Here is a 144179-nt window from a genome sequence, read left to right on the forward strand (position 1 = left end):
TTGAATGGCTTGTGTTTCCTAAACAAATTCATCGTTTAGTTCAGTTGGCAAGTGTGTTTGTGTGAAACGTGTCCATAGGGTATGGGGTTCGAATCCTCCTCGCTCTAGACCTTTTACTTTTATTTTTTTTACACATTTCATCACTTGTTTTGCTTGAAATTGAACTGGGCTCAGAATTTTATCACCAAGCGCGAGCTGGCCCATTGGTGTTAGTTTTGAGTAGTGTATTGAAGGGCGTGGGTTCAAGCCCTAGTAGCAATAAAACCTCTTTTTTTACAACTAGTTTATTTTAGTTTTACTCCAACTTTGAAAAATCATAAAAAATAGAAAAATCAATCTTTTTGACTTGTTCTTTTTTGTGTAGTTTATTTAACTTGTGAATTTTCACATCATGTTTAAAAAACTCAAAAATGTTTAATATTTTATAATTTAAAAATTAAATCAAAAAAATATGTCTTTATATATATTAAAAATCAACCAAAAATCATTTTATTTTGAATATTTATTCAAATTGACTTTGTATCTTTTTGTGAATATTTGTTTAGGGTTAGGATATTATGTCTTTGACTATACCATGTACCCTTAGACCAATTCTCTTTTAGAATTTGGTATTTAATCATTAAAATTAATTAGGTGTAGGTGTTAGTTTTAAAATCCTATTTTTAAACCCTAATTTCAAAACCCTAGGTTTAAAATCCTAATCCAAAAAGAAACATGTTGATCTTTGCTTATCCATGAACTTGTACATATACTTGTTGATTTCAATCCTTGTGCTTTGTACTTATTTGTTTATCTTAACCATTATCCTTTGTACACACTTGTTGATTTTCATCATTGAGTTTTGTACTTGTCATCCATTGTATCATCATTTGCATATACTTTGTTTATCTACCTCACATGCATGAGTTTCATATTCATTATTCATTCATATATGAATCCATCCAAAGGTATAAACATACTTTCTCATTATCATTGATGATTATTATACTTACTTGTTTGTCTTTTGTGACACATATCATCAAACACACACACTTGAGGTATCCATTGATTGATTGCTTAAGTTGTTTGTTAAAAATCTAAAGGAATGAGAATGGTATTGACTAAAATTGTCAAGGTACTCAAACTCTTTTCCAAGTCTCTTTTATTTTGTATTAAAGTATTGTTAAAGATTTTCACTTGTTAAAAAATGGTTTTGTATTGTTAAAGCTTAACCAAACCCTTGTGTTTTTAAAACCTTGGTACTAAGAGGTACTAAGAGGAGAATTATTCCCGGTGAAACTACTCTTATTCCATTGACCTTGGATATATATATATATATATATATATATATATATATATAGGGGACGACTCAAGTGAGAACACTTGGTTATTATGAGAAATGAGAACAATGAATCACGACCATTAAATTTTGATTTTGTTGATTTTAATGGACTGGATTGATTTCTCTTTCTATAATCCTTAATATTTATTTTAAATCAATATGGAAAGAGAAACCAATCCAGTCCATTAAAATCAACAAAATCAAAATTTATTGGTCATGATTCATTGTTCTCATTTCTCATAATAACCAAGTGTTCTCACTTGAGTCGTCCCCATATATATATATATATATATATATATATATATATATATATATATATGGGGCGACTCAAGTGAGAACACTTGGTTATAATGAGAAATGAGAACAATCAGTTATAGCCCTTAGATTTTATTAAATGAAATTTGTGGTATAGATTATATCTTACTTAAAATAAACATACGACTAAATGATACACACAATCATTTTTCTCAAATCTCAATTAAATAAATAATCTCTTATGAATAAAATTTAATATTTATTTCTCTAAGACATTTTTATTTAGTATTTGTAACACCCCATACATAACTGACTAGTATATTATGCATGAAACATTAAAATTGATATTGAGTACATACAGAAGCTATAGTTATAGAAAGATCCATATAAAATACAACATGAAATTCTACTAAGAAGCATAATACATGAGTCTTCAATGGATCTTGCACAGCGGAAAAAGAGATCTGACGAGGTCTTCGAGCCAACACCACTTCCAAGCCTTCAGTCCGAACCTGTTACTAACCAAACGCTACTAACTGCACCTGAAAAAATATAAGTTGATTGGGGTGAGATTACTAAATCTCAGTGAGTCCTCCTATCCTATGGGTCCACTCGGTTCTACAGGGTACATGCATCAAAAACCGAATCCACCATTGATCCGGGGTTCAACCTCACATCCGGTACAAGTACGGAGCAAACAAGGCGACTTATCCACCATTGGACTTGTCTCAAGAAAATACACATTGTATAGCAAACAAGTATGCAAACCCGCATCCGCATACGGGGAATCCAGAAGTGTAAACAACCCCGGCTAGGATTATGGAATAAATGCATCCTCGATGAGTAACCTCCTGCCTATTTGTCAAGGGACTTGTACAAGCACACTGCAGGATGGTTAAACGAGTCCACAAGCCTAAATGGCCGTACCATGACCTGGCCTAATTGGCGTCATTATCCCGTTAACCTCCTTCACGCTAGTGAGTTACGCCGAGTACAAACCGCCACCTTGACGCCTGAGCCCATCGGGCGAAAGCCTAGTATTAGTCTACATGACTTTACTAGAGGTGAGTTATCTCATTATGCATTAGCCTACTTGGCCGCATAACCCCACCATACCGAGCACGCAAGTGTGTTAACGCCAAGTGAGTAGAACCCCGTACGGAAACTCACGAGCACACTGCAACGGTAGCTCAGATGCACACCATATCGAACAATACACATGAACGGGTTATTCCATTGGACTACACGGTCCGGGAAAATACCTTGACTTCATAGTAAGAGGTATATCCCAATCTAGCCTGCCGGCCACTTCGATTCAAGCATACAAAAATATGACATAAAGTCAAGGTCACAACAATGCAATCAATCCAATCGTTTAACCAAAACGATGGGGTCCATAGATTATCATGTATAAAACATAATGGCATAACGCTTTCAAATATGGGTATCACAATCATAATGAGCAATAAATAAACTATGCCATGCTTAACATAAAATTATTAATCAATTGGTAAAGACATAAGTTCCATACTAATTCATTGATTCACTAAGTGGGGATAAAATATAATTAAACCAAACATTCTGGTTTGGGGACCAATTTTATTAGAAAGTAGACGTCGCCAGCTTTCCGACGATATAAAGTTTGCGCAATTCCGATACCCGAGCCGAAAGTTACGAATTTATAAAGTTTGGCTGATTTTTCCCTTTTAACCCAGTGTAACGGGTTACGCCAAATCCGTAACCGGTTACGGGCACGAAAAATAGCCCAGAATTGCATTTTCAGCAGCGTAACCGGTTACGCAAAACCCCGTAACCGATTACACTGTAACAGAAATGAATTTTCTGCATTTTAAGAGTTCTAAAACAGTCCCAAACCTTTCTAATTGATCCCCTGTATCATATATATAATTTCCAACGAAATTCTAACATGCAATAATGATCAAGGATATATCCAACCAAATATTAACAAAGACAACTAACAATTATCACAATTAGCATGTTAATGTCATGGATTTAAGATTACTTCTCACAATCCCTAAATCCCCAATCACAAACCCTTACATGCAACACCCCCAAGTCACTATCTAAGGACTCACCTTGGATTAATAGAGGTTTAGATGGTGTTAATGCAGCCTTTGAACTCCACTCTTGCCCAAAGGTTCACCTTCTTCATCATCAAATTCGCAGCTGCATTCACACACAAACTCAGCATGGATCACTCCACTTCAAACCTGCTTATTTCCCTCAAAACAGAACCCATGAATGCGAATTAGTATATCGAATCGAAGGGAATTTCGTTAGCTATCCAAAACTTCAAGAATTACCTCAATCGGAGCTGTGAGCAGAGAGTTATGGCACTTTTAGTGGAGGCTGTCCATGGGTTGCGAAAATGGAGAAGATGGACATGACTTCTACTTTCTCCCACTTGCTTCTAAGTTCTTCTTTCTTAAAAATTCTGACTTATAACAACTAACCCTCCAAACATGCCCTTATGATCATGCAATAGAGATCAATATCCATTATGTCCTCTAACTTGTTCATATTTACAACAATGCCATGTAGTCATAATCTAACTATGCCATTAGATTCTAACCATTCCACATGAAACTTTCTCTTAATAATCTTTCTTAGATTAATATAATCCAATATTAATATGCCTTCTAATCATCACTTAACCAATTAAATGATAATTATCGGGTTTAGAGAGTCAGGGTATTACATTCTCCCCCCCTTAAATAGAATTCGTCCTCGAATTCCTTCCGTTCACCACGAATACCAACCCATCATAGCTATCCAATTAAGGGAAAGAATATTACTCGCATTTCTCCTTAGGTAATCTCACTACTCTGTTTGAGGGTCATTCCATATGAAGAAACGTGTTCTGCCAAAACACCTGTGTCCGACTACACATGATTAGAAACCTTAACCCTCAAGCAACACGTCTCATCTGATACTTCGTCTTGACATTCCTGACCGAAAACCTTAGTACTCACCTAACGTATCTCCTCTGGAACTTCATCTCAATAACCCTAAGAAAGATCTTCTAATACTCTTAATTTCCGCTGACCTACACTGGACTTCCATGCCTTCGAAAGCCGTAATACTCTATCCCTGTCGGCGTCCTTAGTTTCAACCTTCGCTGAACTTATCCTTGCTCAACACACATTACTAATTCTTCCTCAACTCCTCGAATCGCTTCCTGTTCATGAATCCTCGTTACCACGTTGCTCTCCACAATGAAACGTCGGATTACCTCCTACATTAGTCCATTCAATGATGTTAAGATGACTGCCATTTCCCTTGGTCTTAACTTCCAACTCCATGATGCTTACGACGAATCACTCCACGTTCCCCTTTGCGTATGCAACTAAGGCTTCTTACTTCGATTTCCGTTTCGGTATTATCCGTAACAACCGTCACTACCATCCACAAGGTGAAACACTCTGCAACTACAACCTGGTTATTCCACCACCTCACACAAAATTCCACTGATGAAAGGTGAAATTCAGCAGTTAACCTGCAAACACTGCCCACGCCTTCCTGCACGATCGTACTGCATAAGGCATAGCCACAAGGAACTTACGCTAATCCGGCCCATTGACGACACTTCTCGAGATTACGGTGATCCTTGGGAGACTAGAAAGAACGAAACGCTGCTTCGACAATTTCCCTTAGGAAGATACTTTCATCCCAACATAACTCCTACAAATAGTCCGTCCGTTCCTACCTCGGACTTATCTGATTCTTCCTTGATCCGTTGCTCTACTCTGATCCCAACAAGTCACACACCTTGAAATCCTCTGAGTCATATTATATCCATAATTCACTTAGTTTCCTTTAATACACAATAATTCCTTATCCACAGTTGTCCAATTACAACACGTTCCAGGTCTCCATATACATCCATCATCAACTACTACTCGTCAAAGTTGCATACTCTCCAGAATCAAGCTTCTACTTACCCTGCCATTCCATATAGTTCATCTACCACAACTTAGGTACACGTTTCATCCTCAGGACATTGAAACCCAAACACTCACTGACTTAGAGGTTCGTCCTTGTCACTGATTTCCACAGTGTACATCTGCTATGTTTTTCATTCTAACAAATCTTTGTTGCTCAACCGGTATATCGAATCCTTCACGACATACTGCAGTTCATGATAATTCTAGCAGTTTTACACAACTTTTACTCAACCATACACCCTCATTCTCTTAGCGTAGTATCACCTCTGACAACTCGTGCAACTTACCGATATAACAATACTCCCATAGCCACACTCCATTCACACAGTCATCTAATGTTTGTTCTGCCTCTGAACCAAACTGATTTCCTCGGCGGCTGCATCCTTCATTGCAGTGCTTCCAACGGTCTGAGTGTAGCCACAATGCAAGAAATTGCACTTTGCACTTTGAACATCTCTCTTATAAACTCCTTAGCAGTTCTCAAACCAAAAAGTCCGTGCTTTACCAAGATTAACACTTCTCCACTCATATTATCTAGCAATACCTTACCGGACACATCACACATCGAGCCGATCCAAGATACAACTTGCATATTCCATCATCGGTCGCCAATGGTACATGATAGCCACTCACCATGCTGACCAGGATATCATGACCGCACATAAGTTTCACTCTAGGCACTCATGCAAAATTGCCAACTTAACGCTTCATGAAACAAGAATATCCCAAGGTACAATCTGATACTGACTCACGCGATCACGATCACTCAGGGTCTCCATAAGTATAGTATTGGATGTTGATCTATCACACCATCGCCTGTCCAGTTATTCCTCTACTATCGAGCGCGACGTATGGATCTTTATCCCATATACCTTATGAGAGTCTGGATCTGCATCTCACAAGTGCCAAATCAGAATTCTACCTTGAACTTCAGATCACCTTTGTCCCACACATGTCAGAAAAAGATGACTCACACATCCTTGTGCACGATAGCGATACTGTGGCATTATACGCGTCTGGTAGTACCAACATGGTGGTCCAACTCCGAGGCCATGTATCTAGGTAACCTACCTCAGTGGCGTATAATGATCTCCACGCGTATCCTAAAGTCACAACCGACAAGTGTCTGAACAGGCCTCCAACAGATTCATCGTTCCTCAAGTCTTTCGAATCACACTACTCAGGATGCTAAAACCTGAGAGTGCTACACTTCAAGGTTCACTTACTTGGAAAGCCAAAACTCCTAGCACGAAGATTTGAAGTTCAACTTCGGATTACCATGCAGTGCGTGTACCCACTCGTCCCACGCATGCATGAGATTCCAAGGATAATTCAGTCCAGATAGGAATACTATGGTTCCTAACAACCAACTCAACTGCGATTATCCTACTGTCGTTCCAGATAGATCTTAGTTCTTACTCGCCTGAACGTCCAATGCCAAGCGTAGTTCTATAGCTTCACTCGGGGTCAGACAAACAACAACTAACAAGAACTTAGGTCACTGCATTTCACGCTTCTACATCATTTCATATTCCATCTAGCGTAGTTCTAGAACTTAAATACAAAATGATAAGAACGGAAATGCATGCCCTCTTCCACCGACAAGGTATTCAAGCTTCGCCAATCTTAAGTTACCACACTCATACGTTCCACCAACATCTACTAGGTAACTACTCTCAATTAGGGTACTTCAAGTTGGATCAGGATCTATTACTTCATCCATCCAATTACTGTCCGTACTAGCACAAACAGAAAGGTCTGATTCCTCTGTTCGCATTTCCAAGGGTTATTCTGTCCTATCAGCTCATCAGTCACACTTAACACCGACAGCATCATCAGTACTGAATCCTACTAATTCTCAGCTCAACACCTTCGGAGAATCCCACTTACAAGGCTCCTACTCATTCCTATTTGGATTTCCCTTGCTATTACCAAGACTTAGAGAAAGTTTACTTCGTCCAAATCAAAATCCTGGGGGTTCTAGCTGTCTCCATCCACACCTTGACAGTTTGGGTATTACTACTTTGTGTCGAACGCTCTCCTTAAGCTTGACGACTCCAATATCATCCACTTAAAACGTCCAACAATTCATTACTCATCCCACTCCAACAACTTAGGTTCACAACCTTACAGGCTTACGAGTCCTCGTGGCGGCTCTGCCGTAATCCTACTATCTCACACTCAATCGATGAGTTGATCAAGTTCAACAACTGAATGAGATATCAGTAAAATCAGGCTAGCAACGCACACTTGAGAGGAGGAAAAGGAATTGCTAGTGATGTCTCATGGCTCGGCCGAGAATCGACCTGCTCTGATACCAACTGTAACACCCCATACATAACTGACTAGTATATTATGCATGAAACATTAAAATTGATATTGAGTACATACAGAAGCTATAGTTATAGAAAGATCCATATAAAATACAACATGAAATTCTACTAAGAAGCATAATACATGAGTCTTCAATGGATCTTGCACAGCGGAAAAAGAGATCTGACGAGGTCTTCGAGCCAACACCACTTCCAAGCCTTCAGTCCGAACCTGTTACTAACCAAACGCTACTAACTGCACCTGAAAAAATATAAGTTGATTGGGGTGAGATTACTAAATCTCAGTGAGTCCTCCTATCCTATGGGTCCACTCGGTTCTACAGGGTACATGCATCAAAAACCGAATCCACCATTGATCCGGGGTTCAACCTCACATCCGGTACAAGTACGGAGCAAACAAGGCGACTTATCCACCATTGGACTTGTCTCAAGAAAATACACATTGTATAGCAAACAAGTATGCAAACCCGCATCCGCATACGGGGAATCCAGAAGTGTAAACAACCCCGGCTAGGATTATGGAATAAATGCATCCTCGATGAGTAACCTCCTGCCTATTTGTCAAGGGACTTGTACAAGCACACTGCAGGATGGTTAAACGAGTCCACAAGCCTAAATGGCCGTACCATGACCTGGCCTAATTGGCGTCATTATCCCGTTAACCTCCTTCACGCTAGTGAGTTACGCCGAGTACAAACCGCCACCTTGACGCCTGAGCCCATCGGGCGAAAGCCTAGTATTAGTCTACATGACTTTACTAGAGGTGAGTTATCTCATTATGCATTAGCCTACTTGGCCGCATAACCCCACCATACCGAGCACGCAAGTGTGTTAACGCCAAGTGAGTAGAACCCCGTACGGAAACTCACGAGCACACTGCAACGGTAGCTCAGATGCACACCATATCGAACAATACACATGAACGGGTTATTCCATTGGACTACACGGTCCGGGAAAATACCTTGACTTCATAGTAAGAGGTATATCCCAATCTAGCCTGCCGGCCACTTCGATTCAAGCATACAAAAATATGACATAAAGTCAAGGTCACAACAATGCAATCAATCCAATCGTTTAACCAAAACGATGGGGTCCATAGATTATCATGTATAAAACATAATGGCATAACGCTTTCAAATATGGGTATCACAATCATAATGAGCAATAAATAAACTATGCCATGCTTAACATAAAATTATTAATCAATTGGTAAAGACATAAGTTCCATACTAATTCATTGATTCACTAAGTGGGGATAAAATATAATTAAACCAAACATTCTGGTTTGGGGACCAATTTTATTAGAAAGTAGACGTCGCCAGCTTTCCGACGATATAAAGTTTGCGCAATTCCGATACCCGAGCCGAAAGTTACGAATTTATAAAGTTTGGCTGATTTTTCCCTTTTAACCCAGTGTAACGGGTTACGCCAAATCCGTAACCGGTTACGGGCACGAAAAATAGCCCAGAATTGCATTTTCAGCAGCGTAACCGGTTACGCAAAACCCCGTAACCGATTACACTGTAACAGAAATGAATTTTCTGCATTTTAAGAGTTCTAAAACAGTCCCAAACCTTTCTAATTGATCCCCTGTATCATATATATAATTTCCAACGAAATTCTAACATGCAATAATGATCAAGGATATATCCAACCAAATATTAACAAAGACAACTAACAATTATCACAATTAGCATGTTAATGTCATGGATTTAAGATTACTTCTCACAATCCCTAAATCCCCAATCACAAACCCTTACATGCAACACCCCCAAGTCACTATCTAAGGACTCACCTTGGATTAATAGAGGTTTAGATGGTGTTAATGCAGCCTTTGAACTCCACTCTTGCCCAAAGGTTCACCTTCTTCATCATCAAATTCGCAGCTGCATTCACACACAAACTCAGCATGGATCACTCCACTTCAAACCTGCTTATTTCCCTCAAAACAGAACCCATGAATGCGAATTAGTATATTGAATCGAAGGGAATTTCGTTAGCTATCCAAAACTTCAAGAATTACCTCAATCGGAGCTGTGAGCAGAGAGTTATGGCACTTTTAGTGGAGGCTGTCCATGGGTTGCGAAAATGGAGAAGATGGACATGACTTCTACTTTCTCCCACTTGCTTCTAAGTTCTTCTTTCTTAAAAATTCTGACTTATAACAACTAACCCTCCAAACATGCCCTTATGATCATGCAATAGAGATCAATATCCATTATGTCCTCTAACTTGTTCATATTTACAACAATGCCATGTAGTCATAATCTAACTATGCCATTAGATTCTAACCATTCCACATGAAACTTTCTCTTAATAATCTTTCTTAGATTAATATAATCCAATATTAATATGCCTTCTAATCATCACTTAACCAATTAAATGATAATTATCGGGTTTAGAGAGTCAGGGTATTACAGTATTTGTTAAATATTAATTATTAAATTTTTTAATAAAGTAAAATTACATAATTTCAAAATAAAATTCTCAATAATGAGTTTATAAAAATTTATTTACTATAATTTGAAATTTTAATATTTTTTAAAAATCTAAATAGAAAAAAAGATTAAAATATCTCATTCAATTTTAATAGGTATCAATTTAAATTATTTATTTTAAATTTAAATTGCAATGTCGGTTTAATTTCAATTCATATAATCATCAAAAAATTTAATTCACGTATATTTTTTTTCTAACCAAATATTTGTAATGCTATGAAATAATTTTACAAAAACGTTAAAATAAAAAATCTTTAATATATGCTAGTTTTGATAGTGTTATTTATTTTTAATAGTAATGCATTTTAAATTTTGTAAATATGAATATTATAGAGATAGTTATATCAGATTTTGTAATAAAATTATTTTAACAATATCACTATTTTTATGATATATATTTGTTTGTTATAAAATTTTTAAAAAACTACGAATTTTTTAGCATCATATATTTTTGGCACAGAAAAAAATTTAATTTATTTAAAAGAAATAATTATTAAAATTAAATTTAAAATTTTTAATCTTTTTTCTATGAATTTTTTAAAAATTATTATTTTTTGAAATTACAATGAAAATATTTTCATAAAAATCATTATTAAAAAATATTTTATCATAAAAATTATGAAATTTTAATTCTAAATAATTTTTTATAATTTAAAACTAAAATTATTTAAGAAATAAATATTTAATTTTATTCATAAGAGATTCTCTAATTAATTGAGATTTGAGAAAAATGATTGTGTGTAACTTTTAATTGCATGTTTATTTTAAGTAAGATATAATCTATACCACAAATTTCATTGAATAGAATCTAAGGACTATAATGATTGTTCTTATTTCTCATTATAACCAAGTGTTCTCACTTGAGTCTCCCCATATATATATATATATATATATATATATATATATATATATATATATATATATATATATATATATATATATATATATATATATATATATATATATATATATATATATATATATATATATATATATATGGCATATCATATGAGAATGACATATTTATATGAGAATATGAGAATGAATCCGAACCATTGGATTTTAAAATAAATGGTGGAGATTATGAGTGAATCTTTTTTTTCTCTCTCCTACTTCATTTATTTCAAGATACAGGAGAGAGAAAAAAAGATTCACTCATCATCTCCACCATTTATTTTAAAATCCAATGGTTCGAATTCATTCTCACATTCTCATATAAATATGTCATTCTCATATAATATTTCTACTAAATTTCTTCCTCAAAATTAATAATAATAATAATAATTAATTAATAATGTTATTAATTAATAAGTTAATCATTTAATTAAATTAATATTTAATTCATTAAATTGATATAAATAATTAGTAAAATTAAATTAAAACTCCTAATCAATCAAAAAATAATATATCCACTTCTTTATGTATTCTTTATGTAATGGTGAATTTTTTATTTTATGATTTTTATTTAGCATAAATCTATATAAAAAAATTATTCTAAATTTATAATTTTATAATTTCGCACTCAATTTTTAATTCTTAGTTATAATTTGAATTTCTTCTATTTCAATTTCACAACTCTACTTATTTTTTATTTCAATTCTTAATTTAACATTATTTTATTTTATTTTATATAGTTTTTATTTTAAGTAATTCTATAAAACATCAAACACAACTCACTTATATTTTAAATTAGAGACACAAATGTTATAAAATTACTGATATCAGTATTTTTTTAATTTAGTATAATTAGCAATAATATTTAAAAAAATATATCCGTACATCGCACAAGGTTACATCTAGATGATGTTAAAGGTAGTGCATTAATAATATAAATTAATTTATATTGTCATCCAATTAGAATTCATCAATCAAGCATGTCACATAATTTTTTTTAAAATAACAGGGTGACTTGACACTTAAGTCGTGATTGATTGAAAGTGTAAAATTATTTTACATTAAAGTGCATATTATTTTTCTCTTATTTATTAGGATTTATTACATATCCATATGCAATTTTAAATTCTATTATATATATAATATATATATAATTGCATTAAACAGTACTATAACGCTAAAAAAATCAATCTCACAAATTAAATAAAAGATTGTCTAAAAAAAGCTACAATGAAAAAATAGACGAATATATTGATGTTAAATTTTGATTTGATTATTTTTCTTTGAGTTTTATCATTTATTTAAATTTGTTTACTTTTAAATTTTTAGTCAAACAGTTTAAATTTTAAATAATAAAATGTTAGAGCTTTTGTTTTACCTTTTGATTTGATTGGTTGTGATTTGTTTCAGAGTGTAATAAAGATGAATTTTACCTTATTTAAAAGGAAAAATTTATAAAAAATAAATAAAAAATAAAAAAGGATCCTAACGCAAAAGCCGAAACCACCGACGCTGCTACACCAAACAAGGCATCAATGTTACGTGAGAAACTAAAAAGGAAATTCAATCAATTAAATAATAAAAAAAGGAAATAATTGGGAAAAAAAGGGGTTTCGTGCGTCACTGTGACAAACTTATTCAAGGCCATGTTTGGTTGGCGCGTATATATATAGAAGATGACAAGCGATGACCAATCCGATCGCTACAGCTCATTGACCGGACAGTTGCATTGTGTCAGGCTGTTGTTCTGTTTCAACACACCTTTCTGACTCTTCTTCTTGACTTCTTCCACTTTGGGGGGCTTGGTTTCTCATTCGCCCACCCTTCACATCTTCAGGTTTTCTTTCTTTTTCGCCTTTACATTCTGCATGGGTTTTGTCTTGGTTCATTCATCTACGTTGCAATCACCGTTTTGTTTTGTTTTTCTTTCTTTCTGAATTTCGTTGCGTTCGCAAGGTGTTTGTTTAATTGTGTCAGCGAAATTGTGTGCTAGTTATCAGATCTATTCTGTATATTTTTTTCTCTTTGCTTTCAATTTAAGCTTTTTGTTGTATGTATGTATGTATGTATATATGGTGAAAATTGTTTGAAAAATGATTTAATACTGAAAAATTTATGATGAAATATAGAGATATAAGAGGCAGGTTTTTGACGTTGGGAGGGACCAATGGATCTAGGATTAGGAGATTCTTTCAGTATGTTTTTATTTGTAAAAGCTAGGTTCAGCTATAACCTAATGGGATTGACCACAGTGGATTGTGGAATGTAACATCAGGAAAACTTTACCTCCACTATTAGGGATTTTAATATCAAAAGGGGAACGATTAAGGTAATAACCGCTACCACCCTCCCTCCCAACCTGATGTGGCAAAGGGTGGCTGTTTGGAATTAGAGTGTGTTTGGTTATGCGTTTGATAAAATTGATCGTAAGTGAATTGATTTTTTAAAATTGATTCGTGATTAAAGTGAGTCGAAGGTAAAGTGATTTAAATTTGGATAAATTTTTGCATAAGTGAGCTGAACAGTAAATTTAAGTGTAAACAATCACTTTTAGAATCAAAAGCTACAGCTTCAATTCTAAGTACTCAAACTGTGAAACCAAACATACACATACACTTAGTGAATTATTACAGTTTTTTCCTTTATTAGCCTAACCTAGTAATTTGGTGATATAATGTTGAATTAAGCAATGCACTTTACTTTGAAAGCTTCTTAAGTGGAGGTTATTTTCTTATTTTATTATGAAAGCCGTATAAGAAATCTTCTCATATTGATAGAAGGAAAAAGTCTAATACTTGAATGACAAGCAGAAGTTGAGTGCCAGGTTGGATTAGCTTACTTTTGGCGAAATATCATATTTCTTTTCTAGATAAACTAGCTTTCTGTGGGTGTTTTTGAAAAGAAAAGCTACTATTTTCCAAAGCTAAGAAGTAATGCTTACCATATACGCTGATCCTTGTTTGAATATAATACAAATAGTAGGTCCATGATTATAAATAACTATTTTCCGTTTTTGTTGTTTTCCTTAAAAGCTAGTCCCATTTCATAGCTGGATTTTGTCTTTGTTTTCATATGCATCTAAACCTTTTGAATCACTTTTACTTCTGTTCCTAGATCCATGATTCTTGTAATGACACGAGTATGGTCATCGGGCTTGATTCTTGTAATGAGTTTTTAGACCCTTGTATCTTATGCTTATCCATAGATTTTTCTTGCTTGTTGATTTCAGTTACCATCTGTAGCTACATCTGTGTCACGCTCCTCGGTACAGTTGTCAGCTCAGATGCAAAATCTTTGCCAACTGTTTTATTTATGCAAACGTTACTGAAGAGTTCCTTTCAAGTTATTTATTTCCTGTTATGCATATTTATAGGACAGCATGGAAGTTGTTTTCTCATATATTATTGTGTTATCTTTTAGCCTTTCTAGGTCTGCTTCAAAGTTTATAATTTTACTGGAAAACCAAAGGACGCATCACAATGAAGGCATTGATTCTGGTTGGAGGTTTTGGAACAAGGTTGAGGCCATTGACACTCAGTGTTCCCAAGCCTCTTGTTGATTTTGCTAACAAGCCTATGATTCTGCACCAGGTAAGGCTTTCGATACCTCTTTTCTTGAAGCCTTACAATTGCTATGCTACCTGAGTAAATTAGAGATGGGCTTTGTTTTTAATAGCCTCTATGTGATATTTTCTCCCTCATATCATGGATCAGAGTTTTGCATGAATGCTGCATAGCCAAAATAATTTTTGCAGAAATTTTAAGAGAAATGAGTTGGCATGCTTATTGACTCTTGGATAAGAGATCCACAACTTTTTTTCATATTCAACAAGGCAACAACCAATAAAATTTAAAATAAGATATGTTAGAATTTTACCTTCACCTATCCATCTCCTACCGATGTTTGTATGTGAAAAAAGTGCATTTGTAAGAACTTTCAATTACCTAAATAAAATACTACTATTTTACTTTTGAAAAATATGTGTTCTAATTTTTTAGAGGTGTCCATTATAATAGTAAAGCAGTCTATGGAATGTCGATGCAAAGGAAAAAATTGTTTTTTAAGGACACTTCTCTGAGTTATCCAACATGTGTTGCACAGGTGTTGTACAAGTGTCGGACACCAACGCTTGTCCAACATCTGGACAAGCTTAATCGAAGGAGTTTATGATTTTTGTGTTGCCATGTGACACTATTCTCTAGATACTGGAAAAAGAAGTTTCCTTTTGTTGCTTGGGTCAGAAACAATACATTTAGTTTTCCAGTTTAGTATGTCGAAGTATATATTTTCTCAACGAGTTGATTTAGATTACTTTTGATATCTGCTTCCTCCATCATTGTATTTTAGGTTAATATAGTGTGTGTGTGTGTTTGTTCATGTTTCTTTATTGTATCTTCATCCCCTTTCCTAAAAAAGCTGGTGAAATTGTTATTGTTTGATTGAGAAGGGATTTCAAATTCCATTTAATATTTAATTCTTCTCCTTTCATTTTATTTTGTTCCTTTCATTATCCCATCACTGCCTTTGAGTATATGCAGGTGCAAGACCTAAATATTTATTTATTTATGTTTATGTATATTTGTCTTAGTACGGCTTAATAAACCATCATGTTTTGTGTTTTTCCTTTTAATTTGTTTTGCAGATAGAGGCTCTTAAGGACATTGGAGTTACGGAAGTGGTGTTGGCTATCAATTACCAACCAGAGGTATGGATTGTGCCACTCTTTACCTAATCGCGTGCAGTCATTCTCACGGACATTTATGAAACAAAGTTTCTATATTTTGAATTTGTTAACCCTTCCTCTTGCAGGTGATGTTGAATTTCTTGAAGGATTTTGAGGAAAAGCTCGACATCAAAATCACTTGCTCTCAAGAAACTGAACCATTGGGGACCGCAGGTCCCTTGGCTCTAGCCAGAGATAAGCTGATAGATGGTTCTGGTGAGCCTTTTTTTGTTCTCAACAGTGATGTTATCAGTGAGTATCCGCTTAAAGAAATGATAAAATTCCACCATTCCCATGGAGGGGAGGCTTCCATTATGGTGACAAAGGTAACGGAGTTGAAAAAAGAAAATTTCTATTGCAAATTATAGCATTCAATATATTTATTTCATACATATATACTTGTGCAGGTTGATGAGCCATCAAAATATGGTGTGGTTGTGATGGAAGAGACCACTGGCCAGGTTGAGAAATTTGTGGAGAAACCAAAGTTATTTGTTGGTAACAAAATCAATGCTGGAATATACCTATTGAACCCCTCAGTTTTGGATCATATTGAACTGAGACCCACTTCTATCGAGAAAGAGGTTTTTCCAAAGATTGCAGCAAACAAAAAGCTATATGCAATGGTTCTACCAGGATTCTGGATGGACATTGGACAGCCAAGGGACTATATCACAGGCCTGAGACTCTACCTGGACTCACTGAGGAAAAATACTTCTTCCAAGTTGGCCAGTGGCCCTCTCATTTTGGGGAATGTAATTGTGCACGAGACAGCCACAATTGGTGAGGGATGTCTCATTGGACCTGATGTAGCAATTGGCCCTGGCTGTATTATTGAGTCAGGTGTCAGGCTTTCAAGCTGCACTGTAATGCGAGGAGTTCGGATTAAGAAGCATGCTTGCATATCCAACAGCATCATTGGATGGCATTCCACTGTCGGGCAATGGGCTCGTGTGGAGAATATGACTATCCTTGGAGAAGATGTCCATGTGTGTGATGAGGTTTACAGCAATGGTGGTGTGGTTTTACCCCACAAGGAAATCAAAACAAGCATTCTGAATCCAGAGATAGTCATGTGAGGCTTCTGCCATCCAAATTCTTAGCATTTCATGCACTTAGGAGGTAGTAGGTTCTCGAGTTTGAAATGAAATATGTGTTCGTTTCATACTATTTGCTTTTATTATTAATCACAATGCTCTTTCTTGCATATTGTACAAGTCAGTTTCATATAGAATGAGTGATGCCATAATTCATACTTGAAAGGTCTGTCCATGTAAAAGGGCATAAGTTTGGCATTTTGTTCGAAAGTTGTTTTACTTTTGGTGTTATGTACAGAAGTTTTTCTAATTATTTGAGGGTTGCAAAATTGGGATTCTTTGACAGGTAAATTTCCTTATCATGGGACCAATAGAGTTTTCACATTTTCTGTAGGACTGCCGTGTGATGTGATGGTAGTAGAGCCATAGAGGATTTTGATGATTCAAAAGTCTATAATGTAAGATATCATTATTATATAATATTAGAAATTGAAAAATGTGGGTGTGAGAAGTTTATCTTACCATGTAACCACAACTCCATGGGAAGATATTGGATGAGCTAAGCTATGCAATTATAAGACAATGTTTGAAAATAGTAGGAGAATATTTACATTTACATACAATAACATATATAAAATTATTACTGCTTTATTACTAAAAACTGCTAACAAATGTTTTAATTGTTTTTTACCTTTTCCTCAACTAGTTCAATTTTAAAGCTGTTTTTGCAAGTATTTTACACGGAAGAGCAGTAAGGGACAAGATCTATGTTTTATCCTAAAAATGTATGCTCAATGTATGGTTTTTAAGTGGATTATCCTAGTTGCATTGGCAAAAATGGGCTAAAGTGGAAAGAATATTTTGACAGATAACTTCCGTCCCCCTTTTTCCTTTCCTATTTTGCTTTCATTTCTCTTACGAAACAAAATCCAAATTATCTACAACTTTTCTAGAACATGATGCTTTAATCCGCTATCAGTCTTTTTGGGTTTAGATGAGGCCCCTAAATTGAAAAGAAATTAAAATAAAACGCTTACCAATATGAAATAGTTTACATATTTAGTATGACTAATAAGTGGAACAAACCTCTAACTAGGTACTTCCAAAACTTAAATATTACCACTTTATTTTACAAGTAAATACTACCACATTAATCATCTAAAGTTTTTTTTATCACCAGTGAAAAATAATGTTACAAAATTTTTTCACTAAAGAATTTTTTTTTATTAAATTATTAGTATTACTCTATAGTCCTTTAATCCCCTCTTTAAACGAATTTGATGACCGCTACATATCTTTAAGGAAGCTATCTATTTTCATAACTGTAAAAACTGCAATAACTTGGAAAAAAATGTTGCACAATGACCATCAATTTCCAAATGTTGGAAAGGAAGCCATTTTATTGTACAAACAAAATAAATAGTTAAATACAAAGCAGTTCATGCAAATTATCATCACTTCTCTAAATTGAATATTGTACAACTTGAACCTCACTCTCAATACAGAAGAAAAAGACTAAAGAAAATAAAGTACAACCAAGTGATATTCACTAGCAAAATGTACAAATCAAGTAGTTATGTCTCTGTGGGTGTAGCTAACTGCTTTATCACCATCTACTACTTGTCCACTTCCTTTGAGAATCCTGCAATGGCAAATGAATATTTAATGCAACAGTTATGATCCTTTTTTATAAGCCTATTGGAAGGTTTATTTGCCGTTTCTAAAGTATTAGAAAGCGCGTCGGCTCTTACCATCTGGTTGTTAACAATCCATCAACTCCTACTGGACCTCGTGCATGAATCCGGCTTGTACTTATTCCAACCTATTAAAGTCCAAAATATTTTTTTTTGAATTAAATCAACAAGCTTAGCACAAAGCTTACCGACACTAAAAACAAAATGTTTTCTAATAACATACCTCCGCGCCTAATCCAAATCGTGCTCCATCACTGAATCTTGTACTAGCATTGTGAAAAACAGCAGCACTGCCAATAGAATAACAAAGATTATTCACATTAATGCATGCCACTTTACAATTAGATGTAATCTCAAAAAAGGGTTAATTGCTTAAAAAGAAAAAGGTTTTCCGCAAACAATACCTGTCAACTTGACGAAGAAATACATCAGCTACTTTATGATCTTCTGTGATAATGGAATCAGTATGTGCACTGCCACAAAGGAGAAACCGCAATAATTTTAGAAAAGATGAATGAAAAGAAAATATGCTTCAACAAAGTTATAATCAAGAAATACTAGAGTAACGTGCCTTCCATAAAGATTTATATGACTGATAGCTGCATAAACATCGTCCACGATTTCAATAGTGCAAGCCAAAGAACAATACTCGTGATGTAATGAATGAGCAAGTGGAATATTTAATAGAGAGCTTGCTTTGGGTCCTCCATATATCGTAACGCCTGCATAAATTTTAGATCATCTAACCGTTCCAGAAAAATTACAAGCTAAATTTTATAATCAGTGTAAGAACTCATTTGACTTCAACAAACTGTTTTTCAATCATACAAAAAACAACTGCAGATAATTATCTAAGTATCGAACAGTAGGCTAAAATTCATACCTTCTGTCCGCAAGTCGATGATAATATTATTTATCCAGCCTTTCTCTACCAAATCCTTATGAACAAGAAGTGTTTCCTAAGAGTTGAAATTTAAACAACATGAATTATGCACGGCGGTGAAAAGTTACAAAGCTTGCAGTATCATCCAGTAAATTAAATTACCATGGCATTGCATCCTGCTGGATAATCAGTTTTTGCATCGAGTACAATCTGCTTAGCCATCTCCAAATTTGCAGATTTATCAACATAGACGTGGCAAATTCCATCTGATTTCGGAAACAAAATAACATCATACGCAATAGTCACTATTTTATCGTTTGAAAAAGGAATTACCATACCATATGAAGCAGAAAGGTCTTACCAGCATGACCTAGAACAGGGATTTTCGTGGAACTTTTGATATCAGAAACAAGTTTGTTGCTGCCTCTTGGAATCACCAGATCAATTACATCATCCAACTGAAAATCAAATAGAACACAGGTTCCGTTCCAGCTTAGCTAAACGTGCCAATATATTCAAACTGAGCAGGCTTATAAACCGGAAATTAATTTGTACTATATTCACCTTAAGTAGCTCAGGTATTTCCGCTCTTGACGTCACGAGTCCGATAAGTTTTGAACCAACAGTATCTGGTATAGCTTCAGTAATTACCTGAAATTTCAGATAAGGAAAATTACTAAAAAAATGTTTATCGATGAAACTGCCAAATAAAATACAATGTAAAAGAAAATAGTTCACAAAATATCATTTAATTTGAAACTAAACTTTGTGTAAAATTGCATTTGATCGCTTAGCCTCCTTTCCTCCTTTCAAGAGAAGCCCATTCCCGCTTCGTATTGCTAAGGAAGCTATCTGTTCAGATTATATGAAGACACTAGCTTAGAATGCAGATAAACGGCGCCAAATCCATAAACAGAAAAATATGAACATGTTTGATTTACCTGTACTAGTGCATCGGGGCGAGACTCAAAAACAATTAAAAGAACTCCCAAAGGAGATGATGTTTTCTCCAAAATTAGCCCCTCTGCAAGCTAAATAAAAAAGAAACTATCAGAAATATCTTAGATCAACAACAACCAACTTTAACGAGTGAAATCAAGAGTGTCTATGACAAACTTATTCAAAACATCATCTTATGACTTGGCAACAAAAGCACGAGTATATATATAGCTAAAACAAACTATTCATTACCTCGGTTCGTTTTAAAATTCGACCAATTGGATCTTCCATGTTTGCAATAATTCGTATGTTGTTGGCAAGGCCTGCAATCTGTCGATTAACATAGTTTATCATGAGAAATTTAGTAGTTTGTGTAAAATTCAACAATTATGTATAATTAGTTAGTTAGCTAAAATTTAAATAATTTTTTCTTTACGTGAACTATCTTGCCTTCTCGTTCTTTAAAGCCAGCCTAGCTACTAATGATTTTTCATATCCCGCTTCTTGAGCTGCTGTAACATCAGCTTCATTTTCGATCCTGATCTCTTTTTGATGCGATTCCAAGGCATCAGCTATATTTAGCAAAATTTGTTTCCTTTCTTCCGAAGATGCGGCCTGTAATGTAAGATTGAGAAATTAGCATGTTTCGGAAGGAATGGTATATTGAAAGCTTAGCGATGTTCAGGATATAAAAGAGACCTGGAGCCGTCTGGAACAGTCCCTAGCTGCAACAGCCATTTCACGTACATCAACCTCTTTTAATGGAACCCACTTAGCCGCATCTTTATGGAAGAGGGTACCGATACGCTGTCCTTGGAGGATTTTAGTGAGATTTTCAGCTGTGTTACCACTGAAAGGAGAAAAACAAAATGTTGCAGAACCCACTTGCGAAAATGAGAATCAGATGTAGAAATAAACACTTTTTTTTATAATCCCATAACAAAACAGCCCTAAAAATGGTGCCTTTAAAAATGTTTAAAAATAAATTTTAAAGAGGGAATTCAAGTATGCGATAAAAATGGTGCTTTTGAGAAATGCAAACAGCACTGCACCTGGTAATGATAACAGGAATGCCGGCATCAGCTGCATGAACAGAAGCTGTTACTTTTGCCGTCATCCCACCTCTTCCCACCCTAGACTTATCTCCAAAAGTAATTTCATTTTGATGCTTTTCCTTAATGTATGTGTGAATGAGCTTTGACTGAGGATCACTTGGAGGGCCATTGTAAAGTCCGTCTACATCACTCAACAAAATAAGAAGATCTGCTTTTAATTCCAAGGCCAGCAAAGCCGATAAACTGTCATTGTCCCAAAATATGCCAGAAGAATCCTCATATGGAGCTTTCCTAGTACTAACTGCATCGTTCTCGTTGAATATTGGAATAACTTTCAATGATAGAAGTGATTTTACAGTTTCGGAAAGTTGCTTTCTAAACTCTTTGTCTCTAAAATCATTGTCAGTAACAAGAAGCTGCGCAGATGTCACATCCAGCTACATCACGGGGTACAAAAAAAAAAGAATTAACAAAGCAATGTAAGCTATCCTAAAATAAAAGTACTAATAACTGAAAACGAAATCGACAAAAAAAAATACATCAAATTCGAACCACGGCAATCATAAGATGCTACATCAACTAATCGATTAAATCAACAACAATAACCTGACTAAACAAATCATCATAAGTTGCCATAAGACTGCTTTGTCCAACAGCAGCACAAGCTTTGCCATCAAGTTCAACTTGTGGCTTCTGAAGATCAGCAAAGCTGTAAAATTTCCAAATTATAATTTCAATTCAACTACTTCAAAAGGGAATCTTGCTTAAATGAAGTGAAACTAATCAAAACAACAACCAAAAAAGTGTTGAACCTACATTACATCTTTTACTTACCTACTATGAATCAATTTTCTATATCGAAGCCTTTGTCGACCTAAGCCAACAGCACCAGATGAAACCAAAATAACTTCATAACCTAGAATGTTCAGCTCCTTAATCTGCCATTTATTTTCAAAAGGGTCACACATTCCCAATTCAAAATCCAATTTTTATCATCATAAACAAAAACAAAACAAAAAAACATTTTTTAACCTGCTCACAAAGTGCCCCTAATTTTCCAACTGCCAATCTTCCATCTTGTCGAGTAACAACAGCAGTTCCAACCTTAAAAACAAATCAAAAAACAACCTTAGTAATTTGCATCACCATTTTGGTTTTGAAGCATTGCATACACAATTACATAATAATGAAAATGAAGTTGAAAAGGAATGATGAAAATGAAGAAGAATGAATGAATACCTTGATGATTATGCGCTTAACATCTTTGACGAAATCTCTACAAGGGTCGGCGTTCTCCATTATTGTCTGACCAATGAAGTGTGCAGCGTCGTTGGTAGAGAAGAAAGAGAAAGAGAGTTGTGTTTAGTTTGTGATATCACATTCACGTGTCAATAAAAATTGAGTTTTTTTTTTAATTTTTGTATGAAAATTAAATTGTAAAAAGTACAAAAAGATTGTTTATAAAAAGGAGTAAAAGCAAATGAAAATTATATTTGGTGAAATAAACAATAAAGGTAATAAATGAAAGTTTGGATGGTGAATTATCTTATTTTGAGATTGTTTTCATAAAAAAAAATCTCAAGTACAACTGTCATACATGACACTAGAAATAAAATAAAAGATATAAGGGGTTGTAATATCTTACTATCATCTACTATCTCTTAAAATAATAAAAGTTGTTAAATTTGGACTTTGGAAACTCAACATGTCCATGTCCTCTGTTATATGTTTGTCTCAAAGACTTAATCAACATTTTCTTATAAAAGGGCCAAAATATTTTATAAATATTTTTCATTAATTTAGTTTTTTATGCACTAATTTATTTATATTACACTAGTTTCATTTGAAATTAAAACTACGTAGGTTATTCTCTTTACTCTTTTTTAGATTAACTTCATGTTTATTTGATACAGAATCGTCTTTAAAGACGTGTAAAATGTCTATCTTAGACTGTGAGTCGTGTAGAAACATATCATGAGTGTCTTCAAATTTTTCAAAGTTGGTGCAGTATAATAGAGACATATTGGTCTTCAGTAGCTTTATAGCTTACATTAGCGTAACAGTGAAGATCATGCTTTATATGGAAGAATAAGTGGGGGAAAAGACACCCCAGGGCCCCGAGGCATTGAAGCGAAGTGTCATTGAAGATGCCTCTGGTCAACAGTCTCATTTAACTTCTTTCCAAACTTTGATGATCCGTAAGGAGATGATCATGGGGGATAAGGAAACCAGGCTCAATCCGTAAGGACCAAGAGGCGACTTTGGAGAAGAGCCCCTTGAGAAATCTCATCTCCATTATGTCATGCTCTCAGCACGAGAAGAATTTGATCAGATGCCAGAGGATAATCACTCGTGTCTCCTATAGACACATTGCTAATTACACTTAGAAGGATCAGGTTAACTCAACTACTCTCATATGCGAAAAAGGATATTGATGCTAATACCCGTATAATAGATTGTACATTGTCGTTGTCAATGCTAGCTTCTTTGAGACATATCCTTTCTTTCTTGTTACTCCTAAATATCTCAATAATTCTAGTCAGTCAAAATCATTCTCTTCATAGGTTATAACTCTTCTAAATGCACCCCACACATGTCTTTATCATACACATGCCCTTTTGTGTCTAACAACAAAGGGCATGTCCATTATCTGCGTCCATCACTTGTTCTTCGAGACTATTTTTTAATATGTTGGAAGTTCGATATTCACATCCTACACAAAAAGTACACATTCCTCAACGTAAAGGTAAAATGTCAGCTCATAATCTTAATAGTATTTTTGTTTTTCATTTAGATTATCACTGATTATCTACATTCTAGTATAATTTTGTGGTTTATTTGGATTTTGTGTTTATTCCTAAAAGTACAAGTGAAGTTATATATGGTCGTGGATGGCGAAAAGACATGACAGATGGAATGGATACTCTTCACTTCAAAGATATTGGGATTCGGTTCCCTTACATGATCGAAAAACTATATTGAATTCTTGATGGGTCTATATAGTTAATGTTGGGCCTGATGGAAAGATTGACCACCTAAAATCTTGTCTTGTAGAGAAACGATACGTATACATATTTGGCCTTGACGATGGAGATATTTTCTCCCGAGTTACCAAGATTGCATATGTCCACCTATTTCATTACTTAGTCGTTATTCATCAATGGTTGTTCCATCAACTGGACATCGAAAATGTCTTCCAACATGATGAGTTACTGGAGGATGTGTTAACTTTGCTGATCTCTTTATGCCTTTTTTTCGTTAGTTATTATTCATCAATGGTCGCTCCACCAACTAGACATGAAAAAATGCCTTCCTACATGATGATTTACAATAAGTGTTTATGGTGCATCGGAGACTAGTGATAATGGTACTTCTTTTCACCTCGTATGTCAGCTTTGTCGATCTTTTTATGGATTGAAGTAATCTCCTCGTTCTTGGTTTGGAATATTTAACAGTGTATTTAAATAACATGGAGTGATTAGATGTGAATTTAATCACATTCTCTTCTTTATGTACTCGTCACTAACTATTTGGTTCTGCATATTGAGTTATGTTGATGATATCATCATCACTGGTAATGATATAACTGGAACCTAATGGTTAAAATAACATAGTATGTATCTACACTTCTAGACTAAAGATTTAGGGCCACTAAAATATTTTTTGGGGATTGAACTTGCTTAATCCAAGACTGATGTAACTATTATTCAACAAAGATATGCTTTTGATATATTTGAGGAATATGTCTTTTGATTGTTGGCCTAGTGACACTCATATGGATCCCAACTTCAAGATACTACCAATTTTAAGGGGAGAAACTAAAATACCTAGGTATATATCAACATCAGTGACAAGACCATACTTACTTTGTTAATATTGTTATCTAATTTCTAAATACTCCATGTGATGACTATTAAAACATTTTGATTCAAATTTGTAAGTATATAAAATGTATGAAGGGTGATATCATCATCACTGGTAATGATATAACTGGAACCTAATGGTTAAAATAACATAGTATGTATCTACACTTCTAGACTAAAGATTTAGGGCCACTAAAATATTTTTTGGGGATTGAACTTGCTTAATCCAAGACTGATGTAACTATTATTCAACAAAGATATGCTTTTGATATATTTGAGGAATATGTCTTTTGATTGTTGGCCTAGTGACACTCATATGGATCCCAACTTCAAGATACTACCAATTTTAAGGGGAGAAACTAAAATACCTAGGTATATATCAACATCAGTGACAAGACCATACTTACTTTGTTAATATTGTTATCTAATTTCTAAATACTCCATGTGATGACTATTAAAACATTTTGATTCAAATTTGTAAGTATATAAAATGTATGAAGGGTGAAAAATTACTCTATGAAAACAAGGGTAACATCAAAATTGTGAGTTATTCTAATGATGATTGGACAAGTTCAACAACAAAGAATGTTCACTTCAGGATATTGCATCTTCATTGGAGGAAAATTACTCTCTTGGCGGAGTAAGAAATAAAATATAGTTGTAAAATTTTGTGTAGAAGTAGAAATGGATCTATGTATAGGCTGAGTGTGGCTATAGCCACACCAGTTTTTTGAAATTTTCATATACTAGATATCCATTGTTGCATTTGTCTTACTTGTGTTTTTGATATTTATTATCACTCCAATAATTATTATTGTCATGAAAAAATGGAACGACATATGAGATGACAACAATCAATATTGCTTAGGCCAACACATTTAACGATATAAACAATCGATATAAACAATTTTTTCAGGTAGATAAACAAGTTTCTTCAACACATTTAGCGATATAAATAATCGATATAAACAATTTTTTCAGGTACATACACAAGGTTCTTTATAGTTGCCTAGTATTATATATGTATTTCTGTTATTGTAAATTCTTATATTAAATGTTACTCCATCCGTCCCAAAATAATTGTCACATTTTGAAAAAAATTGTCCTAAAATACTTGTCACTTTAGATTATCGATACAATTTTATATTTAATCTTTCAATTGTACCCTCTAATAAATATTCTTAATTTATTGTTTTCTCACTTAACATTAATGATAATTTGAATACACCAATAATTAATTTGGATAATTTGGTAAAGTCACTATTATCTCTTTCATTTATTATTGTTTTTTAATCTGTGTGAATTGTTCAATTGGGACAAATAATATGGGACTAAGTGAGTATTAATTTTCACTTTTAAGTAGTGCTTCTGATTATTTATATTTTTTTAATATTGTGATGTGTGCTAATGGATCTACCTAACTATAAATGCTTAAACAATATTTTATTTATTAAACAAATATTACGTGTGCTATTATTATTATTTTATTAAACAAATATTTAAATTTTAAAATATCATTTCTTTAATAAAATATTTAAAAGTGAATTGAAGAGTTAAAAAATAATTAGTAGTGTTGTTTCTACGATGATTTAAGCCGGATTTATGATGGTTTAAAATTTAAACTAGTCATATTTTTTTTAATAGCAAAGCAGAATAATATATTAATAAAAGAAGAGAATATCATAAAATAAGTGTAACATATTTGATATAGTTTATAGGTGTATAAAGTTGTCTTTAGTCTTGCCGTAGCAACAACAAGTGTAGAATGTGTTATTTCAGAAATGAAGTTTGTGAAAAGTTGATTATGTAATAAAATGAGTGATTAGTGGTTAAATATCGTCTTGTAACTCTATAATTTGGTTCATACTTTATTTTATGTTTAGCCACACCAATATGTAATGTCTAGATCCGCCCCTGAGTAGAATATCGTGTTATGGAAACAATAAGTTGGGAACTCACGTGGATAAAACAATTACTCCAACAATTCAAATTAGGAAACTTCAAGAAAATGAAATTAATATGTGACAACCAAGATGCATTACATATAGTCTCCAAATTTATTTTTCATAAAAGAACTAGGCACATAAATATTGATTCTCACTTTTTAAGAGATAAGGTTTCTTTATGGAGAAATAATAAATAATTTTGTTTGTTCAAATAATCAATTGGATAACATATTTACTAAATCCTTTAGAGGATATATGATTTAGTTTATAAGTTCAATGTATATGTTATGAAAGCTCAAGGAAAAATGTTATAATTAAGTATCTATGTGTGTGTGGTGTCAAAGGTCCAAATTATTAAGGCTCAAACCAACTCAAATTTACTCCAATATCATCTAGGATGTGAAAGTTATCTCATACGAAATGTAAGGTACACTTTCTGATCTCCACTTCTCACTACATCATTTTGAATCTTGAATTGACTTGGACATTGGAGTACTAAACTTATAGATCCACGCTTGCACCACCAGTTCCGGATTTCACATCAACTGTTTACATCCAAGCTTGGTTCTATAACATAATATTTTTATTGTCTGTGGGAATCGACTTTCAATTCCTATGTTTTCCATGATCTCATGTTCGTGCTCTCACTCACCCGTTTGAAATCTTCTTAGGTAATTGAATCAAGAACAATCAAAATCAAACATGAAGATTTGTCATGCTCAATCCAATCAAGTAGCATTTCAACTTCGATTCCTTGGACTTCCAAAATTATGATTCATGTGAAAATTCTATGAACAGACGATGCTAGATCCTAACTCAGATTCATAGAAGAATAGAAAATGAAAGTCCATAGAGACTCCTGGTGTATATCCATTACCAAAGCACCTTCTCCATGTGGCGAAGGACCTCTAAACGGTGAATGAAGATCATATCATGCCGAAACTACTAGATCACAATGAAAATCATATCACACCAAAATTTCCTGATTGCAAAAAAGTGCGGCAAACTCCCAACGCAAAATTATTAGTGACTAGTGCCATGAATAATGTTATCCACTTCCATGATGTGAAGTGTTAGCTATTATGATTTCAATCTACCTCGCCTTATTCTCATCAGTTAGATCCATAACACAGTTACTTTCAGCGACGATCCACTGCTAGAATACCGCTTATATTTGTCTATTTTACGCTCAATCAAGAAATGAATATGTTCGCGCTTGAATATGTTCGAAGAAAGAGGAAGTTCCACAAATTGCATATGCAGACCTACCAATGATCAAGACAATTTCCACCTCCACTAGAAGACCTTACGAGATACATCATATGCAATAGACTATGAGCGACAAGAATACCTCTTCTACCTAGATAGTTGATGTTCAGTCAAGAAATGAATATGTTCATGCATGAATATGTTTGAAGAACGAGGAAGTTCCACAAATTGCAGATATAAACCTACCAATGATCACAACAGTTTCCACCACCGACAAAAGACCTTACGAGATACCTCATATACAATAGACTCTAGTCTAAGTGACAAATCTTGATCCAATGTAATCAATCGACTAGATATTTGTAGATCAAAGTTGGTGCGTTATAATAGAGACGTATTGGTCTTTAGTAGCTTTATAGCTTACATTAGCGTAACAGTGAAAATCATACTTTATATGGAAGAATAAGTGGGGAAAAAGACACCCAGGGCCCCGAGGCATTGAAACGAAGTGTCATTGAAGATGCCTCTGGTTAACAGTCTCATTTAACTTCTTTCCAAACTTTGATGAGCCGTAAGGAGATGATCATGGGGGATAAGGAAACCAGGCTCAATCCGTAAGTACCAAGAGGCCACTTTGGAGAAGAGCCCCTTAAGAAATCTCCATTATGTCATGCTCTCAGCACGAGAAGAATTTGTTCAGATGCCAGAGGATAATCACTCGTGTCTCCTATAGACACATTGCTAATTACACTTAGAAGGATCGGGGTGGGCATATACTCCAAATTAAAGGGAAATGAGGATACGATTGCCTCGTGGTTCTGAAGGTATAATGTCGAAAAATTCATAGAGATAGTCCATTGGCATATGAGTATCCATGATCATTAATAGGCGACATCTAAGAAGATGTCGACCCTCCCATCATGCTCATTGGTTAAGGAGGCCAGGAGGTATCTGAGGTGGACCATCGCCCCATCAGGAGAATAAAGAGAAAATTGTCTTTGTCGATGATCTGATCAGCTAAAGAAAGGTGATAAAAAAAGGAGAGCACCTTATCTTTACAACTATTTCTATGAGTTAGGTACTCTGTAAAGTTCTTGCACAATTTTAATAACTAATGCTAGTTTTCAAACATTCTGACCACAAAGAATCTCGTAAATTCTATGTAGGATGACATAAGTAACTCTTTTAAGATAAACTTCATGCCGAAGGAGCACTCTTCTCAATGTAGCTAGAGCACCTCCTCTTAAGAACTAGTCACTTCAAGAGCGTAAGAGGTGGAACCCGAAGACATCCACCTTGAACCAGGTTAACCCTAGAGGCAAGGACACGAATCTTACCTTTGGTCGGGGACGAATCCTAGTGATGTGGATAATGCATAATAAATCTTCTCAATCAAAGCTAGTTGCAATAAAACTCCGATTAAGACTACAAAGTTCAAAGCAAAGCAAAGTGGGGAGGATTATCACACCCTAAAGCTGACGGAGTCTTGTAGCTTCCGTGGCAGAGGCTTACGGTCGTTCGATGAACACCAACAACGCCCTTGAGACAGACAGACCTTAATGTCAACGAGGCATCAAATTCTAAATTATTGGGATAATGAGGAAAATATGGCGCATTAACAACTCGCAACCAATCAGAAGTATTAGGCAATAATAAAGAAGAGCAAAATACATATCCAATACACAAAGATAATTAAAAACTTCAAATCACTTTGTTTAAAATATGTTTATATAAATATTGTTACCATAGCCAAAGCACAAAAGCTTGGAAAATATTATAAGGAAAGCATATAGGAAAAAGTAATCAAGCTTTAGCTCCTGGAGACGATGTACCTTGATCACTCCTAGAATTCCCTTTTGCAGCATCCTTAAAAGGGTCCACTCATTTGACACAAAAAGGAATGTTAGGGTAAAATCCATTTGCTTGACTCATTGCCTAAGCAAGGAACCTGTACACAATCTGTACAGTTCCCTAAAATGACTCCCAAAATCTATCATTCACGGTAGTTACCTCATCTTTGTGATCCTTCAAGATCTCGGCGTGAGCCTTCTCTTATTGTTGAAGATTTTTTGAGCCTCTTTTGCACGATGATCTGCCTTAACAACACCATTAGAGGTCTCATAATGTCGTTTCTTCGCTACCTCAAGAGATGATTTCAACTTAATAATTCAGGCATCTATAGTCGAAGGAGAGCCATGGAGTTTTACCTTCTCTTGCAAGGTTTCATCAAGAATAATTTTTTTTTGTTTTGTTGATAAATATTGATGTATGTTGTTGTTGTTGATAAATAATAGTTCTCATAACAAGAACAAAACACTGTTAAGTCACAAGAAAAAACTTTTTTGCTACTCAGGAATGTTTTGTTTTTGTGAATCTTGCAACATTAATTTCTTATGCAGATTGACAGAAGAACCAATTGAGTTTATTATATTGTATGTAGATCGCATGTTTCACTATTCACTGAACATACGCTCATTTAAATTGATTTAGAAAATAATAATCTGAAAATTATATTATATTTGAAAACCAACTTAGATCAATCGATATTTTTTCGAATTGCATGCATCTCGTAAATCATCTCTCGCTCTTTAAAATATAGAATTTGGTTCAATGATCTAAGTTCTTCATAGCAACAGTTCATTCTCTTCTAGTTTATTTTGAATATCATAAATTTGTTGAATAATTCTAATTCATCGTCATTACTGCCATCATAATAACCATTAGCACCATTTAAAATAATGAGGATGATGATAGTGATGATTATGAATCCAAATTAGTCAACAAATTATTTCTTTTCAAAATAAATTAGAAGAAAAGGAATCGTTTCTATGAAGAACTTATGTCATCGAACTAAATTCTACATGTTAAAGAGCGAGAGATGAATTACGAGATGCATACAATTCGAAAAATAGTGGTCCGTTTAAATTTTTTTTCAAGAATAATTTAATTTATCAGATTATTATTTTCTACATCAATTTGAATGATTGTATATGTTTAGTGAGGGGTAGGAAAAACAAACCGTCCACATATTTTATAGTAAACTCATGTATACATATCACAACGATTATCTATTATAACTATGATGATATATTAATTCTATTCTAATTAATTTGCTACTGCTGAATTTCAAACTCATGATCTTTATATATATATATATATATATATATATATATATATATATATATATATATATATATATATATATATATATATATATATATATTATGGCTGGTCCTGGGTCAGGGCAAGCAAGCCCATAGCCCAGGGCCTCAAAAATATAGGGGCCACAATTTTTTTTATTATGGGGTTTATGAAATGTGATGTAAAATATATACATATATTTTATTTTGACCAGCAACATGTGTGTTACGTATGCCACAGCGGTAATGAGAGGTGGCTTCAAAGGCCACAGCGGTAATGAGAGGTGGCTTCAAAGTTGAAGGTCTCGTGTTTGATTCTTGCTGCATGTTTTTAGAAATGAAAATATTACCAACTTAATAATTGAATTGCTAACTATTACTTTTTATTATATACTATATAATACTAAGTTTGTTAACTTTTCTGATTTTATTTCTTTAATATAAATTTTGGATGATATTTATTTTTTATAATTAAATATTTAAAAGCTTATTATATGATTAAATTATAATAAATAGTATTATATAATTATATAATTATTAGTGGTTTGATCTTGTTTATAAAAAATGTATTGTTAAATTTTATTTTATAATAATATATTTAAAAAATTATATATTAGTATAATTTTTAATTAATTCATAGATAATAAATTTAAAACATCTTGATTAATTTAGTATAACCTAACACAATACTTATAAGATATATAGAAATATTTAATTAAATTTTGACGGTTAACTAAAGTGTCACAAAACAGCTAAATACTTATAACTTCCACTCTACTAATACCGAGAAAAGAAAAAAGCGGTAAATAAACTTAACTCAAATTATTAATTTTTTTTTATAAAAAGATTATTATTATATTTATTTTATAATAATATATTAAAAAATTAACAATATTAATATTATTTATAATGTGATATCAAAAAAAAAATTATTTATAACTGAATATTTTAATTAATTGTTATTTTTTTAAGGGTCCATTTTTGTTAATTGTCCTGGGCCTCTAAAAAGTCAGGACCGGTCCTGTATATAGTGATATTAGGTAAGCTAATATTTTTTTTGTGAAGTTTGTTGTGTGTATCAGGAGAAAGAATCACTTCTTGTCCAAAGTATTTGATGGTGTTTATAAAGAAAGAGAAGAGTGTCTCTATACTCCAAAGAAGACTTTGGTGAAATTGGGTAAAGGTTGTCGCATAACAAAGATTGAAGTTGTTCAACTATTCTTGGTTAGGCCAGTCGCTCAGACAAGTCTTCGTTAGAACATATTATTGTGTCTAGAAAGTTTGTTGGATCAAGATCATTGAAGATTTTGAGTATTATCAGTTGAGTAATCTGCATCAACAAAAGGAAATATCATTTTAAATTTGTGTTGGATAAATCATTGGGCTTTTAGTGTTCACGTTGATGATAATTTGTTGTACTAAAATACTTGTATCTTGAACTTTAAAATAGTGGAAGAGGTTATTATTTCCAATGGTTAAGGCCATTGAAGAGTGAATTAGTCATAGTGAGGATGAATTATCAAACCATTATATATCCCGTGTACATTTTCCTTCTCTATTTCTTTTAATTTTTTTTTTCATAATATCATATGCGTTAGATTTTGTTCATCTTTAAAATGTCATATAGATTTAAATCTCACTTATAATATTTCATCATATAACTTTAGGTCTACGATCCATCTAGTTCATTGAACATTCAACACTTCAATTAAGATTGTGTTAACTCTATGTTTTGGATTTTATTACTTGTTAAAGCAACTTCGTGGTTGTTTCCAATATTGATTAAGTCATTCTTATTAGGAAGAAGATGAAACTTATATTTCTTGAATCAATATGTTGTATTTTGCTTCTGTTGATTTGGTCTTTTGCTTTTGGTTGATCTTGTTGAAGGTGGTCTATTGGTTGATCTTGATGTCCCCTTAAGTCATTTTATTATTGAATCCCCTTAATTAACTTTTTGTCCGAACTTGAATCTTAGACATATATGTTTAAATTGTCCATCCTAGAAAGATATTAAATACTATAATTTATCAAGCATGTCCAAGATTATAAATTGTAGCTATAAAAAACATAACTGCCTACCATTATTTTGAGAAAGATATTAATACTACAATTTATCATTGCAAATTTGATTACTCTTGGACATGCTTGCTATTATGATTGGATATGAAATATTTTGTTTGAAAAGTTATTATGATCACACTCTAACATGAACACCGACTCATGAGGACTTCAAATATAAAAATTATGTCTACTTTGTCATTTTCCTACCAAGCATATTTGGTTGTAAGACACAATTTCACAACTAATTTAGCTACCAATCTCCCTAGCTAGCTATAGTAAACTCTCAAGTCAATTTTTCAATTCCATGTAAGAAAAATAAATTGACTCACTTTCAAAATTGTTTCATGTAGAATCACCTTTAAACGAGGTTTCTATCATTTTTGTTGAGATGAACTCAAACTCTTACAGTTTTATTCTCAGCAACACCAGATTCTTTGAAAAAAATATGTCTTTGTCAATGTTAATGTCTGAAATTTATCGGTATCAACATTCGTGTCATTGTCAGCGTCGGAATTATGATATCCATGCTTCATATTTAACTCATCCAGTCTATTGATAATACATTATTTCCTTTTGTAAAATTTTATTGCCTGCATGACAACTTTTTTGTTTTCGTTTCCTATTTTCACTTTTATTTACAATCTTATTTTTTCAGTTTCCTTTACAAATCAGGCAATAGGATTTACAATCTTATTTTTTCAGTTTCCTTTACAAATCAGGCAATAGGATTTACAATCTTATTTTCTCAGTTTCCTTTACAAATCAGGCAAAAGGTATAGGATCGCAGGAAGTTGTGTTCCGAATTCCATTTAATTGATCATGAGAAACACTTAGAAATCATATAAAACAATACCAGGTACAACAATCATTGATATCTTATTGCATAAAATTTACAAAGGCAGTCATTAATGTCTGATCTTTAACACCAATTTTAACTTTCTTGATAGACAATCTCATACCCTATTCTGTCGAATTGAACAATGTGGCTGGTGAACTACAAGATCCCACACACAGCATGATTTTTTATTTGATCTGGTTCATGACAGCTTTGTTAGGAATGCAGCTGTAATCTGGTGAAGAATTTAAGTGTTTAGTTTCTAAACAAATTAGAAAGAAATAGCGTAGACCGGATCTATATGTGATACATTATTAGTTCAAGGGAATACCCTAATTTCATGTTTTTGGTTGCTGATTCACTGTATTGAGCCTGTGGCTGGCTTAGCTGGAGACTGATCGGCGCATGTAAATCATATCCATTTCTGATAGTGCATGAAAGATTGGTTGCCACATTATCTTCAGTTATACTCCTTGCTTCATAAACCTTCTTCTGCATTTTCTTTCTGGATGAAGTCCATCTTTTTATGGAGTTCGAAATTTTCTTGATGGACAAGAGTTTCCTACAATGGTATTAACAGAAATTGCTCAGAAATTTGCAAGAAAGCCTTGTCAAATACAGCAAGAAAACCAGACTCCTCCTGGTACCTTTTGGTGTAGTTCTTTAATCTGCACTCTGTCCCTAAGCCAATTAATAACCAGCGGCAATGATGAAAACACTGCACTGTGTTCACAATTGTTGACACTCATTTCCATACCAGTTAAATCTTCAGAAGCCACCCCGCTATTCTTGCCTGCGAGCCACATGACACCAAATAGGTTAAGGCCTATAACGTACCTAAGTATTTTTATGGACTCAGAAAGAAATACAAATATGAAGAAAGAAAAGGAAAAACATTTCAAATAACAAGGTTTGTAGATTTGAATTCTTAATACTTTGCATGTGATGGGAAAAAAATACCTTTGTTCCCTTGCATGAGATTTTCCCATACTTTTTGTAGAGTGAACTGCCATGACAGGTCAATGTTAGAATCAGTTGGTGTTAAAGCATGGGATCCAACTTTGTGGTACAGTGATAAACCAGTCAAATCTGCAAAAGAAATTAATGACTTCAATTAAATAACTGATGAAAAACGACCAAGGTTCATAAAACATTAACATATCTATCATGTCTTACGGTATCTTTAATTTTCTTCCATTGTGTACATGAGTCATATGAATCAATTTCAAGAGCTTATAGTTATGATTCCCATTCAGAAAAGAAATTATCCCTAATACCAAACAGTTAAGTTATTCTTTTTTTGACCACTGATTTCCCTGCTGAACATCAATAACAGCTTATTTATCTACCTGCGCAGATTTTTGTGCTTCACCTCCGCGCGTCTTCACCACTTCATTTAAAAACTTGGAAGGATCAGGTTTCTGAGAAAACAAGGTCAGGTTATGGTCTTTGATTGCAAGAGAAAACCACCTTGCACATGCTTCCATGCTTTCAGGACTGTGAGCTCCGTCTAAAAAGAAGAAAAGTTCATTTGATATTTCATTATTGATGTGTTCGTCACGAACAATCTGAGCCCTTCCTTGCAGACTTGCGGTAGCTAAACCTTTTACGAACTGCTCTGGCAAAGTGTGTTGCTTCAAGCAAGCAGATACGTCAACTCAGCAGCTTGACAATAACAATACATAAACACAAATGGAACTTCCGTAAAGGAACTACTTTTCACATATGGAACTTACAATCTGTTTCACATGAGTCTCTTCGAGATGTCCATTGATCTTCATCCATGTAGAGCATAATGCAACAGCAAGACCAGCATTTACATATTGGTGCTCACCTTCAAGCCCTAGTTTTAAACCATTTAGTAATTTGACATCTAATGGTTCTGTCACTTGAAGAGGTACCTACAGTTACATAGATATGCTCAGCCGGTTGAAGATGAAAACCAGAGAGTAAAAATGATTTTACCTCCGAAATTGATTCTAACTTTAAGTTTTTTTCTTTCTACTCTTGACTTTTTAGTCTTGAATCTAATGTTCAAATCAATCCACTTTTACATGAATGTATCCAAATATAAATCACTTTACATTCAACTCACTTTTAGCCAAAGTCAACTTTACAGAATCAATTCCTTTGAGATCAATTTTTTTTTTTCATCGCACACACTAGACCTATTCCAAATAGGGCAGACAAGAAAGATCTGAATTTGATAGTGAATCTCTTAACTATCAAAGGATCCTTGACAAATGTAAAAGTACAGAGAACGAAGACACCACTTAATTAAATGTTGGCACGAGTATGTTTGGCCCAGCATGTTGAATCTAATCGAAGAAAATCTTTTCTTTCATAGTCAACACAAATCCAAGTAATGTGGTTCTCACAATATATAATCATTTTGGCCTAATAAATAGATGCACAAACAGGATATAATAGGACATATCTTAGGTCAATATAATTAAATAAAGTACATATATTTAGATAGTTGACAGTTCAACACTCAAATGCATAGATGAAAGAAAATAGGTGGAATTTTCTTCCAAAATTTGGTTTGGTGTAATATGGTTACATAAATGAATGTAAGCTAATGGCCATAATAAGTTTACATTTTTATTGGTACTCGCATCAATCTTATCTTACTTTGACATGGAAGTAAGCACATGAAAGAATGTACTTACATTCAACTGAGAAGCCTTATCTTTAAGTACATGCATTGCTTCATCAGGTTGAGTCACTGTAAATGCAGGAATCCGATGCTACATAAAATCAAAATATAAAATAACTATAAGGAATCCAATGCTACATAAAATCAAAATACAAAATGACTAAAAGGAATGAAAAGAAAGTTATGGAAAAATAATCAATGATAGAAAACGCACTGGGTGACACAAGGAAAGATAGAAAAGCGTAAAAGATAGATATAATCACAGCTGTGCTGCACATGAAACTGAAACTCCCAATACAAATTTTGGAGCTTTTCCGTTTCGTTAAAAAAAAAAAGGAAAAGCCACACAATGGTGGATTCTAGTGAAGGGTCTGATTATGGCTCTATTGTAAGCAACATTATCAAACATTTGCAGGAAACTGAATTCACGGCCCAAATACCTAACTCCAACCATTGCACCACGACTCCTCTTCTTTTCTTTCAAAAATTAAATTTAAAAGAAAAGAAAGAAAATAACACTTGTGTGACTCCTATATTGGTTAGGAGATGGATGTGAGACACAGAACTCCGGTTTAAAGTGAAGGCTATTGCCTTTTAACAGCTTGGCTTTTAGCTGACAACATGTTGCTATATAGCTCCCGCTATGACATGGTCCAATGAAGGGCCAAACTCATTAAAAATAAATTTCTTTACTTTAAATATTACCTTGAAGATTCCAGCCTTCTCACCTGCAATTTCTCCAAGCGTATTCCCTGTTAATAGAATCCACAAGACAGAGGTAAGCCCAGATGGTTGAATAAATCTGATAAGACCCTGGATCTGAGACTTAGTCCAATAAGAGTTAGTTAGAACATTCCCTGAATTTTAGGGAATTTCTGTTATAAGGGAGAGTGGGAGGGGAAGATAAGAGCCATTCAGAAATATTATAGAGAAATTGGTTAGGAAAGTTTCTCTCTGGTATGACCATATTGCTCTGGTTAGGAGTTCTTGAACTGTGGTTTATCCCTTCATTTTCCATTTCCATTATTGTAGAGCTCTTGAGCTCATTTTTCCATTCAATAATATAATTTTTCGCTACCTTGGTTCTATGGGTTCTATCAAAATCAGTGACTTTCATCCATATTCTTGTAATAGTGGTAACACATATTGTACCAGATATAAATTTATTTTATTTTAACTTTCAAATTATTTCACAATTTTCATGAGCAATAGATTTGCAGTAAATTAGCAACTAAGTCTAAGGGAATTACACAAAAGAGAGTTGTGCGGAATGGGAGAGTACTAACCAAGAATTTCCATGTGGTCATACCCAAGAGAAGTTATACCATACACAATAGGTGCTTGCACCTGAAATATTAAACAACTGCATGAGAATGGTCTAATTTAAGTTCGTCAAAAATATCTGCTGAAATGGAAATTATGCATACCACATTTGTTGCATCGTATTTGCCACCTAACCCAACCTCCATTATGCAAACATCCACCTGCATATAATTTGAAGTAAAATAAAAAGAAAAAGTACCAGCATGAAAACAAGTTTGCATAGGAATTTAAAGCACATGGATCAAACCTGCTCTTCTGAAAATATCTTGAAGGCGAGTAAAGCAAGGAAGTGAAAAAAGGTAGGCATAGGAACACTGTCATCAGTTTTTTCCTGTACACCGCCAAGGTAATATAAGAAACCTCTTATAGAAAATCACATCAAACCACAAGTATTATTTACAATTCTGCAACTACCACTTCAAAGTGACCATTATGCCATGCAACTCATAAACTGTTATTATTACATAAGTTCACATTATGCTAGAACCAGCCTGGTGAAAAAATTAACATCATTGTGCTTAGTGTTACAGATGACACTCAGACTTACAAATATTGACACTAACTGCTAAATCTTAGTATTTTCTCTATCAACTACTTTGTAATCTTCTGAAAGACTGAAATCCATGCAAGCAATAACTCAAAAAGGAATAAAATTGAAACTTCAACACAAATAGCCCTAAATAGTCATCTAGACACTCTTTAACTGTTACTGGCAAACTAGTTTATGGATCTGTAAAGGTAAGTTGTGAGAAAGATACCGCCAATTCAAATTACGAATGTGATTTGGTTCAAACTCAAATAAAAAAGCAAAAAACAATAACCAGGTTTTACAACTATCCAAAACTTCCACGAGTAAAATAATATATAATGACGCATTTATTCACAAAATATACCTTTAGTCTATCATAACACCACCAGAAATATGCTAAAAATTTCTCTTCGCAGATTTCCACACTGCAGAAGTAACAAGGGTAATGCTAATGAATCATAGCATAATAGCTATGCTGCAAAAGATGAACTAAAAGGTGGCATTTGATGTACTTTAGTCAGTCCATGAAATTTGGTAAAACAGTAGAAGGACAAAATCGATGATATAAGAGTGAAAACAATTCATTGGTTTGAGGTAATATTTATATGGTGAGAGAGTTTCGTAGCCTCTATTACATTGTTCTATAACAGAATAACTGAATGTGCTAACTCAGCAACTGCAATAAATGTTGTCATAGCTAACTGTGCAGCTAAGAATACACATAACCTACTAAACTAATATACACAGGCAATTATTCTAACCCCCCCTTCCTCCCAAAGTCAAGGTGATGGTATTAGCTCAAATAAATCAAACACTTATGTTTGGATTGTAGATCATAGAACCAAGGCTTTCATAGAGAGAGGTTCACGGGATTTAGGAGAGAAAGATAACACCATTAGAAAGGTGCTCAAAATCAACTCCAAGAAACGACAGACTGACGCATAGCTTACGAAAGGGGAAGAAGAAACTTGTGCAATGTTTACATAATGCATCTGAATCAGTACATTAGTGGTGCTTCCCTAACCGAGCTTCTTTAGCCAGAAGAAGTGTTTCTATGTTGTTACAGAATAGGACCCATTCTATCATGAATCATAGTGATGAAAAGGATCATAGTCTTGATCTAGACCTTAAAGAATGGCATTGAAATTAGGGAATGAATAATAGCCTTAAGGTGAAGTAAGAGTTCTGAATTTGTTCAACCTCCTTACTTCATGTTTTACAACTCGGATCAAAGGTGTTTGCTGCAACTCTTGCTTGTTCTTTCTTCATAAGAGATAGCTTCAGTGGCTCTATGATATTCAGTTGTAAAGGCATAGCTGGATATGCTGGCTCAGCAACTATAATAACAGTTGTTATAACTAATTGTACAGGTAAGCACACAAATAAGCTACTATACTCGTATATACAAGCTATTTCTATGATTGCTTCCAACATGAAAGATTAATTTGCTACAAACCATTTCAATACTAATAGATTAATCAGAATTCATCATCAATCCTATTGACCCAAGACAAAGTAAATGACAGATTAAGATCATAAAAGCCAATGAATACATCTGAGACACTCACCCATCTAAACGGAATCTTTCTCGTATATCAATTAGATGAGGAGAAGTGAAAAGCCCAGTGCGAAAACCACAGTTGCGTAATATAGATTCTGTGAAGGTGCATGTAGATCCCTACTGAAGCAAGACACAGAAATAAAATAAGTATCATAACAGATGCAAGAGTAAAAATACATGAAACAGGAAATACCATGCCATCACACCCTTTAAGAAAACCAGACTCCTCCTGGTACCTTTTGGTGTAGTTCTTTAATCTCATTAGTCAAAATGAGATCCTGCAGGGAAATAGATGATACTGTAAAAAAGCTTAAAACTGATTGAGTGAGGTTTGATTATACCCGACATACCTTTTTTATTCGAACACCCTTCGGGCTAATCTCCAGTTGATTTTCCAGATTTTGTAGTTCTTTAATACCACAAGAACATTATGAACCTCAGATATCACTGCAAAATTTGTTGAGTATTCTATGTCAACTCCTCAAATATATACAACAAAATCAGACAGCAGATTAGCATGTACATATTTTCAAGTTTGATTCAGCTATGTAATTTTCAGATTAGCATGGTTTGCAAATCCTATCTAACAAACAGTAACTTACCACATGTGTTCCAATGAGCTAAGGATGGATGAAGGAAGGATCGTCTATTAACTGTTAACTGCTTTTTCAAATCCAGATTGAATACAAAATTCTTTATACAAATCAAATTCTTCATGCCACCGAGACATTTTCTTTTTCAAATAAGTGTATGCCTTTAAGCTCTGGTCTTCAAACTTCTTCTCAGGAGCATCAAACCTCAACTCAATTGGGCAAAGATCATCAAACATCTCTGCTCCAACAGATTCAGATTCAGTCTGCTTGCAGGACTTATCCGAAACATGAAAAATAAATGATTCATAAATTTTATTGGTAGAAGAACGCTTTCCCTGTACACTGTCTGTGTCAGAGAAAGTCAAGGCAATTGGACGATATGTCGAAAAAGGTTTTGGTTTTGAAGAATCAGCCCAGGGATCCTCATTCTCCTCGGCAAGGGAGACTGCGTGATCATCATGAGGCATAGAGCTGTGAGATGAAGCAGCAATCTCATTAGCCACCTGCATTACTTCTTTGTATTTGAGATCAAGCTCTGCTTCTACTGAAAATCCATCACTTCCCAAATCAGAGTACCCGTAGCGAACTTCATTAATCACAAGTAAAACAGGGAAAGGAATAACTGGACCAACAATGTCATTGTCGCTATGGGGTGATGGTTTTCTAGAAAAGAACGGAGGCAACTGAGGAAGATCTGGAACAGCTAAGAATTCCAAAGGTACCCTTGTTTGGTTGAATCCATTGATTTCACGACATTCAGAATAACTCATGAATGCTAACTGTAGTAGCTCCAAAGGCAAGTCAGTCCACAGTTTTCTTAAGGCAACCTCGTGGAAGCTAGCCGGTAGCTTGACATCGTTAAAAATAGAAGTAATTGCAGGAGATGATCTTGAATGGCCCAATCCACAAGCATTTAATTTCTTACACAATAATTCATGAACTTCTGAACTAAAAGGAGCCTCCTCTTGATCATTTGAATAGGCCTTGTCTAATTTCGTAGTAACGATTTGAGCAAGATTACCATTTGCATAAGCACGAAGGTAATCCAATTTTAGGTAATGAAGTTCTGCAGATTTGTTTTCCTTAACACTCCTGGGATTTAGCAAGTGTGACTCGGTACATAAATCTGCTTCATGGCGACCTTCCAATTTTCTAGCCAGAGACCATGAGGCGTGATATCTCTGTAATTCAAACCTTCCTGACGACGTTATCCTTACTAATGTAAAACCACCATGCTCATCTGGTTCACAAAGTAAGGAAGCAAGGTCATTGCTTAAAATGCCGAATCCCAAAACCATCTCTTTCTTTAGCTGCAAATCAACCCACTCAGGAAGTGCATCCTTCGACAAGTCTTCTCTAAACAGACAAATTCCACAATGACACTCGTGATTAGATAAATTGACTTCAGATGGAAGCTCCCAAGCACAGAATGTTGTGCTAATCTTCGAAAGCTTGGAAGTAATAGAACCTTTCCGAAATGGAACGGCAGGTCCATAGCAGAATACATTGAACTCAGAATTCCAAAATGATCCCAAGATAATGCAAAACCCCATTTCAGAAGCCAACTTAAAATTATCTACCTGTGAGTGAGATCTTAACGTAGCCAAGCTTAACACACTCATGTAACACGGTTCATCAATGTTATGCTTCCATTGCAATATTGGCATCAAAGGCTTCCTTACATCACACAGAACTAAAAGACTACTGGAAGCCACAGTAAAGTAAAAGTCATCAGGACCAGCCCTTGACAAGGCAAGAAACCGCTCGTTTACATTAGGAGCATACATCCGCAATGTCTCAATCTTCATTAAACAAGTCACACTGCATTCTTTCAATCTCAAATCAACTAAAAAAACAGCATCACAACGTGCAACTATCAAAATCCTCGGATGCCAGCTAAATTCACAACTAAGCCAAGCCTTGTTTTCTTCCGAACCGGTCCAATCACTCCATGGTACTCTCAACCTAGTCCCCTTGAAAACATTCATCGAACCTTGAGACTCCAAATCAAACAAAAACAACTGTCCACTCTCTAACAAAACCAAACTCTCTTCCGGTATATGAGGACTCCAACAAGCATGCACAACAGTTTCCTTAAACACTTTACTTGTTCCCAAATAAGACATACTAGGACTGTCCATATTCAAATTATGATTCACAGTAAACCAACAAACTGAATAAAGTGAAGAAGCCAACAAATACCCAATAACAAGAGAAGAATCAGAGGCCCCTCCAAGTTCAGAATCAGTAACCGGATTAACTGACATCCGAAAAATTCGGCTCTTTGAACCTGTAGAAGCTCGAAAAACATTACCTTTAACGTCAAGCCGAGTTTCCAACACCGAGTCCTTAACACGCAACATAAAAAACCCGATACTCTCTTCGTTTGCACCGGTTGGGAAGAGAATAACAACATTGGGGCTATCCCGGCACTTGAGGAGATGAATGCGGTTATGAAGGAATTGAGAAACATTGTGGTCAATTACTTCAATGAGAGAATCAAAGAGAGTAGCAATACTGGAAGCAGTGGAAGGGAGAATGGAAGGGTCAGAGGATACAAGGTAGCGTTCTGTTAAGAGATGATGTGGGAGCGAAAGAGAGGGGATTGTGGAAGAGAAAAGATGGGTGAGTGAGTTAGGGTTAGGGTTAAAGAAGATTGGACCAATGGAATGAGGATCAGAGAAAAGAAGAGGAGATACAGTGGATCCACCTACTGGGAATAGCGATTTCCATTCTTCTGAAAATTCTCTTGCCATTGCAACTGATGATAATGATTATTGGCGACGGAGGAGAAGAGACGGTTACGGCGGCGATGGAGGAGAGATAAGAGGCGGTTGTGGCGGCGAGAAGATGGCGGATTAAACCTTATGCTTTGTTCGGTTTAAAGAAGGAAGTGGGAGATGAAAGAAAGTGAGAGGAAAAAATAGTATATAAATATTTGCAAATTATTCCTGTTTATAAGTAAAAATTATACACTAGTATTTAGTGTCGTGTGAGGCACGGATTAATTATTTTTTAAATAAAAAATTTGATTTTAAAAATATTTATAATTTACAAATTTTACATATAGTTAGATTACTATTGTATATAGATAAAATTCATTGTTATTAATAATATACATAAAAAAGTTTACTTAACTAATTTTTTTTTAAATTATAAAATAATTTGGACATTTCTAATATATTAAAAATTTGTGTAAGTTTTAAAAAAACTTAACTCGCTAAATAACTGTATCAACAATTGATTTTTCACACTTATAAAAATATTTGCAAATTATTCCTGTTTATAAAAATAATTGTATCATCAGTTGAATTTTTCCTATTTATAAAAATATTTATAACTTATTATAGTTTATAATAATAATTGTATCAACAATAAGCATTTTTATGTTTATAAAAATATTTGTAACTTTTTTTTCATTTATATAATTGAATTAATATCTTGGAAGGAGATATTATAAACTAATATATTATTTAAAAGTAAATCATATTATGATACATTATAAAATAATATATAAAATATACTATACTAAAAATAAACTATAAACAAAAATACAATATAAAATAATATATAAAATATAGTAAATAAACTATAAATATTAAATTTGAGGTAAAAAATAATTTTAATTACTATACTAAAAATTTGAGGTAGTTATGAAAATTTTAAAAGCACAATTATCAAAATGTTCCAATAAATCATATTTATAATAAATGTAATAAATCTATACAAATCTATACAATTATAAAAATATATAATTATTGATTTTATTTGATTAATTAGATCATATAATATTTATAAAATAAATATTAAAGTTATTAGTATTATTATCAAATATTGAATATTAGAATTTCGAAGATATTTTTGAGAAATTTTTTTTAGATCTACATTTTTGAGAAGTTAAAAAATAGCATGCGTGCAAAGTAAGTTTGTTCCTTCTCTTTAGCAGCCTCTTTCATCATTTTTTTTTGGTTACAATCACTGCATAACATAAAACTCATTTGAAAAAATTACTAAAACCCCTAAAATTAAACAAAATCCATTAACGATAATTAAAAATACTACAAAAGTCACAATATATCATCATTAAAGTATTTTAAAAATAAGTAACAATGAAAAATAATTTAATAAGGATTGATATTAATAAAAACATTATTTAATATAGTAATAATTAAAAATAGCACGTAGTCTAGTATGTTGACACGTGCAAACTTGCAAAAATACTCATTTTACTTTTTTGTATTGTATAATAAACTTCTAATCATAATTGAATTTAATAAAACTCTCATAATCAAATATTTACGATAAATAAAAATCAAATTAAGTATGATATATTATACATTTTATTTAAGATATGAATAGTTTTTTTTTATTCATAATTTTTTTAGAATATTTTATTTAAGATATGAATAGTTTTTTTTATTCATAATTTTTTTTTGAATATCAATCAATTATATCATATAACGCATAAGTTATTCATAAATTTAGTCATTTTAATTTAAAATATCAACTAATTTAATTAGTAAATATAAACAATCATTATTATATTAAAATGAAATTAATTCAATTTTCAACTACTAAAATCCTCATTTGGCTAATAATTAAAATTTATTTTTCACTATACCAAATTTTTAAAATTGGAAACCCTTTAAATTAATAATGCACATCTATCCATAATTTTAATTAAATTAAATATAAACCACAACCATAATTTTCCATAAATAAGGACTATGTTGGAATTTAAAAATAATATTTTTTTTCTTAAAAAAAAAATTAGAATCTTATATTGTAAACTAAATCACCACAAAACATATTTTTCTTTTCAAAAAGCTAAAATAAAATACAATATAATTATTATTTTGCACACCTTTATTTTGTCTCCAAATGAAAATAAGTTTAAAGAGTATAACAGAAGTATAAAAGAAGTTTAAAGGATTAAGGAACCCGGTAAAGGTCAAATTAGGCAAAGATCTGTTTTTATCCTATTGTCTTCCTCAGTCTCTATTGTCTTCCTCAGTCTCAGTACAAACTTGTGGGTGGAAGATTTGAATACCAATTCGTTGTGTTGTACCTGTAAATTTTATATTGTTGGCCAACTATGAATCTAAACTTTGACTATAACAACCACATGTATATCAGTACCCTAGAAAAACACAGAAATATATTAAAGCATATAGGGCAAAGACATTAAAAAAAAATTATTTATAACCATGTGAAAGTTATATTTAACCAAATAGATATGCTCTACACAAACTGGAAAATATATTACACAAATATATTTACACTCAAGCTTATCAAACAACTTCTTTGTCATACCCACTTATTGTGAACTTCTACGGCGACTTTCAACCATTTTTTGTCGCACACACTCAAAGGGTCTCGCCATTTGAAAGTATAAAAAATCTGCCAAGCATAAAACAAATATTAGAATATTAAAATGAAATTCATAAATCTGCAAACCAATACTTCATATAAACGAAATTCATTGGAGAGACGAAATCAGAACAAAAATAATACAACAGAATAACAAAACGTAACGAATTTGTGGATATAAAAAACAAAGAAAGTGAATTTAAAATATGAAATCAAAGAACAACAACCATACAAAGTGCTGAAAAAAATAGGAGATATGTATCCTGGTTTGTGGAGTTGTAGTTGGATATATTTATAGGCTGGAATTCATAAAGGTTTTCGTAAAACATGAAGTCAAAATTGAATGCAAAGATTTGCATCTGTGCCAAAATTGAAGGGTCCATGGATAGTATACAAAATTTAAATTGTTGGGTTTGCCAACATATAAGTAGACCAATGAGAGTTAATGACATGAAATTTGAATGACTAAAGGAGAAAAATGAATAGTAGAATATTTTGAGTATGAAGAAGAAAGAGGATGTTTCAGATTCCCAAAAATAATAATGATACAAATAAATATAAGTAAATAAAATTAAAAAATAAAATGTAAAAATATAAAAAATAATATAAGTTACTATAAATAGAATGGGGAGAATTATGAGAATGCATGAGGGAGTGAGACTTGGCAAACTTGCCAAAGTACTCCTTTTGCTTTATTATATTAAATTAAATGATATATATATATATATATATATATATATATATATATATATATATATATATATATATATATATATATAATAAACATGCTTTTATTTTCACAATAAAAGCTGCTAATATACAATGAATGACGAATGAGGTGCTGAAACAACTTGTCTTTACACAAATGTTTCCCTTTTCCAAACTGTTTTGGTTTCTATATAGAATGAAACAGCCTGAACTGGGGATGCTACAAATGCCAATATGAAATAATACAGTTATCTTTTTAATTACATTAACCACCACGCAAACGTTTAACAACCCCTTTTTTCTCAACCTCTCATCTAATTTCAAAAACATCAATCCTCTCTTCTCATCGAAACATAAATATTCACAAGCTCCAATGATGAGATCATCGTCAAAGTCAGGAATATTTTGCACCTTTTTAACCACTTCCTCCAAGCACATTATTCTGTTACTTTCAGTCAATGCGCAATCATAAAACTCATCATGTGTAGTATAACATCATCGGTGCGTCTCCGCTTCAATGGCTGCTTTGAATGTGATGATGAAGGCCTTACCGCTGTTTGCTCAGATGAACCCCTATCTTTCTGAAGGCCTTACCATCTTTTGTATATATATTTCATTATCCTGCAAATAAATGTTGTATGACTTCTTTGTTGAGTTAATACCAATATTGCTTTGGATGGTCTATTAGATAGAATTAAGTTCATGTATTTTACTATTTTTGAAATGTTTTAGGTATATGTATTTTCATGTGTTACTTGAACATCCTAAATCATGTTCACGAATATTGTTATGGACATTTTGAACTGTCAAATAACTTGAATGAACATTATGCACTTGGCCAAAATGAACATTTTGAATTGTCAAATAACTTGAATGAACATTATGCACTTGGCCAAAATGAGCGTTTGTATATAGTCTTTGATGTGAGTTGATCAATATACCTTTACTAGTTTATAATTAGAATCACTCTTAACTAAAACACTTAAAAGCACACATTAGATATCAATGTTATAATAATAAACAATTATTGTTATTATTATTATTATTATTATTATTATTATTATTATTATTATTATTATTATTATTATTATTATTTTGAAATAGGAATGAATAGTACATGTCTATCATTCATAGAAATTTTTCAACTTTGCACAATAGGCATGCACAGTAAATGCTAAAAACTTGACACTATAAATACCACTTGGTGGTATATGTAAAGTACGCAACAAAGTTTCTAAGGAAAACAATATACTACCAGTCTCTTCTATCTCTCTGTATTCAGTATTCTTAACACGTTATCAGCACGATCGTTTCTATCAGAAGTGTTTACTACACTAGGTATATATTCTATACTTATCACTTTAATCTTTTTATTATTATTTTTTATTTTTATTTTGCCCCGGTTATAGAAAACTGGCAACCAGTCAAGTGATTTATAACTAGTGTGGCTATTTTTATTATAAACTTTGTATGGAGGTTTAAAACCCCATATACCATTACTAACATTTATATTTATATATTTACTAACTTTTATATTTATTGGAGGTTTAAAAATCACCATATGCTGTTACTAACTTTTATATTTAGTGGAGGTTTAAAAACCACCATATTCTGTTACTAATTTTTATATTTAGTGGAAGTTTAAAAACCACCATATGCTGTTACTAATTTTTATATTTAGCGGAGGTTTAAAAACCACCATATGCTGTTACTAACTTTTATATTTAGTGGAGGTTTAAAAACTCCATATGCAGTTACTAACTTTTATATTTAATGGAAGTCTGAGACTCCTAATGCAAACACTAACTTTTATATTTCAGTGGAGGTCATAATTCCATTTGCAGATATTAACTTTTATATTCAATGGAAGTCTGAGACTCAATATGTAAATAGTCCTTTAATATTCAGTGGAGGTCTAAAACCCCATACACATGTACTAATTTTTATCATGTGTTCATTTACCTTATATTTTATAGATTATATTTATCTCCAACACTTATAACGGTCATATATATATATATATATATATATATATATATATATATATATATATATATTAACACACTTAATTTTTTGTTTAATATTCTCTTAATCAACCTTTTTCTTTTTCTTTTTCCTTTTCCCCAACGGTAATATAACAACCATTTTTACCTCTATAAATACTTCAACTTCTTTCATAATTTTCACATCATTCTCAAAACATCTACCTACAATTTTTTTTTTTTCAAATGGCTGATTTTCTTATTTTGCTTATCACTCTCACTGTAATCATTTTTTTAATTTTCAGTCTTATTATGCATGAAGAATTAGGTAATGATTTTGTAGCTTTAATAATAATTCTCGTTTTACCATTACTTATCATAGCTTGGTTTGTTAGTAGAGGTTTTAAATAATATGTAATCATGAATTTTGTGATTGAATAAATTGATATTTCTTTTAGTTTTTAAATATTGATTATGTTCATTTGAATTATAGATATAATCATGTCCAATCTTAAGCATCAATTCAAAATTCTAAGCATAACTGGGGAGAACTTCATAGCCTGGAACAACAATTTAATAGAGTACCTTTCATGTGAGGGACTTACCAAAATCCTTGAAGGAGACAATTCTGGAAAAACAACAGATGACCCAGAAGAAATGGAAAAGAAAAAGTCAAAAGTGAACAGAATAATAAAGCACCATCTTGACGATGGATTGCAAACAGAATACTCAAATGCTAAAGATCCCAAGATTTTATGGGACAAAATTAAAGCAAGATTTGGACATCAGAAGAAAGTCATGTTACCCTCATTAATGGATCAGTGGAACAAGTTACGGTTCCAAGATTATAAAACTGTCATTGCATATAATTCTGCTATGCACCAGATTATAGCAAAGCTAGAATTTTGTGGCAAAACTATAACTGAAAAAGAAAAGTTGGAAAAAACTTTTTCAACTTTCCATGCATCTCAGGTATTATTGCAACAACAATATAGAATGAGAGAATATACTGAGTATTCTAATTTAGTTGCAGCTCTTCTGGTGGCAGAACAAAATAATGAGCTCCTTATAAAAAACCACCAGGCACGACTCACAGGAACAATGCCATTTTATCCTGAAATTAATGCCACGACCTTTAATCGTGGGCGTGGTGGCTTTAATCGTCTTAAGAGACGTGGTGGTCATGTTCGTTCTGATAGTAATAATGGTCATGCTCGTTTTGATGGTCAAAATCAAGGAGGATATCATGGTCGAAACCTTTTCCATGGTCGAAACTATTTTCGTGGTAGAGGACGTGGACGAGGTCATATGAATAATTATAGATCCCCCAGATATGACCAAAATAATTGGAATCGCATAGGAAAGGGTAAGTTTATCCAAGAAGGTCCCTCAAGGAATTATGAAGATATATGCTACAGGTGCGGAAAAAAAGGCCATTGGTCTAAGGTGTGTAGAATACCATAACATTTGTGTAAAAGACCAATGGCATATGTTGAAGAAAAGGGAAAAGAAGTGAATTTTAATGAGATTGAACCCAGAAACAATAATACCTATTTTGAGACTACTGACTTTGTTGGAGGTGAAACTGATTAAGTAACTATTTAAAATATGTATTTTGAATAATGTTTGGTGTGGTTGTTTTATATTTGAAATATGTATCAACATAAGCATTTGTATGTTGTTAAGATGTATCTTATTTTTGCATGAAATAATAATGTTAAATATGTTGTTAATTTACTATATTTAATCTTATGTCTATTTTAAGAAGGTTATACATGGAACATGTCAAAGACATTTGCATTCCGGACAGTGGAACTACACACACAATTCTCAAAAGTAAGAAATATTTTACTGAAATAAATCCCACTAAAGGTATAATAAATACAATCTCAGGTCCTGCAGATTTGATAGAAGGAACAAGTAATGTTATGCTCATATTACCAAATGGGACAAAATTTGTCATTAACAATGCTTTATACTCTCCAAAATCAAAGAGAAATTTGTTGAGTTTTAATGACATATATCGTCAAGGATACGATACTGAAACTGCAACTGAAGGTAATATGAAATACATTAATATCACTTCTAATGTTTTGGGAAAGAAGATAATTTTAGAAAAACTACCAAAATTGCCTTCTGGTTTATATTACACATATATACATGAAATTGAATGCAATTTAGTAGTAAAAGAAGATCCCAAAATTGTGATTTTATAGCATGACCGTTTAGGTCACCCTGGTTCAACAATGATGCGTAAAATAGTTGGAAGTACACATGGTCATCCATTGAAAAGTTTAAAACTTACACAAGATGATAAACCATGTGAAGCTTGCTCTCTTGGCAAACTAATAACAAAACATTCACCAGGAAAGATTCAGACAAAATCGCTTGTATTTCTTGAAATAATTCAAGGAGACATATGTGGACCTATCCATCCACCGTGAGGACCATTCTGGTATTTTATGGTATTAATTGATGCTTCTAGTAGATGGTCATATGTATGCTTGTTGTCAAGTCGTGATATGGCATTTGCAAAATTTCTTGCACAAATAATTAAACTTAGAGCTCAATTTCCTGATTATACTATAAAGAAAATTAGACTTGACAATGCTGGTGAATTTACATCTGAATCATTTAATAATTATTGCATGTCAATTGGTATTACTGTTGAACATCATGTTCTTCATGTACATACACAAAATGGTTTAGCTGAGTCATTAATCAAACGTCTTCAATATATTGCTAGACCATTAATAATGAGAACTAAACTACCAGTTACAGTTTAGGGTCATGCAATTTTACATGCTGCAGCACTCATCCGTCTAAGGCCAAGTGCTAATCATAAACATACCCCTTGTCAACTTGCAATTGGAAAGGAACCAAATATTTCTCATTTAAAGATTTTTGGGTGTGCAGTATATGTCCCAATATCACCACCACAAAGAACAAATATGGGTCCTCAAAGGAGGTTAGGTATATATGTGGGGTATGAATCACCATCTATTATTAGATATCTTGAACCTTTAACAGGTGATGTTTTTCAGGCAAGATTTGCTGGTTGTCATTTTGACGAAACAATATTTCCAACTCTAGGGGAAGAGAATAAAAAATCAGAAAATGACATAACATGGCATGTACCTCATTTATTACATTTGGACCCATATAATATGGGAAGAAAATGTAAAAAAAATAGTTCACTTACAAGATTTAGCAAATGAATTGCCAGATTCAATTACTGATTTGAAAAGAGTAACAAAGTCACATGTACCGGCTATAAATGTCCCAGCTAGGATTGAGATTTCAAATCAAAATAATGAAGCAAGTACATCTAAGGCACACTTGAAACGTGGCCGACCTATGGGATCCAAAGACAAAAATCCCCGAAAAAGAAAGGGAATAGAAAAGGTGAATATGATTGAAAGTGATCTTGAAAAGACACTAGATAATGATAAGTCCAAAATTGAAAAGCGTGCTCTCGAAGAAGCACAAGATGATGAAAATAAGATCATTGATAGTGAAACTAGAAATAAGATTGATCTTGAGATTTCAATTAATTATGTTGATACGGGAAATTTGTGGAACCGAAAAAGTAAGAATATAGATGAAATATTTTCATTTTCCATTGCATGTGAAATTATTAATGATGATCCAGAACCACGAACTATGAATGAATGTCAAAATAGACATGACTGGAAAAATTGGAAAGATGCTATAGATACTGAGTTAAATTCTCTTAATAATCGAAAAGTATTTGGCTATATTGTTGCTATACCTAAAGGTGTGAAACCTGTTGGGTATAAATGGGTTTTTGTAAGAAAACAAAATGAGAAAAATGAGATTATCAAATACAAAGCTCGTCTCGTTGCACAAGGTTTTTACCAAAGACCAGGAATTGATTATGAAGTAACATATTCTCCTGTTATGGATGTCATTACTTTTCGTTATTTAATTGGTTTATCAGTATTTAACAATCTTGATATGTATCTTATGGATGTTGTTACTGCTTATTTATATGGATCACTTGATACTGATATATACATGAAAACCTCAGAAGGATTTAAAATGCCTGAGACATCAAAACCTAGAGAAACGTATGCAATTAAGTTGTAGAGGCCATTGTATGGGTTAAAACAATTCGGGCGCATGTGGTACAATAGACTAAGTGAATATTTACTTAAAGAAGGCTATGAGAATAATCCTATTTGTCCTTGTGTTTTTATAAGAAAAACAATATCCGGATTTGTAATAATTGTTGTTCATGTTGATGATTTAAATATCATTGGGACTAATAAAGAAATCAAAGAAGCAAGAAATTATTTAAAGAAAGAATTTGAAATGAAAGATTTGGGAAAAACCAGATTCTGCCTTGGTTTACAGATTGAGTACACTAAAAATGATATATTAGTACACCAATCAAATTATACAAAAAGGGTATTGAGAAGATTCAACATGGACAAGGCAAATCCTTTGAGTAGTCCAATGATGGGTAGAACCCTTAATATTGAAAAAGATCCTTTTAGGCCTAAGGAAAGTAATGAAGAGGATCTTGGCGCAGAAGTTCCATACCTCAGTGCCATTGGGGCACTCATGTACCTTGCTAACTATACAAGACCCGATATAGCTTTTGCAGTGAATTTACTAGCAAGACTTAGTTCATGCCCTACTAAAAGACATTGGAAAGGAATAAAGCATATATTTTGATATCTTCGAGGTACATCTGATCTTGGTTTATTTTATTCTAACAATACAAAACCAGTTTTGCTTGGTTATGCAGATGCAGGATATTTGTCAGATCCACATAATGCCAAATCACAAACTGGATATATATTCACATATGGAAACACTGCAATATCATGGAGATCTCAAAAGCAAACTCTTGTAGCAACTTCTTCAAATCATGCAGAAGTAATTGTCCTTCATGAAACAAGCAAAGAGCGTAGATGGTTATGATCAACTCGACATATCCAGGGAGCGTCTGGTTTACCAATTGATAATAATCCAACAATTTTGTATGAAGACAATGCGGCATGTGTTACCCAGATGAAAGAAGGTTACATAAAAAGTGACAGAACCAAGCATATCCCTCCAAAGTTTTTCTCATTCACACAAGAACTGGAAAGAAACAAATAGGTTGATATTCAGTATATTCGTTCAAGTGATAACGTGGCAGATCTTTTTACAAAGGCATTTCCTACATCAATTTTTAAGAAGCATGTACAAGGTATTGAAATGTGTCACCTTCGAGATCTTTAAAGAAGAGCTATATGTGTTCTGTTGAGGGGGAGCATAATGTTGTACTCTTTTTCCCTTATTAAGGTTTTTATCCCAATGAGTTTTTCCTAATAAGGTTTTTAACGAGACAACTTATGTTCCCATAGGATTCGTCTCAACAAGACTTCAACGGAGCACTGCGGCAAATATTTCAAAAGGGGGAGTGTTATAATAATAAACAATTATTGTTGTTGTTATTATTATTATTATTATTTTGAAATAGGAATGAATAGTACATGTCTATCATTCATAGAAATTTTTCAACTTTGCACAATAGCCATGCACAGTAAATGCTAAAAACTTGACACTATAAATACCACTTCGTGGTATATGTAAAGTACGCAGCAAAGTTTCTAAGGAAAACAATATACTACTAATTTCTTCTATCTCTCTGTATTCAGTATTTTTAACAATCAATACATTATACATATCAATAGCTTTTTAATCATCCAAATTTTTTAATCTTTAAAACATCGTTACAAACACCATTACAGATTTTTACTAAATAAACGAGCCAATGCATTAAAGTCATTTCAAATATCTTTAATATATCATTATAGATTTTTGCTCGACAAATGAAAGTCAAGCATTAAACATCTTTAACAGAAAAAGGAAGAATGTTCATCAAAGAAATGTTCACTACAAGAATAAGATAATTTTAGAAGTGTCAACAACTCTCGTAAAACACCAAAAGCTCTAACAAATATAACATTTGTGACCTAAAAAATCCTCACATTTTACTTAAAACAAACATTTGTGATTGTGAGAGTTTAAAACCACACAAATATTTGATTTTTTTTTTAACTAAAAATGTGTTTGTAAGGGTAAAAATCGTCACACATGTATGCGAGTTTAAGCTCCAGCATATGTGTGACAATTTAGGTCATCAGACCTTACTATTTCCTCCCTTTACTCTCCTCCTCCTCCTTCAAACCCACACCTAAAGTCATAGAGAGGAGAGACCAATTGAAAGATAGTTAAATCATTATATAAATAAATATTTGATAAAATGCTAGTCAGTTAATGACTAAATTTGGCAACACGTCTGTTCTAAATATAAAAATAAAATTAAATAAATAAGATTATTGGCTAAATATTATGAACTCCTAAGTAACTGCTAGAAGATACTGATACATTCATAGAAAAATATAAGCAAACAAGAAGACATCTCCTTCCTTGGAATACTGAATATTCGTTCACATTATCAGGACATAGAAGCTTCTTACATACACATTAAATTTTAGAAAAGCAGTAAAATGCGAGGTCTGATATTTACAAAATTGTTGAGGGAGCTCAAACATTGCATCAATCTCTGTACTTCTTCACCTTCCCAAATATTGGTCTTTCACTAGCTTTTGGCCAAGGGTGTCAACAAGACCAAGCTGATACGGGGAGCACAATCTATCACATTTCTTCGATAACTCTTCTAGCATCTATCGAATGGGAAAAGGAAAAAACGAACAAACCAATTCTGCTGCAGACAGCTAGCCGGTGGAGTGAGGTAGCAATGATGGCGGCTCATGTTTTATTTTATTTTACTACTGCAAGACTTCAAATTAATTATCCGAAGAACTGAACTTTGATGAAAACGGCCAAAGCTATTTGCAAGACAAATGCGGCAATTACGGTCACCGAAAGATCACTTCCTAAAAAGGATCTTAGGTTCAAAGCAACAAAGCTAGCTGAGGCAAAACCAGTGAGGACTATTATAATCCACCGAAGAATCCCAACTGGAATAAGCAATAGAAACTGAAAATTTCATGAGATGTAAGTATTAGAATAAATCATGAAATGTGATTCATAAATAAATCAAAAACTAGCAAGCTAATATGTGCCTGTGGAAAAGGTAATGTAATTATAGCAAATTGCATACAACAATGACACAATATGTTATATACAGAGAGCAAAATCTTACAGAGGACAAGATGAAAATGGTGAGGGAATACCCCCACATGCACCAAAACCGTATAAGATTAGCATTTGAACCCATATACTGAAGGAAAAAGTAGTATGCTAATGGGACGACTATCACATAGCCATATATCGACCACGCAGCCGTATGCACAAAGTTAACGTCAAAGTTCCATGAAGTACTGTTGTCTATATGTCTTTGCATAAGGTATGTTGCAAGATTACCAAGTAAGGCAAGTACAAAAACCAATGTTGTTGAGATCCATATAAGCCCATACCTGTAATAATATCATGTAGAAAAGTAATGGATTTAATATTTTATTACTACAATTATAGTGTATACAGGAAAAGAGAGTACAATAGTAATTGTCACATTAATCAGGACTAATAATGACAGAATCAAATAAAATAAAACAAAGAAGAATAAAACCACAGAATAAATCAGATTTTTCTTAACCAAATTGTTCTGAAAAAGTGATTAATGAAGTGATTAAGAAAGTAGTGTTCTGGAAAACCCGAGTTCACATCCTGACTGAAACAGTCTTAGACTAGTCTTGACTTATATCCTACCCAAACTCTACATCACAATAATAATTTAACCCACAAAACACTCTTTAGGTACCGACAATTTTAAGGTATATACATGATCAACAATTTGGAAGATCTAAAACCCATTAATTGCTTTGTTCTAAAATGGCTGGATCAACATATTTATTGAATTGGTAGAAATAATTATTACAATATATCTGACTCCATTATATGGGGAAAAATGTAATAAGAAAGATACAAAAGTTATACATTTCTACAGTTTGGGCTAGGATGCTAAAAGAGTCTTGTAAAAAATTCATCATGTCTCCCATAAATAAGCATATCTATAGTCCCCAAAAACCCAAAGTTTGCATAAAGCAACAATGTATTCACGCATTATTCATCATCCATATGACTTCCATTTTCTCAAATTCCAATTAGGGAAGTAAACAATTAGGTGCATCCCCACAATGGAAAATGGACCAAAATGAAAGCAAGAAGAAAAAAGGGTGGAAGTGAAAGAAGAAAAATACAGGTTTCACTTTCTTCCCGTATTTGTTATGACGACACCGCAATAGTCAACTAAAGTTTTTCACCAAGCACAACATTTTCCACATGTAATCAAAATCAGCATTACCATTTTAGTTAGTAGTTACTGAAAATATAATAGCAAGAGATAAAATACAGAACTCACAAATCAGGGTTAGCATCTATCTTTCCAAAAAAGTCATCAGCGACGGGATTCAAGGAACTTATCAATCTGTTCACAACAACATCCGTGTCCACATTGAAATACTGCGTGTAAGATGAGACACTAAAGAATCCCTGCCAATTATTAGCTGGCTGTTGCCCAAAAGCTTCTGCATGGATAAATAAACCAGAGATCCATGAAAGATTATTATAGCAAAATTGCAACTATTCTCTAATCAAGCTACACAGCCAACAATCGGTATATATCGTCTAACAGTCGAAACATGCAACTTAATTCAGAATCCAGATAACAAATTATGTTAAATGCCGCAAACACATGCAATTACTAAAACGAATCAAATCGAGTACATCATTACTCACAAATTAAATCGGATTAAATTACCGGTTGGAGTTCCAAGAGTTTGATATCCCTGTTCTCTGCCTCCACTGTTGGGAGGGAATGTTTGCATACTTGCATAAGGTACTGCATGTTAAGTTCATAAGCAATTTTTTCAGGTAATTAAAATCTTAGTAATAGAGAAAAAAATAACACAATTTTCATTTTAAAAGGAAAAAAAAGGCTATAATTGCAAGTTCATGTACCTTGATTATTTGAAGCATTCTTTTCATCAGCAACAACAGCCTAAGCACCAAAAGAGGAACAATAAAATCAGAGAATCATAATCACTAACTAAAAAATCAAATCAAAATACATTTGAAAGCCTAAGAAACGCCATTTAGTTGGTTAATTGTGGATTAAATTAAAAGCTAATGAGAAAAGTGATTTTAACATTGAAAATTAAACGCGGTGAGTGCATGCATACTTACTGGAACAGAACCGAGCAAATGGCTTGTATTGGTGCTACTGTTCTGAGAATCTTCTTCCATGGAAACCAAAAAATCGTTTCGATTAACAAAAACTGGAAATAGAAATGCGTGAATCGGAAAGGGAAAGTGTAGATTGCATAAACCCTTGACTTTCCTAATGAGTTGGGATGAAACTGAAAAAACGATAAAATCATATTGGGCCCAGGATGTTTGTTATGGGCCTTGTGGGTTTGCTACGAAGCCCGTGTAAATAAGTTACGAAAGAAATAAAATTTTAAATAAGTTGTCTGAGCCCGGGTTCGAACCGGGGACCTCTAGTGTGTGAGACTAGCGTGATAACCGACTACACCACCCAGACTTGTTGATGACGACGAATTCAGTTTAAAACTTATAACCTGTAACATATGGAATTTTAGACTAGAAAACTTTCCAATGGTAATTTGAGTTTTTATCTTCTTTTTTTTCTTTTAGGAAAATAGGAGTGTTTTTATTTACGAACTTTATGAATTGACTCATTCATTTATCTTATATAATGGAATAAAATAAAATGGTTTAATATAACAAATATATTATGAGATTAATTACTATGCACTGTTAGTGTAAATTTTTTTACACAGTCAGTGAATCATAACCATCCACTAATACGAATTAATAAATAATTAAATTAAAAATAAATTATAATTTACAATCCAACGTTCATTATTCACTGACGGTGTAAAACTTCTTTACACTGTTAGTGCATTCCAATTAAACTCATATATTATTACTCTAGTAAAATAAAGTTAACGATTTATGTATATATTTTTTTTTGCATAAATATGGATGGAAAAGAAACTTGTTAATTATAAAAATACGCAGCTGTGCTTTGGTTGTATAAAATAACACGTAACTGTAATAATTCCAGATATTAAATAATTATTATAGGTTAAATTATATTGTCTAGTGAAATGTGTGTTTGAGAGAGGAGGTTTAACTCATATAGGGATTTTTAAATATTTGGAATTTTAAATTAGATGTATTATAATAATTTAAACTAAAATAATTTTTTCATTAATTTTTAAATATTTGGAATTTTTATTTAAATTAGTATTATAAATAAATTATAATTTCTCAAGTTTTAGTGGTATATGAATATATGATACGTATATTCTATGGATGATATAGTCAGTCCCTCTTTCAAAGAAATTGATCTTAAACTTTAGTCGCTTATTGATTCAACGTATATTCTATGGATGCACTTGTCCTTCAATGGATCTAGAGTACTACATCTAATGATTCCCTCAACACAATCTTTGAACGTGATTCAACGACCAAACTTGCTTTAAGCTGATTGTTAGAAGTTTTTTGTCAAGAAGAATTCAAAGGCATCTATCTAGAAGAAGAATTTTCACGAGTGTAGAAGAAGCATTTTCCTAATGCTTGATCAAATTGTCAACATTTAAAATCACTCTCTGATCAACTACTCAACATTAGTGCTCCTGTATCAAATGAATGATTGGTACTCAAACTTAATTTTGGATTGACTAATGCTAATGTCAATATTGGATCACAAATTCAACATGGAGATACATTCCCACCTCTATACAATTATCACAGACAATAACAATTGTTCACAAACAATTGTTCGTTTTAAATGAAAAAAGCCGCAATCATCACAGACAATTATATTGTTCTCACATCTCAAGATGATAACTCTGTTGGCAATTCTTCTCTTCATCAATTATATGTTGATAACCAAGGGATCATCTTCATAAGGTATAATTCTCGTCTCATATTGACCCAGGAAGGTAACTTCAAGAACATGGATAGATCCATGCTCTAAGGGTGAGTCTATCACATGCATCATTTGACGTGTGCATCTTTTACGAAAAGAGTTTGACTCATTTTCTCCACTGAAGCCTCTAACAATGGTGTTAAGTATATGAACATCCACCTTTCCCCTTCTTTCACATGACTATATTTCTTTCCTAAATTGGGGGCCTTTAGGATTGATCTCTTCTTGTTTGGCGTGACTTTCCTTCGTTATTATATAGTGCACCTAGACGTACCTTCTCAAATTGTCTTACTAGATGTTTAACTACTATATTGGAGAAGCATACAGAGCCTAAATCCTAAACCCTAAACCTAGTAGAAATATCTATTCTACATGGTGACAACTATGACTACGATACCATTTTGATCGTGAAGCATAATAGAGCCCAAGAAAAGAGTGAAATAAAATAAGAGATGATTGAAATATTTGGTATTATTGATTCATGATAAGATTTCTATTGCAATGAATAGTAGATCACTTTATATTATGATTATGAGTGACTAATAAATCTTAACTAACTTGTACCAAAAATATTTACCTTTTAGCTACCTATAACCAAATATAACAATTACGACAACTAACTCTAACACTCTCCCAGAAGTTGGAATATGAATTAATATTTCCAACTTGAGAATAACAACAAAAACCAAGGAAAATGAAAATACAATGTAACTCATTAAAGAAAATGTTGTTCCTTTTAGATTGGCTGCATTATGCTAAACAAAAATGTAGCTTCAAGTTGTTTTTATGTAAAAGAGCACATGTGGAAACAAATGTCCCAACATGTGTGTTAGAACAAGAATTGTTCTGATCAATATTCTTAGTTTTGATGATAACAATGTATATGAATTTTGTATAAGACAATGTGGTACTCCAATCCTATGCATTTTCCATTTCAGGAAATATATAAAGAGTATGCACAATTCAGCGCAAGAAGCACTGACTCAGAAGGTTCAGTATGCAACATCAGAACATGCTCTCACAAGACATCAGAAGATGGTCAAGCAGAATCAGAACATGGTCTATTGAAGCATCAGAAGAACTTGAGATCAGAAGCAGAATCACTGAAGTTCTTATGGTATCACGCTAGAAGCACTTCAAAGTCAGAAGACAAGAAGATGCTCTGCACCAAGCTGTTTGACTCTGATTAATTCAAACGTTGTATCTACAAAGATCATATCAGAAGCAAGTACAAGATGGCAGGCTACGTTGACTGACAAAAGGAACGTTAGAAGCTATTAAAGGAAAAGTCAGTTAAAGCAGGAAAAGGCTCGAGGTAGTTGACAAAAGAGTGAAACATTAAATGCAATGTTGTACGGATCACGCAACGCATTAAATGCTCCCAACGGTCATCTTCTCAAAACGCCTATAAATAGAAGTTCTGATGAGAAGCTAAATACAACACTCTTGCGCAAAAATACAGAAACGCTGTCAAATTCAAAAGCTCTCAAATTTCATCTTCAACCTCACTTCATTACTGTTGTAATATCTTAGTGAGATTTAAGCTTAGAACTTAAGAGAAATATCACAGTTGTGATTATAGCTTATTAAGAAGCATTGTAATACTCTTGTAAGAATTTGTTTACATTAATTTGTAAAAGGTTCCTATAGTGATCAAGGTGTGATCAGAATACTCTAGAAGACTTAGAAGGTATCTAAGTGGAAAACCATTGTAATCAAGGTTGATTAGTGGATTAAATCCTCAGGTGAGGTAAATCACTCTAAGGGGGTGGACTGGAGTAGTTTCGTTAACAACGAACCAGGATAAAAATCATTGTGCAATTGTTTTTATCTTAAGAGTTTTTTAAAGTCACACTTATTCAAACCCCCCCCCCCTTTCTAAGTGTTTTTCTATCCTTCAATGTATAGAGTGTAACACTCCAAATTTAGAATTTATTTAATTATTTGATTATTCGTGAGTTATTGATGAATTGGTATGACGTATATGTGTTTGGGGTAGGAGTTGGTATGACATATATACGTGTATGGGGATTATTATGGGGTATATACGTGTTATGACATTTTTCTGTGACAACTTGAGTGCTATCAACATTTCAAAAAATCATGTTCAACATAGTAGAACCAAGCACATTAACATATGTTATGATTTCATTAGGGAGTTTGTTGAAGATAAAGTTGTAGCTCTTGAACATGTGGCAATTGAAAAATAGTTGACTGATATTTTCATTAAGGCATTAGATGTAGTCAAATCAGGGGGAGACTACTGGACCACATGAGGATCGGCCGAGAGGAAGACGCTGACTTAATGGTCACCCAATTGGGGGCTGACCCAACTGAGGTTGCACAGGAGACACATGACACTAGAGGTGCTCATTCTGGGTTTATTTTTTTGTTAAAGCTTTATATAAACTATGTGCAGTGGGCATTATATGTCATAGATGATGATGTGAATGTTTAGTACCACATACACTACATATTGAGGTGTTACCTTTTGTTTATGGTTGATACATCCATGTTAGTGGACAAAAGTGAAACCTGTGTTAATGTGGTCTACCCTAAGTACTTCACCGACCTAACCGTGGTTCACGAGTACAACCGGGAGGCTGCCTAATTGGTTTACCCGTACTCAAAGCTGAGCGAGAGTTATCCTTGAAAGACAAAGAAAATGACAGGGAGTTTCATTGTGCTTATTATAATTTATCGTTACTATTTTCATAATTCATTTCTTACACTTGTTATTAATATTGTATCCAAACCATTTTCAGGGATAAATCATCTCCCATTTTCCTCGCATAAAAAGATGGGAAGCTGCGCCGCACTATGACTGACTATGTGTAGCCACATTTGTTCCGTACATGGGGAATGGTGTTGTTGAGCCATTTGGAGTCTCTCTTGAGCGTATGGTACTATATAACGTTTGCTTCTGCCCATATGAGAGTCATCGCCATACACTTTCGTTTGATGCCATCTCTTTATACTCCGAATGATTGGCATGTGGGTAATCTCTTATGTATTTCTATCTTTTAGAGCGAGCGATGCGCTAGTTTGGCTACATGCATATCATTCTGAGACCTCCCTATGAGACCGCTTCTCCTGGCGTCCGCGACACAGATCTTGGTACCAGAGGATTATTGCAGGGAGTCGACTCATGTACACTGAGCTTTTGTTGAGGGCTACATGATAAAGTTCTATGGGGTGTCACACCATATCATGACACCAGACACTCCTAAAAGACCACCTAAGCCAGCTAACCTAGGTATTTGAGGTTCAGGATGAGCAAACTGAGAGCTTGACGACGATTTGTTGGCGTGTTGCGAAGATGGGTAGAGGAGTCATAGAGGCAGGACTCTTTCAAGATGACACTCCCTAGTTGGCCCTCGTGGAGACTATGGTTGTCGAGTTACAAAATGTTATGCAGTACAGAAGATAGAGGATGTAGGCGTAGACATACCCAATAGTTAGTTTATGTTTGGATGTTTTACTTTTTGTATTTTCAAACAAATGTTATGCATTGGATTAATGTATGGTTTTTTATTTTCATTTAACTATATTTTACATTAATTTACTATAATATAAGTTGGCCGCTAAAAATTACGATGTTGAGACAATGACATTGCTCTGAAATGATTCAGTAGGGTTTCCGGAGATGCATCTCCGAAATAAATCTCCCTTCCAACTCCTTTTAAAGAACTTCAGGGAACATTTCGGAGATGCATCTCCGGATACATCCAAGTAACATACGGAGATGCATCTCCAGACCTTATTTGTTCAACATGGGGTAGACCACATGATAAACAGATATTTGAGATTTTGATGTGTCCAAAGATGCATCTTCGGATGCATGAAGGGCAATTTTGGGTTTTCAAGAATTTGGTATGCCCATATAAGGGTGGAAATAGTAATAATTCTCACACCAAAAACCCCATAATTTAGAGTAACTCAAAATTTATATTGAAGTGGTGTTTTGTAGGGTTTTGAAGGGTTTACAAAAATTTTCAAAATATATTTCATGTTGTTATAGTATTATAAAAATTAATAATATAGTAATGATTAACACTCTTTTATGATTTTATACAAAATCAATCTTTTAAAAAATGTCAAATATTTTCTTATAATTTTTAAAAAATTCGTTTTCGAAAATCTTCCTCTCTCTTCTCCTCCAAACTCCCAAACAAAACCTTAATATTAATTGACCTTACTTCCGAACAATTGGAAAAGATAAGCCCGAAATCATCGTGTACACTCTATAAACAAGCCAAAACATTTTAGACAGAGTTATAAGAAAAACTTTACTATTTTTTTATTAAATAAATATTTTAATTTATAAATAAAATATTTTTTAGGATAATAAATAATTATATAACTTTTTATGTTTTGGTTAATAAATAATTATATAATAAATTTAATTGACCATATTAACCTTTCGCATATCACTTAATTTGTTTTTTCGGTTTCAACTTCCTCTCGATCGAAATTGCAGAAATCAAACTGTGATTTTCTCTACCAAATCCAACACTAATCACTACTAAACCAACTAATGATTAGTCACTTTACATTGTAATTCTTAACCACTAACAAATCTTAAATAGCTTGTAATAAAACTATCTAATTGTAATTCATAACTCAAAGAGGAACACTCAATCAAGGATTCAGCATTATAAATATAACAGGAATAGAAACATGTTAGAAAACCAAACTCGTGAAGTTTAAGATTACATGCAAGTGCAACTTTTTATGACTCCCCCTTATTAACCGACCCTTTCTTTTTCAACTACAATGACATGAAGACTGAAAGATCCCACGAAGACAGCCACCAAGCTGATGCTTATATAAATCAATGTATCTATGACCAAAACCCAAGATGTTCTTGTGTTGATAACATTCTATTAGCAGTTTCCAAACCACTCACAATGAGGTGTGAAGACACAAATATCTCATTCGATCCCGTCAAGAATAATAATGGCACTTCATTACGTTGAAATCACTTCTTGATTAATTTCAACACATCACCAACAAGGTGTATGGAACCAGTTACAAGGACCTGATTCATCAACAACACATTTTTTGCAGTTAGATATTATACAATACACAATACACAATACACATGAAAGAAAATGCAGAACACGAGGAAGCTAATCTTGATTGTTCATATAAAAATTGGACATTCAAGATTAACTTCACTCATTTGAATATAAGGTAACAATAACAAACACTACTCCGTCTTATCAAATATTCCCAAATCTTCATCGTAAATATGTAACTATTAATTAAATTTACCTGGAAGCGAGTTGACTGGTTTTGTTGCACTCTGTCCCTAAGCCAATTAATAACCAGCGGCAATGATGAAAATACTGCACTGTGTTCACAATTGTTGACACTCATTTCCATACCAGTTAAATCTTCAGAAGCCACCCCGCTATTCTTGCCTGCGAGCCACATGACACCAAATAGGTTAAGGCCTATAACGTACCTAAGTATTTTTATGGACTCAGAAAGAAATACAAATATGAAGAAAGAAAAGGAAAAACATTTCAAATAACGAGGTTTGTAGATTTGAATTCTTAATACTTTGCATGTGATGGTAAAAAAAATACCTTTGTTCCCTTGCATGAGATTTTCCCATACTTTTTGTAGAGTGAACTGCCATGACAGGTCAATGTTAGAATCAGTTGGTGTTAAAGCATGGGATCCAACTTTGTGGTACAGTGATAAACCAGGTACAAATAGTGCCTTCTTGAAGTACACACCTACAGTTTCAATCCAGTAGTTTATTTCTTATTCAGGAAAAAAAATAAAATCGCAAGTCGAAAAAAACATTCACCCTACTTTTTATCCGATAGACCCAAACTATCACAGAATTAATCGAGGACAAAGTCAATTATTTGATAAGTATTTATTAGTCGATAGATATTTTAAATCATTGTGGGACTAAGTCATTATGAACTAACCATGTTGTAGGAAAGTCCAGAGATTACTCACCATGATCAGCACAAGTTTTCATCAAGTGAGGAAGAAGAATCTGAGGATCTCGTACAGACATGCAATTGAACAGTAAAATCTGCAAAAGAAATTAATGACTTCAATTAAATAACTGATGAAAAACAACTAAGGTGCATAAAACATTAACATATTTATCATATCTTACGATATCTTTAATTTTCTTCCATCGTGTACACGAGTCATATGAATCAATTTCAAGAGCTTATAGTTATGATTCCCATTCAGAAAAGAAATTATCCCCAATACCAAAAAGTTTAGTTATTCTTTTTTTGACCACTGATTTCCCTGCTGAACATCAATGACAGCTTATTTATCTACCTGCGCAGATTTTTGTGTTTCACCTCTGTGCGTCTTCACCACTTCATTTGAGAACTTGGAAGGATCAGGTTTCTGAGAAAACAAGGTCAGGTTATGGTCTTTGATGGCAAGAGAAAACCACCTTGCACATGCTTCCATGCTTTCAGGACTATGAGCCCCGTCTAAAAAGAAGAAAAGTTCATTCGATATTTCATTGTTGACGTGTTCGTCACGAACAATCTGAGCCCTTCCTTGCAAACTTGCGGTTGCTAAACCTTTTATGAACTGCTCTGGCAAAGTGTGTTGCTTCAAGCAAGCAGATACGTCAACTCAGCAGCATGACAATATCAATATATAAACACAAAAGGAACTTCCGTAAAGGAACTACTTTTCACACATAGAACTTACAATCTGTTTCAAATGAGTCTCTTCGAGATGTCCATTTATATTCATCCATGTAGAGCATAATGCAACAGCAAGACCAGCATTTACATATTGGTGCTGACCTTCAAGCCCTAGTTTTAAACCATTTAGTAATTTGACATCTAATGGGGCTGTCACTTGAAGAGGTACCTACAGTTAACATAGAAATGCTCAGCCGGTTGTAGATGAAAACCAGAGAGTAAACTTGATCTTACCTCCAAAATTGATTCTAACTTAGAGTTAGACTTTAAAGTTTTTTGTTTCTAACGTTGATTTTTAGCCTTGAATTTAATGTTCAATCCACTTTTACATCAATGTATCCAAATATAAATCACTCACGTTTAACTCACTATTAGCCAAAATCAATTTTCCATTATCAATTCACTTGAAATCATTTTTTTTCATCGCATTACCAAACACACACTAAACCTATTCCAAATAGGAAAGACAAGAAAAATCTGAATTTGATGTTGTGAATCTCTTAACTTTCAAAGGATCCTTGACAAATGTAAAAGTAGAGAGTGAAGACGCGACTTAATAAAATGTTAGCACGGGTATTTATGGCCCAGCATGTTGAATCTAATCGAAGAAACTCTTTTCTTTCATGTCAAAAGGCATCCAAGTAATGTGGTTCTCACGATATATCATCATTTTGGCAGAATAAATAGATGCACAAACAGGATAATAGGACAGATCTTTGGTCAAGATGATTAAATAATGTACATATATTTAGATAGTTGATGGTTCAACACTCAAATGTATAGATGAAAGAAAATAAGTGAAATTTTCTTCCAAATTCTGGTTTTGTGTAATATGGTTACCTAAATGAAAGTAAGCACAAGAAAGAATGTACTTACGTTCAATTGAGAAGCCTTATCTTTAAGTACATGCATTGCTTCATCAGGTTGAATCACTGTAAATGCAGGAATCCGATGCTACATAAAATCAAAATACAAAATAACTATAAGAAATCCGATGCTACATAAAATCAAAATATAAAATAACAATAAGGAATCCAATGCTACATAAAATCAAAATACAAAATAACTGTCAGGAATGAAAAGAAAATTATGGAAAAATAATCAAGGATAGAAAACGCACTGGGTGATACAAGGAAAGACAGGAAAGCGTAAAAGAGAGATATAATCACAGCTGTGCTGCACATGAAACTGAAACTCCCAATACAAACTTCAGAGGTTTTTCATTCTTTTCATAAAAAAAGGAAAAGCCTCACAACGGTGGGTTCTAGGGAAGGGTCTGACCTATTATGGCTCTATTGTAAGCAACATTACCAAACATTTGCTGGAGATTGAATTCACAACCCAAACACCTAAACTCCAACCATTTCACCATGACTCCTCTTTTCTTCTTTCAAAAATTAAATTAAAAAAGAAGAAAATAACACTCATGTGACTCCTATATTGGTTAGATGATGGATGTGAGACACCGAACTCCGGTTTAAAGTGGAGGCTATCTCCTCTTAACAGTTTGGCTTTTAACAGACAGCATGTTGCTATAAAGCTCCTGCTATGACAGGGTCCAATGTAGGGCCAAACAACCCATTAAAAACAAATTTCTTTACTTTAAATATTACCTTGAAGATTCCAGCCTTCTCACCGGCAATTTCTCCAAGTGTATTCCCTGTTAATAGAATCCACAAGACAGAGGTAAGCCCAAATGGTTGAACAAATCTGATAGGAACCTGGGTCTAAGCCTTAGTTCAATAAGAGTTAGTTAGGACATTCCCTGAATCTCAGGGAATTTCTGTTATAAGGGAGAGTGGGAGGGGAAGATGAGAGCCATTCAGAAATATTACAGAGAAATTAGTTAGGAGAGTTTCTCTCTGGTATGACCATATTGCTCTGGTTAGGAATTCTTGAACTGTGGTTTATCCCTTCATTTTTCATTTCCATTATTGTAAAGCTCTAGAGCTCATATTTCCCATTCAATAATATAATTTTTCGTTTCCTTTGTTCTATGGATTCTATCAAAATCAGTGACTTTCATCCATATTCTTGGATATAAAGTATAAGACAAAAATTTTTAGCACAGTTTGTACATTTAATCAGGTTACTAAAAAGTCCGATCATTCACCTATGTAACTAGTCAAGATTTACAAGTTACATATCTCCATGTACTATATACTGAAAAATGAGATCACAATCACAGGCTTTTTATTTATTATTCTTGTTATAGTGGAGACACATATTGCACCAAATATAAATTTATGGTATTTTTAACTTTCAAATTATTTCACAATTTTCATGAGCAACAGATGTGCAGTAAATTACCAACTACGGGAATTACCCAAGATAGAGTTGGGGGGAGTGGGAGAGTACTAACCAAGAATTTCCATGTGGTCATACCCAAGAGAAGTTATACCACACACAATAGGTGCTTGCACCTAAAATATTAAACAACTGCATGTAAATGGTCCAATTTAAGTTTGTAAAAAATATCAGCATTTAGGCAATGTTTTAATATGAAAGTCTATTATTAAAGGCCAAAACATTTCTGCTGAAATGCCAATTATGCATACCACATTTGTTGCATCGTATTTGCCACCTAATCCAACCTCCATTATGCAAACATCCACCTGCAAATAATTTGAAGTAAAAGAAAAAGAAAAAGTATCAGTACAAAAAATAACTTTGCAGAGGAATTTAAAGCACATGGATCAAAAACCTGCTCTTCTGAAAATATCTTGAAGGCGAGTAAAGCAAGGAAGTGAAAAAAGGTAGGCATAGGAACACTGTCATCAGTTTTTTCCTGTGCACCGCAAAGCCAATATAAGAAACCACTTAAAAAAAATCACATCAAATCACAAGTATTTTTTTTTACAATTCTGTAACTACAACTTCAAAGTGACCACTATGTTATGCATAATGCAACACATAAAGTGTTATTATTACATAAGTTCATATTATGCTAGAACCTGCCCAGTAAAAATTAACACCATTGTTCTTAGTTTTCGAGATGACACACAGACTTACAAATATTAACACTAACTGCTACACCTTAGTATTTTCTTTATCAATTACTTTGTATCTTCTGAAAGACTGAAATCCATGAACTCAAAAAGGGAGAAAAATGAAATAGCGACATAACTTCAACACAATTAGCCCTAAATTATCATATGGACACTCTTAACTGTTACTGGTAAACTAGTTTATCGATCTGTAAAAATAAGTTGTGAGAAAGATACCACCAATTCAAATTCGAAATGCGATTTGGTTCACATTCAAATAAAAAAGGAAAATACAATAACCAGGTTTTAAAGCTATCGAAAACTTCTAGCAGTAAAAAATATATAATGACGCATTTATTCACAAAATATACCTTTAGTCTATCATAACACCACCAGAAATATGCTAAAAATTTCTCTTCGCAGATTTCCACACTGCAGAAGTAACAAGGGTAATGCTAATGAATCATAGCATAATAGCTATGCTGCAAAAGATGAACTATAAGGGTGACATTTGATGTACTTTAGTAAGTCCATGAAATTTGGTAAAACAGTAGAAGGACAAATTCGATGATATAAGAGTGAAAAAAATTCATTGAGTTGAGGTATTATTTATATGGTGAGAGAGCTTCACAGCCTCTATTACATTGTTCTATAATAAAATAACAGAATGTGCTGACTCAGCAACTGCATTAAACGTTGTCGTAGCTAACTGTGCAGATAAGAATACATATAACCTACAACACTAATATACACAGGCTATTATTCTAACCCCCACCCTCTTAAAGTCTGATGGCATTAGCTCAAATAAATCAAATACTTATGCTAGAGTTTTAGATCACATAGCCAAGGCTTGCATAGAGAGAGGCTCGTGGGATTTAGAGGTCGCAACTTGCAACGATACACCATGGGATAAGATACTTTTAGAAAACAAAGTACCTCTTCACATCTCATCAAGTAAGCGTGCTTCCAATACTGAGATTGACACGCTTCATTAGCACTGCAAGATTATTATGTCAATGTACAGCTTGGCTATTAATCTGTACAACTTCAGATCTAGAACAAAGTCATCTCCATGTTTTCAACTTGCAATTGCTGATAATGAGAGTGGAAAGCTCATTGATACAGTCATGTGAGCTCAATTGAGAAAATCTCAAAATAATCAGATTAGGAGAGAAAGATAACACCATTAGGAAGGTGCTCAAAGTCAACTCCCAAAAACGAAAGACTGACGCGAAGCTTACAAAAGGGGAAGAAGAAACTTGTGCAACAATTACAGAATGCATCTGAATTAGTAGATTAGTGATGCTTCCCTAACCGAGCTTCTTGAGCCAGAAGAAGTGATTCTATGTCAGGTACAGAGTAAGATGAAACATAGTGATGAAAAGGATCATAGTCTTCATCAAGACCTTCAAGAATGGCATTGAAATTAAGGAATGAATAATAGCCTTAAGGCGAAGTAAGAATTCTGAAATTGTTCAACCTCCCTTACTTCATGTTGTACAACTCGGATCAAAGGTGTTTGACGCAGCTCAGATTGATGCTTGTTCTTTCTTCATAAAAGATAGCTTCAGTGGCTCTAGGATATTCAGTTGTAAAGGCATATCTGGATGTGCTGGCTCAGCAACTATAAGAACAGTTGCTATAACTAATTATACAGCTAAGCACACAAATAAGCTACTATACTTGTATATACAAGCTATTGCTATGAATAGCTTCCAACAGGAAATATTAGTTTGTTACAAACCATTTCAATATTAACATTTTTTTTGACAATTTCAATATTAACATGTTAATCTGAATTCATGGTCAATTCTATGACCCAAGACAAAGTAAATGACAGATTGAGATAATAAAAAGTCAATGAATAAGTAATAATGGAAATAAAGTCAATGAATACATCTGAAACACTCACCCATCTAAACGAAATCTTTCTCGTATATCAATTAGATGAGGAGAAGTGAAAAGCCCAGTGCGAAAACCACAGTTGCGTAATATAGATTCTGTGAAGGTGCATGTAGATCCCTACGGAAGCAAGATAAAGATACAAAATAAGTATCATAACGGATGCAAGCGTAAAAATAGGGAATCTGGAAAACAAAGCCACTACACCCTTTAAGAAACCACCAACTACCAACTGTGTCAGTTATTGCAATAAGTTTGAAATTCTCATTTAACAGTACAACAACAACAACAACAACAACAACCAAGCAATATCCCACTAATTAGGGTCGGCTACATGAATCAACTTTTGTCATAATGTTCTATCTAGGACCATGCTTCTATCCAAATCGTTAATCTCGAGATCTTTTTTAATAACTTCTCTTATAGCCTTTCTAGATCTTCCTCTTCTTCTAGTTGATTGATTTATCTCTATCCGATCTACTCTTCTTATCACATAATCTACATGTCTTCTCTTTACATGCCCAAACCACCTAAGTTTATTTTCCACCATCTTCTCTATTGTCTTCTCAATGATCAGCATGGAACATAAATTCATAACATAAATACATGATGTTAATTTTCAAAAGCAGTAGTTATATTTATAAAGTCTTGGCAAATGTAACTAATCCATTCACGAACTTTCAACATGGTTTCACTTTCGAAGTAATTATCGATGAAAGTTAAATTAATGAAAGTACCTTCCCTTTAGTACCAGCAACATGAATAATCTTCATATTTGAAATTGCCTCCTCCAACTCAAGCATCTAACGAATCAAACATACACCATTATTAACATCACCAAACAAGTAAACATTTTTCCAACAAACTGACCAAATATATTCAAAGCAAATTCACAAACACTTTACGTGCCTTTAAATATTGAAATAGCACGGTGAATCGCTCCTCCATATTGACATCACCAACCCGAGTGCGTTTAGTAATCAAAGACGACAAGGCTTCCAATGCTTCTTCATATGGCGTCAATGGCAAAGATTTTGAAGACCCGTTATCTCCTCCTGTAAATCAAATTCAAAAGAAATAGGCCTCAAGAAACGAATCCACATATAAATTATGTAAACTTTAGTTGCAGCATAACGCACAAAGCTTAAAGAGAAAAAACAGACGAAACAGTTAGATGTTAGAGCAATCCAGATTTGAAATTCAACGTATAGATGAAAGTAAATAAATACCTTGGGACATGATTGTTTAGGATTGAAATCTGAATAAAGAACGATAAGGTGAGTTTGGTTTTGTGAAGTGTGGAGAAGAAAGAAAAGAATAAGAGAATTGGATTGCAAGATAGAAAGAGTGAATTTACAGTGATTAGGAAATGAATCAGAGCATTAGAACGACAACAACACCAACAACGTGCGCGCAATTTCGGAGTGTAGTAGTAATAGATAATAGTAGCATTCCCACGAAAGGCACTCTCACCAATTGATTCCCTGGTTATTGGCTTGTCCAGTCACTGAGGGTAAAAATCAGATATTTATAATTTCGAATATACGTTAAAGGTACTGCACATCTAATTATGATTGATCAATCAGTCGTATCACATAATTTTTTTAAAAATAACAGTGTAATTGACAATTAACATGATCATGAATCATAATTAATTGATACTGTAAAATTATTTTATATTGTTGGTGTATATTTTTTTCTATTTTATTTTTGATAGTGTTTAAATGAATTTGAATATTTACTATCATACATGATTGTTAGTAAAAACATAAAAAAAAATTAAATGAATTTAATATTAGAGAATTTTGCCTCACACCCATTTCACTCACCTAACATCCCGAATAAGAATTTAATTATTTTTTTTTGTTTTTCTCTTCAATTTTAATTTAGTTCGGGGTCAGTTATTGCATCACTCTCTCGATTGCAATTGTGAAGATCGAACTGTGGTATTTTATATCAAGTTCGGTCTCAATTACTACTAGACCAGCTAACGATTGATAGTTTGACTTTTATTTTAACCGCCTATAACAAAATGCAAACAAAAGATGGTGATGAATTGACAGTGTAAAATTTTTTACACTGACAATGCAATATCTCCTAATAATAATGGTTTAATGTGCAATAACATATAAAAGAAGGTGAAGGGTTTGAGGTGAGATATGATTTCACAAACTAGCATAAAGAATAATAGGATGACACGCATGGTAGTTACTAAGGTCAAATTACATGAATGTAGAATTGGATCGAAGAAAATCCAAACTTCATTCATTCACACCTAAGATGTTTATAAAAAAGACCAGTTAATATAATTCATTTTCACTTTAAAAAAGGTGAGTAAACTTATGGCATTACGTTATCCATCACATAGGGTGCTAGTTCACAAGAATGAAAAGTCACAAATACCTTTAGATTTCGGAGACACATCTATGTACGCTTTCATATTACTTTTTGCAAGTATTTTTAGTGAATAATCACGAGTTTACTTTGCTTGTGAGATTAACTAAAAAAAATCTCGGGAGAAATTTGTGCAAAACACGTATACAAGAAAAAAGTGTAAACTGAATGTAAAGGTTTGTATAAAGACAAAGTAAACACAAACTTTAACAACAAGAAGATTTGGATGAAAGTAATTAACTAACAATGCAATAAATGACATTGAACAAAGTGTTTCAATTAAGGAAACATAGACTCATACATATTCGTCAAAAACTATTTTGCTCTTTGACTCGGGTACTCCAGTTTTATAGAAAGTGTGTAAATTTTGCAACCTTAATTACAATGCATGACTGTGCTATTTATACTAGTTCAAAGATAACTGGCTCTAACCGTTTTACTCCTAGAAGAAAGACACGTATCAAAAACATGCAGTTTAATCTTCTGACGTGCTTCCATGTTGTCGGACTTTGTAACTGCTGAAAAGTCCATTATCCCACGTTCATAATTGATCCAATACAACTAACTCCCTCTCAAGAATATATAATTCAACACTCGAAGAATTTATTCTTTTGACTGATCCTTAGACTTAGAAAATATGCTAAGTCTTAGACAACTGGTGACTCTGTCGTAACCAACCAATATGTCAAACCCTTTTCGAGATTTTGGACATGTTTTGAAGAGAGAGTGATCCTAATCTTATGGATCTGTTCTTGAGATTTTTCCCAACCTTTTCTCACGATGCTAGTCTGTCATACCCCAATTTTTGACCATACATTTCGGTCCATTAGATCATTTGCATGTCATTCATTCACTAAGGCATGATTTCAAATGGACAACATTTGTGCAATTTAGGGTTTCACGGTGGTTTTGAGACTTTTTCTCCAAATAAAGCAGATTCATTTGGTTCTTCTCTTGAGTAGTGGTCCACATGAATTAGGGTTTTGAATTATGGTTATTAGAGATTTCTTCATCAAGCTACAAGGACCACACCCTCTCTTCATTGCAAGTTCGTCAATTAGGGTTTCTCCCGTTTGTTTGTCTTGAGATAATTTTAAGGAGTTTAAAGGATTGAATCAAGACTTTCATCTTGTGATGATACTTGTTAGTTGGTTGAGTTTTATTTTGAAGTTTCATTTAATCAAAGTGTTTCTTGTTACTTGAGCTATGGATTTGAGATTTGTTTGTCTACTGAATTTTGCAATTCAATTAAAGTTTAGGGTTCTTTAATCATGAAATTGCACAAAAAGGATAAGATTATGATTTCTTTGACGAGATCTTGTTGTCTATTCAATTACTCGTTTGTTTGCAAGTCATTTTGGATTTGAATTGAAGATTTAAAGAGTGTGATTCAAGTTAAAATAGGAAGATTCATTTACATGAATGTTTTGGAATACAAGTTACTTGGATAAAGTTCATGACCTTCATCGAGATTTCAAATTTCATTTAAGAATCACAAAGAGTTCGACTTTATTCATCATTTGCAAGTCCAAAACTTAGATGTTCACTTTTATTAAGATGAAAACATCTTAAAAATATTTTCAAGATCAAAATCATACGAATTACCTCGAAGCGAGGCATATTTTGTGGTAAATTCAAGAAATGTAATGCGAGGTTTGAAATTCTCAAGACTTAATTCAAAGGTGCAAGTTGAGGAAAGCATTTGTATGAATTATTTTGAGTCGAAAAGGTGTTCATGTATTCAAGGGTATTCAAAACATACATCAAAATGCAAGTTCTAAGTTTCAAATTTGAGTTCATTATTTCAAGATTCAAAAGTCAAATTCCATACAAAATTACATCCATTCACAATTTAATTACATCCACTTCAAATATCCCTAATCTATCCACAACTTGATTCAAAAAGTAATCCAAATGCTTGTTACAAAAGAACTGCCCAAAAGCATCTCAGCTACCCACAAGCCTGTTGCCTAGCTAATGCTTTGTCCTCATCCAAACTTGCTGCTGTCTCGAGTGCCACAAAAAACAGTCCAAGGATGCTGTCCAACCTGCCCTAAACCTTGCACATAAATGGCAAGACAATAATCTGCAAACAGAAAGCATAGGTCAGGACACCAAAACTGATTTTTATTTCAAAATCTTTGTTCTATTCTCCCTCCAATTCCACCTCTCAGAGGCTATATAAATCAGAGCAAAAGCAACAAGAAGGGGAGGCGGGAAAAAACCCTAGAAATCGGCAGCCCCCCACTTTCACTTCAAGAAAACCCTAACCTATCACTTAAAGCTCAAGAATATACCAAGAAATACTCAGTTTTCACATTGAAATTCTGAGATATTTGAGCATAACCACCAACAAATTCCATACAGAACCTCTGCCAAAATCTCCTTAATCCCTTCAACCATTCAGACTCTCCCTTCTTCATACATCCCCTAACCTTCATCCGGCCAACTTCACAAAAACAATACATTCTCAACACCTACAAACTTCTAACAACCATTACTCAACATGATACCACAACCTCATTCACAGACCACAGAAATCACACTCAACACAACTTCACAGACTCATCATTCACCAACAGAACCAACAATATAACATTACAGAAGAAGTCACACACACGAGACTCAGAAGAAACAAAAGTGGAAGCAAGGAGATCAAACATACCTGGGTTAATCTTTCTCTTTTTTATCTTCGATTTGCGATTTCGATTCCCATTTACTTTTGATGTAATTATCTCTGAAATCTGATCATTGGGGTTTTAGGGTTAATATGGGATTTGGGTCTATCTGTTTCGATTGATGTTGTATCCTTGACTCCGTGAGAGAGTTGAAACAAAAGCGATGGAGAGAGAGAGCGACGAATGAGAGCTATCGTTATGTTGTTGTTTTCATTAATCGAGAGCGAGACTGAGAGGTGAGAGAACGAACCGAGAGAGATACCAGAGCTTCGAAGGCTCCTTCAATGGCGGTACCAAGAGAGATGTGAGAGTTTTCTTCTTTTGTTGTTGTTGTTCGCGTGAGATGGCCATCGAGCGGGGAGAACGAGTGAGATCGAGAGGCTAAGAGTGTTGTTTATGCGAGTGCGAGAGATGCATATGAGAGATTTTTTTTTATGTTGTGGTTCGTAATCGCAGCGAGAAAGATGAAGAAGCCATCGATTTTGTCACTGTTGTCGTTTGTTCACCGTAAGAATAGCATAGGTGGAAGATGAGAGTGAGTAAACGAGAGAGAAAAGAGGAGCTTCTTGAGATTTAGGGTTTCTCTTTGGCAAAACCCGATTTTGGTTAAGGGTTTCGGGTCAGACCCGACCCAATAGCTCTTGGTCTTAGGGCCAGCTTCCAGCTTTTGGGCTCAAACCATTAAAGCCCATGCGTTTTTTTAATTACATCACCACCACCAATTTTTTTTTAAATACACCCCCTCTGTTTTATTTTACTTTTTATTTAATCCTTCTTATTTTTAATCTTAGATTTTATTATAATGTTTGTTCTAATTTCCAATGTTAACTGAAAATACAAAAAAATATGTTTTTATGTTTAGATCCCATCTTTATTATTTAAAAAACCAAAAGAATAAGTTTTCGTTTAAATAAAATTTGACTCGATCCAATGTCGAGTCCATTTTAAATCTTATCACAAAAATCTCCTTTCTTAATCATACCGAAAGATCGAGTGATAAGGGGTGAACACCTCTTAAATACCCTGATCTTTTGGACTAAAACGCGTTAATTAAGTTTTAAACCTTAATTAAATCAAAGCGATTGAGTGACAAGGGGTGCACACCTCTTGAATACCTTTGATCCTTTGAATTAAATATTAAAATTCTTTCTTAATTAAATCAAAGCGATTGAGTGACAAGGGGTGCACACCTCTTGAATACCTTTGATCCTTTGAATCAAAATATTAAAATTCTTTCTTAATTAAATCGAAGCGATCGAGTGACAAGGGGTGCACACCTCTTGAATACCTTTGATCCTTTGAATCAAAATATTAAAATTCTTTCTTAATTAAATCGAAGTGATCGAGTGACAAGAAGTGCACACCTCTTGAATACCTTTGATCCTTTGAACCAAACACTAAACATCCTTCATAAAATTAACCAACAAAATCGTAGTTTTTTATCCGAACTACGATTGCTCTGACTTTCCCATTGCACTAGGGAATACGTAGGCACAAGATACAAGCGTCTTGGCGAGCACAATAATAAAAAATCTTTTCTTTTTTTCTTCATAATAATAAAAACCCTAAAAAACATTTCTTTTTTTTTTCTTTTCTCGATTAATAAGCATAAGAACTAAAGAACGCAAACATTACGCAAACACTTATTCATAAAACTAACTAAATGGGTCCCATCGAGTACGATGGAGGTAAGGGGTGCTAATACCTTCCCCTTGCTTAACCGACTCCCGAACCCTAATTTGGTTACGATGACCGTCTTATTCATTTGTTTTATTTAGGGGTTTTATTCGATATTTTCCCTTTCCACTTTGGAATAAATAAAGATCGGTGGCGACTCTGTTCTTTTTCGAGTGTGTAGACACCTCGAGTAATTTTTAGCGCTACAGGATTGGCGACTCTGCTGGGGAAGGCTAGAAATCTTAAGAGAGTCAACCCTAGTTTAGTTTGTTTTATGTTCAAGTGTTTGTCTTTGTTTGTTTATTCATATGTTCTTTATGCTTATTCTTTTGCTCTTGTGTTATTTATGTTTACTCTTATATTATGTTTCTTTACTCTTGCTTTATTGTTTGTATTTATGTTGCTGTATATATTCATCTGTGGGAATGGGAACGATGCTTGAGTGAAGCTCTTAACCCGAGCTTTTGAAAAACAAGAGAAAAAAACATAAGTTAGGAGGTGGTTGTGTAGTGCTAGTCCCCAGGGTGAACACCTTGAATGGCTAATACGAAAACCCCACTTGGAGGAGACTTAGTCATGAGATTTGTCATAAGATGGTTCGCCCATCGCATGACCGAAATCTGATTTTGTCGCTAACTCCAAGGACCTTTAGAACCCGTTTCATCTATAGAGGTTATGTATCGGTCCCCAAGGTGCACTCCTTGTATGATTGGTACAATAACCTCACCTAGAGGATGCATATTCATGAATTTGTCATAAGATGGCTCGCCTGTCGCATGGCGATATTCTGATTATGCTTGGATGCCTCTAGGAACCATTCTATCCAAAAACTGCTAGAACCAACCTTGTGAGTGGGTTTTATGGGTAGACAAAATATAGAACTATCTTATTGTAGGAGACCTACCCGATTAAGTTGTTATGTTACCATCCTATACCTTTGTTCATACATGACATTTGCATCATATCATCATATCTTTTACAAACATCAATTTTGCTTTCAGGGATCTTTATTTACTTGAAGTTATTTGCATAGCAAAAGAAAGAAAGAATGAGTTCAAACAAAAGGAAAACTCTACAATTCAGAGTCAAGTTACCAAATGTGGAAAACTTACAAGAAATTGCAAGCAAACTATCCAATCGTTTCCGAACATCTTTAGAAGAGAAATATGGGAAGGTTCTAGATCTTATGGATGTCACAGTTTATCCAGAGGCGATCACCGCATTAGCACAGTTTTATGATCCCGAACTTCGTTGTTTCTTGTTCCAAGACTTTCAGTTGACTCCGACTCTAGAAGAATTTGAGAAGATTTTTGGAATGCCTTTGAAAGGAAAAATGCCCTACACTAGCCTGGGATTTGTTCCTAAACTTGAAAACCTTGCTTCCGCTCTTCACATTGAATTTTCTGATATGAGTGCAAATTGGAAGGTCAAGGGGGTTTTCTCAGGATTTTGGAGGACTTATTTGGAAAAAGAGGCGAGCCGATTAGAGAAAGCCCGTGATTGGGTGGCTCTTCGAGATGTCCTAGCCCTCCTTGTATATGGGTTAGTATTATTTCCGACATATGAGAACTTCATTGATTCCACCGCCGTAAGCGTCTTTTGGGCTGTATTCAAAGAAGAAGCAAATCCGGTTCCTGCATTATTGGCTGATGTCCTCTTTTCCCTTTATCTGCGTCACCAACAAAAGTGTGGTCCTTTGAATTTCTGTTTCCCGTTGCTCTACAAATGGATGACTTCACATATGTTTAAACCAAACACTTACATTGGGGATTTGGGTAGCGACGAATGGGCTAAGACTTTGGTGTCACAAACCGAAAAGTCCATCATTTGGTATTCCTGGAAATTAAATATTGAAGAAATCATTTTCAAATGTGGGAGTTTTCCAAATGTGCCGCTGATTGGGTCCAAAGGTTGTATAAGCTATAATCCTACTTTAGCTTTAAGACAATTGGGGTATCCGATGTTGGACAAGCCGAATGATCAAGAGTTGGAAGAAATGATCTTATTGGACGTGGGAAAAGAAGACCCATCTTTGTTACATAAGATTGTTAGGGCTTGGCATAAAGTTCATATCAGAAAGGATGATTTGGGCAAGAAAGACGCCACTGCAAGGGAATCCTATACAACATGGGTTAAGAAAAGGGTGGAGAAGATGAAGCTCCCTTTCCTAGTTGAGGCTCCCTCTCAGCCTATCACTCCCGCTCCTATTCCTATATCATATGAGGAAGCTGAAGAGTTGAGAGCAACGATTGCGAGATTAACAATAGAAAAGGAAGAAATGCAATCCAACCTCAACAAAACAATTGGTGAAAATATGAGGCTTAAGAGAAGGGTTGAGAAGGATAAAGAATCTTTAGAAGAAAGTAACAAGAAAGCTAGGCTGGAGGAAGATTCAAAGGAGAAGTATCAAGAGGGTTTAATGGGAGCGCATGGCAGCATAACCAACCTACAGAAACAACTCAAGGAAACTCAAATACAAAGAGGAAATGCTTATCATTGGAGAGATCTCGCTATCCGACAAAAGGGAGAAGAAAGAAGGAAGTTTGAGACACGAATACGAGAGCTTAAGAGTCGCTTAAAAGATGTGGTGGCAAAGCTGGAAGAAGAAAGTCGTTGCAAGAGAGAAGCTCTGGATGCTTGTAATGTGGATCCAGAGGTACTGCGCCAGAAGAATGAAGACTTGTCTCATGCTAGAGGACAAGTAGATCTATGGAGGACCAGGTATGAGGAGCTGAGAGAGCAATGTGATAAAATGTTGAGCCACGTTGGGCATTTGGATCAGAAGATTCACGAGCGTGAAGATACCATTGAGATGTTGGAATCTGAAAGTAAAAGGCGTCATGAGAGGTTTTGTGATCTAGTAGAGTTTTGTAACCGACTGATTGTGGACATTCCTTGGAGGCTAGAGTTAGCCAGAGATGACATGGAAGAAGATAATACTCCCCGCGCTGTGCACTATTTTGTTTGCCTCTGCGAAGATATGGTGGCAAGGTTCAAGGCTGAGATGAAGGCACTTAGGCCACATAGGGGAAAGCCGACTTGAGCATTTATTATTGTTCTGTTATGTATTCATTTCAAATTTGTGTTTTAGGCAAGATTTTGGTTGTACTCGATACTTTGCCTTTTCGGCCTTGCTCGTTATGATTGACTTTGAAATTTGAATGAATGAATTTTATTTTGTTTGATTAGACTTATCTTCCTAAACGCTTGCAAATTCGTTAAAATTAATAAATTTCCCTGAAAGCAAAAAATAAGCATAACAATTATCGCACATGCACATCATTTTGCATCATCGTTTTTACCTCTTTAGTCTTATCTCTTTCGTTTGTCCTCCCAAAGGTCAAGCTGCCGCATCATTATAACACTCGAGCCAGTTACAAGAGGAAGATGGAAGACCTTGAGCAAGAAAATCATGAACTCCGCGATGAAGTGACTACTCTCCGCGCAGGGGTAGAAAGATTAACTGCTTTGGTAGAAACCTTGATGGCTGCTCAGAATACTCAAGCTCAGACTAGAGAACAAATCACTGTGGTTTCAGAAATTCTCACTACTACCATTGCCATGGCTCAAAACACTGGTCATTCCTTTTACCAGACGACCCATGGTTTCCCTTGGGGCATGTCTCACGGCTTTACACCCGAAGGATATCAGCATACCAGTGGAGCTATTCAAACCACTGCTACAATGAATGGGACTCATTTTGTTCCTGGAGCCACTCAAGCCATTCCCACGATGGTCTTCACCCCACCTATCCCTGGAGCTGCTAAATTCACCCCTGTAATGACTATGACTCCAACTCTGGTACATACTGTGCCACAAACTGAGGAAGCTATTTACCATGTCGAGCCAAGTGAAGGAAATGGAGTCCATGACGATTTCCAAGATCAGTTCCAAGAGATGCGAAAGGAGATCAAGGCACTTAAAGGGAAAAATTCATTTGGAAAAAATGCTTATGATATGTGTCTTGTGCCGAATGTGCGAATTCCGGCCAAATTCAAGGTGCCTGATTTTGAAAAGTATAAAGGGAATTCATGTCCTCAGAGTCATTTGACTATGTACTGTAGAAAGATGGCTACTCACACTGATGATGACAAATTGTTGATCCATTACTTTCAAGATAGCTTAACTGGTGCTGCTTTAAGATGGTACATGGGATTGGATAGTTCCCATATCAGTTCTTTTGATGACCTTGTAGAAGCGTTTGTCCGACAATACAAGTATAATATTGACATGGCTCCTGATAGAGATCAACTTCGTGCCATGGCACAGAAAGAGAGAGAATCTTTCAAAGAATATGCACAAAGATGGCGTGAAGTTGCCGCCCAAATTTCTCCCCCCATGGAGGAAAAAGAAATGACAAAAGTTTTCTTGAAGACTCTTAGCTCGTTTTATTACGAGAGGATGGTTGCAAGTGCCCCAACAGACTTTACTGAGATGGTGAATATGGGAATGCGGCTTGAGGAAGGTGTTCGCGAAGGAAGATTAGCCAAGGAAGGAAGTTCTAGTGGTGTCAAAAAGTTTGGGGGCGGTTTTTTCAAGAAGAAGGAACAAGAAGTTAGTGCTGTCTCATACGGAATGACTGGAAGAAAGAGCAACTATCAGTCACAACACGTCGCGGTTGTGTCCAATACAGCTCCAACGACTCCAGGCTATCAACCCCAATTTCCTCAACAAAATATACAACAACAACCTCAGCAACAGACTCGCCAGCCACAAAATTATCAGCAGAATAAAGCGCAAAGAAAGATAGAGTTTGACCCGATACCCATGACTTATACTGAGTTGCTTCCCGCTCTCATAAAGAAGAATCTCGTGCAGACTAGGACTCCCCCACCTGTCCCGGAAAACATCCCATGGTGGTACAAGGCTGACGACTTTTGTGCTTTCCACCAAGGTGCACCTGGTCATAGCACAGAAAGATGTTACCCATTGAAGTTGGAAGTGCAGAAGCTGGTTAAAAGTGGTATGCTGACTTTCAAAGATGTCAATCCAAATGTTCAAGCTAACCCTTTGCCTCAACATGGAGCGGCTTCTGTGAATATGGTGCACGGATGTCCTGGGAGATACCAAGTTTTCGACATTCGCTATATCAGAGGATCATTGGTTAGGATGCATGCTGGTTTATGCAGACTTGCTTATTTTCAACATGACCACGCCGCATGTATAGTTTGTTCCCGAAGTTCACGTGGGTGTCTCACTGTGAGAAGAGACTTGCAGAGGCTGTTGGATCAAAGGCTCATAACCATTACTTACGACAGAAATGAGGATGATGATGTCAATGTTGTGACCCCTCATTTTAACATACCCGAGCCTATGGAGATGATTTATGATAGCCAGAATTTCCCTGTTTCTCCTTTGGTGATTTATCCATCTGGTCCGATTCCTTACACTTCAGACAAAGCAATACCCTACAAGTACAATGCCACTATGCTCGAGGAGGGAAGAGAAGTTCCAGTACCCAATGTGCCTTCTGTTGATAGTATTGCTGGTGTGAGCAGAGTGACGAGAAGTGGACGCGTGTTTGCACCATCGCCTCAGAAAAGGGTCGAAATCCCTGTTGGTGAACAAGTGCTAGTGAGAAATCCAATTGTGGGTGTTGAACCAAGTTTTGTTGAAGGGCAGTCTAGTGGGACAAACGCTGATACAAGTGATGACGAGATTCTGAAGTTGATCAAGAAGAGCGAATACAAGGTTGTCGATCAACTATTGCAAACTCCTTCTAAGATTTCCGTGCTCTCTTTGCTGGCATGTTCCCCTGTGCATAGGGAAGCCTTGATGAAGATTTTGGATCAAGCCTTTGTCGACCATGACGTGACGATTGACCAATTTGGTGGGATTGTGGGAAATATAACTGCATGCAATAACCTGAGTTTCAGTGATGAAGAGCTTCCTGGAGAAGGCAGAAACCATAACTTGGCGTTGCACATTTCAATGAACTGCCAGTCAGATGCTCTGTCTAATGTATTGGTAGACACTGGTTCGTCTTTGAACGTTATGCCCAAATCCACTTTATCGAGGCTTTCGTATCAAGGTGCTCCAATGAGGTACAGTGGGGTTATTGTCAAGGCTTTTGATGGGTCAAGAAAGAGTGTTATTGGAGAAGTGGACCTTCCAATGAAGATCGGCCCGCATACCTTTCAAATCAAATTCCAGGTAATGGATATCCATGCTGCGTATAGCTGCCTATTGGGCCGCCCATGGATCCACGAGGCAGGGGCAGTTACCTCCACACTCCATCAGAAATTGAAGTTCGTAAGCAATGGAAAGCTGGTTACAGTGGATGGAGAGCAGGCATTAGTGGTCAGTCATCTTTCGTCATTTTCCTACATTGACGCTGGTGAAGCCGTTGGAACTCAATTCCAAGCACTTTCTGTGGCTGGCAAGGATGTTGAAAAGAATGGGACATCTATCTCTTCTTTGAAAGATGCACGTCAAGTGGTTCAAGATGGTTCCGCTGTGGGTTGGGGTCAAGTTTTGAGTCTGCCCGATAACAAGTTTCGTGAAGGTCTTGGTTTTTCTCCTACATCTGCAAGATATAGTAAGCAAGACACTGTTACCCGCCCGATGCAAGAGATATTTCACAGTGGAGGTTTTGATCATCCTACACCTCCTGAAGTAGATGCTGTTATTGAAAATGATTCTGAAGAGGATTCGTCAAGCTTCGTGGTGCGTGGACTAGTTTGCCAGAATTGGAGTGTTGTTGATGTCCCGTCGGTGGTTCACATTTCTAAGTAATGCCTTTTGTTGTTGTTTCTTTTGAAAACCCTTCCGCTCTGCCCAAGGCGGAAGAATATGCTATGTTAGGGCTTCAATAAATAACTCCTTTTGCTCTGCCCAAGGCAAAAGAGAATGTGTGTCGGGCTTTGTTTCAAATTTTTGATATCATCAATAAAAATGTTATTTTGTTTCCTATATTTTATTTTACTTTTCGCTTTTCTGGAAAATGGTAACCTAAAAAACCTGAAGAAAAAAAAAAAGAGAAAATAATCACTTTCAATATCTGCATAAAATTCTCGCATTTATCAGTTTCTAAAATCAAGCATAAATCATATGTGCAGATTAATTCGTGATAAACCCATTGAAAATTATGACCCTATGCCCTCTCCCAACTTTGATTTCCCTGTGTTCGAAGCTGAAGAAGAAAGTATTGAAGAAATTCCTGATGAGATCTCCCGTTTGCTTGAACAAGAACAGAGGACCATTCAACCTCACGAAGAACCAATAGAAGTGATTAATTTGGGTTCTGAAGAAGACAAGAAAGAAGTTAAGATTGGGGCACTGCTCGCTGAAGACGTCAAGAAAGGATTGATAGAGTTGTTGAGAGAGTACGCTGATGTTTTCGCCTGGTCTTATCAAGATATGCCAGGGTTAGACACAGATATTGTGGAACATCGTTTGCCGTTGAAGCCAGAGTGTCCACCAGTTAAACAGAAATTGAGAAGAACTCACCCGAACATGGCAATGTTAATCAAAGAGGAAGTTCAAAAGCAGATTAATGCAGGTTTCCTTGTTACATCAGAATACCCTCAATGGTTAGCCAACATAGTACCTGTTCCTAAGAAGGGTGGCAAGGTTCGAATGTGTGTTGATTATCGAGATTTGAACAAAGCCAGCCCTAAAGATGATTTCCCTTTGCCCCACATTGATATACTGGTAGATAGTACGGCTAAGTACAATGTTTTCTCCTTTATGGACGGTTTCTCTGGTTACAACCAAATCAAGATGGCACCTGAGGACATGGAAAAGACCGCATTTATTACACCTTGGGGTACGTTCTGCTATAGAGTGATGCCTTTCGGTTTGAAGAACGCCGGTGCTACTTACCAAAGAGCCATGACAACCCTCTTCCATGATATGATGCATAAAGAGATTGAAGTTTATGTTGATGATATGATTGCCAAGTCTAACACCGAAGAAGATCACGTGGTATACTTATTGAAGTTGTTTGAGCGTTTGAGAAAATACAAGCTCCGCTTGAACCCAAACAAATGCACTTTTGGTGTTAGATCTGGAAAGCTGTTGGGTTTCATTGTCAGCCAGAAGGGCATTGAGGTCGATCCGGACAAAGTTAGAGCTATCCGTGACATGCCCGCACCGAGAACTGAGAAACAAGTCAGAGGTTTCCTTGGGCGTTTGAACTACATCTCCAGGTTTATATCTCACATGACTGCCACATGTGGGCCAATCTTCAAGTTGCTTCGGAAAGATCAGAGCATTGTATGGAATGATGATTGCCAGAAAGCTTTTGACAGTATCAAAGAGTATTTACTTGAGCCTCCTATCTTGATTCCACCAGTGGAGGGTAGACCCCTAATCATGTACCTAACTGTTTTGGAAGAGTCTATGGGTTGTGTCCTTGGACAACAAGATGATACTGGAAGGAAAGAACACGCCATCTATTATTTGAGCAAGAAGTTTACTGATTGTGAATCCCGCTATACGTTACTTGAGAAGACCTGTTGCGCTTTGGCTTGGGCAGCAAAACGTCTCCGTCAATATATGTTGAATCATACCACTTGGTTAATATCCAAAATGGATCCGATCAAGTATATCTTTGAAAAGCCCGCTTTAACAGGAAGGATTGCCCGCTGGCAGATGTTACTGTCTGAATATGACATAGAGTACCGTGCACAGAAAGCTATCAAGGGAAGCATCTTAGCGGACCACTTGGCTCACCAGCCTATTGAAGATTATCAAACAGTTAAATTTGATTTCCCCGATGAAGATGTCATGTATCTGAGGATGAAAGATTGTGAAGAGCCAGGCCCTGAGGAGGGACCTGAACCTGGATCTCGGTGGGGTTTGGTATTTGATGGAGCTTCTAATTCTTTTGGCCATGGAGTTGGGGCAGTCATCATTACTCCCCATGGTTCTCATGTTCCATTTACCGCTAGAATTTGTTTTGAGTGCACGAACAATATAGCAGAGTACGAGGCTTGTATCATGGGTCTTGAAGAAGCTATTGATTTGAGAATTAAAATTCTCGACGTGTATGGAGATTCGTCATTGGTAATCAATCAGATTAAAGGTGAGTGGGAAACTCGTCATCCGGGGTTGATCCCATACAGAGACTATGCTAGACGTTTGCTACCGTTCTTCAATAAAGTCACTTTTCATCATATACCTAGGGACGAAAACCAGATGGCAGATGCTCTGGCCACCTTGTCTTCCATGTACAAAGTGAATGCCCATAATGAAGTGCCTCGCATCACGATTAGACGCCTCGATAGGCCTGCCCATGTCTTCACAATGGAAACTGAGATAGATAACAAACCATGGTATCATGATATAAAGTGTTTCCTCAAAAATCATGAATACCCACCTGAGGCATCAAGTAAAGACAAGAAGACTTTAAGGAGATTAGCATTCAATTTTTTCCTCAATGGGGATGTTTTGTACAAAAGGAACTATGACATGGTCTTGCTCAGATGCGTGGATAGACACGAGGCAAACATGTTAATGAAAGAAGTTCACGAAGGTTCTTTTGGTACTCATGCCAATGGTCATTCCATGGCTAAGAAGATGCTTCGGGCAGGCTATTATTGGTTGACAATGGAGTCTGATTGTTTTCAGTTTGTGAAGAGGTGCCACAAATGTCAAATTTATGCCGATAAGATACACGTGCCCCCAACTCTGCTCAACGTCATTTCTTCCCCATGGCCATTCTCTATGTGGGGAATTGATATGATTGGCATGATTCAACCCAAAGCTTCGAATGGTCATCGTTTTATATTGGTCGCCATTGATTACTTCACCAAGTGGGTTGAAGCGGCTTCGTACGCCAATGTGACCAAACAAGTAGTTGTCAAGTTCATCAAAAACCAAATCATCTGCAGATATGGTGTTCCGAATAAGATTATCACTGATAATGGCTCTAACTTGAACAACAATATGATGAGGGAACTCTGTGAAAGCTTCAAGATCGAGCATCACAACTCTTCTCCATACAGACCTAAGATGAATGGTGCTGTTGAAGCTGCTAACAAAAATATTAAGAAGATCTTGCAAAAAATGGTGGTTACATATAAGGATTGGCATGAGATGCTTCCTTTTGCCTTACATGGATACCGTACGTCTGTCCGAACTTCAACAGGGGCAACTCCTTTCTCTTTGGTCTATGGGATGGAAGCAGTACTCCCAGTAGAAGTAGAGATCCCGTCAATGAGAGTCTTGATGGAAGCCAAGTTGACTGAGGCTGAATGGTGTCAAAACAGGTTTGATCAGCTGAATCTAATTGAGGAAAAGAGATTGACAGCCCTATGTCATGGCCAGTTATATCAGAAGAGACTAAAAAAGGCATTTGACAAGAAGGTCAAACCTCGAGAGTTTAGAGAAGGCGATCTGGTACTCAAGAAGGTCTTGCCCTTTCAACCTGACCCTAGGGGCAAGTGGGCACCAAATTATGAAGGTCCATATGTTGTTAAGAAGACTTTCTCTGGAGGCGCCATGATCCTAGCAACCATGGATGGTGAGGAGCTCCCGCGACCTATGAATGCTGATGCAGTCAAGAAATACTTCGCCTAAAAAAAAAAATAATAAAAGAACAGCTCGCTAAGTTGAAAACCTGAAAGGGCGACTTAGGCAAAAATGAGCGTCTCGGTGGACTGAAAACCCGAAAGGGCGGTCCAGGCAAAAATTAGAGACATAAAATAGAAAATAGTCATCCTGGTAGATTGAAAACCTAAAAGGGCGGTCTACGCAAAAGTTAAGGATTATGGCAAGTAACTGCATTTAACCAGATTCGATCACTTGGAAGCGACCAAGGACTCCTCATCAAATACGATTTCGACTAAAGTGAGAGCACGGATGGAATTCAAAGTTGTTAGGGAAAATAGTGATCATCGTATTTCAATGTAGTCTTTTCCAATTTATACCATTTTCCAAGCTTTGTAACGATCTATGGAGTCATGCCTTTTGCGGATTACCATTCTATTAAATAAAATTTGAGCCTTTGCCCAATTGTTTGTTATTCCCATTTATTTCCATTTCATGCAAAATTTCGTTTATTTTTGATGATATGTATTTGAAACTTATGTTTTAATAATAAACTTGTTTTTTTTCAAAATAATAATGAAGAGGTCTTTCCTCGGGTTTGTGAACACAAAAGGGGATGTCAACAAATCACTTCAAGAATGGTTTAATATCCAAGTACATGGCTGAGCGGTCACTCAAGAGAGGTTGTCATTGTTGCATGATTTACGAATATTTGCATGTGGTGGTCTTTGGATGTGTGGTTTATGGTTCCCCAAGTGAACACGGAATTTGAATAACCCCCACTCTTTCGAGGCGGAGTTTATAATTATGTTCCTATTGCTCCCAAAGTGTGCTACCTTCCTACCAAGAGATTCAAACGTTATAGCAAAATCTTGCTCCATCAGTGATTTTTGTCATCCCCAATAAGGCTTGCCGAGTACTTGACGTGTGCTATGAAATTTTGGGTCGTGCTAGTATCTCTGTCGTTGGTTCGTTTTGTCAGCATGTGCATGGCATTCATACATTCATACTTACACCTTTCATGCACATTTGCATTTCCTAATGATCCTAAATCCATTTTGGTTGTGTTTATCACCAAGTAGTATACTCCGTCTCTCCAATAGAGTGTCAGCCCTAAGCAAAAAGTGTGTATCCTCTTTAAATTCCCCACTGAGTTTATCCCTCGTGGGAGTGTTTGCTTTAGCTTTCCTTGCCATTTTGGATAGGATAAATCCTTAGATGAGCTTATTCCTCATCGGCAAGAGTCTTGGTTGGTCATTTCTCTCCCGTTTGTTCCTGGATTGATTTTTGCCTCTAATCACTCGGGCCTCTCAAATTAATGAAACTTGGATCAAGAGTGTATCTTTTTCACTTTTGATAACATTATTCCTTCACCTTCAATAAAAGTCGGTAGTTCACCTTCAGTAAACGTCGGTGTATCTTTCATTTCTCTACCTACAGTAAAAGTCGGTAGTTCACCTTCAGTAAACGTCGGTGTATCTTTCATTTCTCTACCTTCAGTAAAAGTCGGTAGTTCACCTTCAGTAAACGTTGGTGTATCTTTTGTTTCTCTACCTTCAGTAAAAGTCGGTAGTTCACCTTCAGTAAACGTTGGTGTATCTTTCATTTCTCTACCTTCAGTAAAAGTCGGTAGTTCACCTTCAGTAAACGTCGGTGTATCTTTCATTTCTCTACCTACAGTAAAAGTCGGTAGTTCACCTTCAGTAAACGTTGGTGTATCTTTCATTTCTCTACCTTCAGTAAAAGTCGGTAGTTCACCTTCAGTAAACGTCGGTGTATCTTTCATTTCTCTACCTACAGTAAAAGTCGGTAGTTCACCTTCAGTAAACGTCGGTGTATCTTTCATTTCTCTACCTACAGTAAAAGTCGGTAGTTCACCTTCAGTAAACGTCGGTGTATCTTTCATTTCTCTACCTTCAGTAAAAGTCGGTAGTTCACCTTCAGTAAACGTTGGTGTATCTTTTGTTTCTCTACCTTCAGTAAAAGTCGGTAGTTCACCTTCAGTAAACGTTGGTGGATCTTTCATTTCTCTACCTTCAGTAAAAGTCGGTAGTTCACCTTCAGTAAACGTCGGTGTATCTTTTGTTCCTCTACCTTCAGTAAAAGTCGGTAGTTCACCTTCAGTAAACGTTGGTGTATCTTTTGTTTCTCTACCTTCAGTAAAAGTCGGTAGTTCACCTTCAGTAAACGTTGGTGGATCTTTCATTTCTCTACCTTCAGTAAAAGTCGGTAGTTCACCTTCAGTAAACGTCGGTGTATCTTTTGTTCCTCTACCTTCAGTAAAAGTCGGTAGTTCACCTTCAGTAAACGTTGGTGTATCTTTTGTCCCTCTACCTTCAGTAAAAGTCGGTAATTCACCTTCAGTAAACGTTGGTGTATCTTTTGTCCCTCTACCTTCAGTAAACGTCGGTGTATCTTTCATTTCTCTACCTTCAGTAAAAGTTGGTAGTTCACCTTCAGTAAACGTCGGTGTATCTTTCATTTCTATACCTTCAGTAAACGTTGGTAGTTCACCTTCAGTAAACGTCGGTGATTCTTTTATTTCTCTACCTTCAGTAAAAGTCGGTAGTTCACCTTCAGTAAACGTCGGTGATTCTTTCATTTCTCTACCTTCAGTAAAAGTCGGTAGTTCACCTTCAGTAAACGTCGGTGTATCTTTTGTTTCTCTACCTTCAGTAAAAGTTGGTAGTTCACCTTCAGTAAACGTCGGTGTATCTTTCATTTCTCTACCTTCAGTAAAAGTCGGTAGTTCACCTTCAGTAAACGTCGGTGATTCTCTTGTTTCTCTACCTTCAGTAAAAGTCGGTAGTTCACCTTCAGTAAACGTCGGTGATTCTTTTGTTTCTCTACCTTCAGTAAAAGTTGGTAGTTCACCTTCAGTAAACGTCGGTGATCCTTTTGTTTCTCTACCTTCAGTAAAAGTCGGTAGTTCACCTTCAGTAAACGTTGGTGTATCTTTCATTTCTCTACCTTCAGTAAAAGTCGGTAGTTCACCTTCAGTAAACGTCGGTGATTCTTTTGTTTCTCTACCTTCAGTAAAAGTTGGTAGTTCACCTTCAGTAAACGTCGGTGATCCTTTTGTTTCTCTACCTTCAGTAAAAGTCGGTAGTTCACCTTCAGTAAACGTTGGTGTATCTTTCATTTCTCTACCTTCAGTAAAAGTCGGTAGTTCACCTTCAGTAAACGTTGGTGTATCTCTTGTTTCTCTACCTTCAGTAAAAGTCGGTAGTTCACCTTCAGTAAAAGTCTGTGCATCCTTTGTTTCTCTACAAGTGGGGGTATTTTCCCCTGTAGATTTGTAATCTCTTCTCTAGTGGAGTTGGATTCCATTTCCTAGCGGACTTGGATATCCCTTTTTTTGTAATCCCTTCCCTAGTTGGGTCGCTTTGTCGATATTCCCTTGTGGAGTTCATTTGTCTTTTACTTTGTTTCTTTAGTGGCATTTTGTCTCTTGTGACACCTTGTACCATTAATTTTCCTCATATGCATTTATACATATCATATCATATGCATATATGCAGTTCTTAAAGCCAAAAATTGTGTATTTTTGTATTTAAGTCCCTTCAATCACATCGAGACGAAGATTTCAATCTTCATGCCTCTAGATTGAAGACACTTAAATAGGGGCATCTGTCATACCCCAATTTTTGACCATACATTTCGGTCCATTAGATCATTTGCATGTCATTCATTCACTAAGGCATGATTTCAAATGGACAACATTTATGCAATTTAGGGTTTCACGGTGGTTTTGAGACTTTTTCTCCAAATAAAGCAGATTCATTTGGTTCTTCTCTTGAGTAGTGGTCCACATGAATTAGGGTTTTGAATTATGGTTATTAGAGATTTCTTCATCAAGCTACAAGGACCACACCCTCTCTTCATTGCAAGTTCGTCAATTAGGGTTTCTCCCGTTTGTTTGTCTTGAGATAATTTTAAGGAGTTTAAAGGATTGAATCAAGACTTTCATCTTGTGATGATACTTGTTAGTTGGTTGAGTTTTATTTTGAAGTTTCATTTAATCAAAGTGTTTCTTGTTACTTGAGCTATGGATTTGAGATTTGTTTGTCTACTGAATTTTGCAATTCAATTAAAGTTTAGGGTTCTTTAATCATGAAATTGCACAAAAAGGATAAGATTATGATTTCTTTGACGAGATCTTGTTGTCTATTCAATTACTCGTTTGTTTGCAAGTCATTTTGGATTTGAATTGAAGATTTAAAGAGTGTGATTCAAGTTAAAATAGGAAGATTCATTTACATGAATGTTTTAGAATACAAGTTACTTGGATAAAGTTCATGACCTTCATCGAGATTTCAAATTTCATTTAAGAATCACAAAGAGTTCGACTTTATTCATCATTTGCAAGTCCAAAACTTAGATGTTCACTTTTATTAAGATGAAAACATCTTAAAAATATTTTCAAGATCAAAATCATACGAATTACCTCGAAGCGAGGCATATTTTGTGGTAAATTCAAGAAATGTAATGCGAGGTTTGAAATTCTCAAGACTTAATTCAAAGGTGCAAGTTGAGGAAAGCATTTGTATGAATTATTTTGAGTCGAAAAGGTGTTCATGTATTCAAGGGTATTCAAAACATACATCAAAATGCAAGTTCTAAGTTTCAAATTTGAGTTCATTATTTCAAGATTCAAAAGTCAAATTCCATACAAAATTACATCCATTCACAATTTAATTACATCCACTTCAAATATCCCTAATCTATCCACAACTTGATTCAAAAAGTAATCCAAATGCTTGTTACAAAAGAACTGCCCAAAAGCATCTCAGCTACCCACAAGCCTGTTGCCTAGCTAATGCTTTGTCCTCATCCAAACTTGCTGCTGTCTCGAGTGCCACAAAAAACAGTCCAAGGATGCTGTCCAACCTGCCCTAAACCTTGCACATAAATGGCAAGACAATAATCTGCAAACAGAAAGCATAGGTCAGGACACCAAAACTGATTTTTATTTCAAAATCTTTGTTCTATTCTCCCTCCAATTCCACCTCTCAGAGGCTATATAAATCAGAGCAAAAGCAACAAGAAGGGGAGGCGGGAAAAAACCCTAGAAATCGGCAGCCCCCCACTTTCACTTCAAGAAAACCCTAACCTATCACTTAAAGCTCAAGAATATACCAAGAAATACTCAGTTTTCACATTGAAATTCTGAGATATTTGAGCATAACCACCAACAAATTCCATACAGAACCTCTGCCAAAATCTCCTTAATCCCTTCAACCATTCAGACTCTCCCTTCTTCATACATCCCCTAACCTTCATCCGGCCAACTTCACAAAAACAATACATTCTCAACACCTACAAACTTCTAACAACCATTACTCAACATGATACCACAACCTCATTCACAGACCACAGAAATCACACTCAACACAACTTCACAGACTCATCATTCACCAACAGAACCAACAATATAACATTACAGAAGAAGTCACACACACGAGACTCAGAAGAAACAAAAGTGGAAGCAAGGAGATCAAACATACCTGGGTTAATCTTTCTCTTTTTTATCTTCGATTTGCGATTTCGATTCCCATTTACTTTTGATGTAATTATCTCTGAAATCTGATCATTGGGGTTTTAGGGTTAATATGGGATTTGGGTCTATCTGTTTCGATTGATGTTGTATCCTTGACTCCGTGAGAGAGTTGAAACAAAAGCGATGGAGAGAGAGAGCGACGAATGAGAGCTATCGTTATGTTGTTGTTTTCATTAATCGAGAGCGAGACTGAGAGGTGAGAGAACGAACCGAGAGAGATACCAGAGCTTCGAAGGCTCCTTCAATGGCGGTACCAAGAGAGATGTGAGAGTTTTCTTCTTTTGTTGTTGTTGTTCGCGTGAGATGGCCATCGAGCGGGGAGAACGAGTGAGATCGAGAGGCTAAGAGTGTTGTTTATGCGAGTGCGAGAGATGCATATGAGAGATTTTTTTTTATGTTGTGGTTCGTAATCGCAGCGAGAAAGATGAAGAAGCCATCGATTTTGTCACTGTTGTCGTTTGTTCACCGTAAGAATAGCATAGGTGGAAGATGAGAGTGAGTAAACGAGAGAGAAAAGAGGAGCTTCTTGAGATTTAGGGTTTCTCTTTGGCAAAACCCGATTTTGGTTAAGGGTTTCGGGTCAGACCCGACCCAATAGCTCTTGGTCTTAGGGCCAGCTTCCAGCTTTTGGGCTCAAACCATTAAAGCCCATGCGTTTTTTTAATTACATCACCACCACCAATTTTTTTTTAAATACACCCCCTCTGTTTTATTTTACTTTTTATTTAATCCTTCTTATTTTTAATCTTAGATTTTATTATAATGTTTGTTCTAATTTCCAATGTTAACTGAAAATACAAAAAAATATGTTTTTATGTTTAGATCCCATCTTTATTATTTAAAAAACCAAAAGAATAAGTTTTCGTTTAAATAAAATTTGACTCGATCCAATGTCGAGTCCATTTTAAATCTTATCACAAAAATCTCCTTTCTTAATCATACCGAAAGATCGAGTGATAAGGGGTGAACACCTCTTAAATACCCTGATCTTTTGGACTAAAACGCGTTAATTAAGTTTTAAACCTTAATTAAATCAAAGCGATTGAGTGACAAGGGGTGCACACCTCTTGAATACCTTTGATCCTTTGAATTAAATATTAAAATTCTTTCTTAATTAAATCAAAGCGATTGAGTGACAAGGGGTGCACACCTCTTGAATACCTTTGATCCTTTGAATCAAAATATTAAAATTCTTTCTTAATTAAATCGAAGCGATCGAGTGACAAGGGGTGCACACCTCTTGAATACCTTTGATCCTTTGAATCAAAATATTAAAATTCTTTCTTAATTAAATCGAAGTGATCGAGTGACAAGAAGTGCACACCTCTTGAATACCTTTGATCCTTTGAACCAAACACTAAACATCCTTCATAAAATTAACCAACAAAATCGTAGTTTTTTATCCGAACTACGATTGCTCTGACTTTCCCATTGCACTAGGGAATACGTAGGCACAAGATACAAGCGTCTTGGCGAGCACAATAATAAAAAATCTTTTCTTTTTTTCTTCATAATAATAAAAACCCTAAAAAACATTTCTTTTTTTTTTTCTTTTCTCGATTAATAAGCATAAGAACTAAAGAACGCAAACATTACGCAAACACTTATTCATAAAACTAACTAAATGGGTCCCATCGAGTACGATGGAGGTAAGGGGTGCTAATACCTTCCCCTTGCTTAACCGACTCCCGAACCCTAATTTGGTTACGATGACCGTCTTATTCATTTGTTTTATTTAGGGGTTTTATTCGATATTTTCCCTTTCCACTTTGGAATAAATAAAGATCGGTGGCGACTCTGTTCTTTTTCGAGTGTGTAGACACCTCGAGTAATTTTTAGCGCTACAGGATTGGCGACTCTGCTGGGGAAGGCTAGAAATCTTAAGAGAGTCAACCCTAGTTTAGTTTGTTTTATGTTCAAGTGTTTGTCTTTGTTTGTTTATTCATATGTTCTTTATGCTTATTCTTTTGCTCTTGTGTTATTTATGTTTACTCTTATATTATGTTTCTTTACTCTTGCTTTATTGTTTGTATTTATGTTGCTGTATATATTCATCTGTGGGAATGGGAACGATGCTTGAGTGAAGCTCTTAACCCGAGCTTTTGAAAAACAAGAGAAAAAAACATAAGTTAGGAGGTGGTTGTGTAGTGCTAGTCCCCAGGGTGAACACCTTGAATGGCTAATACGAAAACCCCACTTGGAGGAGACTTAGTCATGAGATTTGTCATAAGATGGTTCGCCCATCGCATGACCGAAATCTGATTTTGTCGCTAACTCCAAGGACCTTTAGAACCCGTTTCATCTATAGAGGTTATGTATCGGTCCCCAAGGTGCACTCCTTGTATGATTGGTACAATAACCTCACCTAGAGGATGCATATTCATGAATTTGTCATAAGATGGCTCGCCTGTCGCATGGCGATATTCTGATTATGCTTGGATGCCTCTAGGAACCATTCTATCCAAAAACTGCTAGAACCAACCTTGTGAGTGGGTTTTATGGGTAGACAAAATATAGAACTATCTTATTGTAGGAGACCTACCCGATTAAGTTGTTATGTTACCATCCTATACCTTTGTTCATACATGACATTTGCATCATATCATCATATCTTTTACAAACATCAATTTTGCTTTCAGGGATCTTTATTTACTTGAAGTTATTTGCATAGCAAAAGAAAGAAAGAATGAGTTCAAACAAAAGGAAAACTCTACAATTCAGAGTCAAGTTACCAAATGTGGAAAACTTACAAGAAATTGCAAGCAAACTATCCAATCGTTTCCGAACATCTTTAGAAGAGAAATATGGGAAGGTTCTAGATCTTATGGATGTCACAGTTTATCCAGAGGCGATCACCGCATTAGCACAGTTTTATGATCCCGAACTTCGTTGTTTCTTGTTCCAAGACTTTCAGTTGACTCCGACTCTAGAAGAATTTGAGAAGATTTTTGGAATGCCTTTGAAAGGAAAAATGCCCTACACTAGCCTGGGATTTGTTCCTAAACTTGAAAACCTTGCTTCCGCTCTTCACATTGAATTTTCTGATATGAGTGCAAATTGGAAGGTCAAGGGGGTTTTCTCAGGATTTTGGAGGACTTATTTGGAAAAAGAGGCGAGCCGATTAGAGAAAGCCCGTGATTGGGTGGCTCTTCGAGATGTCCTAGCCCTCCTTGTATATGGGTTAGTATTATTTCCGACATATGAGAACTTCATTGATTCCACCGCCGTAAGCGTCTTTTGGGCTGTATTCAAAGAAGAAGCAAATCCGGTTCCTGCATTATTGGCTGATGTCCTCTTTTCCCTTTATCTGCGTCACCAACAAAAGTGTGGTCCTTTGAATTTCTGTTTCCCGTTGCTCTACAAATGGATGACTTCACATATGTTTAAACCAAACACTTACATTGGGGATTTGGGTAGCGACGAATGGGCTAAGACTTTGGTGTCACAAACCGAAAAGTCCATCATTTGGTATTCCTGGAAATTAAATATTGAAGAAATCATTTTCAAATGTGGGAGTTTTCCAAATGTGCCGCTGATTGGGTCCAAAGGTTGTATAAGCTATAATCCTACTTTAGCTTTAAGACAATTGGGGTATCCAAATGTGCCGCTGATAGGGTCGGCTACATGAATCAACTTTTGTCATAATGTTCTATCTAGGACCATGCTTCTATCCAAATCGTTAATCTCGAGATCTTTTTTAATAACTTCTCTTATAGCCTTTCTAGATCTTCCTATTCTTCTAGTTGATTGATTTATCTCTATCCGATCTACTCTTCTTATCACATAATCTACATGTCTTCTCTTTACATGCCCAAACCACCTAAGTTTATTTTCCACCATCTTCTCTATTGTCTTCTCAATGATCAGCATGGAACATAAATTCATAACATAAATACATGATGTTAATTTTCAAAAGCAGTAGTTATATTTATAAAGTCTTGGCAAATGTAACTAATCCATTCACGAACTTTCAACATGGTTTCACTTTCGAAGTAATTATCGATGAAAGTTAAATTAATGAAAGTACCTTCCCTTTAGTACCAGCAACATGAATAATCTTCATATTTGAAATTGCCTCCTCCAACTCAAGCATCTAACGAATCAAACATACACCATTATTAACATCACCAAACAAGTAAACATTTTTCCAACAAACTGACCAAATATATTCAAAGCAAATTCACAAACACTTTACGTGCCTTTAAATATTGAAATAGCACGGTGAATCGCTCCTCCATATTGACATCACCAACCCGAGTGCGTTTAGTAATCAAAGACGACAAGGCTTCCAATGCTTCTTCATATGGCGTCAATGGCAAAGATTTTGAAGACCCGTTATCTCCTCCTGTAAATCAAATTCAAAAGAAATAGGCCTCAAGAAACGAATCCACATATAAATTATGTAAACTTTAGTTGCAGCATAACGCACAAAGCTTAAAGAGAAAAAACAGACGAAACAGTTAGATGTTAGAGCAATCCAGATTTGAAATTCAACGTATAGATGAAAGTAAATAAATACCTTGGGACATGATTGTTTAGGATTGAAATCTGAATAAAGAACGATAAGGTGAGTTTGGTTTTGTGAAGTGTGGAGAAGAAAGAAAAGAATAAGAGAATTGGATTGCAAGATAGAAAGAGTGAATTTACAGTGATTAGGAAATGAATCAGAGCATTAGAACGACAACAACACCAACAACGTGCGCGCAATTTCGGAGTGTAGTAGTAATAGATAATAGTAGCATTCCCACGAAAGGCACTCTCACCAATTGATTCCCTGGTTATTGGCTTGTCCAGTCACTGAGGGTAAAAATCAGATATTTATAATTTCGAATATACGTTAAAGGTACTGCACATCTAATTATGATTGATCAATCAGTCGTATCACATAATTTTTTTAAAAATAACAGTGTAATTGACAATTAACATGATCATGAATCATAATTAATTGATACTGTAAAATTATTTTATATTGTTGGTGTATATTTTTTTCTATTTTATTTTTGATAGTGTTTAAATGAATTTGAATATTTACTATCATACATGATTGTTAGTAAAAACATAAAAAAAAATTAAATGAATTTAATATTAGAGAATTTTGCCTCACACCCATTTCACTCACCTAACATCCCGAATAAGAATTTAATTATTTTTTTTTGTTTTTCTCTTCAATTTTAATTTAGTTCGGGGTCAGTTATTGCATCACTCTCTCGATTGCAATTGTGAAGATCGAACTGTGGTATTTTATATCAAGTTCGGTCTCAATTACTACTAGACCAGCTAACGATTGATAGTTTGACTTTTATTTTAACCGCCTATAACAAAATGCAAACAAAAGATGGTGATGAATTGACAGTGTAAAATTTTTTACACTGACAATGCAATATCTCCTAATAATAATGGTTTAATGTGCAATAACATATAAAAGAAGGTGAAGGGTTTGAGGTGAGATATGATTTCACAAACTAGCATAAAGAATAATAGGATGACACGCATGGTAGTTACTAAGGTCAAATTACATGAATGTAGAATTGGATCGAAGAAAATCCAAACTTCATTCATTCACACCTAAGATGTTTATAAAAAAGACCAGTTAATATAATTCATTTTCACTTTAAAAAAGGTGAGTAAACTTATGGCATTACGTTATCCATCACATAGGGTGCTAGTTCACAAGAATGAAAAGTCACAAATACCTTTAGATTTCGGAGACACATCTATGTACGCTTTCATATTACTTTTTGCAAGTATTTTTAGTGAATAATCACGAGTTTACTTTGCTTGTGAGATTAACTAAAAAAAATCTCGGGAGAAATTTGTGCAAAACACGTATACAAGAAAAAAGTGTAAACTGAATGTAAAGGTTTGTATAAAGACAAAGTAAACACAAACTTTAACAACAAGAAGATTTGGATGAAAGTAATTAACTAACAATGCAATAAATGACATTGAACAAAGTGTTTCAATTAAGGAAACATAGACTCATACATATTCGTCAAAAACTATTTTGCTCTTTGACTCGGGTACTCCAATTTTATAGAAAGTGTGTAAATTTTGCAACCTTAATTACAATGCATGACTGTGCTATTTATACTAGTTCAAAGATAACTGGCTCTAACCGTTTTACTCCTAGAAGAAAGACACGTATCAAAAACATGCAGTTTAATCTTCTGACGTGCTTCCATGTTGTCGGACTTTGTAACTGCTGAAAAGTCCATTATCCCACGTTCATAATTGATCCAATACAACTAACTCCCTCTCAAGAATATATAATTCAACACTCGAAGAATTTATTCTTTTGACTGATCCTTAGACTTAGAAAATATGCTAAGTCTTAGACAACTGGTGACTCTGTCGTAACCAACCAATATGTCAAACCCTTTTCGAGATTTTGGACATGTTTTGAAGAGAGAGTGATCCTAATCTTATGGATCTGTTCTTGAGATTTTTCCCAACCTTTTCTCACGATGCTAGTCGAAGCTCCTTTCGCCGACGTGGCTACTCCTATGGAAGCTTATGAATAGATGATTTCTAACACTCAACATTTCCTCAATGTAACTTGCTTTGACTTTCTTTTAGTTGGACTTTCCAGGCTAACAATTACACACTCCAAGGCCTTCGTGAGTGAGCCACCCATTTTGCTCAAAATGTGTCCAGAGATGCATTTCAGTAATTACCTTTATTTCAAAACTCAGTGTTTGAAGGTCAGTGAGTTTTATGGAGATGCATCCCCAGACGATTTTTAAATAAAATAACTTGCGTTAGACCCTTCCCTCTTCCTTTTTCATTTGCTACACTTTCACAAACCCTTCAAAGAGCTCGTGACAAAGATTCAAGTGCAACATTTTCAAGCTTCAACACTACTTCTACCTCATTGCAATCAATTCCAAGACATTCCATTCACTTTATTCAAGCTTTTGCACAACAACTCTCAATCAGTAAGCTTATCATTTCCTTTCTATATTTGAGTTGAGATGCATGTATTAGGTAAAATAGGTTATTTAAAATGTATTAGGTTGCATTTTTATTCAAAATAGGTAGTTGTATAGACATGCATTCAAATTTGTTAGTGTTTAAGGAATCATTGGGGATTTTCTAAATTTTTGGCAATCACACATTTTTACAGAGATGCATCTCCGAATTTTACTTGCCTTGATTATGATATGATTTCTAGTATGTATAATAGGAACAATGAGTGAGAACCAGGAAAAATTGAGGCATAGTCGTGTATCCCAATATGTGTTTGTTCATATGGAGAAGGTAGTGTGCTCGAGGTCATGATTTGGCCCTAGTTTCTTTGTCGCAGAAGTGTCGACTTCACATAGTCGCATGTCTCAGACTTCACAAGGTCAAAGTACGACCTCTCGGGAGCACATGTCTCCTTCCGACCTTCCAACTTATAAAGCTTGTCAGGAGGAACCTCATCAGAAAGAACCTGCTTTTCCAGATAGTTATCCAGGAGGCCCCTATTGCACCTCCTTACTTTATCTCTATGCAGAACACGTTGTTGGGCATGTGTGGGTAGGAGAAGTATATATATATATATATTTACTTTTATGTTATATCTGTTTCATACTAATTGAGTTACGACTGATGTTGATAGATTTATTTTTACAGGAGCGTGAAACGAAAAATCTATAAACCATGCTAGGAAAATTTTGCACTTGGAACATAATGAAGACGCATGGTTCAAGATATAGTTCATAACTCTGGGCTGACAAGTTTATATGCTACTGGGTATAAGACCATTAACCATTTTATGTTAGCGGATTTTGTAAAAAGATGACACAAAGAGATATTATATTTCCACATCCATCATAGTGAGATGTCCATCACAATTAATGATGTCTCATGTCTTTTACATATTCTGATTAGGGGAAGCTTACTAAACCATTCTTAGATCAACAGATCCAAGACACTTGAAATGATGGTGAACTATTTGAGAGCTAACCCAAGTAAGGCCTAAATAGAGCTTGATGCACTGAAAGACACTCATGTATGATATTCATACTTGGCGAAACTGTAAAAATGCCACCTGGCTGCGAAAGTTGAGGCCAGAGGTGATAATGATAAGGTTTTGTTCCACGGGCAATTGCATTGAGGTCATACTTCATATAATTGGTTGACATGACAATCTTTGTGGACAAAAGTACAACATACATTAATGTAGTCTACCTAACATACTTCATCAATTTAGAGCGGATACACGAGTACAACTGGGGGCTCCATGTTTGGTTTATCTATACTTCAAACTAGGTGAAGTTTGTATTCGGAAGATAAGATAAATTTTAGGAAGTTGCACGCTGTTTACGATTATATATTAGCAACCTTTATTGTTATTAATATTTTCATAACACTTGTGTTACACTTGTTGCTAATATTTTATCTAAACCTTTTTTAGGCGTGGATCATCTCTCACTTTGCTCGCATATCCAGCTGGGAACCTAATAATAACTACATTGAGGATTGACCACGTGCTTGTGCCTTTACTTCGTTTAAAAGGAATCAGGCGATACAGGTGTTTAAGGTGTTTATTGACTGCTTTGTAGCAGATGACTCATGCTTCTGCCTGTACGAAGGGCGCAGTCACACATGTCCCTTGGACGACATAACCTTCTACTTTGGATGGTTGGCTTGTGGGTCGCGCCAGATGTATCTATATCTTCCTGAGCGGGTCATGCACCAGTTCAAGTTTTTTCAAATTATTCCCCCTTTATGTCTGCTCCTCCGATAGTCCGCCATAGAGATCTTGATGCCATACTTGATAATTTATGTAATCATCTAATATCAGATGATGCACGCGGTGTGCCAGCTGGTGATCTATAGGCTGCTGGACACGACTACATCCAATGGTTGTATCGCGTGCCACATCCTTACATGAGACCAGATGCCGCGGGAGCACCACTTAGATCATCTCATCAAGAGATATTGAAGAGGAGCAAACTAGGGATAACCACGTCCATGATCTATTGTTGGTCTGTCAGCGTATTGCTACGAATGCGAGAGATGCCATAGAAAAAGGAGATTTTGAGGAAGACAGTTTTGGTATGGGCACTGTACATGCCATCTTAGTCGAGATACGGAATGTCTTACACTATAAGCGGCAGAGGAGAAACAAGGCGATTAAATATACAAAATAGTTTATTTGTATTTGTATTTTAGTAACAGTTGTATTTTCTAAACAAATTACGTGTTGTGATAACGTTTTCGATTAATTCATTAATGTTTGAATTTATATTTTTGTTTGATTTTATATGTGGCATGCTTGAATTACATTAGTATAATTCGCATACTATATACTTAGTATAAATGACCTAAAAATATTAATTTGGGACACTTGTTGCCATGACAAAAATTTGCAAATGCTTGAATATTGCAAATGCTTTCGAAGATACATTTAAACAATCACTCTAAAAAAATTACGGAGTTGCATCTCCGGAGTAACTCCTAAAAGCATTTGGGGTGGATGATTCACCTGTGAAGCTGAAACACAAAGTATTTTTAAAGATTAATCCGAGAATGCATCTTTATAATTTTTTGGTGATTTCGTATATGTATCTTCATACAATTTATTTAATAAATATGGAATGGATGACTCACTTATGAATTACTTTGTGCATTTAAAATAGTTCAAAGATAAATATATGAAAATGACAAATTCAAGTTTTTAGTGTGCTCACCATCCATTCGTAGAATGGACCATTGGTTTGTTTTGGATCTCGGATCGCAAGTCCACATCCACGACCAACCCTCCGTTTCTTATAGAACCGGTGTTATTCGGGGTAGGACATAACAAACAATCATTGTGTAATCTTAAAATATTATCAAATCATGTTAGGTTCATTCCGTGTTGCATAATTACATGTCAGGTTCAGAGTACAATAACAACACAAGTACGTCTTTGCTCACGTTAAGTCGACGAGAACTACTAGTATACTTCTAGCTGCCAACAACACACGCGTGTAAAATACTTGGCACGTGCAAAGTGGTTCATCATCCACATCCAATTTTAGAGAGAGGCTTTCAACATGGGTTGGAGAGGAATATTGGGTTTCGAATATGGCATAGTTCAGGCACCATTAGGTCCTGATATCTCTGGTCCTCAACTTGTTGCTGCTGTTGCCAATGCTGGTGCTCTTGGCCTACTCAGAGCTCCTGATTGGGTAATTTCCTTATCATTTCAACACTCTGATTTTGCAGTATTATAAATGATTGAGTTTTATGTTCTATCAGGAATCCCCGGATTACTTGAGGGAGCTCATAAAAAAAACCAGGACATTAACTGATAAACCCTTTGGGGTTGGTTTGGTTCTAGCTTTTCCTCATGAGGAGAATTTAAAGGCTATTCTTGATGAAAAAGTTGCAGTCTTGCAAACTTATTGGGGTGATTGTACACCTGAATTGGTTGCCAAGGTTCATTCAGCTGGGGTTAAAATTGTTCCACAAGTCAGTTTTTTCTTATGCCACCCCATTTCTAATTTTAGTTTTTCTTTAGGTTATGTTGCATATTTAGAGGTTATTTTTTACTCTGTTTGGGACCGGATTTGTTAATTGTGTTGTGATTTTGTTATAGGTTGGGAGTGTTGAAAGCGCAAAACTGGCAATTGATGCAGGTGTGGATGGAATCATCGTACAAGGACGTGAGGCTGGTGGTCATGTTATTGGTCAGGTATGCATGTCTGTCATGGTTTTGATGCATGCCTAGGTTTTGATGTCTGCACATGTTGTTAAGTATAAATCCCTAAATCACTTATACTGAGATAAACATTGTACACGACACTAGGCCCGTCTTTGAGAGTGTGCAAGGTGGGCTATCGCACGCACGAGGCCCAAAATTTGTCACAGCTAAACACGGATTAAAGAGGGCCTCATAAAATATTGTCACAGTTAAGTCTTGGTTAATTAAGACCTCTATTTGTTTTGTTATGAACTGCGGCTAGGCTAACCTACATAGAACCTCCAAAAACTTGAGACGACTTTGCACGACACTAACACCGACACATGGGCACTGATTTTAACTAGAAAAGATAAAAAAATATTGAATGTAAGCACATGTATTGATGCGGCATGAGTAGGGCTGTATTTGGTCCATAGGATCCGAGAACCGGACCGGAAACCGGACCGGTGGAACCGGTCCATTGGACCGACCAAATGTTATTCGGTCCGGGAATGGGTAATTTTTTTATCCGATGCCAAAATTGGATACTATATTGGATACTTATTGGATACTTTTGTTGGATATCCGAAGTAATGGTCCGGTTTCGGTCCAAAAAATTGATCCATCACTGTTTCGGTCCGGTCCGAATTTACCCGATACTATTTCGGTCCGGCTCTCGGGATAGCAAATACCCGGACCGAACCGGACCGAAAACAGCCCTACGCATGAGTGTTGGACATTCTGGCACATTTTTAACTTGTAAGGATAATGCTACATAAGTACATATAGCGATCTTAGTTTTGATAAATAAGAATAGCTGTTAATTTATTGCGTCAATTCAAGCACAAGATGGTAGAAAAATTGCTGATATTTTGTTATTCATTACTTTCTAGTGGTTTTTACTATTCTTAGTAATGTTGTTAATGACTTACACAATACCTACAGCTTGCTTGACTACAACATATGTTTTCAGATTATAGTATTCACTGCCTATTTTTTGAGGAAGTTGTGAATTAAAAAGCAAAACTTCATCTTTGATGCTTTTCTGTCATAAATTACGAGTTTAGGATTCAATGCCTATTTTTTCCCCATACCTATAGTGAAAAAAAACTCCGGTTACAATTATTTTTGAAATGAGGCCTGTTACAATTACAATTTCTGCAAGCTAATGATAACAAATGGTAGTATTCCTCCCTTATTTTATTGCAGGATAGTTTAATTTCATTGGTACCGAGGGTGGTCGATCTTGTTGGCGACCGTGATATACCTGTTATCGCAGCTGGAGCAATTGTAGATGCTCGTGGTTATGTCGCTGCTTTAGCACTTGGTGCTCAAGGTGTCTGTCTAGGCACTAGGTATTGAAATTAAGATTGGATTCACTTGATTGAGACCATATCTAGAGAAACTCAATTTGAATTGGACTTGTTTATATCACTAATGTTCATGCAAATGGTCTTGTTTCCAGGTTTCTCGCAACTGAGGAAAGCTATGCTCATCCTATATACAAAAGAAAGTTAATTGAACTCAATGAAACTGAGTACACAGGCGTATTTGGCAGGGCAAGATGGCCCGACGCACCTCATCGTGTCCTGCAGACACCCTTCTTCAAGGAGTGGAAATCCCTTCCAGCCCATGAAAATGAAGCAAACCAATCTGTCATTGGCCATTCAACAATTCACGGCGTGGTACAGTTTCAGTTTGCATTTCTTTAACTAATGAAACCATCTTTGTAGCCTACTGTATTTGATTATACTGTGGTCGTCCTCCAGGAGAAAGACATACGTCGTTTTGCCGGTACAGTCCCAAATATGACAACTACAGGAGATCTCGAGAGTATGTGTATGTATGCTGGTGAAGGTGTTGGTCTCATCAAGGAAATTTTGCATGCTAGTGAAGTGATAAAAAGACTAGTTGAAGGGGCTCAACTCATAATTCAGCAAAACTTCGAGTAGATTGTTAAATTTCAAATGAAATTAGCTCACATTTCAAGTAGCTTGGTCAAATCCTTATATGCATTCATCCTATATGCACTTCAGAAGAAAACATAGAAATGTGAAAACAAGATTAAAAACTAATAAAAATGGTACAATAAGTTCATGTAGCATTCATAAATAGTCTGAAATTGAACCATGTAAACTACAATCTATTTTGATCTAGATTATCTCACAACACCATAATCTTTATGTCCAAATGATGTAGGAGGATTGTGCATATCAAAGAAGAAATCGCACGTCGGAAAGCATTTTAATATTTAAGCAATATTTAAGCAATTTTAGTTTTAATATTTAAGCAATTTCTATTTTATTTTGTTTTGGATTAAAGACCCATAAGGCCCAATAGGGTTTATTTGTTTTCTGTATTTAAAGACCTTTGGCATGGCCATAAGGATTATCTCTTTTATTATAATAGAATCCAAAGTTTTCTTTATTCCTGGTGGACTCTAGAGCTTATCTATAGGGTTTGCGCTTGCAACTCTGTTTTCATTCAAGGTTTAGCGCTTGCTATTCCTTTGGGCGGCTTCCGACTGCGTCAGTTGGTATCAGAGCAGGTTTTCTCCCGTTCTTTTTGTAGCTTGACAACTATGGCGGATCAACCGGTGACCAAAGCAGATCTTGAGGGAATTACCACGGCTTTTACCGCGACTCTAACTGCTTTGACTGAACAGATGACGAATTTAGCAAATCTACAGAACAACCATGACTATCGAGTGAAGGCTGATATTCCATTGTTCTACGGAACTATGGGAGTGGAGGAGTTTCTTGATTGGCAGATCGACGTCGACATATTCTTCGACGTTATGGGTGTCCCTGAGAACAAGCAAGTCAAGATGGTTGCGATCAGGCTTAAAAGTACTGCAACTGTCTGGTGGGATAAACTTGTTGTTCAAAGGTAGAGACAAAGAAAAGGGCCAGTCAGAACTTGGAGAAGAATGAAACAATTGATGTTGGAGCGGTTTTTACCGGAGGATTATGAGCAGATTCTTCATAAGATGTACATCGAGTGTGTTCAGGGCAAGAGAACCGTGACTGTATACACAACTGAGTTCCTGCGGTTTTCTGAGCGCAATGAATTGGGATAATCAGAAAGCCAGAAAGTGGCTCGATACATCAGTGGCCTAAAGGGATCCTTGCAGGAGAAGATGGGTTTACAGACTGTATGGACTGTAGCTGAAGCATCCAGTTTGGCTCTGAAGGCAGAATTGATGGAGAAATCCCCTCGAAATTTCTTGTCTATTGAGAGGTATTCACCCCAAAGTAACTGTGAATCAACAGGTGACAAGGAAAAGAATGCAACACCCTGGGATTCCAATCTTGAGAATAAGGGGGCTAGCAGCTCTAGCAGTGTGCAGCATGGTAAAGCACCAATTCAGTGGCCAAATAATCCATATGCTAGACCCGCTATAGATACATGTTATCGTTGTAACGGAAGAGGCCACAAATCAAATGTTTGTCCAACAAGAAGAGTCGCTGCTGTTGTGGAAGAAAGGGAGGAAGATGAGGAAAGAGAAGATTCTACAGTTAAGAACGATGAGTATGCCGATGTTGAGTTTGCGGTGGAAGAATCTGATGAGAGGGTAAATTTTGTGTTGCAGCGAATGTTACTAGCATCCAAAGACGAAGGGCAACACAAGAATTTGTTCAAGACACATTGTTCTATCAAGAACAAAGTGTGTAATCTAATTGTGGATAGTGGCAACATGGAGAATCTGGTGTCGAAAAAATTGGTAGATTATTTGAAGTTGTCCACAAAACCACATGAGAAGCCGTACAACCTCGGTTGGGTAAGTAAGGGCTCCCAAGTTCGAGTAACACTAACCTGCAGAGTTCCTATCTCCATCGGAAAACATTATAGAGAAGAGGTACTTTGTGATGTTCTTGATATGGATGTTTGTCATATTTTACTTGGTAAACCTTGGCAGTTTGATAATGATATCACTTATCGAGGACGGGATAACGTGATGATGTTTACATGGGGCACACATAAAATTGCTATGGCTCCTGTTTTGCACTTTGATAAGAATCCAGGAAGAAAGAACCCTAGATTCTTGATGATGACGCAGAGTGAAAAGGAGCTTGATGAGGCTGTAAAAGAAACTGAATGTTTCTGTCCAGTGGTGATCAAAGGGTTGATGAATGCTGTAAAGGAGGAAATAATTCCAGAAGAATTGCTAGGGATCCTAAAGGATTTCAAGGAGTTGACCGCAGATGAGCTGACAAACGATTTGCCTCCTATGTGAGATAAACACATGGAAGTTAAAGTTTTCAATGTGGGAGAAGATGTGATGGCATTTCGGCGTAAGGAGAGGTTTTCAGTTGGTACTTACAATTATAGCAAGCTGCCAGATGAAGTTCTTTATCAAGAAGAGAACTCGGGGTCGAGTTCTTCAGAAGTGAAGGAGACCGATGTAGGAGGATTTTGCGTATCAAAGAAGAAATCGCACGTCGGAAAGCATTTTAATATTTAAGCAATTTTAGTTTTAATATTTAAGCAATTTCTATTTTATTTGTTTTATTTAATTTTGTTTTGGATTAAAGGCCCATAAGGCCCAATAGGATTTATTTGTTTTCTGTATTTAAAGACCTTTGACATGGCCATAAGGATTATCTCTTTTATTATAATAGAATCCAAAATTTTCTTTATTCCTGGTGGACTCCAGAGCTTATCTATAGGGTTTGCGCTTGCAACCCTGTTTTCATTCAAGGTTTGGCGCTTGCTATTCCTTTGGGCGGCTTCCGACTGCGTCACCAAAATGCTGACTCAAGTACAAAGACGACAGTTTGCTCAAAAGATGCATAGTATACAACTTTTGAAAACTCAAAAGGTCAATAACATGTTATGATTAACCGCGAGTATTGTATAGAGATGTTATATTTAGCTCCAGGTTAACTCTTGCAAAATTCGTGGCAAATGTATAGAGACGTTATATTTGGCTTCAATATAATTTTGCAAAATTTTGGAGTTTGTAGTTCATCTTACAGAGGTTAATCATCAGCCTCACCTTCATCATACCACTTTAGAGCTTGCAACACAATCAAAACAAAACCACAGGCAAAACTGTAATATATATATATATATATACACACACACACACACACACACACCTATCATTAAAACATGCTTATTAACGCTCTAATTTACCCTTTTTAATAAATATAATTTACACTACATCATGCTCTTTTTCGTAATTGACTAATACCCAAGTCTTGACTAATGATAAGTTAAGGTTTGTCCAAGTGGCACAACCAAAGCTACTAACATCCCATTTTATTCAAATTTCAAAACCTCTCTCTCTCTCTCTCTCTCTCTCTCCCCCTCTCCCCCCATGGGTTTCTATGCATGTTTATGAGATACCCTAAAGGAGTCAAAACTTATAGGCTATGATGCATAGAGCCATGCCACATAAGGTGTATCATTAGTGGAGATGTAGTTTTCAATGAAACTAAGATGTTTTTCAAGAAAACTGATGACATTGGACGAAGTGCAGAGATATGTGAAGAAGATCTGGAAAAGGAAGAGATTCCTGTTGAGGTGGAGCATGTCGATGTTGAATTGCGTATCATAGATTAAGTCGAAGACGAAGCTCAAGATGCTAAAGATACTGAGGACATTGAGGAAACTGTCGATGACCACCTTTTGGCAAGAGATAGGCCCAGAAGAGTCATCAAACCACCTATAAGACTTGGATATGTAGATCTCATAGCTTATGCCTTAATCTTTACAAGTGAGGTTCTAGATGAAGAACCTAGAGACTATAAGGAAGTTATGAGAAGTCGAAATAAGACTGAATGGCTAAAGGCCATGGATGATGAGATGAAATCTCATCATGATAACCATACATGGGAACTAATAAAAAACCTGCTGGAGTCAAGTTAGTCAGCTGTAAGTGAATTTTCAAATTCAAGGAAAGAATCAAAGGAGTGACGTCGAAAAAACACAAGGCAAGATTTGTAAACTGAGAGTGTTTAGGCTTTGAACTAATACTGCTAATATTGGATTTACTTCATGACCTGATAGCCCCCAAATTAGGTGTTGTTGCACTGAACTGGATTAACAATTCCTCTGTGTTATTTACCATTTTGCAATTGTTCTCTGCATATCTTTATGTTTGGTAAATATGTATTTTGTCAGTAGATGATGTTAAGACATATGTCTTGACATTATTCTTTGAGTTGAGATATTAATCTCAACGTGTGATTTGTGCTGGTTGTCACTCTGATTTATCTGTATGTAAAATTTACAAGTGAATGTTATTATTATGTATCAGGATCAGATGTCATAGCATCTGTCTTGATGTCATGTTCTGATGTTGGAACATCAGTATTAACATGTTGTATCTACCATTGTACCAAAGAAATTTCAACTCGCATAAGAGCAGGCACCCTGTCTATTTATTGGGTAAGCTTTAGGGAGATGATTTTATGGTACTATATGTTTGTGGAAAATCTAGAATGATAGTATTCTGGAATTCATTGTCAACAGAATCTTGAAGGTTGTCAAGATTGTATCTTTGAAGGTGCGACAGATTGATTTGATGAGCACGGTTCAGACTGATCATCATAGGTGGTGTGACCAATGATACTTGGGATTTTCTCAATTCCACTCATAAAGAAACATACAAGTTTTTGGGAGAAAAGAGCATGTCTTTTATCTCCAACTTTACAAGAGGTTGTTTCAAAATCTCTGATGAAGGGTATTTCCAATGCTATTATGCATTGTTATCAGGTTCTGGGTAAATAAAAGATCAAGGTGTCATACCCCAAAATTTGCCCTCTTATATTCAATCAAAGGTTCCTCAATTGCCCAAGAGCACTCAGGGTTCTATCAGACAAAGCTCCTCCTAATCTAGGATCTCCAAGACTAGGGTTTGCATTTTATCAAAGGAGTTTAAATCTCTAAGGCCTCAAATGGACCTCAAGGTATCTCATATGTCTCAGAGCATCTCCAAGCAAATTTTCAAGCTTTGGATCACAAGATTGTTCAGTCAATGGTTCAGAAGATCAATAATCAACTATGTTGACCTAAAAGTCAACTATAGTCAAAATACAGTCAAACTTCAAGACTTTTGGTCAACATCAAGTATTTGAGGTTATATCCATCATTTGATCAAAGGTTGATCATGATTCATTGATAAAAACTCAGAAATGAACAAAGTCAAAGGTTCAAATTAGGGTTTTTTTTAACTAAAAGTCAACTGAACTTTGACTGGTCATAACTCTCACATGGTTTGTCAGAAATTTCTAAACCAAGGCCTATTCTGAAGGAAATTGGATTCTCTACAACTTTATCTCTAACATGCCAAGGCCGGAAATGCTTCATTCAAGAGATATGGTCCAAAAGATTATAGGTCCTTTTCAAAGGTCAACCAAAAGCAGTTTTTTGTCAAAGGCCATATCATCAAGATAAAATCTCCAAATGAAACATATGTTCCAAAGTGGCTTGTGGAGGACATCTTGAGGTTTCCAAAAATTCCTAGAACTCTTCCATATCTTAAAAATTGAGAGAGATATGCCTTGTCAAAGTTGATCGATTTTGGATGGAAAATGTGAAGCAAATAAGGGTTAAACTTGGATTTTTTCCAAATGGGCCTATTATTTTATGATCCAAACTTGCTTATAAGAGTACTAAGAAGCTCCAAACTCAATCCCACGATTATTTGAATTTTATTATATTTTTGGTGAATTTTTATTCATTTAAAAGGCCATTTAAATCAAAATATTGAAAGGAAATGTGGGAGATTTGATATGGTTTTGATTTCCAATCAAATTTAACTATCCAAATGCCATATTTTGGTCCAAATTCGTGTAAGGCTTGATTGGAGAGAGATTAGCTAAACCTAGACCAAAATAGAAATATTTGAATAAAAAATATCCTTCTTTCAATCAAGAGATCAATCAACCAAATCATTGGATTTTTGATCAAGTTTGTTAACCTAATCAATACCCTATAAGTATACAACAATTGCAGATGCCAAGGGGAGGGATTTTTCTGGCCTCCAAGAACCAAAACCGAGTTCAAAAATACCAGAAAAGACAAGGTTCGTTTTCTAACTTGCATACGAATTCAGGGCGTTTGGAGATTGGAATCAGCTTCCTTGATATTCACTGAAGCCGTTGGGATCATCTTCAAGGTCGCACGCACTCAGAATCCTTGCCTACACGCTCACGGTTTGGCCGTTCTTGACTTTTTCGATTTTAACCTTACAAGCATTATAAATAATATTTGATCATGTATTATTGTTAGTGTTGATGCATATAACGTTTCTGGATACTTTGATTTAAGTTTTGAGGCAGGTACGACAAGTTACCATTGTTAGGGTTCTTGAACTTTAATTGAGGGATTTTTGTTTGAAGCAAAATCGGGCCAAATAATCGATACCAATGGACTCAGAAGGCAATTTGCAATCAATTCATGTCCTTGCATTCAATTTATTTGCCATGTTTCTTTAGCTTATCGTTGCAGGGATAGACTACGAAGAAACTCGTAGCAAAGGGGTGCTAATCCGTAGCTAAAATTCCAGAAGAAAAAAGAACCAACGAAGAAGATGACATAGGGCGCGCGCGAATTCTGTTTGACTTTTTAAATGGACTTTGTTTCTTTCATAAAGTTTAGTGGTGGTGTAATTAACAGCAAACGAGTCATGGTCCAGTGGCGAATGCGTTTCAAGTTTCCGCACGCAAGGGCATGGGTTCGATCCATGCCTCTTGCAATTCCCATGTTTTTTTCTGGTTTGTATTCATATGTAGATTCAGTGCGTCACAGGCCTAAGGGAACGTCAGACGCCTCCATCAATCAACCGTCTGATCATTCTGGATGTAGATCCAACACACTAGAACTGAAGGAGCATACTATGGACCACCAACTTGACCATATTCAATAAAAACCTGGTTTTTCTTCTATTTACTTTTTATTTTCTTATTTTACTTATTTGTTTTTGTTTTGTTAAAACTTAATAATTAATTTAAATTGGGTTTTGTTTAATTAGGGTAATTAGGTTAATTATATAGTTAATTTAATTTAGGTTTAACTTAATTTAGTTAATTTAGGTTAGGATTTATTTATTATTCGTTTCGACCGAATTAATCGGTCGCGATGGTTAATAATTAATTATTTAATTAATTAAATAAAATAATTTCAAATAAGGAGTATTTTGCTAAAGGGTTTTAACCATTCTATTGGTTACGATGATTAACATTTTTTTATCAAATTCGTTATTATTTTTAATCGAATCTATTGATTATGAGGAGTAACGATAATTAATAATCTAATTAAAACACATCAATTTGCTAACGGTGATAATCGAATCAATCGATTAAAATAATTAGCAATTCCTATTAATCTGTTAATTATGGTGATTAAATCTATTGATCATCGCGATTAATAGAACATATTATAATCAGGGTTGTACGCCATTCAAAACACTTCTCTTTCACAAAACTACGGATTTTCAAAACTACGATAAGGTAATTCAAAATACCTTGCAAACTACGGATTTTCAAAACTACGATAAGGTAACTCAAAATACCTTCAAACCACCTCATATCAATTCTAAGGCGTACAACCCTGCCCCGAACTACGTAGACTCTAATCCTCCATAAGGAGGTACGTAGGCACTTGGCAACAAGGCGAGTCCCCTTCCCCAAAACCTCAATTCATTCAAATCTCACTCTTCGCCCTATTCATTTCCTTAGCTATAAACCTTAACACTTTTAGCCATAAACCTTTGCCTTAAACTCAAAACTTTAGGAAAGGGTTAAGGGTGCCTAACACCTTCCCTTGACCCGAATATAATAACTTACCCGGAATTCTCTAAAACTGCGTAGGGTTTCCTATTCGCCCTGGTAGAATAGGTGGCGACTCTAAAAAGCTAATTTTTTAGGGTAGGTTGCTACACAAGGCCAGATGTCATCAACATCTATTTTAACATCAACAAGATCGTTCAATGATGTCAAACAACATTTCTCAACATCATTCATGACATCAGAACCCTCATGCTATTGACAGGGGATTGAATCGAAAATGTCACTTATGTTGGAAAGGATGAGCATATCTGGCCACCTTATTCTCTAGATGTATATTTATCCCAAAGGTTGACCAAATAAGGGATAAAACTTAAGGAAGATATTTCCCTTAGAGTTTTTTTTAAGGAAGACTTATATTTCTTCTTTGACATTGGTTGTTCCAAACACATGATTGGGTGAAATAGTCATGTTGATCTTTAAAAGATTAGCTAGTCTTGTTGAGGTTCTCTTACTAAAGGAACTAATGACTAGTATGATAATCATAAGCCAACTGTATGACCAAAGATATGAAGACAAGAGTTACTATCTGGTCACTAATAAGATGAATGAAGATTCATGGGGAGCTGAGTCTAAAAACAGTTTTTATTTGTGGGGTTCCTCAAGAATCCACTAGCTCATCTACATGCTTACTGATCAAAAGAAAGATGAAGCCTAGTTTTCATACTGAAGTGGCAACATCAGATTGTTGACAAAGTTCTAGAACTTCCTATCAGGGATCCAATGAAGATTAATACATGGTGGAAGGTTTGTCCTTAAGTTTGTTGATGATTTTTCTAAAGAATCGCCTGATTAATTCATATCAAAGAAAAATAAAAAATATTCATCATCTCCTTTAAGTTACCAGAAGGATGTACTCTGCTGATAACAAAGTTATTGAAGACACCATAACCTAAGTCAATGGTTCAGTAATGGAGAAAGGGCCTGATGTCCAAACAGATGTTGGAACATCATCTAGTAGATTGACACTCCAAAAGATAGACTGATTCAAAAAACTTGCAGACACTGAATCAGATAACTTCCAAGACATCAATGTTTTCTCTAGAGCTCAAATTTTTTTGTAAGAGAATTCATTATTTGGATTTTGTATCTCCTCTGTTTAAAAAAAAGGAAATATTTAATTATGGTGATTTTAGGAGTTAAATTATAGGCCAAGTCTGATAATTTGTTTCTTCTTAAGAAACAATTTGTGTCCATTGGATCAATAATAAGCTAATTTTGATCTTCAACAAAGGTTATTCTAAGAGAGTATTAATCTTAATTATTTTGGATGCTAGAAGAATATAATGTTCAACCGTATGTCCTGACATTGTACTGTAGAAAAAAATAATTTAAATACAAACATTCAAGAATGTTAGTGTGCTTAGCTGAGAGTATTCTACAAAGCTATAATTGTTTGGAAGTTGTCAACAACATTTCTTCCTTCCTCATCTAGTGTTGCGTACAAATTCAGAGAAACATGTTCCAATGACATACAAAATGTCAGTTCAAATGTTTGAACATTTGTTTTCAGCAGTCAATGCTTGGGAAAGGAAAAAGTAGAATAAAAGAACATCTCTCTCCCATGATAAGTGGTGCGCCATTTCAGAGATGATTTCACGTATTTCAAGCACGTTCTCAATGGCTAAGTTGTCGTTACAAGAAAGGAATCGTTACAACCAAGGTAACTCTATTTGCATTTAAACACCTTATTGGTTGATCCTTCCCTCAAGTTGCGTTTCTCCTTGAGCACATCAAACAAAAATGCTGAGAAGGAAAGGATCTTCTGCTAAAAGCCAGGAAGGATGAGATTATTGATCAAAATAATATTGTATCCAATGTTGGAACATCTAATGGAGCATCAATAACAGGAAAAAATTGTGTCAAAGATGAAGTTTTTCAAGAAAAATCATGTTCAAGACTCTGACTCAGAAGCTGATGAAGATTGGGTCATCTACAATGACTCAGGTGGAAGTATTTGGTAGTTTTTAGCATTGTTTTTGTTTTGGTCATATTAAAAAAATTAAAAAAATGTTGTTTCTTGTTTTTTTTTCTTTAGTAAGTGTCTGTGTTCACTCACATTGTTTTTGTCAAATTTTGGCTAAAAAGGGGGAGTATAGGAGTAGTAGTAGTCTTTTATGATAGGAGTAGTAGTATTGTTTTATGATAGGAGTAGTAGTATTTTCATGTAATAGGATTAGTAGTAGTAGTAAAGTTTTTAGAAGGGCCTAGTTTGGTTGCTTGCTGAATGTAACCATTTAGGAGGAGTATGATAGTCTGTCATGTCGGTGTTGCTGCTACTGTTGGTGTTTTTCTTCTGCTGTTGAGTGCAAGATGTTCTACCAGATGTTATACCATTCTGAATGTTGAGGTCTATGTAGAACCTTGGCTACTGTGCTCTGAGTTATGTTTGCTACTTCTGTTGCATGTTCTTCTAAGAAGAAGAACTTTGATTGTTCAAGTCTAAGTTCAGGGTGGTAAATTGGAGCTATGTTTTAGGGGGAGTTTGAGGATATATCTGAAACAACATATAATCTCTGAAATAGAGTTCTAGACTATTGTACAAGCTATTAAGTTGTGTTAAAGAAAATATCTGATTGTATAAGCTCTTAAGCTGTGTTAATGATGATGTAATTATATGATTACAAAAGTTACAAAGTTTACATGTTTATCATGAAAGCTTGTGTTGTTTTGATTGTGGTTCTATTTCTATCTCCAGGTTTAATTTCGCTTTGGTTGCTTTAGCCAGAATTTTCTTATGGGGGAGATTGTTAGTTCCATGGTTTTGGGCTTGGCAACAATTTTGCTAAAACATGGTTCTTGACAGATGTTGAGCAAGATGTCGTAACATCTTGATTATACTGATACAACAGAGTTTGAACTTATATTAAAGATAGATGTTCTAACAGATGTCATGACATTTTGAACCAGAACATCAATACAGACTATTTTAAATCTTGACAGATTTGATTTGATTTTGTGATATTTTTTCCAGATATATCTCAATAATATTCGTAGGTCAAGAAGACTTAATCTGAAACTATAGAATCAAATCAAGTCAGAATTAAAGTTTCTAAAATTAGTTAATTAAACAATTTAGGAAACTTGAAGATTTGTTCCAAGATTCAAAAAGATACCTATGCAGATTTGGTGCAGTCCCTAGCGAGTGGATTAAATAAAGAATTTGGGAAAAGGTTTCGAAGCCCATGGACTAAAAAAAAGACTATTTAAAGAGAACTCTAACCTAATTGTAAAATAGGGGAAGTCTTAGGTTAGCTATTTTGAGAGTCTATTGTGTGTGTGTGTGCAAGTCACCCACATATTTTTTGATACACTGTGGTAGATTGTCTGTTACTTGACTATCAGTCAAGGTGTTGTTCTCACTCTTTAAGAATTTAAGCATGAGAGTTGAATTTTGTTCTTGATCAAAACTTTTAAGCAAGATCAAGTATTGTTCTTAGTTGAAGCTGTGAAGCAAGACTAAGTATTTTTATTGGAAAGTGTAATTTTTCTATTTGGGTTCCCTTGGTCACAGGGTGTGTGACTGTTATTTATCACAGCGGTGATTGGAAATGGGATGTCGATTTCCCAGGTCTAGATGTTGACTTCTAGGAAAAAGTAGCACTGGGTAGTGATTAGGTGAGAAGTTGTAAACTGAGACTATTTGGGCTTTGAACTAATACGGCTAATAGTGGATTTCCTTCCTGACTTGGTAACCCCCATATTAGGTGTTGTTGCACTGCATATCTTTTTGTTATTGACCATTCTGCAATTGTTCTCTGCATATCTTTTTGTTTGGTAAGTATGTATTTTGTCAGTAGATGATGTCAAGACATCTGTTTTGATATTTTTGTTTGAGTTGAGACATCAATCTCAACATGTGATTTGTGATGATTGTCACTCTGTGATTTATCCGTGTGCAAATGTTACAAGTGAATTCTTATTTTGTATCAAGATCAGATGTCATAGCATCTGTCTTGATGTCATGTTCTGATGTTGGAATATTACTATTAATATTTTATATCTACCACTGTATGAGAGAAATTTCAAACCACACAACAAATCCTCTCCAATGTTGCAAGCTCAAAACCTCCCCAATCCTTAAAACAACCTCACGTTTCACTCACCCTTTCAGCTTATCCTCAACCTTACCATCCACATATAACACAAACCTCACAACCACACCTCATAATCTCAATCAGAACCTCCCTACACTACACATTCAAAATACACTCACAAACAACCCTTAAGCCTCTCAAGTTCACAATCACATTCGCTCAACTCAGCAACACCAAGCAAGTTACAAACGCACCACAACAATACACACATCGAAAAAAAGGAATAGCAACAACTCAAGACAAAACAAAACAAAACAAAACAAGAAGAAGTAGATATCAGAAGAAGCTTACCAAGAGGGACTCAAATTAGACTTTCTCCTCCATTATTGGTGCATCACCGTGTTCCCTTTGATGTAATTTCATGTTTTTTGTTCGTCTATGATTTCTTGTGCATTTGTAATCATGTAACCGCTACTACATATTGAAAATGGGGTATTGGGTTTCAAATATTTTGGTTGTTTTTGCTTGAACGAAAATAGAGTGCGAGATCGAGAGAGGCTTGAGCGAAACAAGAAGGAATTAGTCGTTGTGTCGTGAGAGCGCGAGGAAGAGTTACCAGGCAGGTTTTTTCTTCTTTATGTGTTTTAATGGAGAGCATGAGATTAGAAGCAAAGAGGAGAGGGTTCATATTTGAATCGTGAGAGGTGGACCAAAAGAGGGCTAGGGTTTCCTTTGGGAACTAGTGGAACATGTGGGCCTTCGACCCAAATTACACGGCCCAATGACTTGCCAACGCCCTTCCTCTGTTAATTGCACCCACTTGTTTATTTTATAGTTTAGTTTTTTTTTTTTTTAACTTTTATGGGCCTTAACACCCATTATGGGTTTTCACACCTCCCTCTAAGCACAATTTATTTTCTATTGTTACTTATTTTTTTTATGATAATAATGCTTTCCTTTTTCATAAGTAATTTCAAAATGCCAAAAAATATTTTAATTAAACATTTTTTAAGGACATTTTTCATATAAAAATCCATAAAAAAATGTGTTTCTTTCCTAGATGTATACTTAGGATTTTTATTCCTTCATTCATGAAACATTTCAAAATAAAAATTAAAAAATAAAATTAGTATTAAATCTTCCCTTTTAGAATATTTTCACTAAAAGATAAAAAATATTTTCTTATCTAGATGTATGTATGATTAGAACTTTAATTTTCCTTCATCAAAAATCAAAACGATGCATGCTTAGATGTATGAATTGCTTGTGCCATGGTATGAATTGCTTGCCATCTTGTGTATGTTTGTGCTTGTGTGTATGCTTATACTTTGATCTTATACTTTCTTCATTTCCTCTTGCCATTCTTTACACCATACTATTTATTAATCAAAGATAAAATAAATACGCGATAAAATTAATCTTCTTAAGATAAGTTTAAACGCTTAATCAACATTAAATTGCTTTTTCATTACACTTCGTACTCAAGCTCACTTTTTGAAACAATTTGATAACAAACTTTGGTCAATACCAAGTATTTTCATAATCAAATCATTTATAACATTAAATTGCTTTTTCATTATACTTAGTACTCAGGCCCACTTTTTGAAACAATTTGATAACAAACTTTGGTCAATACCAAGTATTTTCATAATCAAATCATTTTCAAATAAATTTTGAATAAGTTAAACACTTAATCAACATCAAGCCTCCTTTTCAAAATCTAATCAAGACTTTTTCCAAAATCTTTTTGCAATAAACATGTGAGTGTATTGGAGGACTTAGTGCATATTTTGCTTGAACCAATTACTCACTCTCACTTAAAATCATTTTCAACCCATGAAACTTCTTTTTTTCTTCTCGCCTCCGTGCGATCGAAAACCTTTTCACAAAGAGTGAAAATGGATCACCTAACAACAATCTTCATCAAGCCATTTAGACCTTCATCAGCTATTACAAACATAAATAGTGAGAATGGATCACCTTATCTTAACTCTCTTTGTGGTGATAATAGTTTATTTTTGTGATCATAAATAATTATGAATTATTTATATTATCATTCAATTTTAATATAATTTATTTCATATACTCTGTACCATAATGCGTGTAATGTCCCAATTTTATTTTAAGAGATTATATATATATATATATATATATATATATATATATATATATATATATATATATATATATATATATATATATGTGTGGAAAGTATAGATAGTTGGAATGTGACTAAGTGGCACCTTAGTAATTGGAGTTTAGTTGAAGGGCACTTAAGTCATTGCACTAGACATAAATTTCTTAAGGGGTTGTTTGGCTGAGTTCATTTCTTGTCCTTGGAACAAAAACAGAATTTTGTGGAGACTAGAAGAGGGAGAACGTGAAACAAGAAGGAAAAGAGAAGAGAACCCATTTCCAACTTCATCAACAACCTTGCATGCATCCTTGATTCAACCATCTTCTTCTGATTTTCGCAGCTTCTTCCCCAGCTTAATCAGGTGAGTCTCATAGATAGAGACTTTGGGGAAAACATTTTTGGGGTTTATGTAAATGTGAAGGATTAAGGGAATGAGAGTATGTGTTCTATAATCCTTATTCATGCATGCTTTAGACTCTATTCTAGTAGTAATTCGTGTATGTACTTTTACCATGTCTTATTACTCCATCTAGAATGATTGCATGTGAAATTTTGGGGTTTGGGAACCCCAAACGCGTTCTGCATTTTTGCTGATTTTGCAGAGTTCGCTGCAGCGAACTTTCATTCGCTGTAGCGAATGATTCGCTGTAGCGAACGGTGTAGCGAATAAACCTGGGAGCTGAATTGATTTATTCGCTGTAGCGAACTTTCCTTCGCTGTAGCGAATCGGGGCTTCGCTGGAGTTCGCTGTAGCGAACTGACCTGGGTTTGAAGAAGTTTAGCTTCTGTTTGAGTTCGCTGTAGCGAACAGAAGTTCGCTGTAGCGAACTAGTCTGGTACAGAATTGATATTTCTCCCATTTGAGTGCAGTTTCGTTTCGTATCGGAATCGAAGGCCTCTTATGACCTGTATGATATGCCAGTACTTGTTTTAAGTGTATGAGACTATGATATGATCACCATCTTGCTTGTATGCATGTATATTTGAGATATGCAATTGTTGATTGTGTTATGATGTGATCATTGTTATTCTCGTTCGTTCCGGTTGAACGTTCGGAGACGCTTTGCCGGTGTGGCTTGATTGTGTTGTGGTATGCTTGAATCGGAGTGGGCCTAGGCTATTAGGGGGTAAATCGCTTAGAACACTTAATACCGTTGCAATGTGCATGTGGAGGTCTTCAAGGGCGTTTCTCCACTAGCCGTTAACACATTGGCGTTCTCGGTATGTTCTACACACCAGAGCTATCATTGCGATGTGCATGTGGAGGTCTTATAGGGCGTTTCTCCACTAGCCGTTAACACATCTGCGTGCTTGGTATGGTGGAGAGGTAATGCCATGTAGGCAATATTACCTTCGATTCACCTCTAGTGATGCCACGTAGGCAAGGTCACTAGACTTTCGCCCGGTGGGCTCGTATTGTCAAGATGGCGTATTTGCACTAGCCGTTAACACATCGGCGTATAGACAATGATGGGGTCGGACGCCATTTAGGCAATGTCGCGGCTGTAACTCATCTCGGATGGAATCCATTTAGGAAGTGAATTCGATTGGTCTTGCGGTGTGCATGTGCAAGTCTCTTGATGCGATGTACGGGTGTAACTCACCGAGGGTGTGGATTGCGTAGCCTAATGAGCGGGCTGTAACTTACTCCTGGATTCCTCGTACATGGGTACGGGTTTGCATACGGTGGTTTTGACTATGTGATTATCTTTGTGGCCATATTGGATAAGTTATGGGACTCCCAATGATGGTGTACCTTGTTTGTACTTGTACCTAGCCGTGAGGTAACCTGGATTCTCGGTGAATTCGTTGATTGCATGTTCCCTGTAGAACTGAGTGAACCCGTAAGATAGGGAGACTCACTGAGATTTAGTAATCTCACCCCATTCCAATTATTCTTTTTACAGGTGGTTCGAGGCAGGATCGAGGCAAGGGTAAGATGACTTAGCTTCGAGTAGATGTTTCTTGGCGATGTGTTCTGTCGTAGTTTATGATCTTTTGTATCTCCATCTTTTGTACTATGGATATGTATTTGTACCAGTTGGAACTCATGTATTTTGGCCACGACAGTTTGGGCTTTTGTACTTGTACTTATACATTATCTATTCCGCTGCTTATGTTTATGATTTTCGAGTACCATTTTAATGCCATATACGTATATCCTAGGCAATGTATGTATGGGGTGTTACAGTTGGTATCAGAGCAGGTCGAACCTCGGCCTTGCCACGAAACATCATAAGTTAGCATAATTCTGCCTCATATGTGTAATATCGGCATGATTCCTTATGTCTTACTTATGGCATTAAGCCTGATCAACTTGATTCCGTGTGTAGGACAGACAGGAAGATGGCTGAACAACGCAGAGGTCCCGGAAGGCCCAGAACAAGGAATCTGGAGACTGAGCCTGAAACTGAGAATGTGGGTGTGCCTTGGGTGCAGATAATGCAACAGATGCAACAACAGAATCAGATGATGATGCAGATGATGCAAGGCATGCAAGGGCAACAACCAACTGCTCCTGCTCCTACTCCTCAGGCTGCAGCAGGGCCTGACTTTCGTGCTTTCTTTCGGATGGATCCGCCAGAGTTCTTGGGTGGCTTAGACCCTGTGATTGCGCATGATTGGCTATATGCTATGCAGATGATATTCCAGGCTATTCAGTGCACAGAGGAAGAGAAGGTGACCTTTGCTGCTCAGAAAATGAAGGGGCCAGCAGGTAGATGGTGGAATACGGAGTCTACGTATTTCACTAACCGGGGGATTCCAAAGGATTGGCAACATTTCAAGACAGCTTTCTTGGAGAAGTACTATCCCAACAGTGTGCGTGCTTTGAAGGAGCGTGAATTTCAATCTTTCAAGCAAGGCAACATGTCGGTATCTGAATATGCTGAGAAGTTTGAGGACATGGCTGCCTATTCTAGACAAGCGGCTTATGCACCAGATGAGTTGTGGAAGATTGATCAGTTCCTCATGGGGCTGAATGCTGACATTGTGCACAGTGTGTCTCAAAGGGAGTTTACCACCTATGCTGAGTGTTTGAGGCAATGCTATGTTGCCGAGAACACATTGAAGAGAGTCCAAGATGAAAGAGAACAGAATAAGCCGGTTCGTAGGGAACAAGGAAGGTCGGGGCAGCATTTGAAACCCCGCAATTCTCCAGCCATGAAGAAGCAAGTTTATGGAGATCGTTCTACTCAGCCTCCCCGCTGTGTTAGATGCAAAGGAAATCACTTTGGGAATTGCAAGCTAGACTCTGGGAGATGTTACCGTTGTGACCAGCCAGGGCATTACGCGAGGGATTGTACTGCCCCGAATGCTCCCGAGAAGACTAGAGGTCGTGTTTACACCTTGGACGCTAGGAAGGCCCAAGGAAACACTAATCTTGTTGCTGGTACGTGTTATGTTAATGATCAGCCCTTGTTTGTGCTAGTTGATTGTGGAGCAACACATTCTTTTATTTCTTATCCTTGTGTGCGGAGGCTTGGTTTTGAGACGAGTCTTCTTCCTAATCCTATGATTATCTCGTCGGCTACGGACGATGTAGTAGAAGCTCGAGAAATTTGCAAGGAGTGTTCTATTACCTTCAATGGTCGTAGGTTCGTGATTGATCTCATTTGTCTACCTCTTAAGAAGATCGATGTAGTACTTGGTATGGACTGGTTGTCAGCTAACTCGGTTTACATCGGTTGTAAAGAGAAGGCTATCTTCATTCCTGCTGAGGAGACTACACCAACCGATTCCATTGAACATCTTCTTGAAGGTACAGTTAACATGATCAATTACCTTTTTGCTCAAGAGAAGTCTTTCCTTTTGGTTCTTACGTCGGACTCCAAGGACAAGAAGAGTGTATTGGAGATTCCGGTTGTGTGTGAATTTTCCGATGTATTTCCTGAGGATGTTACTTCTCTTCCGCCGGAAAGGGAAGTTGAATTCTCTATTGATCTTGTTCCGGGTACCGCTCCAGTTTCGATCGCCCCTTATAGGATGTCTCCTGCAGAGCTAAGAGAGTTGAAGAGTCAGCTAGAAGAGTTGTTGGCGAAACACTTCATTCGTCCTAGTGTTTCTCCATGGGGAGCTCCAGTCTTGTTAGTGAAGAAGAAGGATGGTAGTATGCGTTTGTGCATCGACTATCGTCAGCTGAACAAGGTAACTATAAAGAACAAGTACCCTCTACCGCGGATTGATGACCTTCTAGATCAATTGAAAGGAGCCTGTGTGTTCTCGAAGATTGACCTCAGGTCGGGATATCATCAGATTCGGGTTAAGAGTTCGGATGTATCTAAGACCGCTTTTAGGACGAGATACAGTCATTATGAGTTCTTGGTTATGCCATTCGGGGTAACCAATGCTCCTGCTGTCTTTATGGATTACATGAACCGGGTGTTTCAACCATATTTGGATCAGTTCGTGGTAATCTTTATAGACGACATATTGATATACTCTCGGACTATCGAAGAGCACATGGAGCATTTGAGGATTGTGTTGTCGGTTCTCAGAGAAAAGCAGTTGTTTGCGAAGTTTAGTAAGTGTGAGTTCTGGATGTCCGAAGTTAAGTTTCTTGGACATGTCATATCTGGCGGCGGCGTAGCTGTAGACCCTTCAAAGGTAGAAGCAGTGATAAATTGGGAACGACCCAAGAATGCAACTGAGGTTCGTAGTTTCCTAGGCTTGGCAGGTTACTATCGGAGGTTCATTATGGGCTTTTCTAAGCTAGCATTACCTTTGACCAGGCTTACAAGGAAGGAAGTTTCATTCGAATGGAATTCGGAATGTGAGAAGAGTTTTCAGAAACTCAAGGAGAAATTGACTACTGCTCCAGTGTTGGTGATTCCTGATCCAAACCGATCTTACGAAGTGTTCTGTGATGCTTCTAAGAAAGGCTTGGGTGGAGTGTTGATGCAAGATGGACAGGTTGTAGCTTATGCATCCAGACAGTTGAGATCTCATGAAGAGAATTATCCTACTCATGACCTCGAACTCGCTGCAATTGTGTTCGCACTCAAGGTGTGGCGACATTATTTGTATGGAGTTCACTTTGAGATGTTTAGTGATCACAAAAGTTTGAAGTATCTCTTTGATCAAAAGGAACTCAACATGCGTCAAAGGAGGTGGATGGAGTACTTGAAGGACTTTGACTTTGATTTGAAGTACCATCCTGGTAAAGCTAATAAGGTAGCGGATGCCTTGAGTAGAAAGGAGATTAAAGTTGCAGAACTGATGATGTTAGAGTTTGACCTTATGGAGAAGTTCAGAAATCTGGATTTACAATTCGAGTGGGCACCAACGGGTGTGTTGATAAGTAACTTGTGTATTGAGAATGAGTTGCGGGAAAAGATCCGTCAAGCACAGTGGAATGATGTAGAATTGCAGGCTAAAGCAAACCTTCCTGATTTCGTTCGTACATCTGATGGACTCATTCTTTTTGGACGAAGGATGTGTGTACCAAATGATGCGGAGTTAAAGAGGTTGATTCTGGACGAGGCTCACAAGAGCAAATTCACCATCCACCCCGGATCGACCAAGATGTATCAAGACTTGAAAGGGAATTTTTGGTGGCCTGGTATGAAGAGAGATGTGGCTGATTATGTAGAGCAGTGCGTGATTTGTCAACAAGTGAAGATAGAGCACCAAAGGCCCGGTGGTATGTTGCAACCATTGGATATTCCTGTTTGGAAATGGGACAGTATATCCATGGACTTCATTGTGGGACTACCACGGGTATTAGGTGGGCATGACTCGATATGGGTGATAGTGGATCGTTTGACTAAGTCCGCGCATTTCTTACCGGTTAAGACAACTCACAAGGTTTCTCACCTTGCGAGGCTTTTTGTAGTGGAGATTGTGAGATTGCATGGTGTACCATCTAGCATTGTGTCAGATAGGGATCCGAAGTTCACTTCCCGATTTTGGAAAGCTTTTCACCAAGATATGGGTACAGATCTGAATTTGAGCACTTCTAACCACCCCCAGACAGATGGACAAACAGAAAGGACTATTCAAACCATTGAGGATATGCTAAGGGCATGTATCTTGGAAATTGGTGGAAGTTGGAAAGATAACTTACCTTTGATAGAATTTGCATATAACAACGGTTATCATGCGAGTATCGGTATGGCCCCATATGAAGCCTTGTATGGGAGGAAGTGTCGATCACCGTTGTGTTGGTCTGAAGTTGGTGAGAAGGGAATCCTTGGACCGGAGATAATTCAAGAAACCACAGAAAAGGTTAAGATGATCCGAGATAAGATGAAACAAGCTCAAGATCGACAGAAGAGTTATGCGGACAAACGAAGGAGACCGTTGGAGTTTGATGTAGGAGATCATGTGTTTTTGAAGGTGACTCCGAGGTTGAAGTTGAAAGGACCGTTTAAGACGCGCAAGCTTAGCCCGAGATACGTAGGACCATATCAGATCATGAGACGGATAGGTGAAGTTGCATACCAGTTAGCGTTGCCTCCTTCACTATCCGGGCTGCATGACGTTTTCCATGTGTCTCAGTTACGGAAGTTTGTGCCGGATTCATTTCATCCTATCCTGCCAGATACGATTGAAGTAGAACCAGATCTTTCCTTCCAACCGCAACCTTGTCATATCTTGGAGTATGCTAGCAAGTCGTTGAGAAACAAAGAGATACCTCTTGTGAAGGTGTTGTGGGAGGAGTCGCGTCCTGACGAAGCCACTTGGGAGCTCGAATCAGAGATGCGGGAGTTGTATCCTCACCTGTTCTGGTAAGTTTTCGAATTCGAGGACGAATTCTATTTAAGGGGGGGAGAATGTAATGTCCCAATTTTATTTTAAGAGATTATATATATATATATATATATATATATATATATATGTGTGTGTGGAAAGTATAGATAGTTGGAATGTGACTAAGTGGCACCTTAGTAATTGGATTTTAGTTGAAGGGCACTTAAGTCATTGCACTAGACATAAATTTCTTAAGGGGTTGTTTGGCTGAGTTCATTTCTTGTCCTTGGAACAAAAACATAATTTTGTGGAGACTAGAAGAGGGAGAACGTGAAACAAGAAGGAAAAGAGAAGAGAACCCATTTCCAACTTCATCAACAACCTTGCATGCATCCTTGATTCAACCATCTTCTTCTGATTTTCGCAGCTTCTTCCCCAGCTTAATCAGGTGAGTCTCATAGATAGAGACTTTGGGGAAAACATTTTTGGGGTTTATGTAAATGTGAAGGATTAAGGGAATGAGAGTATGTGTTCTATAATCCTTATTCATGCATGCTTTAGACTCTATTCTAGTAGTAATTCGTGTATGTACTTTTACCATGTCTTATTACTCCATCTAGAATGATTGCATGTGAAATTTTGGGGTTTGGGAACCCCAAACGCGTTCTGCATTTTTGCTGATTTTGCAGAGTTCGCTGCAGCGAACTTTCATTCGCTGTAGCGAATGATTCGCTGTAGCGAACGGTGTAGCGAATAAACCTGGGAGCTGAATTGATTTATTCGCTGTAGCGAACTTTCCTTCGCTGTAGCGAATCGGGGCTTCGCTGGAGTTCGCTGTAGCGAACTGACCTGGGTTTGAAGAAGTTTAGCTTCTGTTTGAGTTCGCTGTAGCGAACTAGTCTGGTACAGAATTGATATTTCTCCCATTTGAGTGCAGTTTCGTTTCGTATCGGAATCGAAGGCCTCTTATGACCTGTATGATATGCCAGTACTTGTTTTAAGTGTATGAGACTATGATATGATCACCATCTTGCTTGTATGCATGTATATTTGAGATATGCAATTGTTGATTGTGTTATGATGTGATCATTGTTATTCTCGTTCGTTCCGGTTGAACGTTCGGAGACGCTTTGCCGGTGTGGCTTGATTGTGTTGTGGTATGCTTGAATCGGAGTGGGCCTAGGCTATTAGGGGGTAAATCGCTTAGAACACTTAATACCGTTGCAATGTGCATGTGGAGGTCTTCAAGGGCGTTTCTCCACTAGCCGTTAACACATTGGCGTTCTCGGTATGTTCTACACACCTGAGCTATCATTGTGATGTGCATGTGGAGGTCTTATAGGGCGTTTCTCCACTAGCCGTTAACACATCTGCGTGCTTGGTATGGTGGAGAGGTAATGCCATGTAGGCAATATTACCTTCGATTCACCTCTAGTGATGCCACGTAGGCAAGGTCACTAGGCTTTCGCCCGGTGGGCTCGTATTGTCAAGATGGCGTATTTGCACTAGCCGTTAACACATCGGCGTATAGACAATGATGGGGTCGGACGCCATTTAGGCAATGTCGCGGCTGTAACTCATCTCGGATGGAATCCATTTAGGAAGTGAATTCGATTGGTCTTGCGGTGTGCATGTGCAAGTCTCTTGATGCGATGTACGGGTGTAACTCACCGAGGGTGTCGATTGCGTAGCCTAATGAGCGGGCTGTAACTTACTCCTGGATTCCTCGTACATGGGTACGGGTTTGCATACGGTGGTTTTGACTATGTGATTATCTTTGTGGCCATATTGGATAAGTTATGGGACTCCCAATGATGGTGTACCTTGTTTGTACTTGTACCTAGCCGTGAGGTAACCTGGATTCTCGGTGAATTCGTTGATTGCATGTTCCCTGTAGAACTGAGTGAACCCGTAAGATAGGGAGACTCACTGAGATTTAGTAATCTCACCCCATTCCAATTATTCTTTTTACAGGTGGTTCGAGGCAGGATCGAGGCAAGGGTAAGATGACTTAGCTTCGAGTAGATGTTTCTTGGCGATGTGTTCTGTCGTAGTTTATGATCTTTTGTATCTCCATCTTTTGTACTATGGATATGTATTTGTACCAGTTGGAACTCATGTATTTTGGCCACGACAGTTTGGGCTTTTGTACTTGTACTTATACATTATCTATTCCGCTGCTTATGTTTATGATTTTCGAGTACCATTTTAATGCCATATACGTATATCCTAGGCAATGTATGTATGGGGTGTTACAATGCGTGGGAAATTTTTTTAATAATCAAATTTTAAAAAAATATACATAACTAATTCATATTTCAAGAAAATTACCCCAATAACCATATTTGGGGGTATGGCGCCTCCTATTTTTTTAAATAAATTCAGTTACCTGCGGATTTACCTGCGAATTTAGTGTTACATGCGGATTTACCTGCAGAATATTTTTAATACTTGGTCCACAGGTAAATTCGCAGGTAAATCCACATGTAATGTTAAATCCGCAGGTAACTGAAAAAATTTGAAAAAAAATAGGAGGCACCATATGGAATGGCGCCTACGTGTAAAACACCCCGAAACATGGTTATTAGGATAATTTTCTTGAAATATGGGCTAGTTATGTAAATATTTTTTAAAACTTGATTATTAAAAAAATTTTTCCTAATGCATGAGTCATTTGAAATAAAATAGTATTTTAAAATGTACGATCCATTTTAATTTCTAATACTTTTTTCCAATTCTACCCTTTAATTAATAATTTTTTTATCATTCCTAGTATATGATAAGGCTACTATAATAAAAAAATTATTCTTTTTTTTTTATATATTTTTTTAATACACTAAATCACTTAGTGTGGAACGGAGGTAGAGTATTATTTATGTATTTACCACTCATGCAATCATACAATTTACTTAATATATATTATTCCATATCTTACGGTTTAGATATATCATGATATTTTTGTATAGAAATCACAAATGTAATCCAATCAAAATATTTATGATTATAAAACTCACAGGTTAATTGAAAAAAATGTAAATGTATGATTATCTAAGAGTATCATTTTTGTGATCACACAACACTTATGAATTATTCATATAATACAATGTAATTCAAACAATTTTTTTTATGTGTTTAGCAATTATATTGTAGTACAATTATTTTTATATAGGATAATGCATGCCTCGCCATTTAGATCTATTATGATTTTAGAAAATTTTATGAAATATAATTTTTATAAGTTAAAAGTAAATAAATTTTATTTAAAATATACAAAAGCACAAATACTTTGTTAAAGTTTAGTTTGTGATTTTTATTTTTTCATATTAATATTTTTAAACACTTATTTTTTTATTCTTCTATTTTAGTCAAAATATTTTTTAATTTCTCTATTAATTTTATTTATAAAAAAAATCATCATGTACGGTATTGCTTTATAAACTACCTTATTGTTAATTCTTATGCACTTTTATTGAAACTAATAATAATAATAAAAAATAAATAAAAATAATAATAATTAATTTTAATTATAATATCATTATTATCAATGATTATTTATTTTGATATAATCCATTCTTAGGTGCTTTTAATATAGATTTTTTTAGTGGAAGCCTCATATGATAAAAATAATTAAATAATAATTATTAATAATTAAGGTAGAGTGGTGAAGGATTAACTAAGTTATTAACATTCAAATTTAAAAATTTATGGGGATTTTTATAAAAAATAAAAACCAAAAGGTACATTTTAAAACTGGTGTTTTTTTCCACTTATCAATACTGGTATTACTACATTCTTATATTACCATCATTGTCTTGTTATTAGCAAAACTTGTTATTAGGAGCCACATATCTAGAACACAAATATAAGAAGGAACAAAAACACAAGCACTTGGAAATCATAATTTGTCCTTCAAGCTCTCTAAATTGAACTTTTGTGAAAGGATTCCCTAAAGAAGCAGTCATTACATTCTGTGAAACCACAACCAACACACAAACACATACCACTATTATTAATTTTAACATGTTTTTGTTCAATTTTTTTTAAAAATTAATACAACTTAACAGGCAGATTTGATCGAATAGTTGGACTAGAGCTGTTGTTGCTTTTTTGGTTAGTCCTGTTCTTGTTATTGAAACTTCTCATGCTGAAAATATAAAATAACTTCTTGTGGTTTATCATTTGGTTTGATGCGTATTTTTATTCCTATACTGAAATGATATTAATTATATAGAAGAAAGATTTGAGGCAGGTCTCTTTTAGGCTAATGTAATGTAATTTATAATATTCACACTTGGAGATAAATACAAATATATAATATTCACACTATGTACACTAAAAATTTCTCAAGATTTATAGTATTCCTTCTGGTTGGGTTGGAGATAAAGTATTTACAGATAACATTCACACTATTTACTAAAACTAAAAATATATATATGATTCACACCTAAAGATTTATATTATTCACTAAAAAAATGTGAGACCTTCTCGAGATTAGACTTCTGGAAATTCAGAAGTAACATTGCATTGGAGATAAAGAAAAAGGATGTGAGACCTTCCCAAAATTTGGCTGTAACATTCACACTATCTATTAAACACATAGGAATAAAAAAATGACTCACTTGTTTTCTTTAAAAAGATGACTTACGTGTTTTCTTATCAATAACACTTTGAATATAGATGAAAATTAAAGCAGCTCATGTCTTTTTTTTTTGAATGATGTATATTTTTAGTTCATCATAGACCGCTTATATAGTGATCAATTTAATACAATATTTTTAAAATACAATACTTTTAGAAAAACTAAAATATATCAGCTTTGTTGGCCTCTCATTCTTTTTTCTTCATTATATGAAATAGTTCATCACAAAATAAAATTATTTTTTAAAATAAAATAATATATAAGAGATATTTTAAATATAAATTTAATGTAAAAAACAATGTCACTTGTACATAATAAAAAATAGATAAATATTAGTCCGTAATAAATAAAAACATAAAACAAATAATTATCATTTATTTATAAAAAAAAAGTGACAAACATTCGTTCGGTTTGGAGCACAACATTTTTAAAACACAATATTGTAGAAAAACTAAAATATATGAGCTTTGTTACCCTTTTATTATTTTCTTTTTCTTCTAAGAAATACCTCATCACAAAATAAAATAATAGGAAGTAAATTAGTTTTTTAAAAAGAAAATATAAGAGATATCTTAAATATGAATTCTAAATACTTGTTCATAATAAAAAATTGATAAATATTAGTCATTGATAAATAAATGAAAACATAACATAAATAATTATCACTTATTTATAGAAAAACATCTGGGACACATTCATTATACAAAACAATTATTTTTTTTAATAGGCAACAAATTCACTAATCGAGTATCAAGAATACTCGAATCCGATTACAAAAGCGGACTTCTTACATACAGTCAAGAGGGAAAGAATAACACTAAAAAAAAGTACATGAAGAATTGTTATTATAAAAGGATAACCATCTCCAGGACATAAGTTTGATAGAGTTAAAACACTCCTCAAAACTAAAGACTCTCCCTTGAAACAAAATGGAATTCCAGAAAATCAAAAGGTTCCAATTCGTTGCGAGGCAAATCAAACGGATTCTGGTTTGGTAGGCAAAATTATTCACCGAGAAAGGATGCAGGAGGATATTAGAAAGGAGGCGAATATGTAAGGATACCTTGTTTCCGATCCAGCTTTCAACCGCTTTCCATATATGAGATGAGATGAAGCATAGGTCGAATAAATGGGAAACTGATTCATCATCCGTGAAGCAAAATACGCAGCACCTGCCAGATGCCGAATCGATGATTCCTCTATTTTCTAATTGGTCCCGAGTTGGCAGCCTGTCGGTGAGAAGACGCCATCCAAAAATAAGGATTCTTGCCGGGGCCTTAATCTTCCATAAGGAAACGAGAGTCGATCTAGTATCGACGTTCCAAAAGAGGCGAGAATCAGCCTTGGAAACAAAGTCATAGCAAGACTTTACTGAGAAGAGGCCATCGGCTGCATTCTCCCACATAAACTCGTTGGGGTCGTCTTGAAAAGTGAAAACATAATTCAACAGAGCATAAAATTCCTCCAAAAGAGGTTGTAACGTGATATCCAAGGAGATATCCTCGACAAAAATCTCCCACTGCCAGTTCTCTCCATACCGCGACCTGTTGTCCGCCACACTACTGAGAGGAAATCTTGCGAGGACGAATAGTTCCGGAAAAGCCTCCAAATTTTGAACTCCCGCCCAACGGCTGAACCAAAATGAAATGTTATTGCCGTTTGAAATCCTGCAAGAAATATTGGAAGAGAATGAAGAAGAGTTAACCCCGATCGAACTATCCAGCACAAGGAGATCTCTCCACCATATCGAGTCTGTTGTACTGGTCGCGTTCGTTGAGTTAATGAACGATTTAACCTCCGGGTTACCATATCTGTGGCGAAGAATACCACTCAAAAGCGATTTTTTATCCTTTAGAATTCTCCATTTCCATTTCAATAAGAGGGATATGTTGAGTAATTCGATGTTTTTAATACCGAGACCTCCCCTGTTCACCGGGCTGCACATCGTATCCCAATTGACCCAATGGATTGTGCGTTTATTCTCGGTTCCCCTCCATAAAACATTACTTTGAATTCGTATGAATTCCTTCAAAATCTGAACAGGAGCTTTATAGAACGACAAGGAATAGATTGGTAAGGTGTTCAATACCGAGTTTATCATTACAATTCTGCCTCCAATAGATAAGTTTTTGCTGTTCCAATTCAACAATCTATTCTGCATTTTCGAAACCAAATCTTTCCACATAGAAAGTTTTCTGGGGCTGTCTCCAATTATGGCACCAAGGAAGTTGCAAGGAAAATAGCCTATGCTGCACGAGAGAAAAGATGAAGCATATGACATACTCCACTCGGCCAAATTAATTTCGCAAATATTACTCTTGTGGAAGTTAACTTTTAATCCCTGAAATAAGCTCAAATCCTCTAAAAATTGCTTTCAAACTCCATAGGTTGTTGCTGTCTTTGTTGCCTAATATAATGGTGTTGTCAGCAAATTGAAGGACGTCAACTTTTACCCCATCATTAACAGGAAATCCGGTGTAATCACCATTTTTAGTAGCTCTTTTTACCAATCTTGTTAAGCCCTCCATTGCCAAAACAAAAAGAAATGGAGATAAGGGATCTCCCTGTCTGCGCCTCTTTTCCACCGAGAAATCCGCCGTTACGCCACCGTTTACCAACAGTGACATAGAGCTAATAAACACACAAGCCTCCATCCATTTGAGCCATCTAGAACCAAACCCCATTTTATGCATAATAAATCTTAAATAGTTCCAGCTAACACAGTCGAACGCTTTTTCAAAATCAACCTTCAGAGCTAACCAACCATGATTCTCTCTTTTAGCCAAGTCGATTATCTCGTTCACTGTCAGCACCCCGTCAAAGATATTTCTCCCAACTATGAAGGCTGACTTCTCCACCGAAACTAATGATTCTATCACATTCTTCATCCTAGAAGCCAAAAGTTTATCCAAAATCTTAAGAAGACACCCTATGAGACAAATTGGCCGATATTCCGAAAGAGAAAGTGGATTGCTAACTTTCGGAATAAGAGCGAGAAAAGAAGTCGTACACCCTTTAATCAGTTTGGCCCTAGCATGGAAATCGTTGACAAAATGCAGCACGTCGCCTTTAATGAACTCCTAACTTTTCTGAATAAATTCGAAAGAAAATCCATCCGGTCCTGCACTCTTTCCTCCGTCGCAACTCCAAACTGACGATTTAACCTCGCTTTCAGAAAATGAAGCTTCCAACATATGTCTTTCCTGAACATTGAGACAATTGAAAGTCAAGTATTCTGGCACAAGCCTTGAAGAATTTCTTTCCTTGAAAAAGCTCACAAAATGGTCATGCATAACCTCAAAGTATGATGGAACCCGTAATCAGTAGATTTCGCCTTGGAATTAGTTCTTCATTACAAACGCACAAAGCTAAGTTTATCGTGAAAAAAAGGTAATATAGCGGCTTCCAGCCCTTATAAAACAAAATAAGGTTTTCCCTAAATATACGAACCGGGTCAAAAATATAACTCAGACCCATAACAAATGACCCAAAACAAAAATATATATAATGCTGAAACTTCAAAAGAAATTCTGGAAATGATGCACTCCGAATCTGCCTTTGACTCCAACATGAAAATTGTAGTTCTTTCTATTAGCTTTCCGGCGATTATTAGAATGCGTCAATCTGATTCCCGTAACTCTAGTTATAATCATTTTAGTGTTGTTTCCAAAGGAAATGGGAAAAGAACGAAGTAAAACCCAAAGAAGTTTTTTAAATCAAATCTAATAAAATAAACAGAGATCTTAGGTTCAGGAGTTGGTTATGCTAGGGGAAGGTATTAGCGCCCCTCACATCTGTAGTACTCTACAGGAACCTCTTTGAAAATATATATTATTGATTTATTGTTATTGTTTTTATTTTGTAAAATTTAGTGGGATGGTGAGAAAAGTGTTTTATTATGTGCTCGACAAGACATCGCATCTTGTGCCTACATACCCTTTGAGTGCAATAGGGAAGTCAGAGCATTCGTAGTTCTCATTAAAAGGAAAAAGTAAAGAGCCAAAGTGGCAAAAATCTTTTGGGTATTGACCTTTAATAATACACAACAGGTTTTTAAAATGCTAAGCTTTAACAATACTAAGCAAGTTTTTAAAAGGAGTCAAACTTTAACGATACAAGGAAAGGATAATTTAAAAGAGTGGTGGTTTAGCTTTAATAATACAAAACCAGGTTGATTTATGAATGGTTGAGCTTTACCAATACAAAACCAGGTTTAAAATAGGAGAGGTGCTAGCTTTAACAATACATAGCACAAAGTAAAAGAGAAGGGAAAGAGGGTGAGTATCTTGATAATTTAATTCAATACTATCCTAATCCTTTGAATTTTTCAATAACAATGAGGAATCATACATCTCAAGCAATCATTAGGGGTAAACATCTCAAGTGGTGGGTGAGACATATTATGTGTATCATGGACACAATCAAAGTGAGTTAAGGATATCAAATATATACAAATAAACTCAAGTATAAAGGTTATGGAATGAAAGGGATGACATAACTCAAGTTCAATCATATCATGTATGTATGAGTATTATATAATGATCAAATGGAGGAATATATCTCATGTATGTGGGGTTAATCAACATTGTATATATACTCAAGTTCCAGAGCTGGAAAAATGATTTTGGAAGATGTTAATGGAGGTGTTTCAGTTGAGGTTTAATGCTACAGAAGGTTCTATATGATGTATGGAAGGTGTTTGGATGATTGATTTGAGAAAAAAACTTGCAAGGAGAAGGAAATTCGAAGAAATGGTTTGAAAGCTTGCAACAATGGAGTTTTGGAGCAAATTTTGGTGTGTTGAGTTATGAGGCTTGGTTCTCTATATATAGAGGTTTCATATGGCTCACATAACTTTTAGAAATCATTCTCAGTTTGTATGGAAGGCTGGTTTGATCAATTGGTTTCTACAAGCTTCAAAAAATATGGCTTGCTTCATAGTGAAGAAAGGAGTGATTCAAGGAGTGTGCCATGCTTTGCTAAGATTGAGGGAGTGATTATGAGGTTTAGATGGAGCGATATCCTAACAAAATTAGTTTATCAAACTTTAATAAAGATTGGTTGAGAAAAGTTGATCTTTATCAAAATGGCTAAGTGACTTTTTGCAATTTCATCTACAAATGGCATAATGCAATGGACAATGCCTCATATCTTTGTGTAGTGCATGAAGTGTTGGTGTACATCTCAGATTATGGAGAGATTTAGAGTTAATGTAGGCTGCAAAAGATATTTTAAGTTGTATGGGTTTGGTTTGGAATTGATCATGAACATGAAAATGGACCTCTAATGCAATTCAATGGTGCCTTCTTCTTAAATTCCAATCTCCTAGCTCACACATGCTATGAATGAGTTTTTGAACTTTTTGGAAAGCTGAGGTTATATTGTTCAACTTCCTTGTTGCTTGCTTGAAGAGATTCATCTTGGATCATAAATAAAAATGGCCAAAAACTTTGGAGAAAAGTCTGTCTTAACTCTTAGAAAAAACTATAAGTGTTTGACAACTTTGAAGTCCTAACTTGATCACTCCATAACTTTGAATCCTTGCATTTTTTAGGAATTCATCCTCAAGGACAAAGTTTTTGTATGAAATGAGATCTTCAATCTCATCTGTGAAGCATAAAAAATGGTGACTTGGTGAATAAGTTATAGGCTTCCAAAGTTGAGCATTTGAACATGTAATTTTGTGAACTTTGTGAATTTTCTAACTTCTTCATTTTTGCCCCTTTTGCAAGTAACCTTAAATTTCTTGATTAAACTTTGTCAAATGGCTCTATTGATAATATTTTCATGACCCTTGATCTTAGAAGTCCATAGTTTACCAAAATTCCCGAAAGTCAAAGACAAATCTTGAATAGTTGACTTTTGCCAGTTGAATTGCATTCTCTCCAATACCAATTGAATCAAGTTCTTCTAGTCAAATGAATGATATGAGTGGGCTTTGATGAAATATTTATGATCATTGAATCATGTTTTGAGCCATAAGACCGTGCTTTGACCAAAAGTCAACTTTCTCAGAGAATTAGGTAAAAACCCTAATTGGTGTAGCAGATGAATCTGAAAGTTGTTAATCTTGACTTGAATCATTTTTTAGCTAGAATATTGTTGATGGGGATCACTTGAGCATATAAGAATTTTGAATCTCTTTGTGAGTCATAAAACCCTAATTTCGTGAGCCTTCTTGATCAATCACCTACCTTGTGAAACAAGCAACAAGCAAACACATTTTTTGTATATTTGGGGTTAGCAAATGATGCATGAATGTTGTTTAAATGATGATAATGATGATTTACTATTTTAGATTCAATATAAATGAAGTGGGATCTTAGAGTAAAAAATTGGGGTATGACAGACATGTGTCGATGAATCTGTAAAGAATGTTTGCATCAAAGTCGGGTGAGCTGAAGAAACAATTAGAAGAGCTTTTGGAGAAAAAGTTTGTCAAACCTAGTGTATCTCCGCGGGAAGCACCAGTGCTATTGTTTAAGAAAAAAGATGGTAGTATGAGATTGTGTGTTGATTATCAACAGTATTAATACCATTTTGTCACTGTATATTTTCATAACATTTTGTATGACATTGTAAATCTTTAAAAATCAGCTTCATCCATTAGAGTTAAGTACAAATGCTTGCAACAATAATGAATTCAGCTTCAATAGCGGATAAATAAATGAAATTATGCTTTTTGTTGAACAAAGAAATAAGACTGTTTCCCAAAAAGAAACATCCATCTGAGGTGATTTTTCTATCTTTAGAATTACCTCTCCAATAGGCATCACAATATCTAGCAAGAATGAAGTTGGAATCATAGAACTAAATGATTCCGTAGTCACAAGTTCCAGATGATTTTTTTGACTTGCGTGAGATGACTCATTTTAGGACTCGCTTGATAGCAAGCACAAAAACCTAAAAAAGGTGATGTCACGATTACTATCGGTGATATATAACCGACTTCCAATCAAACATCTATAAAGACTTTGATCCACACTCACTCGATCATCTTTAGTGACTTTTACATGAGTTGTAGTAGGAGTACATTTATGCCTTGCATTTTCAAAACCATACTTCTTGACAATGTTCTTACCATAATTGCTTTAGTACACAAAGATGCCATATTTTATTTATTTAACTTGGTTATGGAGTCCCATAAGTATTCATAAGTCAAAAGTCAACATAAAGTCAACATTTTTATGTGTTAAGAAAATTGACTAAAAAATTCATGCTTCACTATTCATTTTTGTTAAATAAATCCATAAACATTTAACTCATCGTCATTTTATTTTATTTGAATTTTATTAATCATTTTCTCGCATCATAAAAAAAAGTTAAAGAAAAAGTCAAGATTTTGACGCTAAAACACAAAAAAGACCACACTTGTTTCGCCAAACCATTTATGCATCTCACACACATTAAAATTCACACTAAATTCATAATGTATAAGCAATTTCAAGTGTATTACACCATATTTTTTTGCATCAAAGTCAAATTTCCCACAATTTACATCAAATTCAAGTGAAATGCACTCACACTTTTCTCATTGCATATTGAATCCTAAAAAATTCAAGTTTCTTCACCATGAAAAAACTTTGAATTTTCACCAATTCTTTTGAGTTCTTGAGTAATTGTGTTTCCACTTTCATTACATTTAATTTAGAGTCATTACCTACCTAAATCACAAACCAAAATAATTCAAATCAAGATATAAGGTTTAGTTCGATTTTGAACTCGATTTTTGAAGTTTCTCGTATCTTGAATTTGAGCTTGGATTTGTGAAGAGGATGTTGAGAGGATTACAAATCTACAAAATTTGTTTAGTTGGAAGCTTGTTTGGACCTTCGTCGGAGCTTGATCGGAGATCCACTATGATCACCATTATTGTCGGAGTAGCTTAAGCATTTTTCGTTCATGTAAGCCTTAATCGATGTAGTTTGAGTGTTTTATTTGCATGGTTGAGTTTCTTCCTTTATTTTGATCATTATTCATCATTTAATTTCATGTGTTTTGCTAATTTGAGACTCTAGAAATTTTACTCACGAACACATATACTCAAAAATTGCAAAATCAAGAATCTCAACCATTTTGCGCAAACTTATATACCATTTGAACCTATTTTTTGTGTTAATCATGAATATGTAATTTGTTTTGTGTTTAGATGCATAATTTGTATGAATCAATAACTTCTCTGCACAGTTGAGGGCCACATTTCGGCTTCGATTCTTTAAATCTATGGCTTCCTTTGCAATCTGATTCCAACAGTATATTAATTTGTCAAATTTGGTCGCGTTTTGGGATATCCGAAAAAATTTCCAAAGCTTGTTACCATGTTTATGTTAATGTATTTCTTCTTTTTCATATGAGGAAGATGAAGTGGGGTGTGTATCACGCCGTCGATCCACCTTTTTTTTATTATCATTTTGTTTTTTCTTTTTATTTTGTTTCTATTTATATTTTTTATTATAATTAATTGATAAAATTGAGTTTTTAATTGATTAATTTTGTTAATTGATTTTTAATTAACTTGATTAAATTTATTTTAATTTATTAATTTTGTTAATTAATTGGTTAAGTTTATTTGATTAATTGATTTAATTAAACAACTTGACCACCTACCATTAACATTTAAAAATCAAAAGCTTCGATCAACATCAAATGGGCATTTTCAAAATCAAAACATTTATTAACCAAATTCATTCACTTAACATTCATTCATGAATATCAAGTCGATTTTCAAAATAAATTTCAAAACAAATGTGAATCAAATACTTGTTTAGCACCAAGTTTCTTTTCCCGATTAAATCAAAACGCTCAAAATCTTTTCACAATAAACCAGATGAATAAAGACGAGATGGACTAAGTCCTACCTTTTTCTCGAGTATTCGAATACAAGTTGTATAACTTGGCCATTTGAATATTTGTCTTCCATTCAAAACACAATAATTAAGCGAGTTTAGTTCAATTCAATAAACAAATTAGACTGACGGGATGGAAGTATGTCCTACTTTTCTTCGAGTATTTAAATACATGCTGTATAGCTTGGCCATTCGAATGTTTGTCTTCTGTTAAAGGGTTGTGATTCAATTCGTGTCACATATTTCACAATAAAAGGGATGAAAAATGACGAGATGGACGTATGTCATACCTTGATCAAATTCAATCGAACGCAACACAAACACTTGATCCAACGTCAAGTTTTTTTTACGCGAAGAATCTTTTTCACAATCCAATTGGATTGAAAAGGATGAGATGGACGTGTGACCCGCCTCTTCCCCGAGTATTTGGGTAAAAGTTATATATCTTGACCATTCGAATACTTATCTTCCATTCAAAACACGTTAAATAATGAGTTTTGTAACACCCTTCTAAACCCCACGGGAATTAATAATTAATTTTCAGAGTAAAACATGAAAACAAGGGTGCCACACTTCCAATTAAACAAATTCATCATATATTCATTGTCATGCTTTCACTAAGGAACAATTCACCATAATACATAAAATCTCATGTTTACACAGCGGAAAATTCATCATACGGATAAGCATAACACCATCTATGCAATATCTTACAAAATCTAATACAATAACAGCACAATAGAGTATCATCATAAACTCTAAACTAGCGTTCCCCCAGTGTTACCTCTATCAGAGCATGACACCGACACAACAACTAAACCGACTTATGAGCTAATTCTCACCAAGTCGAAGCAGCTACCCTCAATCTGAAAATGTCAACAGTAAGGGTGAGTCTCATCACAGTTAACAAATGTTATTGCATCTTAAATAACAACACATCATAGTTATATTATTCACCCAATTTCATTATATTCAGATTATCAGGAACATCCATCACTTACACAAACATCAACATAACACATCTTTCACACAGACCATCATACTCAACATTAATTCAACAAAACACACAATTAACACATCATCAATATTTATAACACTGGAATACTTCCAATCATGTTATAAAAGTATGCATATGTATGAACTGACACTATGCATGTGGCACCAACATCATCAAATGGGAATAACCCATGACCGATCCAACATCATCAAGATACGGCCCTGCCAGCACAGATTCCACACAATGGGAATCATGCCCTTCACTGATCCAACACACCCTTATGGATACAGTATCATCAATGCACATGAATGAATGCAACATATACAACATACTTATACCATCGTCAAGTCTAATGAGTAACATCATCAAATACTCATTTCATCATCATCATTAACATCATCATCATCATCATCAAAGTATGTTTATATACATTAGCATCATTCAATACAATCAATCATCATCATCATCATCATTAAAGAACATACATGTGTCCACATCAATCATCATCATTAGTAAGAAGAACACACATGTACCCACATCATTCCAAAACAAATCAATCAACATCACACAATTCTCTACAAATCATCACATCATAATGTTTTCAAAACAACATCTTATATTGTCACATTTCATCATATATGTCAACAATACATCATCCAATCAAACAAGTCGTCACATGATTAATATTTCAACATAGCATGTATTTAACACAACTCATCGCATATATGTACAATACATCATTCATCAAGAAATAAAATCATATTTAAAAATAATTGGATTCACACCTCATTTCATCATTTAAACACGTAGGTTATCTCATAAGATTCATCGTGCTCGAAACGGCACTAAAAACGGACCTACGGTTCGAAAGTTACACATCATTTAACTTTTCCAAGAAAACAACTTCGCTACAGCACGCGGCGCAACCAAAGTTCGCGGCGCGACCTGAAGCACACAAACACGTTCGCGGCGCCAACCTATGCATGCGGCGCGATGCGAGAAAAAGTTACGCCTTCGCGGCGCCAACACGAGGACGCGGCGCGAACTGGCGATTTCGCAGACTATCGGGTCTGCGTCAGATCCTGCGATCTGACTCAGTCTGAGTCCAAAACTGACTCTAAACATCATATGCAGGCAGTTAATCATCAATTGCATCACTATTCATCATCACACATCAAAACAACACATAATCTATCAATAATTCATGCAATTTTCATCAATTCATAACCTCCCTAAACCTAACATATGATCCAATTGACTCAACAACATCCCTAATCAATATTATTATCTAAGAACACGATAATAGATGATAACCAGAGAGTCCCCCCCTTACCTTAGCCAAGAGTTCTTGATCTTTGGTCCTCTTCCTCTTTGGTTCCTCTTTGCGTTCCTCATCTCTTCTCTTTCACTTCTCATTTTTCACGTTCTGACTCTTTTCCTCATTTCCCAATTTTCCTTATTTTATGAAACATAACATTTTAATTAGTAAAGGCTTTACTAACATAGTACCCCCTCTTTACTAACACCACACTTGGCCCAATAGCCTATCTCATATTTCTTTCCAAATAATTCCACAAAATACTGAATAATTCCAAATAATAATTTAAT

The 144179-nt window shown here is 35.2% G+C and overlaps 10 protein-coding genes, 1 long non-coding RNA gene and 1 other non-coding gene across 17 annotated transcripts; 4 read left to right on the plus strand and 8 right to left on the minus strand.

The window, feature by feature from the left end:
- Window positions 1–1847: 1847 nt before the first annotated feature.
- Window positions 1848–10257, minus strand: LOC131661906 (uncharacterized). Of its 3 annotated transcripts, none has more exons than XR_009301310.1 (4): window positions 9898–10257; window positions 9670–9804; window positions 3901–8115; window positions 1848–3807 (listed from the first exon to the last, which is right to left on the minus strand). It is a non-coding gene; the product is annotated as an uncharacterized LOC131661906 (long non-coding RNA). The 3 variants fall into 3 exon arrangements; XR_009301309.1 differs by having other exon boundaries at window positions 1848–2118; window positions 3673–3807; window positions 3901–9804; XR_009301308.1 differs by having other exon boundaries at window positions 3901–9804.
- Window positions 10258–12890: 2633 nt separating this feature from the next.
- LOC131661908 (mannose-1-phosphate guanylyltransferase 1-like) lies at window positions 12891–17355 on the plus strand. 3 transcript variants are annotated; one of them, XM_058931564.1, is made up of 5 exons: window positions 12891–13103; window positions 14687–14856; window positions 15909–15971; window positions 16076–16315; window positions 16397–17355. In XM_058931564.1, exons 2-5 carry the CDS (start codon window positions 14746–14748, stop codon window positions 17066–17068), a joined length of 1086 nt encoding a protein of 361 aa, XP_058787547.1. In that variant the 5' UTR covers window positions 12891–13103; window positions 14687–14745; the 3' UTR covers window positions 17069–17355. The 3 variants fall into 3 exon arrangements, with proteins under 3 accessions (XP_058787547.1, XP_058787549.1, XP_058787548.1); XM_058931566.1 differs by lacking the exon at window positions 12891–13103 and adding an exon at window positions 13306–14244; XM_058931565.1 differs by lacking the exon at window positions 12891–13103 and adding an exon at window positions 14277–14429.
- Window positions 17356–18406: 1051 nt separating this feature from the next.
- Window positions 18407–22994, minus strand: LOC131656108 (delta-1-pyrroline-5-carboxylate synthase-like). The gene is made up of 19 exons (XM_058925878.1): window positions 22837–22994; window positions 22630–22701; window positions 22432–22535; window positions 22204–22306; window positions 21595–22034; window positions 21242–21392; window positions 20993–21157; window positions 20795–20872; window positions 20545–20634; window positions 20369–20455; window positions 20168–20254; window positions 19965–20061; window positions 19766–19869; window positions 19604–19679; window positions 19292–19442; window positions 19125–19193; window positions 18944–19010; window positions 18778–18848; window positions 18407–18668 (listed from the first exon to the last, which is right to left on the minus strand). Exons 1-19 carry the CDS (start codon window positions 22894–22896, stop codon window positions 18593–18595), a joined length of 2148 nt encoding a protein of 715 aa, XP_058781861.1. The 5' UTR covers window positions 22897–22994; the 3' UTR covers window positions 18407–18592.
- Window positions 22995–34600: 11606 nt separating this feature from the next.
- On the minus strand, window positions 34601–41380 carry LOC131658336 (folylpolyglutamate synthase-like). The gene is made up of 16 exons (XM_058927643.1): window positions 41329–41380; window positions 41077–41173; window positions 40920–41004; window positions 40734–40843; window positions 39530–39590; window positions 38884–38967; window positions 38741–38797; window positions 38600–38660; window positions 38019–38065; window positions 37327–37404; window positions 36391–36555; window positions 36000–36288; window positions 35615–35743; window positions 35302–35447; window positions 34986–35216; window positions 34601–34889 (listed from the first exon to the last, which is right to left on the minus strand). The coding sequence occupies exons 3-15, from the start codon at window positions 40986–40988 to the stop codon at window positions 35133–35135; spliced, it is 1380 nt and encodes a 459-aa protein (XP_058783626.1). The 5' UTR covers window positions 40989–41004; window positions 41077–41173; window positions 41329–41380; the 3' UTR covers window positions 34601–34889; window positions 34986–35132.
- LOC131658337 (uncharacterized) lies at window positions 41376–44075 on the minus strand. The gene has a single exon (XM_058927644.1). The coding sequence runs from the start codon at window positions 44073–44075 to the stop codon at window positions 41376–41378; it is 2700 nt and encodes an 899-aa protein (XP_058783627.1).
- An 11690-nt stretch (window positions 44076–55765) lies between these two features.
- LOC131658338 (uncharacterized) lies at window positions 55766–58811 on the minus strand (the record flags this gene model as incomplete). The annotated part of the gene is made up of 6 exons (XM_058927645.1): window positions 55766–56399; window positions 56566–56839; window positions 57784–57949; window positions 58183–58263; window positions 58383–58422; window positions 58608–58811. Coding segments are annotated over 6 exons (954 nt in total), but the record flags the coding sequence as incomplete, so codon positions are not given.
- An 80-nt stretch (window positions 58812–58891) lies between these two features.
- TRNAV-CAC (transfer RNA valine (anticodon CAC)) lies at window positions 58892–58965 on the minus strand. Its single transcript has one exon. It is a non-coding gene; the product is annotated as a tRNA-Val (tRNA).
- A 6037-nt stretch (window positions 58966–65002) lies between these two features.
- LOC131661909 (folylpolyglutamate synthase-like) lies at window positions 65003–73481 on the minus strand. The gene is made up of 17 exons (XM_058931568.1): window positions 73329–73481; window positions 73201–73229; window positions 72881–73026; window positions 72709–72774; window positions 71982–72091; window positions 70441–70501; window positions 69787–69870; window positions 69641–69697; window positions 69445–69505; window positions 68696–68742; window positions 67959–68036; window positions 67087–67251; window positions 66700–66984; window positions 66361–66439; window positions 65976–66128; window positions 65659–65807; window positions 65003–65422 (listed from the first exon to the last, which is right to left on the minus strand). Exons 2-17 carry the CDS (start codon window positions 73208–73210, stop codon window positions 65363–65365), a joined length of 1611 nt encoding a protein of 536 aa, XP_058787551.1. The 5' UTR covers window positions 73211–73229; window positions 73329–73481; the 3' UTR covers window positions 65003–65362.
- Window positions 73482–82107: 8626 nt separating this feature from the next.
- On the plus strand, window positions 82108–85455 carry LOC131658340 (uncharacterized). Its single transcript, XM_058927646.1, has one exon. The coding sequence runs from the start codon at window positions 82108–82110 to the stop codon at window positions 85453–85455; it is 3348 nt and encodes a 1115-aa protein (XP_058783629.1).
- Window positions 85456–86610: 1155 nt separating this feature from the next.
- Window positions 86611–89513, plus strand: LOC131658341 (uncharacterized). Its single transcript, XM_058927647.1, has 4 exons — window positions 86611–87211; window positions 87296–88137; window positions 88294–89223; window positions 89460–89513. The coding sequence occupies exons 1-4, from the start codon at window positions 86611–86613 to the stop codon at window positions 89511–89513; spliced, it is 2427 nt and encodes an 808-aa protein (XP_058783630.1).
- A 2702-nt stretch (window positions 89514–92215) lies between these two features.
- Window positions 92216–99573, minus strand: LOC131661910 (folylpolyglutamate synthase-like). Of its 2 annotated transcripts, none has more exons than XM_058931569.1 (4): window positions 99294–99573; window positions 98974–99119; window positions 98802–98867; window positions 92216–98626 (listed from the first exon to the last, which is right to left on the minus strand). In XM_058931569.1, exons 1-4 carry the CDS (start codon window positions 99301–99303, stop codon window positions 98414–98416), a joined length of 435 nt encoding a protein of 144 aa, XP_058787552.1. In that variant the 5' UTR covers window positions 99304–99573; the 3' UTR covers window positions 92216–98413. The 2 variants fall into 2 exon arrangements, with proteins under 2 accessions (XP_058787552.1, XP_058787553.1); XM_058931570.1 differs by having other exon boundaries at window positions 92244–94142; window positions 99294–99570.
- A 4953-nt stretch (window positions 99574–104526) lies between these two features.
- Window positions 104527–107712, plus strand: LOC131661911 (uncharacterized). The gene is made up of 6 exons (XM_058931571.1): window positions 104527–104934; window positions 105005–105217; window positions 105345–105440; window positions 106638–106783; window positions 106894–107113; window positions 107198–107712. The coding sequence occupies exons 1-6, from the start codon at window positions 104800–104802 to the stop codon at window positions 107378–107380; spliced, it is 993 nt and encodes a 330-aa protein (XP_058787554.1). The 5' UTR covers window positions 104527–104799; the 3' UTR covers window positions 107381–107712.
- Window positions 107713–144179: the final 36467 nt, after the last annotated feature.

Source organism: Vicia villosa, linkage group LG3 (assembly GCF_029867415.1).
Source record: "Vicia villosa cultivar HV-30 ecotype Madison, WI linkage group LG3, Vvil1.0, whole genome shotgun sequence".
Taxonomy (NCBI): Eukaryota; Viridiplantae; Streptophyta; class Magnoliopsida; order Fabales; family Fabaceae; genus Vicia; species Vicia villosa.

Coding starts and splice junctions, on each gene's coding strand:
- LOC131658337 (XM_058927644.1), bottom strand. CDS start 44,075: ATGGCAAGAGAATTTTCAGAAGAATGGAAATCGCTATTCCCAGTAGGT.
- LOC131661908 (XM_058931564.1), top strand. CDS start 14,746: ATGAAGGCATTGATTCTGGTTGGAGGTTTTGGAACAAGGTTGAGGCCA. Junction 15,972..16,075: donor CTATCAATTACCAACCAGAG/GTATGGATTGTG, acceptor TTCCTCTTGCAG/GTGATGTTGAATTTCTTGAA. Junction 16,316..16,396: donor CTTCCATTATGGTGACAAAG/GTAACGGAGTTG, acceptor ATACTTGTGCAG/GTTGATGAGCCATCAAAATA.
- LOC131661909 (XM_058931568.1), bottom strand. Junction 70,502..71,981: donor GAAAGATTTCGTTTAGATGG/GTGAGTGTTTCA, acceptor TTACTTCTGCAG/TGTGGAAATCTGCGAAGAGA. Junction 68,037..68,695: donor AGAAGGCTGGAATCTTCAAG/GTAATATTTAAA, acceptor GATTTTATGTAG/CATCGGATTCCTGCATTTAC.
- LOC131658340 (XM_058927646.1), top strand. CDS start 82,108: ATGGAAGACCTTGAGCAAGAAAATCATGAACTCCGCGATGAAGTGACT.
- LOC131661911 (XM_058931571.1), top strand. CDS start 104,800: ATGGGTTGGAGAGGAATATTGGGTTTCGAATATGGCATAGTTCAGGCA. Junction 105,218..105,344: donor GGGTTAAAATTGTTCCACAA/GTCAGTTTTTTC, acceptor ATTTTGTTATAG/GTTGGGAGTGTTGAAAGCGC. Junction 107,114..107,197: donor ATTCAACAATTCACGGCGTG/GTACAGTTTCAG, acceptor GTCGTCCTCCAG/GAGAAAGACATACGTCGTTT.
- LOC131656108 (XM_058925878.1), bottom strand. CDS start 22,896: ATGGAGAACGCCGACCCTTGTAGAGATTTCGTCAAAGATGTTAAGCGC. Junction 22,307..22,431: donor AGAAAATTGATTCATAGTAG/GTAAGTAAAAGA, acceptor GAAATTTTACAG/CTTTGCTGATCTTCAGAAGC. Junction 19,680..19,765: donor CAGCAGGATGCAATGCCATG/GTAATTTAATTT, acceptor TTCAACTCTTAG/GAAACACTTCTTGTTCATAA.
- LOC131661910 (XM_058931569.1), bottom strand. Junction 98,868..98,973: donor TGCTATTTCAATATTTAAAG/GCACGTAAAGTG, acceptor TTGATTCGTTAG/ATGCTTGAGTTGGAGGAGGC. Junction 98,627..98,801: donor TTGCTGGTACTAAAGGGAAG/GTACTTTCATTA, acceptor ATCATTGAGAAG/ACAATAGAGAAGATGGTGGA.
- LOC131658341 (XM_058927647.1), top strand. CDS start 86,611: ATGATTGCCAAGTCTAACACCGAAGAAGATCACGTGGTATACTTATTG. Junction 87,212..87,295: donor TTGGGCAGCAAAACGTCTCC/GTCAATATATGT, acceptor CCGCTTTAACAG/GAAGGATTGCCCGCTGGCAG. Junction 88,138..88,293: donor ACAAAAGGAACTATGACATG/GTCTTGCTCAGA, acceptor GATTGTTTTCAG/TTTGTGAAGAGGTGCCACAA.
- LOC131658336 (XM_058927643.1), bottom strand. CDS start 40,988: ATGAGATTAAAGAACTACACCAAAAGGTACCAGGAGGAGTCTGGTTTT. Junction 38,066..38,599: donor TGACCACATGGAAATTCTTG/GTTAGTACTCTC, acceptor TTCTATTAACAG/GGAATACGCTTGGAGAAATT. Junction 37,405..38,018: donor AGAAGGCTGGAATCTTCAAG/GTAATATTTAAA, acceptor GATTTTATGTAG/CATCGGATTCCTGCATTTAC.